The sequence below is a fragment of the Marmota monax genome, unplaced genomic scaffold (assembly GCF_021218885.2).
Source record: "Marmota monax isolate L192 unplaced genomic scaffold, Marmota_monax_Labrador192_F-V1.1 WCK01_AAM20220418_F8-fsc00012, whole genome shotgun sequence".
In the NCBI taxonomy this organism is placed as follows: Eukaryota; Metazoa; Chordata; class Mammalia; order Rodentia; family Sciuridae; genus Marmota; species Marmota monax.
This window is the reverse complement of record NW_026695227.1, coordinates 23503979-23648157: the sequence shown is the minus strand read 5'-3', so window position 1 is coordinate 23648157 and position 144179 is coordinate 23503979. Positions and strand designations below refer to the sequence as shown.

The 144179-nt window shown below is 37.7% G+C and overlaps 1 protein-coding gene across 1 annotated transcript; it reads left to right on the top strand.

Annotated features, from left to right (window-relative positions):
- Positions 1-55891: 55891 nt before the first annotated feature.
- LOC124087160 (prothymosin alpha-like) lies at positions 55892-143667 on the top strand. Its single transcript, XM_046435889.1, has 3 exons — positions 55892-55996; positions 75526-75649; positions 143327-143667. The coding sequence occupies exons 1-3, from the start codon at positions 55892-55894 to the stop codon at positions 143665-143667; spliced, it is 570 nt and encodes a 189-aa protein (XP_046291845.1).
- The last annotated feature ends 512 nt before the right edge of the window (positions 143668-144179 follow it).

The following is a 144179-nucleotide window of genomic DNA, read 5'->3' as shown; positions in this document are numbered from 1 at the left end:
TCTTTACTGGGTAAAGAAATAAACCTTTCTATCGTTGAATCCACTTCACTGGTTTTTTGATTATATGTGGTTGATCCTTATTTTAATGAATACACTATTTTAATATAAATATAGACTGTACTGACTCTGAAATTTTTTTCCTTATAAGTGTGTGTGTGTGTGTGTGTGTGTGTGTGTTCCCATGCATCCTTGATTCAATACTTACCAATCACTATACTAGAGGAAGATTGAGGGATGAATATACATAAATCTCATTGGCAGAGTGACCTTGACTGGCAGTTGACTTTGGGGTAACAAAACCCACTTGGGCTGTTTAGCTGGGCCTTTCATGATGCTGTTCTCAGTTAATCAGCTTAGGCTTGGGGAAAGGTAGTGCTGATGGCTATTTTTGTCTTGGAATGCTCCCTTGGGAGGGAAAACTTGGCTATCCCCTCTCAGTTGAATACTAAAATTTCCAAATGCAGCAAAAGATTAGATTGTTATATTTGGCAAAATGAAGAATGGATTTGTTTCAGACAGGAGGAGAGAAGGTCAGTTCTTGAGACAGGGATGCAATTGCTTCTCAGTTCTTAAAACTTGTTGTGCAATGCCTCCTGCTAGTGTAGTTCAAGAGAATTAAGGAACTAGACCATAAAGGAATGGGTAGGGCTTTTCCATACCAGCTCTCCAGTGAGGCCAGCACCATCAAGTATAAGTGTACTTTGTGGATTCAAGGTGTGAACATCATGAATCTAGCAGATGCTTGAGGAGGAGCTAAAGGAGAAAGGAAAGAATAGATGCTTAGTTAGACTTGCTTAAGCTGTAGACTTGTTTTCCTCTCAATTTACCCAAGAATGTCAAGCCTTTCATTCTTTAAATCTTAGTATGATATATTGCTTGTTGCCTTGTTCTTGGGTGTATTAGATCACCAGACAAAGAAAGGATTTGAAATACTGATGTAGGTGTCATGAAAGTGAATGGATATTCTAATGGCTGACAACACAACTTTTTGTAAGTTTGTTATGTAAGTATTTTCTTTCAAAAGCATTGAAGGAAAACCTATTTTAAATGTGCTCCAATGATCATTATAAGAAATTCCGGTGATATGTCATGATGTTAATTTTGGGAAATATCCAGCAAGGAGTTTAAAAATATTGAGCTTGCTCTCTTTAAGAAACTTTCTTGCATTCTCTTCTACTTATTTTATAAGTCTCTTAGAATGTATGGAGTCTCTGTGTCTCAGATGGTCTGTTAGGAAGAGAAAGGGCAGGAATTTGTATTTCGGCTCCTAAACATATCTGCCTTTCACTAGTCAAACTTGTCCCAGGGGTTATCTCCCCAGCCCCTGTAGGAAGTTGTTAGAAATGCCAGAGATCTGTGAGTTGGGGTTGGCTGCTGTTGTGGGCGCAATAATGCAGAAGCCTGGCCTGTGTCTGGGGGAAACTGAGGCACCAGTGGTGTCAATTGATGCAGTGAGCATTTAGGCTGGGACTCTCCTGAGTGCTTATTAGGTTCTGCATTACCTCTTCTAAAGGGTAACAGGGTCTGTGGGCAACTGCTGTGAATGAAATTTCAAATCATTATATTTATCATTCATCTATCTATCTATCAATAGAATGTTCTTCCACAGGTACATGAATTAATTGGAAAAGTAAAGAACATAGACCCATCCAACTCATTTAGAGACCATTTCCATTAATACTTTACTTTTCATGTGTAATATTTATAAAATTTATGTTTATGTTGTGATCAACCATGCATTACCATTGAATGATAACATAGGATAAGTTTTTTTGACATCTAGATTCTTATGGTATTAGGAAATTTATATTTCGATTTCATTGATTTTTACAGGGAATTTTTATGGGATAATAAAAATATTAAATAATAAATATTTTAATATTAAGTTAAATTCTTGTGGGAAAAATCCAATGGAAATAGTAGTTAAAGAAGAGTTCATAAAATACTATGGTGAATCTTTAAAAATTAAATATGGTATTACAATATTATCTAGTAATTCTACATTAGGGTATATACTCAAAATAATTGAAAATGAGGATTTCAATAGGTATTTTTTACACTATTATTTATAGCATCATTCACCATAGCCAAAAGGTTGAAACAACCCAAATGTCCATGGATAGATGAATGGCTAAATGAAATGTGGTATCTACATATAAAATATCATCATATGTATTTAGCCTTAGAAAGGAAGTAAAACCCAACACATACTATCACATGGATGAACCTGGAAGACATTGTGCTAAGTGAAATATATCAAGCAATTTTATGAGGTGCTCAGGGCTTTCAAACACAGAGACAGAAAATGGAGTGGTGATTTTCAAGGGCTGAAGGAGGTGGGGGTGGGGAGGTATTTTTTTAATAGGTACAGAAGAATATTTGGAGATGGTGGTACAACAATGTGAATGTACTTAATGCTCCTGAACGTAACACTTAAAAATTGTTATATTAAATATATTTCACCACAATAATAAAGATGAATTCATTTGTGTAATTTTGAGAAATGGATATTAGTGGATATTCAATCATTGCATTCTCTTTTTTGATTACATATAAAATACTGCTAATACTTTTGTGTCACTAAAAGAAAATTTTATAATTTAAACTTAAATGATGCTTTTTTTTAATTGGTTGTTCAAAACATTACAAAGCTCTTGACATATCATATTTCATACATTTGATTCAGGTGGGTTTTGAACTCCCAATTTTACCCCAAATACAGATTGCAGAATCACGTCGGTTACACATCTACATTTTTACATAATTCCCTATTAGTAACTGTTGTATTCTGCTACCTTTCCTATCCTCTACTATCTCCCCTCCCCTCCCCTCCGATGCTTTTTTAATCACTTAGAAATTTTATTTTCTTTCTTGAAAGAGATCTTTTAGTCTTATTGGAACTTCATATCAATTATATCTGTGCATCTTTGAAAATTTGAACAAAGAAATTTGGCTAAATTGTTACTAATCCTTGTTAACATTTGAGGCTGTCTCTGAATGTACTCTTTGGTTCTGTTGTTAATGTTTGGGTTTATCCCATACTGTATTTTCCTTTTGGTCATCAAGGGTGTTGATACTAAGCATTTCCTAAATACTATTTTCTCTAAAATTCCCCCCCCCCCAACACTCTTGACAAACAGGCATTTTTCCTACCTGACCAGGCCAATAATAAGAGTAATCCCAATTTCAGATATGTTAAAATTTGAAACATAACACATAAATATTTAGAATCTACCGGAGAGACGTTTAAAAAATAAGGTAACAATTTTACTAGCATTTTTTTAACTCCAGAAATTAGATCCTTTGAAACTATGAAAAAGTGTGACGAAAATGTTAATTTTCAACCAAATGCATAGACAAAGGATATGTTGGTTTTCAAAATTCCTTTAAAGAGTAAATATACACACAAAAAGAAGACTGGGGTACTAAAGGTGACCCATGAAGTTAGGAAAGATTAAAAATTGATAACATGATATTTTGTTTATGTACTATTCATATATTTTGGTTATTTTTTAGCTGGGAATTGCAGCTTAAGATGAGCTGTCAGTTTGAGGCATACATGAAAGATTCAGACAAAGAAAATTCAACCCAGTGTTTCCTTTCTTTCCTTCATTTCTCTTAGCTGTCTTACTTTACATGGGCCTTTGCCAACTTTCACTTCTATTTCTATATCTATTTAGGCACACTTTTACCTCTTTGCTTTTGAGCATCTTCAACAATGACTCTAGTGTTGAAGGGTCTAACTTTTCTTCAGATTCAGTCTTAGAGAGCAAGTCAGCAAATCCGCTGCTAATTGAAAGCTCATTTTCAGAATAGAAAATGCAGCATCCTAGTGATAAATAATACTATGCATTACCATCTCAATATTGCAAAGACTGCCAAGTGTACATTTGAAGATATTTTCTGGTGATTTTGTCAGCCTGGGATTTTAATATCCTTGGGGTGTAATCATCAGGGACTAATATAGATGAGAAGATGTACAAAGATATTCATTAAAGGGAATTTAAATAAGTGAAACATTCCAGTTTAATATTGGGTGGCTTTTAAGTAAAGCTTAATGTCTGAAGCTTTGATTTTTAATATGATATTGTCTTTGAACTTTTAAGTGATCTTGTATTGAACTATAGCTTTGGCTGACTTTTTAAATTCTTGCAGCTCAGAAAACAAGGTTTAATTATTATTGTTTTAAAATAGATGATAATATAACAATTGATTTTTAAAGATTATGCACTCAGGCATATTAGGTAATAAAATTATTTTTTATTGCTGAATCCAAATGGAGGAGGAATTTCTACTTAAATATCTATTCAGCTTTTGTATGTAAAACTTGCAAGAAACCCAAAACATAAAAGAGTTCTTTTCTTTAATAATGCAATCCTGTTTAGAAACCAGATTCTGAATATTTGAACATCTCCATAAAGAAAGGGAAATGTATTCTAATTTTTATGAGTGAGCAAAATAGCACATAAGATGTTTTTTTTGTAAACCATATTGAAATGTTATGAAAAAGGAAGAAAACAATTTACCCATCACTGGAGTTATAAGTGCTGAAATGTGGAGGTGTATAGAGGCAGATGATAATATGTCCTATTCCTCTTTCTATCCAATCTGGCCATCTGGACTTGGAATTTGAGGCTTCAGAGAGGATCTTCTGAGTTTGAGTGTGTTTCAACTAACTTTGCCTCACTATGACCAAAATACCCAACAAGAATCATTCAGAGGAGGAAAGATTTATTTTGGTACATAGTTTTGGAGGATTCAATTGGTGGCCAGCTGGTTCCAAGGCAGAAACCCCAGGGTGGAAGGGCACGGTGGAGGAAAGTTCGGGGAATCCAGGAAGCAGAAGGGCATAGGGCTAAGGGAAGATGAACCCTCCCAGAGCATTCCCCCAGTGACCTACTTCCTCCAACTATGTTGTTCCACTTTCCAGTAGTCCATTTGGCCATCAGTGAATTAATCCATGAATGGATAAAAGGATTAATTAATGAATGGATGAATCCATCCATGAGGTCAGAGCCCTCATGATTCAATCATTGTCTAAACCTTGATGTATTAGGGACCATGATTTCAACACACGAGCCTTTTGGGGGACATTTCAGACCCAAATCATAACAGAAGGGATTACTCTTCTAGGATTTATGTGGCTGTCACCTCTTGTACAAAGGCTCTTTGTTTCCTGACTATCTGTGTAAAGCTGGTGACCAAAATTGTCCCTTTAGTCTTTTTTATGTACCAAAAGATGTAATTTGTTTATTTAGGAAGTTTGTAAATCTCTGGTATTTACTATCAGTAACCATAATCCTAAAAAGTACTTAGAAGATACTAGGTGTTGCCCTAGAGAACCCTGAGTTCCAGACATAGTCTATCCTCCAAAGAATGTATAGCAGGAACTCATTTCCTCTGTTCATAAAGATTAATTATCTAGGCTAGTGAAGTAGACCAGGTACCCCATCCAAAAGACCCTTTCCCAAATTAAGCTTTTCTTCTTGTCAGAAAGATTTTTTACAAAGAATGTCAGCAGGGTTTCTTCAGAGGACATTGTGGTTTGAAGCGTCTTCTTTCTTGCAAGTGCCAAGTTTGCAGTCAAAAGTTGTGATAGAGTTAGACTGCAATCGAGGTTGTTGTGCAAAAAGATACTACCTCTGTTTCCTTGGCCAAAACTTGTAAAACCTCTGTCTAGCCTAAGAATATGACACAAAGAGTAACTGTTACGTACACACCCACTCACATGTAACCACCCCACTGAGTATAAAGTGTAAAGAATTTTTAGACTTGGGTCCAGAGATTTTTTAGGCATCAGCCTCTCTGAATTGCTGCAGCCCAAATAAACCTTCCTGGATCTCAAAGTACATTTCTGTGTCCCCAAATTGCCAAAGTGCTTTTTGAGTAAAAGTGACATGGATTGGTTCTTTTCATGTCCTACAACAGGACAGAATTCTTGACTCTTCTTTCTTTTTGCTAATGATATCACAGGCTTTTATGTTTTTCCTAATTTGATAATAAAACTATTTATTTTAATTTAATTCCTCTATCTTTGACTGCTACTGAGGGAAATTATTGTTTTTCTTTCTCTTGTCCACTCACCTTTTATCAGAATCAACATCTTCAAATTGTTTGCTGTGGTTTCTTAAAATTAATGCTATATTTTGGCAAATATTTCCTAGTTTTTTTAAAATTCATTTTTTAAAGTTTGGTTATAGACAAAAGTTTCCAGTTCTTGTGTATCTTATCTTTTGACCTTATTTTAAACCTTTTATGTAAGAAACTTTCCAGGTTCACTTTCTAATTCTTTGGTTCATTTTCTCTACTAAATTTATCTTTCATTTCTTTTATGTGGCTTTAGATCAGCAGTCCTGCTTTGTCTTAGATTATTCTCGTCTGTGTTACAAATTTCCCAAAGGCAGCATCTTGAATATTGAAGACAACATTAAGCACATATTTAATAAAATACTCTTATGCCTTAATGTTCTTTCTGAGCAAAGATTTCATAATTTTTTACTTTTAGTATTGGGGATTGAACTCAGTGGTGCTTAATCACTGAGCTACATTTCCCCAGCCCTTTCTATTTTTTACTTTGAGATAGGGTCTTGTAAGTTGCTTAGGGCCTTGCTAAGTTGCTGAAGCTGGCTTTGAACTTTGAATCCTCCTGCTTCAGCCTCCCAAGCTGCTGGGATTACAGATGTGCTTTCATAATTCTTTTGAAGAAGGCATCTCATCACTCATTCGTTTTTTTTCTCCACAGGATCTTTTCATATATTCTATGACTTTCCTTATTTAGTTCATTCTGTTTGGAGGCTTGTATCTAAGTTTACCTGATGTTGTTCTAGAATTTACAAAATTATCTAAGAGTCAAGCTGTGTTAACCCAATATATTGGAGGGTTGTTCCCTCCCATCAAGATCCAGAAAGAAGTAGGGAAATGTTAAGAGCAATGACTTTGAGGGTAAAAGCTATTACCCAAAGCTCTGCTGAAGTTTCTTGGCCTGAGGCAGTGGGAGGGAGCCTTAGTCAAGGTGTTTACTTCTGTGCTACTCAAATGATCAAATGATCAGGTACCCTTTCATCTACCTTCTCTCCTGAATTGGATCTGTTTCCGTGTTGGTTGTGATCTTTTGCACCTAGAGCAAGTTGCAGAGGCTCTACACATACTTTAATTACTGAAGACAGTATTCTGGCATACCCCCCAAACCAAAAATAAAATCAGCAGAGTGACCTACATGACATTGGACAAAAATTAACTTCAAGTGTGGTTGGTCTTTAAAAGATGAATTCATCAGTAATGTTTGGCTCTAAATGACAGAAGCAGTTTCAAATCACCATCCAGTCTGCAGATGTTGCATTAAAGAGGGAAGCAAACTTGACATGCTGGCAATAGCTGAACAATCCTCAAATGTTGAGGACATGATAGGCAAATATAAGGAAGAGATAGATGGAGAAAGACAAATACTTTCCCAGTTTTAAAAAATGAGCTAGTAATATTTTTGGCCAATTCTATCCATACTTACTTGTTACTCAAAGGTTAATATAAAAGTCTTAAAATTTTTACAAAGCTTAAAAATCATTATATATATTTATTCAAGCAATAATCCCCTCAGAATTGGTTATTACCACTATTAATGACTTGCTAGTTAGAGTGTTAATGGCCCATAGCAAAAAACTGCTGGTAGTGACTGATTTCAAAGGGATTATTGCTTAATTAATGGCACTCCACCTATCTTTAGTCATTTTTGTAAGTATCATTTTTATTGCCTATTTCAAGACCCTGAACCTCAGTTTATGACATTTGAAAAAATATCACTAACAGATAAAATAGATAATACTTTTCTGATTGTGGTTAGTTTTGCAATCTGTGAGCATTTCACTAGATTATTTCAATATTTCCTTGTTCTGGTGATGGTATCTATGATTTAAGGGTGGGCTACAAAACTATAACTTAAAAATTGTCACCATTTTGGATAAAAGTAAACCTAATTTTTGAGAATTAATGAATACATTTTTGCACTCCTCCAATTGGGAATGGTAGTAAGTAAGATGAATATTTTCTTTTAGAAGCTTCTATGTGTAGGATGTGTGGTAGGATGTCATGTGACCCAGATTTTGTTCAGCTCAGCCTCAGAATGATTATCCAGTTTTGCTTTTCTGATTTTCACTTTCATCATCTGTAAAGTGAGGTAATTGGGCTAGATGGCCTCTTAATTATTCATAACTTTTAAATTCTATAATCATAAATTATAGTTTAAAAAGAGAGAACAGAAAGGAATATTTGCTCTAGAGTAATAGAAACTCCTTTCTCAGTAGACCTTATAGGATATCAGAATTATTTCTTATACTAAACATAGACTTTTGAATATTTCTTAAAGTAAATGGGACCCATCAGAGTTTTGGAAAATGAAAATATTTTTGTTGTATCAGGACTATGTTTTATGGACTTTGACCTAGCTTAGTTTCTAACTGTGATTTGGGGGTAACCCTGGCACCTAAAATGTGTCAACTTTATGAATTGTACAGTGTAAAAGGATGAAATGATTTCAATCAAAATCCCTGCCAACAATAGATAAAATTCTTCTACCTCCACAGTCAAGTGTCTGAAATTATCAGGTTATAAACTATCTGTTTCACTTGCTTAATTTGTAAACACGTCTGATAAAGACTTGATGCTGAAAGACTTTTAGCTAATCCTCCAACTTTTGTTCTTGAAGTATGATCTGGAAACTGGGAGAGGCCTGAGACTTTGGAGGGGGAGTCCAGGAACTTAAGTCTCTTTTTGATAATGCTGTTATTTGCATTTTTCATTTTCATTCTTGCCAGAGTACAGTGTTTTCCACAGGTTTCATGGTGCGTGATGATATTGTACAAGATAATAAAATGGCAATATTTAGAAGATCTGTATCAGGCAATGAGTTAATATTTCCTAAATAACTGATGCATGATGTTATAAAATTTTGCATGGGTAAATGTCCAAGACAGACCGATGGCTTTTAATGTAGTAGAATACAAAAAGTTTATTGATTTTTGTTTCAAGTTTCACTTTGCTATGAACCATCAAGAAGCTACCACTTGTTGAGTTTTGGCATTGTATCAAAGAAGAATATTACAATCATCTAAAAATACTATTATAATAAGCATACTTTTTTTCTAATTACAAATGTGTGAACATCTGGATTTTCTTCATATAAAGCAATTAAAATGAAATTGCAACAGATTGATGGTAGAATCATGTAAAAATCCAGCTATGTTTCATTGAGCCAGAAATTATAGTGATTTATAAGAAGCATAAAATAATGCTACCTTTCTCACAATTTTTTTTTGTTTGGGAAAACAGTATTTTTTCATGAAAATATTTATTAACACAATGTTTTTATTGTCATTTATAATTGAATTAATAAATATTTTTAAAATTTATATTTTAATTTCTAATATGGTAACTATTGATACACAGTTCACAAAACAAAAGGTCCTTGGGATCTTCAATAACTTTTACTTGTATAAAAGTATCCTGAGACCAAAAATTTTGAGAAAAGCTACTCTAAGTCATTTATATCCCTGAAGAACTACCTGCTACCCTTGAGAACATCTAAAAAAAAAAGAAAGAAAGAAATCTACTCCTTGCCCTGAAGACAATTTCCAAGGAAGATTTCTGAAATGTTCTGAGATATGGTATCCTCATGGAATGAGTGTTAGTTTCTCAAAATCTGTGGTTTAAGTATAGAGTCTTCAGGTGTTGCAATATATTAACCATTATAAGGTATTAAGAGGGTGGAAACTTCTCCAGTAAGATTGGCAGCCATTATGAAGTCAAACAACAAGTGCTGGCGAGGATGTGGGGAAAAGGGTACACTTGTACATTGCTGGTGGGACTGCAAATTGGTGCGGCCAATTTGGAAAGCAGTATGGAGATTTCTTGGAAAGCTGGGAATGGAACCACCATTTGACTCAGCTATTCCCCTTCTTGGTCTATTCCCTAAAGACCTAAAAAGAGCATGCTACAGGGACACTGCTACATCGATGTTCATAGCAGCACAATTCACAATAGCAAGACTGTGGAACCAACCTAGATGCCCTTCAATAGATGAATGGATAAAAAAAATGTGGCATTTATACACAATGGAGTATTACTCTGCATTAAAAAATGACAAAATCATAGAATTTGCAGGGAAATGGATGGCATTAGAGCAGATTATGCTAAGTGAAGCTAGCCAATCCCTAAAAAACAAATGCCAAATGTCTTCTTTGATATAAGGAGAGTAACTAAGAACAGAGTAGGGAGGAAGAGCATGAGAAGAAGATTAACATTAAACAGGGATGAGAGGTGGGAGGGAAAGGGAGAGAGAAGGGAAATTGCATGGAAATGGAAGGAGAACCTCAGGGTTATACAAAATTACATACAAGAGGAAGTGAGGGGAAAGGGAAAAATAATACAAGGGGGAGAAATGAATGACAGTAGAGGGGGTGGAGAGAGAAGAGGGGAGGGGAGGGGATGGGGGATAGTAGAGGATAGGAAAGGCAGCAGAATACAACAGACACTAGTATGGCAATATGTAAATCAGTGGATGTGTAACTGATGTGATTCTGCAATCTGTATATGGGGTAAAAATGGGAGTTCATAACCCACTTGAATCAAAGTGTGAAATATGATATATCAAGAACTATGTAATGTTTTGAACAACCAACAATAAAAATTTAAAAAAAAGAGGGTGGAAACTTGATTAATCTTTAGTGTTTGGTGGTGGGGCTTTGGAAAGTGATTAGAATTAGATAAACTGATTAGGGTAGTGCCCCATGATTGAATACTGGTGGCTTCATTAAGAAGAGGGAGAGAGACCAGAACTACACAGATACACAAGTGCTTCCTGTCTTTTGTCAACTAATGCCCTGTGTGGCTTTGGGACTGACAGCTGGAAAGCCATCACCAGGTGCATCCCTCTACTTTGGACCTCCAGAAAACCATGACCCCAAATGAACCTCTTTTCTTTATAAAGTAACTTGGCTCAGGTGTGTTTTAGTCAGCTTTTGCATTGCTGTGACCAAAAGACCCGATAAGAACAATTTAGAGGAGGACAAGTTTATTTTGGTTCATGGTTTTAGAGGTTTAGTCCTTGGTTGGCTGACTCCATAGTTCAGGGCCTGAGGTGAGGCAGAACATCATGGTGGAAGCATATGGTGGAGGAAATCAGCTCAAGACACATCAACTTGGAAGCAGAAAGGGAGTTCCACTCACCAGGGAAAAATATAAATCCTAAAATATGAAACAGTGTCTTCCAGTTCATATAGACGGAGATCTAGCGGTGATTGTCTCACTCCAAAGAGAGCCAATGTTCCTGACAGCAACATAAATTTCAAGTACCAAAAGCTTAGAGGCAGGTTGTCAAGAAATGATTAGGCCAGCATTCCTCCATGTTTGTGGAATGTTTACCCTCTACCCTCTACTTTTATAGTCCTCTCTGCCACCTCCAACATTGTGAGCTCCTGAGCATTTCCCATTCCAGATACACCATCACAGATATCCTTCTTTTTTTTTCTCTATAATTGTCTCTTATTTTTGGCGATGGTAATTTTATCTCATTATTTAGGATGGTATTTAGAAGTATTTTTGTATCACATATTTGTGCACACATTCTATGAATTTTCATGTTTTATGATCTATGTATTCAACCTCTAACCTTAACCCTAATCCTACTAAATATTGACTACTTATCCTAACCTTATTGGTAAAAATAAACCTAATATTACAGAAACACATACACACACACACACACCCCCCAGATATAAATCCTAAAGGCAAAGTGCTCCCAGTGATCTACCTCCTTCAGCTATACTCCACCTGCCTATTGTCACCACTCAGTTAAATCCTGATCATTTAGGCTCTCATAACATAGTTATTTCACCTCTGAACGTTCTTGCATTGTCTCACACATGTGCTTATGGGGGACATCTCACATCTAACTTGCGATCCTCCTGTCTCAGCCTCCTGAGTTGTTGGGATTATAGGCAGGAGCCACTGAACTGGGCGGGACACCTTGTATCTAAACTACAATAAGGTGTGGCATTATAGTAACAAAAAATGTACCAGTACACCAAGATATAAGTATGTTGTGAATAATTCTTAGTTGTATATAAAAAATTAAAAAAATCCTTGTATTTAGATTCTTATCTTGGAAGATATATTGAAGAAAGGCAAATTGGCTCACCTGAAGCAGATAAGTTAAATGTGATGTGACCTTGTTACTTTTAGCAACCTGTATAATAAGTTCTGAGATTAGACCTGCATGTTTCTGGAGCCTTGAATCCTTGGCCCTGAGTCTGTATTGTTGTGGGCAAGATTCCTGATCTTCCATTCAGAAGGAAAGTGACTGGAGAATATGTTGAGACTTCTCTGTGCTGTAGCCTTTTCAGTGTACTTTAGCTTTCTTCTCCTTCAGAGCAGAGTGGATAAGGAAAGGACATCAGCAGGAACGAGCCATGACATTCACTTACTCTGCCTTCCCTTTAAAATGCTGGATTGTCAGTAAACGTGAATATTTGAGACTGGCTTCAAATTGAGTTCATACAGATATAAGGCAAACTCTGCAAAGACCCTCACTACCGTAATATTAAAATCAGTCTCTGGAAAAAGAAAAAAGGGCAGAGCTGTGAGTTCCATATTTGCTTTCAGCTTGTGTGTAATGACAAATGATTAAAGAGAAGATTAAACTCATGTCCTTCATCACAGAAAACATCCATAGCTGGAATTCTTAGAGAGGTTTATGGTCTTCATTTTCTGTGCTTTGGCATTTTTAAAAAAACTGGATTAAACTTTCGCAGAAAACCTTGTTTTATTCCCCGGAGGGGTCCAATGATAGTTTAATAGCCCATCCTCATTCTCATTCCCAAATGTCAAAGTGAAATGAAATTCTGAAAATTCTAGATGATTATTATAGTTCACTTGAAGTTATATGTAAATGCAAGCAATGAATTGCTATGGCAAATAGCTTATGAATTGTAAACATACCGAGAAGGCCAAGCAAATGCCTCAGAGAGAATCTTCTCCCAGTCTGAGTCTTTGGGAGCAGATCAGAGGGCGGCACTAGTGGGCAACACTGGAGATGGCATCCTCATATCACAGAGCACGCATTCTGTAGGCACTCAACAGGGTGAAAAGGCGATTGAACAGTTCTAGAAGTTTATGTGAAGGTACTGATTACACAGTGTTTGTGACATTTTGTGAAATGCATGCATTTTAAAAGGGGACTGAAGTGGGTATCCAACTAGACTGATCCATCTAGAAAAGAGATTTCATAAAGGAATGAATAATTGTAAAGTGTTAGGCAAAGACTGGATACTGCCTTTCCAAGGCTACTGACATTGCATGATAAAAGGGAAGGCTAAGGGTACAAAAATAATAGAATGAAAAATGGAATAAATATTAAAACAAAAAAGCCTACTAAGAAAATCAGCTATCTTTCTCCACCTACCCATGGTGAATTTTAATCGATCCTCTAACTTCATGGGTATTTTCTTTGGTGCCATAGTTCAGTGTCAAACCTGACTGTGCATTAGAAGTACTAAGGGACAATCTAAAGGCTTTTTTTTTTATTAGAAAAGAAAACATTTAATGGTAAAATCGTTCAGAATAGCATTAAAAAAAACACAATTTCACTAACCTTTTTCTATTTTTCAAGAGTTCTTGTCCTGTACTTCTTTCCCTTCCCTCTCTGCCCCTTCCCTTCCTTCTTCCCTCATCAATTCTTTATTAAGCTCCTACTAATGTGCAATAGTAATATACTAAGCTCTCTTTCAAATAGGGGACATAGTGACAAGACAGACAAGATACTTGCCTGAGAGGGCTTTTAATGTTGGGAATAAGCAAAAAGATACCAGAATTTATGAAGAGGTACAGAAAAAAGAGAGAAAGAAATTTAATGGCTATGAAGTGATTATCGATGGAGGGGTTAAGTAAGCTAGAAACTTGAAACATTTCAATTTTAGTTTTTCCTGATTGTTGCTGCTATAATCCTGAGTAAGGCAAGTTTTATTCTTGACTTATCAGCTTCAGTTATTATCCATTGATTCTTTACCAGGAAATTTAAGGTATTTAGCTCTCTTAGTAGATCTCTCCTCTACCTCACCTCTCCCAAGTTTTGAGTGGGTTTATTGTTTCCCTTCGTTACTTGGGTCTCCATTCTTATTTGGTCAATTTGAATGCTACCTTTGGACTTTGGGGAAAATCACATAGCTCTTATTCCTGGGCTGTATTCTAGATGTACTTTGCAAGTGTCTTTGAAGGAGGGCTTGGTGTCTGTGTTTACAAACAGAAGACCTCAGAAGATTCTAATGCTCACCATTGGCTAGGCCTGTATTTTCTCCTCCTCCAGAACTTTAGGAGGTCAATCTGCATTCTGACCTAGCCTTGCTTACAATTTTGGTACTTCTCACAGTTTATAGATGTGCAGCTGAATTCAACACTTAAAATATATTATGGCTTTAAATGAGGATGTATGCTGTCATGGTGGATTGACTGTGAGCCAAATGGCTTCTGTGGTCTCATAAGGCACCTTCTGTGGTAAGAAGGAAAATACAGAACACAATATTTCAGGCAGTTGGTGGCAAAGAGCTCATTTAAGTAGTAGTGTTTGCAGTTAGGGTTTTAGTCTTAATCACAGAGGGACTACTCTGGTTTTTTTTTGTGTGTGTGTTTATTTCTTTTTTCTTTTTTTTCAAATCTTCATACATGTATTACTCTGGTTTTGAGAAGAATATATTTGTTGAAGAGGTTTGTGGCAGCTTGCTCCATCACTGGAAGGCTGGAAAAGGAGATCTGAGGCTGGGCTGGGGCCAAGAATGGTGTTTGTAATCACACAGCAGACTGGTCCTGTCAGGACAAGTCTTGGACACCATAGCTGGACCTGTGGATGCAGCTGACATCTGGCCATCACTAGTGCTGCTGAAACTGCAGCCATTTCCTACCTCAGGAACCCTTTGCAACAGCCTGCAACTGTTACCCCTTCCAGAGTGGTCCCTCCAGTTCTGCCTTGTTTTACTCACTACCTACAGATTTAGTACAGGCAGGTGTGTCTAGTTAGCAGGACTTAGGTCTCCTTCTAAACCCAGCTGCAAAGAAGACTGGGAAGGCAAATACAGCTGGCCCTTCATATCTGTGGGTTCAACCAGTCATAGATGGAAAATATTTTTTAAAAAAGTGTTTGTACTGAATATGTTTTCCTTGTCATTTCCTTAAGTGTCCTGTGTTTAGGAAATAAATATTTCCTAAAAATAGCTATTTACATGGCATTTATATTGTATTAGGTATTATAGGCAACCTAGAGATGGTTTAACATATATAAGAGGATGTGTTAAAGTTATATGTAAATACTTTGCTATATAAGGGACTTAAGCAACCACTGATTTTGGTACCCATGATGGAGGGATGGTCCTGGAACCAATCCCCCATGGACACTGAGAAATGATTCTATCTGCCTCTCTCAGCTTATCCATTGTGATTTATGAGGTGGAAAATTCTCCAAACATAAGAAGCTTCAGATGCAGAATGGTCAAATGTCCATTATAGTGATCCAGATGGTTGAGAAAGCCTAAATTTCTCCTAACCTGGAGCTCCAACTAGTAAGTGCTGGAAAACAGGGACCATGGCTTCTCTTTTTTGGCATTTGTCAAAAAATTACCTCAAGTTTGTATTTTGTGTGTGTGTGTGTGTGTGTACGGTTGGAGCTGTACATGTGTTTCTCTTTATTTTTATTTATTTTTTATTTTTTTTTAATTTTTTATTGTTGGTTGTTCAAAACATTACATAGTTCTTGACATATCATATTCCACACTTTGATTCAAGTGGGTTATGAACTCCCACCTTCACCCCATACACAGATTGCAGAATCACATCAGTTACACATCCATTGATTTACATATTGCCATACTAGTGTCTGTTGTGGTCCGCTGCCTTTCCTATCCTCCACCCTCGACCCTCCCCACCTCTCCCCTCCCCTCCCCTCCTCTCTCTCTACCCCCTCTACTGTATAACCCTGAGGGTCTCCTTCCATTTCCATGCAATTTCCCTTCTCTCTCCCTTTCCCTCCCACCTCTCATCCCTGTTAAATGTTAATTTTCTTCCCCTGCTCTTCGTCCCTACTCTGATCTTAGTTACTCTCATTATATCAAAGAAGACATTTGGCATTTGTTTTTTAGGGATTGGCTAGCTTCACTTAGCATAATCTGCTCTAATGCCATCCATTTCCTTGCAAATTCTATGATTTTGTCATTTTTTAATGCAGAGTAATACTCCATTGTGTATAAATGCCACATTTTTTTTTATCCATTCGTCTATTGAAGGGCATCTAGGTTGGTTCCACAGTCTTGCTATTGTGAATTGTGCTGCTATGAACATCGATGTAGCAGTGTCCCTGTAGCATGCTCTTTTTAGGTCTTTAGGGAATAGACCGAGAAGGGGAATAGCTGGGTCAAATGGTGGCTCCATTCCCAGCTTTCCAAGAAATCTCCATACTGCTTTCCAAATTGGCTGCACCAATCTGCAGTCCCACCAGCAATGTACAAGTGTACCCTTTTCCCCACATCCTCGCCAGCACTTGTTGTTGTTTGACTTCATAATGGCTGCCAATCTTACTGGAGTGAGATGGTATCTTAGGGTGGTTTTGATTTGCATTTCTCTGACTGCTAGAGATGGTGAGCATTTTTACATGTACTTGTTGATTGACTGTATGTCCTCCTCTGAGAAGTGTCTGTTCAGGTCCTTGGCCCATTTGTTGATTGGGTTGTTTGTTCTCTTATTGTCTAATTTTTTGAGTTCTTTGTATACTCTGGATATTAGGGCTCTATCTGAAGTGTGAGGAGTAAAGATTTGTTCCCAGGGTGTAGGCTCCCTATTTACCTCTCTTATTGTTTCTTTTGCTGAGAAAAACTTTTTAGTTTGAGTAAGTCCCATTTGTTGATTCTAGTTATTAACTTTTGTGCTATGGGTGTCCTATTGAGGAATTTGGAGCCCGACCCCACCGAATGTAGATCGTATCCAACTTTTTCTTCTATCAGACGGCGTGTCTCTGATTTGATATCAAGCTCCTTGATCCATTTTGAATTCACTTTTGTGAATGGCGAGAGAAAGGGATTCAGTTTCATTTTGTTGCATATGGATTTCCAGTTTTCCCAGCACCATTTGTTGAAGATGCTATCCTTCCTCCATTGCATGCTTTTAGCCCCTTTATCAAATATAAGATAGTTGTAGTTTTGTGGATTGGCTTCTGTGTCCTCTGTTCTGTACCATTGGTCCACCCACCTGTTTTGGTACCAGTACCATGCTGTTTTTGTTACTATTGCTCTGTAGTATAGTTTGAAGTCTGGTATCGCTATACCGCCTGATTCACACTTCCTGCTTAGCATTGTTTTTGCTATTCTGGGTCTTTTATTTTTCCATATGAATTTCATCATTGCTTTCTCTATTTCTACAAGAAATGCCGTTGGGATTTTGATTGGCATTGCATTAAACCTATAGAGAACTTTTGGTAATATGGCCATTTTGATGATGTTAGTTCTGCCTATCCATGAACAGGGTATATTTTTCCATCTTCTAAGATCTTCTTCTATTTCTCTCTTTAGGGTTCTGTAGTTTTCATTGTATAAGTCTTTCACCTCTTTTGTTAGGTTGATTCCCAAGTATTTTATTTTTTTTGAAGATATTGTGAATGGAGTGGTTGTCCTCATTTCCATTTCAGAGGATTTGTAGCTGATATACAGGAATGCCTTTGATTTATGTGTGTTGATTTTATATCCTGCCACTTTTCTGAATTCATTTATTAGCTCTAATAGTTTCTTTGTAGAGCCTTTTGGGTCTGCTAGGTATAGAATCATATCATCTGCAAATAGTGATAATTTAAGTTCTTCTTTTCCTATTTTTATGCCTTTAATTTCTTTCGTCTGTCTAATTGCTCTGGCCAGTGTTTCGAGAACTATGTTGAACAGAAGTGGAGAGAGAGGGCATCCCTGTCTTGTTCCAGATTTTAGAGGGAATGCCTTCATTTTTTCTCCATTCAGAATGATGCTAGCCTGAGGCTTAGCATAGATTGGTTTTACAGTATTGAGGTATGTTCCTGTTATCCCTAGTTTTTCTAGAGTTTTGAACATAAAGGGATGCTGTACTTTGTCGAATGCTTTTTCCGCATCTATCGAGATGATCATATGGTTCTTATTTTTAAGTCTATTGATGTGGTGAATAACATTTATTGATTTCCGTATATTGAACCATCCTTGCATCCCAGGGATGAATCCTACTTGATCATGGTGCACAATTTTTTTGATATGTTTTTGTATCCGATTCGCCAGAATTTTATTGAGGATTTTTGCATCTAGGTTCATTAGAGATATTGGTCTGTAGTTTTCTTTCTTTGAAGTGTCTTTGTCTGGTTTAGGTATCAGGGTGATGTTGGCCTCATAGAATGAATTTGGAAGTTCTCCCTCTTTTTCTATTTCCTGAAGTAGCTTGAAAAGTATTCGTATTAGTTCTTCTTTAAAGGTTTTGTAAAATTCTGCTGTATACCCATCTGGTCCTGGGCTTTTCTTAGTTGGTAGTCTTTTTATGGTTTCTTCTATTTCCTCAATTGATATTGGTCTGTTTAGGTTTTCTATATCCTCCTGACTCAATCTGGGCAGATCATATGACTTAAGAAATTTATCTATGCCTTCACTATCTTCTAATTTATTGGAGTATAAGGATTCAAAATAGTTTTTGATTATATTCTGTATTTCTGAAGTGTCTGTTGTGATATTGCCTTTTTCATCCCGTATGCTAGTAATTTGAGTTCTCTCTCTTCTTCTCTTCGCTAGCATGGCTAAGGGTCTGTCGATTTTGTTTATTTTTTCAAAGAACCAACTTTTAGTTTTGTCAATTTTTTCAATTGTTTCTTTTGTTTCGATTTCATTAATTTCAGCTCTGATTTTAATTATTTCTTGCCTTCTACTTCTTTTGCTGTTGTTTTGCTCTTCTTTTTCTAGGATTTTGAGATGAAGTATGAGATCATTTATTTGTTGGTTTTTTCTTTTTTTAAGGAATGAACTCCAAGCAATGAATTTTCCTCTTAGAACTGCTTTCAATGTGTCCCATAGATTCCGATATGTTGTGTCTGTGTTTTCATTTATCTCTAAGAATTTTTTAATTTCCTCCTTGATGTCTTCTATAACCCATTGATCATTCAGTAACCTATTGTTCATTCTCCAAGTGATGTATGCTTTTTCCTTCCTTCTTTTATCGTTGATTTTCAGTTTCATTCCATTATGATCAGATAAGATGCATGGTATTATCTCTACTCCTTTATATTGTCTGAGAGTTGCCCTGTGACATAATATATGATCTATTTTTGAGAAGGATCCATGTGCTGCTGAGAAAAAAGTATAACTGCTTGATGTTGGGTGGTATACTCTATATATGTCAATTAAGTCTAGGTTATTAATTGTGTTATTGAGTTCTATAGTTTCCTTATTCAACTTTTGTTTGGAAGATCTGTCCAGTGGCGAGAGAGGTGTGTTGAAGTCTCCCATGATTATGGTATGGTGGTCTATTAGACTCTTGAACTTGAGAAGAGTTTGTTTGACGAATATAGCTGCACCATTGTTTGGGGCATAAATATTTATGATTGTTATGTCTTGTTGGTGTATGGTTCCTTTGAGCAGTATGTAGTGTCCCTCTTTATCCCTTTTGATTAACTTTGGCTTGAAATCTATTTTATTTGATATGAGTATGGACACTCCTGCTTGTTTCCGAAGTCCATATGAGTGATATGATTTTTCCCAACCTTTCACCTTCAGCCTATGTATGTCTTTTCCTATCAAATGCGTCTCCTGTAGGCAGCATATTGTTGGGTCTTGTCTTGTGATCCATTCTACTAGCCTGTGTCTCTTAATTGGTGAGTTTAAGCCATTAACATTTAGGGTTATTATTGAGATATGGGTTGTTCTTCCAGCCATATTTGTTTATTTCTGTTACTAAACATGGTTTGTTTTCCTCTTTGATTATTTCCCCCCCCCCCTTTACTGTCCTACCTCCCACTGTTGGTTTTCATTGTTATTTTCCATTTCCTCTTCCTGTAATGTTTTGCCGAGGATGTTTTGAAGAGATGGTTTTCTAGCTGTGAATTCTTTAAACTTTTGTTTATCGTGGAAGGTTTTAATTTCATCTTCCATCCTGAAGCTTAATTTCGCTGGATACACAATTCTTGGTTGGAACCCATTTTCTTTCAGTGTTTGAAATATGTTATTCCAGGATCTTCTAGCTTTCAGAGTCTGTGTTGAAAGATCAGCTGTTATCCTGATTGGCTTACCCCTAAATGTAATCTGCTTCCTTTCTCTTGTAGCTTTTAAAATTCTCTCCTTATTCTGTATGTTGGGCATCTTCATTATAATGTGTCTAGGTGTGGATCTCTTATGATTTTGCACATTCGGCGTCCTGTAGGCTTCTAGGATTTGGAATTCTGTCTCATTCTTCAAGTCTGGGAAGTTTTCTCGTGTTATTTCATTGAATAGTCTGCTCATTCCTTTGGTTTGGAGCTCTGTACCTTCCTGTATCCCAATGACTCTTAAGTTTGGTCTCTTAATGTTATCCCATATTTCTTGGATGTTCTGCTCATGGTTTCTTAACAGTCTTGCTGAGCTGTCTATGTTCTTTTCAAGTTGAAATACTTTGTCTTCATTGTCTGATGTTCTATCTTCTAAGTGTTCTACTCTGCTGGTAGTATTCTCCATTGAGTTTTTAAGTTGGTTTATTGCTTCCTGCATTTCTAGGATTTCTGTTTGTTTGTTTTTTATAACCTCTATCTCCCTGTATAGTTGATCCTTTGCTTCCTGGATTTGTTTGCGTAATTTATTGTCGAAGTGATCTTTCATTGTCTGATTTTGCTGTCTAATGTGTTCCTTGATACTCCAGATCATCTGAAGCATGTATATCCTGAATTCTTTATCTGACATTCCATCTGCTGCAGCTGTTACCTCTTCTAAAGTTGCGTTGACCTGCATTGCTTGTGGTCCTTTCTTTCCTTGTCTTTTCATACTGCTTGCGTATCTTTCCTGCAGGCGTGGGCGGCGGCTCTGCTCTCTCCTTATTCCAATTGGGGTGTCGTGGCTACCACGCCTGCAGGTCACTGGGCCTGTTCTGGGCACTGGCGGCGGCTCTGTTCTGCCCCTACTCCAATTGGGGTGACGAGTGTACCACGCCGGCAGGCCACCGGGCCTGATCCGCCGGTCGGTTGCAGGTTTGCCTACCCTGCAGGCGCGGGCGGCGGCTCTACTCTGCCCCTACTCCAAATGGGGTGACGTGTCTGTCGTACCGGCAGGCCACTGGGCCTGTCCCGCTGGTCGGTCGCAGATCTGCCCACCTTTCGGGCACGGGTGGCGGCTCTGCTCTGCCCCTACTCCAATTGGGGTGTCATGACTACCCCGCCTGCAGGTCGCTGGGCCTGTTCCTGGCACGGGCGGCGACTCTGCTCTGCCCCTACTCCAATTAGGGTGGTGTGTGTACCACGCCGGCAGGCTCCTGGGCCTGATCCGCTGGTCTGTCACAGGTCTGCCTACCTTGGAGGCACGGGTGGCGGATCTGCCCTGCCCCTCCTACCACGCCTGCGGACCCCTGGGCCTGATCTGCAGGTTGGTCACAGGTCTGCTCACCCTGCGGGCACGGGTGGCGGTTCCGTTCCGCCCCCACTCCAATTGGGGTCACGTGGCCACCACACCGGCAGGGCCTGATCCGGGCGTGGGAGAAGGGTCTGCTCTGCCCCTACTCCAGTTGGGGTGATGTGTGTACCACACTGGCAGGCCACTGGGCCTGACCCGCCAGTCTGTGACAGGTCTCTTTACCTTGCAAGCGCGGGCGGCGGCTCTGCCCTGCCCCTCCTACCACGCCCGTGTACCACTGGGTCGCCGGTCTGCCCACCTTGCGGGTGCGGGTGGCGGCTCCGCTCCGCCCCCTCTCCAATTGGGGTCACGAGGTCACCACGCTGGCGAGCCGCTGGGCCTGCTCCGGGCGCTGGCGGCGGCCCGGCTCCTCCCCTCTGGCTCGACGACAAATTGAGGAGACTCGGGTGTCTGTGCCTCACCCCCCCTACCAGGAGACCAACTGTTTCTGTCGCCGCTGGTATTGATAAAGTTCTCTCCTCCGCCGCTTTCTGATGACATCAGATCTCTGCCATGTTGGTATCCTATGCGAATGGCAGCATTTCTTTCCCCTTGCCGGGCAACCAAAGCAACGGGTGAGTCCTGACCGGCCCTCAGCAGGACCTGGACCGAGAAGCAGTTTCCGTGGGCTCCTAGCCCTGGGCCAGGGCAGTTCCGGGAGCCGGAACTCGGCCGCTCCGTGCTCGGTGTAAGCTCCGATAAGAGTAGGCTCTAAGAAGCAGTCCCCGCGGGCTCAGTTCCGGGAGCCGGAATTCGGCCACTTAGTGCTTGGTGTATGATGTGTTTCTCTTTACTCAGGCTATGTATTAGTTTGCTAGGACTGCTATAACAAAATTACCATAGACTGGGTGCCTTGAACAACAGACACATTTTTTTTTTCTTTTTAAATATTTTTTAGTTATCAGTGGATCTTTTTAAAAATCTATCTATCTATCTATCTATCTATCTATCTATCTACATATCTATCTATCTATCTATCTATCTATCTATATGCAGTGCTGAGGATTAAACTCCTGGCCTTACACAGGCCAGGCAAGTGCTCTACCACTGAGCCACAACTCCAGCCCCATGTATTTTCTCAGAGTTGTGGAGGTTAGAAGTTCTAGATTAAGATTTTGACAAGTTTGGTATCTTCTGAGGACTCTATCTTTTGGTTTGCAGATAATAACCTTCTTGCTGTGTCCTCATATGGACTTTTCTCTGTACCCAAATTTCTATGTCACTTTGTGTGTCCTAATCTCAGTCTTTAAGGACACCAGCCAGATTGAATTAATTTTGCATTAATTCCATTGAAGGATCCTATCTTCAAATACAGCCACATTCTGTGGTATGACAGGTTAGGCTGCTGCATATAACTCACAGTTTAACCCGCATCAGAAGAGCAGCGCTGCAAGGAATCATGTAGATGTTCTGGTCTGAACTTTTCATTTTGTCAAGCCAGCAAAGTGTGGCTTCTGTTCACAGCAGCCTTCTGGCTTTTCTCTGCATTACCAGCTCTAATTTTGCCCACTCTCTTCAGGGGAGCTGTTGTTGTCTCTACCTTCACATGTGTGTTCACCTTCTCCAGCTATGGCCAAGTGGTAGCACATCATCCACTCAGCAATGCCTTGCAAAGAAACATATTTGGGTATTAGGAAAGAGGCAGGTCCTCCTTCTGCAGGGACTGTAGGCAATAAGGACACATGGCCAGAGCAGGATCACCATGTGGTGCCTGAGAATGGAACTCATCCCAGTGCAAGACACAGCCAAGAGAGATGGAGAGTCTTGGTGACATGGTTCAAGTTCTCAGAAAAAATAAAATCCAGTGCCAGAATGATGTCTGGACTTCTTGATGATGGGCTTCCTTTTCTGGGTGAGCCTGTTTGGATTGTGTTTTTGTCATATTCAAGGCTTCTGAAGCATGTGCATCTTGTTCATATACAAATACTTTTGCTTTTATGGAAGAATAAAGAAAGCGTGAAGAGGTCTGGGTATCCACAGACACACAGTAGAGAAACTTGGACTCACAATCATTTGCTTTCCACCTCCTTGAATCCCCCTTAGCACCATTCCTTGCTCATTAATATGCAATTGTTATTTGTTCAGGGGATGAAAAAAATACGTTTGAATGTTGATTTAAGTACTTTATTTTAGCTCTTTTTGAAAAAAAGCAGATACTGTTAAACAATAGATGTTTGTATATCTAACATTGCAAAAATCATCTCAACATACCCCTTCTAAAGGTAGGGTTAAACTAATTTTAATACCAAAGTAGGCCGATATTGAATCCATTTCAGTGAGATGGTTTAATTAGTAGGGCCACCCTGTGTACTCAATGCAAATTACTAACATTCTGCCTGCACTTTCCCTTGGTGGCTCCAGACTCCTGAAGCATGTGTGTCCTATCTCTCAGCTCCCACCTTGCTCTGCACAAATGATTAACTACTGAGACAGCTCATTTCTCCCAAGTGGGGCTGCTGTGCTATTTTTCAGGAGAATATGTGGGTGAACCAGCACTTACCCAGTCTAAATGTATCTAAATTTTAAATATCTGCTATACATATATTATTTGTCACCAATGGGGGAAAAAGTGGATGCTGGCTTAAAAAAAAACATTTTTAAAAACTCACCCATCACCAGAAATAAGGGATAATTGGGAGTAGCTGTTGTATTTATATAAAACGTTTTCTTCCCCCAAAAAGGAGGACAGAGAGAGATTAAAGATATTCACAAATCATCAATATGTCTGCTGTTTTAATTCAGCCTTTGGAATAAGTCTAAAATTTACCATCTTGCACAGGGTTTTATCAGTCTACCTTCCCTCCAAGGAGATAAAATAAATGAAATCAGCATTCTTTCCAACTCCCTTGGCATAAATTATTACTTACTCTATGCAAGATGACTGATGATTTTTAAAGCTCTTTTAATTATGTGCTAAACTCATTAGTGGCTGAAGGCAGAAGTCCTTTCAGAGCAGTGAACTAGGATTATTCCATGAATACCTGTAAGTGTGTGTGTAGGGGGGCAGTAATTGTACCCCAAGAACTGTTAACATGGGAAAGGCTATGGTCTGTATTCTCAGAGTCTATCAATACCTTATTAATAATTGGAGCTTGGCAAGAATTTTCCCAGAGTCATTTTTTCTTCATCATTATCTGGGATGACCTTAGAAGTGAAGAAAAGACCAAAGAAGATTATTTAAATTTTAAGTACTTCAAGAACAGAAATTCCTCTTGCCTCCTATATAGAAAATACACTAATAGATTAAGAATGAGGGATTTTAGAAAGAGCAAGCATTTTTTCCCCCAACCAGAAGCACTTAAATGGGCTTTGATAAGAACACAGAGTGAAGAATTGAGGGAGTTATTTAAGTAATTAAGACCTTCAAAGAAATATTCTGGAAAGTAAGGTGGACATTGGTTTTTAAATTTGTATTTTCTCTGGAGAACTACTTGCTTTAAAAAAAAACGTAATGTGATAATATCAACTTGTTTTTGAGGATTGCTTGTCTTCTCAAAACTTATGATCTATTTTGGCAGGAGGAATTTCAGTATTCTTGAATTCAGGAGAGTGGTAGAGAACCTATAGTTGGAAGAAGTAAAATAACATAATGTTGCTGAGTACAATTCATTTTATGTTATTAGTAAAACAAGATAACTGAAATAAACAAACTATCTGATAAATGCTGTAGTCAAATTCCAAAGCTATCTCCCTAAGATTCCTGCTCCTGATGGTTCAGTCAAACACTAATCTTTTTTTTTTATTGGTTGTTCAAAATATTACAAAGCTCTTGACATATCATATTTCATACATTAGATTCAAGTGGGTTATGAACTCCCATTTTTACCCCAAATACAGATTGCAGAATCACATCGGTTACACATCCACATTTTTACATATTGCCATATTAGTAACTGTTGTATTCTGCTACCTTTCCTATCCTCTACTATCCCCCCTCCCCTCCCCTCCCATCTTCTCTCTCTACCCCATCTACTGTAATTCATTTCTCTCCTTGTTTTTTTTCCCATTCCCCTCACAGCCACCTCTATGTAGTTTTGTAAAACAATGAGGGTCTCCTTCCATCTCCATGCAATTTCCCTTTTTCTCTCCCTTTCCCTCCCACCTCATGTCTCTGTTAAATGTTAATCTTTTCCTCCTGCTCTTCCTCCCTGCTCTGTTCTTAGTTGCTCTCATTATATCAAAGAAGACATTTGGCATTTGTTTTTTAGGGATTGGCTAGCTTCACTTAGCATAATCTGCTCTAGTGCCATCCATTTCCCTGCAAAATCCATGATTTTGTCACTTTTTAGTGCTGCGTAATACTCCAAGGTGTATAAATGCCACATTTTTTTTATCCATTCATCTATTGAAGGGCATCTGGGTTGGTTCCACAGTCTAGCTATTGTGAATTGTGCTGGTATGAACATCGATGTGGCAGTATCCCTGTAGTACGCTCTTTTAAGGTCTTCAGGGAATAGTCCGAGAAGGGCAATAGCTGGGTCAAATGGTAGTTCCATTCCCAGCTTTCCCAGGAATCTCCATACTGCTTTCCAAATTGGCCGCACCAATTTGCAGTCCCACCAGCAATGTACAAGAGTACCCTTTTCCCCACATCCTCGCCAGCACTTGTTGTTGTTTGACTTCAGAATGGCTGCCAATCTTACTGGAGTGAGATGGTATTTTAGGGTGGTTTTGATTTGCATTTCTCTGACTGCTAGAGATGTTGAGCATTTTTTCATGTACTTGTTGATTGATTGTATGTCCTCCTCTGAGAAGTGTCTGTTCAGGTCCTTGGCCCATTTGTTGATTGGGTTATTTGTTATCTTATTGTCTAATTTTTTGAGTTCTTTGTATACTCTGGATATTAGGGCTCTATCTGAAGTGTGAGGAGTAAAAATTTGTTCCCATGATGTAGGATCCCTATTTACCTTTCTTATTGTTTCTCTTGCTGAGAAAAAACTTTTTAGTTTGAGTAAGTCCCATTTGTTGATTCTTGTTATTAACTCTTGTGCTATGGGTGTCCTATTAAGGAATTTGGAGCCCAACACCACAATATGTAGATCGGGGCCAACTTTTTCTTCTATCAGACACAGAGTCTCTGATTTGATATCAAGCTCCTTGATCCATTTTGAGTTAAATTTTGTGCATGGCGAGAGGAGGGGATTCAGTTTCATTTTGTTGCATATGTATTTCCAGTTTTCCCAACACCATTTGTTGAAGATGCTATCCTTCCTCCATTGCATGCTTTTAGCCCCTTTATCAAATATAAGATAGTTGTAACTTTGTGGATTAGTCTCTGTGTCCTCTATTCTGTACCATTGGTCCACTCACCTGTTTTGGTATCAGTACCATGCTGTTTTTGTTACTATTGCTCTGTAATATAGTTTGAAATCTGGTATCACTATACCGCCTCATTCTCACTTCCTACTTAGAGTTGCTTTTGCTATTCTGGGTCTTTTATTTTTCCATATGAATTTCATGATTGCTTTATCTATTTCTACAAGAAGTGCTGTTGGGATTTTGATTGGCATTGCATTAAACCTATAGAGAACTTTTGGTAATATCGCCATTTTGATGATGTTAGTTCTGCCTATCCATGAACAGGGTATATTTTTCCATCTTCTAAGATCCTCTTCTATTTCTCTCTTTAGGGTTCTGTAGTTTTCATTGTATAAATCTTTCACCTCTTTTGTTAGGTTGATTCCCAAGTATTTTATTTTTTTTTGAAGATATTGTGAATGGAGTGGTTTTCCTCATTTCCATTTCAGAAGTTTTGTTGCTGATATACAGGAATGCCTTTGATTTATGTGTGTTGATTTTATATCCTGCCACTTTGCTGAATTCATTTATTAGTTCTAGTAGTTTCTTTGTAGACCCTTTTGGGTCTGCTAGGTATAGAATCATGTCATCCACAAATAGTGATAATTTAAGTTCTTCTTTTCCTATTTTTATGCCTTTAATTTCTTTCATCTAATTGCTCTGGCCAGTGTTTCGAGAACTATATTGAACAGAAGTGGTGAGAGAGGGCATCCCTGTCTTATTCCAGATTTTAGAGGGAATGCCTTCAATTTTTCTCCATTCAGAATGATGGTAGCCTGAGGCTTATCATAGATAGCTTTTACAATGTTGAGGTAAGTTCCTGTTATCCCTAGTTTTTCTAATTTTTTGAACATAAAGGGATGCTGTACTTTGTCAAATGCTTTTTCTGTTTCTATCAAGATGATCATATGGTTCTTATTTTTGAGTCTATTGATGTAGTGAATAACATTTATTGATTTCCGTATATTGAACCATCCTTGCATCCCAGGGATGAATCCTACTTGATCCTGGTGCACAATTTTTTTGATGTGTTTTTGTATCCGATTCACCAGAATTTTATTGAGGATTTTTGCATTTAGGTTCATTAGAGATATTGGTCTGTAGTTTTCTTTCTTTGAAGTGTCTTTGTCTGGTTTCGGAATCAGGGTAATGTTGGCCTCATAGAATGAATTTGGAAGAGCTCCCTCTTTTTCTATTTCATGAAATAACTTGAAAAGTATTAGTATTAATTCTTCTTTAAAGGTTTTGTAAAACTCCGCTGTATACCCATCCGGTCCTGGGCTTTTCTTGGTTGGTAGTCTTTTGATTGCTTCTTCTATTTCATCCATTGATATTGGTCTGTTCAAATTGTGTGTATCCTCCTGACTCAGTCTGGGCAAATCATATGACTTAAGAAATTTATCAATGTCTTCACTATCTTCTATTTTATTGGAATATAGGCTTTCAAAATAATTTCTAATTGTCTTCTGTATTTCTGTAGCATCTGTTTTGATATTGCCTTTTTCATCCCGTATGTTAGTAATTTGAGTTCTCTCTCTTCTTCTCTTCGTTAACATGGCTAAGGTTCTGTCGATCTTATTTATTTTTTCGAAGAACCAACTTTTAGTTTTGTTAATTTTTTCAATAGTTTATTTTTTTCAATTTTGTTGATTTCCGCTCTGATTTTAATTATTTCTTGCCTTCTGCTACATTTGCTGTTGTTTTGCTCTTCCTTTTCTAGGGCTTTGAGATGAAGTGTGAGCTCATTTATTTGTTGGTTTTTTCTTTTTTTGAGGAATGACCTCCAGGCGATGAATTTCCCTCTTAAAACTGCTTTCATTGTGTCCCATAGATTCCGATATGTTGTGTGTGTATTTTCATTTATCTGTAAGAATTTTTTGATTTCCTCCTTTATGTCTTCTGTAACCCATTGATCATTCAGTAACATATTGTTCATTTTCCATGTGATGTAGGATTTTTCCTTCCTTCTTTTATCATTGATTTCCAGTTTCATTCCATTATGATCAGATAAAATGCATGGTATTATCTCCACCCCTTTATATTTACTGAGGGTTGCCCTATGGCATAATATATGGTCTATTTTTGAGAAGAATTCATGTGCTACTGATAAAAAAGTATATCCACTTGATGATGGTTGATATATTCTATATGTCAGTTAAGTCTAGGTTATTGATTGTGATATTGATTTCTATAGTTTCTTTATTCAACTTTTGTTTGGAGGATCTGTCCAATGGTGAGAGAGGTGTGTTGAAGTCACCCATAATTATTGTGTTGTAGTCTATTTGATTCTTGAACTTGATGAGAATTTGTTTTATGAATGTCGCAGCACCATTATTTGGTGCATAAATATTGATAATTGTTATGTCTTGTTGGTGAATGTTTCCTTTTAACAGTATATAATGTCCTTCCTTATCCCTTTTGATTAACTTCGTCTTGAAGTCGATTTTATTCGATATGAGGATGGCCACCCCTGCTTGCTTACGAGGACCGTGTGCATGGTATATTTTTTCCCAACCTTTCACCTTCAGCCTGTGTATGTCTTTTCCAATCAGATGTGTCTCCTGAAGGCAGCATATTGTTGGATTTGTTTTTTTAATCCATGTTACCAGCCTATGTCGCTTTATTGGAGTGTTTAAGCCATTAACGTTTAGAGTTACAGTTGATATATGGTTTGTACTTCCAGCCATGTTTGATTATTTATCTTTTTTTTTAATTTAGTTTGTTTCTCCATGATTAGCTTTCCCCCCGCCCTCTGTCTTTACAGAGGCACTTCCCTCTGATGATTTTGGTTATTGTTTTTCATTTCTTCCTTGTGTAGTTTTTTGCTCAAGATGCTTTGCAATGCTGGTTTTCTGGCTGCAAATTCTTTTAGCTTTTGTTTATCATGAAAGATTTTTATTTCGTTGTTGTACCTGAAGCTTAATTTTGCTGGATACAGAATTCTTGGTTGGCATCCATTGTCCTTCAGTGTTTGAAATACGTTGTTCCAGGATCTTCTCGCTTTCAGCGTCTGTGATGAAAAATCCGTTGTTAACCTTATTGGTTTACCCGTGAATGTAATCTGCCTCCTTTCTCTTGTAGCTTTTAATATTTTCTCTTTGTTCTGTATATTGGATATCTTCATAACAATGTGTCTTGGCGTTGGTCTACTGTGATTATGTATGCTCGGTGTCCTGTATGCATCTACAATTTGTATATCCGTTTCCTTTTTTATTTCTGGAAAGTTTTCTGTAATTATTTCATTCAGCAGGTTACTCATTCCCTTGGTTTGAACCTCTATACCTTCCTCTATCCCGATTACTCTTAAGTTTGTTTTTTTTATGTTATCCCATATCTCTTGGATGTTTTTCTCGTGATTTTTTACCAGCCTTTCTGAGTTGGCTAGACTCTTTTCAAGATGATATATTTTGTCTTCATTATCTGACGTTCTGGCTTCTACTTGCTCCACTCTGTTAGTTATACTCTCATTTGAGTTTTTAATTTGGTTTATAGTTTCCTTCATTTCTAGAATTATTGTTTGATTTTTTTTTATAATCTCTGTCTCCTGATAAATATGCTTAACTCCTTCTTTTATCTGTTTATGTAATTCATTTTCAATGTGTTCTTTCACTGTTTGATTTTGCTGTCTCATATCCTCTTTAAGGTTCCATTCCATCTGTCTAAGGTATTCCTTGAGTTCTTTATTTGACCATTTTTCTGATGACTCTAGGTCCTCCTGAATATTTAGGCTGTCCTGCATTGTTTGTACTCCTTTTCTTCCTTGCTTTTTCATGCTGCTCATGTTACTTCTTGTTCTGTTTGACTGCTGAGTTACTGTTTACTCCTATAAATTTATTTGATGCTTGGGAGGAAAAGTATTAGAAGGGAAGGGAAGAAGTCACTGTCGCCGCTGGTTTCAATGGAGTTATCTCCTCTGCTGCATTCTGGTGACGTCAGTTCTCTGCCATGGTGGTATCCCATGCAAATGGTGACAGTTCGTTCCCTTTGCCGGGTGACCAATGCAATGGGTGGGTCCTGACTGTCTCTCCCAAACCCCGTTTCAATCCTGTGGCCACTGCCTATGAAGGCTCAGTTGGCATTAACCTCCGTAGGATCAGAAGGGCCGACCAGTTGTTTCAGTGGGATTGTTTAGTGCTGAGTCACAGCAGTTTGTCTGCGAGAAGCAGGCGAACGGGAGCTTGAATTCAGCCGATCCGGGCTCGGTGTGTGTTCTGAGAGGCCCAGACTGTTCGCCCCAGATCCATGTCAGCTCAGCATTGCCTAGTGATCCTGAGCAAACAGCATTTAGATGGTTTACGACTCCCTATGCCCGCGCAGCTGAAGAGGTCAGAGACTTGATCTCTCCCCGCCCGCCGCCATGTTGGATCCCAAACACTAATCTAAGTACCACAGGGAAGGGACTTTGCAGATGGAATTATAGTTACTACTCTGCTGAACTTCAATAGGGAGGTTATCTGGGGGGATGATTTAATCACGTGAACACAGAAGCAGGAGGAATGCAGAAGACTCAAGTCAGAGAAATGTCAAAAGAGGAAGTAGTAGAGGGATGATATGTCAGGGAGGGATGTTGGTGAGATTAGCAAGATAACAAGAATTTGACTATTGAAGATGGTGAGCCAGGACCAATAGTGGGCAGTTTATAGGAGCTGAGAAAGAATCTCGGCCCTCCCCTCCAACAACCAGCAAGGAAATAGGGACCCCGTCCTAGTATCAGCATGGAACTGAGTGCTGCTGACAGTGTGGATGATTTGGGAAGCAGATCCATTCCTGGAGCCTCCATAAAGAAATGTGCTGCTGAACTTGATCTGTGATACTCGGAGCAGAAACTGCCTAGCCAACATTTTGACTTCTGACCTACATGACCCTGTAAGATGAGATTATATTGACTTATATCACAAAGATTGTGGTGGTTAGTTTTAGCAGCAATGGAAAATGAATACAAATGCAAAGGAACTTAATACTACAAAGTCAGTCCTCAACTCCTTGCACATTGGAGATGCTCAGAGGATGTACTTCAAACACTCTGATACGACAAAACCTAGAGCAAACAAACAAAGCAAATACACAAAGCACAATGAAAAAGCTGGAGTGCTTTCTTTAGGTCCCTCAGGAAGAAAATATTTTACGTATTTAACAAGAAAAACATTTACTTAAGAAAAGCTAATTCTCCCCAAATCCTGCTTCTTGGCTAGAGACTATGTTTATGATTTCATCGAAACAACAACGAACCTCCTTTTTCTATTTCCTTCTGGTCTGTACTGCACTCATGTTTTGTTTATCAGAAATAACTATCTGCCATGATTTTGCATCCTGACAAACATTAATTTAAAAAAAAAAAACACCTGGAGAGTATTAATTAAGAGTTTTTTTTCCCCCAGACCTTGTGTGTTAAATCCTGATTCTGGTGCATGTTGGTTAAATTGGCTTGGGAAATTTAGCTTTTGTATATTTTGTTTCTTTTCATGGGTAAGAGGAGTTTAAAAATTCTTGCCTACAAAATATTTTTAAAATAATTACATGAAATAATAATGTGTGTTTTCTAACATTGCTTGGCACACAGTAAGCATTCATCAAATAATAGTTGCATTGTTTAGTATAAATGGGTCTTCTTTTCTTTGACCCCTAAATCATACTCCAGTTTACAGTCCAGTATAAGCTGCACAGTTGCCAAGAATACTTTTTAAGTGACCCATGCTGATAATTCTCTTTTCTGACCATTTGTAAGTAAGGAGTTTCTTCTAGTATTTTATGGCTGACTTTTGCTCTCTAACTTGATTATAAACTCTTTTGAGCCAGAGCCATAAGGCATGCAGTAGGCTCTCAGCAACACATGTGGATAGTTTTAAAATCTTAGCAATGTAGTTTTCATGTTGCCTATTAAATACGTCTGTGTGCACATGTGCTTTATTTTTTCCTGCATCAGAAATGCCAAAATATGTGAAGAAAAAAATCCATCCTCACTGGACATGCAGCCAAGTCCCCAAGTTACAATGCCAGCCATCTCACGAGAGAGGCTGATCTTGAAAGAATGCCAGCATAATTTTGCAGGCCCCGGAGATTTGGCTTGTTCAGATAAGTTTCAGATAAGCATCTGTACTCGTGGTGGCCCATCCAAATCCAGCGCGCACAGGCGGCCTAGAGAGCATCATCCGTCACCCTGCTGGCAGCAGAGAGAATTCGTCCTGATGGGGATTTATTGCAGGAAATAACCCTGCTTTCCTGTGAAATGATTTGTTTCAGATCCAGGCGTCTTTAGTCCTACTGAAAACTCCAGTGGTGAGCTGCATAGCTCTCCTGCTTTTCTCAGTACATTTTAATTAGCTACCTCTCAGTCATTGACTTCTACATTTCACTGCATTGTGGAGGAGATGAAAAGAAAAATCGGATTCACCCATAGGGAGGATTTCATAGGGAAATTGGAAGTTTCTTTAGAATTATTGATTAGCACCTATCTGGGAGTACACTTAAGTTTTATATTCGCAGGACATTTCTTTCTTCACTTGTTTATTTCTCTATCCTTTTTTTTGAAGTTTCATTATTTCATAACTTTTTGGTGGTATTTTATTTTTCTTGACTCACAAAGAGTCTTTGAAACATTTTATATCATCTCAGTATATGTATATTCAGTTCACCTCTATCATCTTTCACTGTTGATAGACTGCCCATGCTGGCTATTTTCCCAGGAGAATTAAGTGGTCTTCTGCGTCTGAATATACAGGTAACTCCTGAGATCTGTAGCTTGAGGCTCTGCAGAGGACCTTCTTTGTTAAGGGATACTTGGCAGCTTGAAATTGTTTTGGAAGCTAGCTACTGGACGCCTCCTTAAAAAAAAATGGGTGGATTAGTTTCCTATTACTGCTATAACCAAAGCCCTTGAATTTAGTGACTTGAAACATCAAAATTCGCTGATAATTTTGGAGGTCAGAAGTCAACCTCAGACTGGGCGTGGTGGTGCATGCCTGTAATCCCAGTGGCTTGGGAGGCTGAAGCAGGAGAATAGAGTTCAAAGCCAGCCTCAGCAAAAGCAAGGTGCTAAACAATTCAGTGAGACCCTGTCTCTAAATAAAATACAGATAGCTGGGGATGTGGCTCAGTGATCAAGTTCCTCTGAGTTTATCCCTGCTACCAAAAAAACCAAAAAGTCAAACTCAGTTTCATTGGTCTGAACTCAGTGTCAGCAGGGCTGTTTTCCTGTGGAAGGCCAGAGAAGAATCTATTCCCTGCCTCCCCCAGGGGCTGGTGACTGGCTGGCTCTCCTCTGCTCATGATCACATGGCTCCAACCCTTCCTGTTTGGTTGCATGCTCTTCTCCCCTGTCTGTAATCAAATCTCCTTCTGCTTCCCTCTCACAAGAACACTTGTGATTGCATTTACAGCCAATCTGAATAATCCAGGGTACTCTCATCTCAGGATTTTTGATTCAGACATGTTTGCAAAGACCCTTTTTCCATATAAGGAAAACATTCATAGGTCCCCGGGATTAGGACCCAGATCTCTTGGGAGGCCATTATTCAGCATAATAGCTCTCATTTTCTTTTGTATCCATTCATAATATTACTGAATCACACATAGAAAGGTTTAACAAAAAACTTCATAAAGTAAATGAACAAGCTCATAGGAAAAAATCATAAAGGTTTTGTAGTAGCTACCTACATTGTTAGACCTGGGGCATATTTTTCTCTTTTTCTTTCTTTCACCCACTTATGTTCCATTAGTCTCCCTCCATCTCTTCTTTTCTCCCTTCCTTCCTACTCTATTTCCACCTAGCAGGTAAAATAGATGGATGGAAATAAAGTATACCTAGTTGTTACTGGTCATTTTTATAGCCCAGTTTAGATTATTGGCTTACTCTAGTGGGGAAAGATAAATAAATGCTGAGGTCAAGCAACTGAATTACATGTGAAATATTTAAGCAAACTATCTGGAAGCACTCGCGCTTTTGATCATACAACTAGGTATGGAAGACTCCTCCAGATAACTGTTTAAAATTTTAATTTTCATCACGGTGTTTGGAATATAGCTTTCGATTTGCCCTTGTGGATTCTCCATTGATTATGATGAATAGAACAATTTCTGAAACTCAAATTAAAAGTAAACAGAGTAGGGCCTCTCATGTGTAACCAATAAGTTGTGACCAATTATGATATTAGGACACTCATGTCCTTCAAAGTTACTAGGTGCAGTCAGATGGTGTGAGGTCAGGAAGAGGCATTAGAATCAGACTATTAGTGTTAAATATTACTGATTTAAATATAGCATACTGTAGCCAGTTCTCAACTAACCATGCTAATGGGGAGACAGGAAGCATGGAGGAATGAAAACCACAATGATAGTACTAATTATGAAAAAATGCACACAAACTATTACTTTGAATATCCTCTACCATTCAATTGGAGCTAAAAGAGGAGCAGAATGGATATCATTGTCTATTCTTTCCTTTGCAAATTCTGGGAAATATTTTAGTAAGCATAGTACTGGTTAACATCAAGAATTCTAGAGGGTGAAGTGGGCAATGGGGGAAGTTGTTCTTTAATTTCATCCTTGTGAGTTGGTGTCACATTTGACCTTCAGGGGCTGTTTTTACTTATTGAGAGTAGTGACACATTACTTACATATTAGGGTCACTTCCTTAAGGTTAGGTAAAGGGCTCTGTTCTTTGCAGCTAGACAGTATCAATGATCCCGAGTGCACCTCTCCTACCCTAAACTGATGAGAAATTCCAGTTTGTACTCATTGGTAGTTTCCATTACTGAAGAGGTTGCAGATTCTTTGCTCCTCTGATGAGGACATCTGAAAGAACAGGCAACACCATTCTAGATGTGAATTTGCTGATGTGTTATTCACTTTCATTGTAAATCTTTGGATCTATAATTGGGTGTCATATATTTGCTTCTGAATCATGAGTTTTTTTCAATGTTTCTTAGAAGTTTATAGGACCCCTTGGTTAAGTGTGGGTTTTCCAAAAGTCACCTAGTTTTTATAAAAATTTGAAAGGCTTTCCCTACTCTTATCAATTCAAATCAAATATTTTTTGAAGCCTTAACCAATCTTCTATGATGGAGATGAGCTTTCTTTGTTCTATCATTTCATTGGTTATTAATATAAAGGACTTTCTTGGAAAATCTTTTAATTTTACTGTGAAAAGTTTGTTCTTTTTTATTGTTATTTTTAGTGTTTTATATTTGCATTGCAGGCTGCATTAATAGAAATTCAATGTCCAGAACAAAGCTGAGTATTATCTTGCTTGATTCTGTCCTGATCAAATTGTTCACTTGAGGGACACCAAGTATGTTAAAGGGCTATGGCCAGAAAAAAAGAATCTGAAAACCATGATATACAAAGAACCACAGGAAGATCTTAATTGTTCAGCTCAGAGCAGAAATACCTAAAATGTATCCTCATAAAATTGTACTTCTCCAATTTCTATGTTAACTTTATATTGTTGTAATTTAACTGTTCATCTTTCACACTAGACTAATGTCCCAGGATGTCAAAGATCATTTCTACTTTGACTACTGTAGTATCTCCAGCACTTGGTGCAAAATAGGTGCTTAATGAATATTTGTTGAATGTGTGAATAAATAAATACCTTTCCTACTGCACTGCAATTCTGTGTAATGTTGGTAGAGTGAAATTGAGAGAAATCAGACTTCTGTGGTCAGACGGGTTTAGCAAGTGCTTGGTATAGTGCAGGTAGGTAGGTTTTCTTGGTGCTGGAATCCTCACAGTTTTAATACAATAGTGTATTTTCAAGATATAATTAGAATATGCTATTATCTAAATATATTTCACTATGAAACTCTTCTGGGCGTTAAGCATCATAGGGCAATGCTGTCAGTAAAAGGAGGGTAGGGGATATGATAGGGAGCTTTAAATACTTGAAGAGCTATTGTCTGTAGAGCAAGACACAGAAAGGACAGGTGAGTAGAAATCCTAAAAGTGTATTTTTTTGACTAAACATGAAGATCTTAATGGAGTAGATATCTTACTGAGGGAGTGAATCTTCTCTTTATGTGTAATCAGCCTTAAGCAGAAGCTGGCGACTCACAGGCAGAGTTGTAGGGGTTGAATCATCCATCAACTAGAAGATTGTATTGGGTGATCTCCAAGGTCCCTTCCAAAATCTCATATTTTATCTCCTGTTTACAAGTTCCTTGCCAAGAAGACATGTCCTCAACACCCCCATCCCCTCACCCAGTGTTTTGTGTCATAGCAGATATTTAATAAGTATTTGCACATTACTTGATTGGTATTAAAGTTGTTACAGAGGTTTAAGAATTGCAATGGAGCCGTATTGGCTATAACATGGAAAACTTCTGTATGCAAACTAGTTTTCTTATCATTAGAAAAGAGACAATATTAATAGGAAAGGTTTCTTGTGGAAATATGTGGAAATGTACAATTTAAGAGTATGGTATAATTGCTGATGCTATCTTACCATATTTCTTTCTTCACAACCTCAAATCCAGAACCCTCCCTCCATTTTTCCAGCAAACCTTGACGTATAACAAATGAGTTGTAATCATTTGGATGGCTTTGTTGTGAAATTCGAAAGCATATTGAATGACTCAGACATCATAAGCTAATTATCTGCAACTGTTAGATTGAATTTAGAGGGATATTCTTTTATCTGGCTTTTGCTGTTTGTGTGTTTCTGTTATTCAACTTGCCATCTGGCCAAACATTGACATGCTGGGAAGTTAGGAAGTATACATACAGAGGTTGTGTCCTTTAGTGCCAAATTCAGGCTAATTTTTTTTTTGGTGTTTTTCAGCCTTTTTTTTTTTAAAAAAAATATTCCTGTTATTACTGCAAGTTTCATCTCTGCTTGCTTTTGTTGTCTGTATGTGTCCCACAAGTTGAGAGAAATCAGATTTCTGTGGTCAAATGGGTTTGGGGAGTGCTTGGCCTAGTCCAGGTAGGTAGGTTTTCTTGGTGCTGGAATCCTCATAGTTTTAAAATTTAGTGTATTTTTAGGATAGGATTAGAAAATGCTGTTTTCTTAGTTTATTTTACTGTGGGACTTCTTCCCTCCAAAACACACACACACATACACACACACACACATATACAAGGGCAGTAAAGCATCTGGAGTTATGTTATTTGGAGTTGGTTTTTGTTACATGCTAGCAAATGATCAGTAACTAATACAATGTGTTTGAATGAAGAAGCTCCATTCAGAAAGTTAAAATAAATTAAAATTGATTTTAATTATATTCAATTTAACTCTGTCTATCCAAAATAGCATCATTTCAATGTAGAATCATTTAAAAAATTGTTTGTTTATATTTTTTTTTGTCCAAAATATAAAATTCAGCTGGATTATATACTTATATAGTATAACTAGATTCATATGGTAACTTCTTATCAGAGATAATTGATCTTTATTTAGATTTCAAAAAAACAGCTAAAAATAAGTGACTCAGTTACTTAAGTTGTTTCAAATACACCAAACAGTTTTTTAACAACTGAATTTTGAAAGAAAAACAAAACAAAACAAAACAAAAAAAAAACCCTTACATTCAGTCCCTCCATCACACTAGGCATATTTTAAAGGCTACCCCATTGGACACTTCCTGGGTAGGTCTTCTCTTCTAACTGAACCTTCACAAGTGGGCAATTTAGGCTTCCCTATAAATCCAGGATTCCTTTGTTTCCTCTCCTCCTTCCAAACCCCGGCTTCCATCAAGTTTTACTGCATAGGTTAGCCTCCCAGCCAGGAAAATGGAGAGTACCTCACGTGGTACAAGGAATTGCAATTGGGATTTAATACAGAGAATTCATTATACAGGCATTAGTGGGTTGAAAGAGCAAAAGCAAAACACTGAGACCAGGCATGGTGGTGCATGCCTGTAATCCTAGTGGCTCAGACGGCAGGAAGATTGGGAGTTCAAAGCCAGCCTCAGCAATTTAGCAAGGCCCTAAGCAACTTAGCGAGACCTGTCTCAAAATGAAAAAATAAAAAGGGCTAGGGATGTGGCTGAGTGGTTGAGTGCCCCTGAGTTTAATCCTAACTACCATCGCCCTCCTCCTCAAAATAAGAACCATAACAGGGAGATAGTAACAGGAAATAGCTATCCCGCACCCCCACCCCCTCAGAAATGAGAGAAACTAAAGATGTTGTATTATCCGAAAGCGGGAATTTAGAATGTGACCCTAATCCAGTTGGGGCTCAGATTTCTGATGCACCACCTGACTGCTCTGAGCTTGGCCCAAGAGTGCCCCAAGATGCCAGTGGCTGTGGCCACACACTGCTGCTGGGGTCCACAATCACCCCAGTGATGTGGTGGGAACAGGACACCTGGCACCTCCTCCCACCTATCAGTTCACTCTGCGTCCTCTCACATTGTCAGGACATCCCAGGGTCAGTGTGAGCTCCAGTATGAGCTTCGGAGAGCAGAGGACAGAGGGCTGCATTCAGAGCTGAGAGGAACAAGCAGATAGCTGGACAGACACGAGTTGGAATGCTCGTCTTCTCAATGCAAGGCAGCCCGGAGGTGGCTTCCTCAGTTTGGAGGGCCCTGGCTGTGGTCTTCCCACTGCCCATGTCCCCACTTAGAGCTCTTTGGGAAGAAGGCCTTCTTGAGGCCACTTGAGGTTAGAAAGCAGCTCCACTTGTCCAAGTCTAGACTAAAATAAGTCTGGAGTTCAGCTCAGTTTGATATTGTTGCAAACTGGATATTTCACATGTGGTATTGACATGTGCTTGGGGCCTCCAGCAAGGAATGTTTTCCTTATGCCAGAACTTGTATGCTCATTTCTTCTTTTAGGAGCAGCTTTATTTTTGCGAGCAGCACCAGGTACTAATTTACTATGTTACACAGCCTTTAGATTTTGCCACACCTTTATTGGCACAAAGAGGATGATCTCTTTTTGCGTGCTTCTTTCTAGGGAAGGGGCATCACCTCTCCTTCTCTCCAAAAATGAGTTTGTCAGGTGAACACACTGGTGTCTATCACTGAAGCTTGTGCAAGTTCCTATAGAGGTTTCCAGTGTGTCTCCCACTCTTGAAGGGTAAGACTCTAGAGTGGTTGGGCTCTTTTCTGAAAGAGGAAAATGGAAGAAGAGATGCTCCATTGAGGTGATAGTAACTAAGCGCAGTGCTATGAGTGAGCGAATGACAATGAAGCCCCATTTATGTGCCTCAACTCAAATGCTCCATTTCCCCATTCACATTCAAAGCAAGTGGGATTATTTTGGTAGGAAAGATATATTTGTGGGCTTAATGCTGCATATGTTTGAACTCTTTCCAGAATGATGTATTCGTCAATGCTTAGAGCATTTTGAAAGCTCTGTGTAACGGAGGCTGCATTAGCCATTCCCTGGCAATGTGATGTGTTTATGTTTGGGTTACAGTTCAGTTCTTGGCTTTCTCGCCACACAGCAGTTGGAATGAGTCTTTGAATTAGCATGAAATGACACGGTTTATTTTGTTTAGTAGACTCCAGTCTTTACAAAGCTGGTGCTGGTTGCTCCTGAGCCTGTTGTGAGCATTCGACTCTGATAGGCTAGAGGGGAAGAAAGGAGAAATCCTGACGATCGTTTTGACACAGGGTTTCTCATTAAGAAAGAAAACAGCCAATTCCCCTGCCACTCTCCCTTCCTGCCATAAAACGAAAACCAAGCCATGGCAAGAATCTACACAGACGAAAAAGACTCTCATTAAAAGGAATCTTTTGTATTTGATTTTAATGTGTTTCCCTCCTCTATCCCAGCTTGTAAAGGTAAAGAAAAAAAATTAGTCTTCTTTACATTGTCTGGCTTTGCCTATGATGTTGCCAAGTAAAGCCAACATAGGTGGATTAGAATTTCCCCTTTTGGGACGTGGAGATAACCGAGACATAAATTACAAGGGAGTTAATGAACGCAGGTCCTTTAGTAGTTGACACCAAGGTTTTGCTCTTTAATTTGGAATCCTCATAACATGCAGAATCCCTTCCTTCAAGCGAATCCCTGGCAGATGTTTTATTGTTTCTGTTGTTTCTCCTCTGGGGCTGTACATTAGGTTAAAATATCACAAATAGCTGCTATTATAGTGCGAGTCATAGAAGCTATAATTCTTTGTGACAGTCAGAGGAAATGTGACATATTTAGGAAGCCCTGTCACTGATGTTAACACTCAGATCTTCAGGCAAATGTTTAATGACAGACCAGCGTGCTACACAAACTTTGCTATCTTCTAAACAAAAGATTACTCCTGGGGAACAAAAAATATGTGGAAAAGGTCTCCAGACAACAGTGGGACCTTTCTCCACTGTTTTTACCTCCTAATATGTAATTGTAGGATAAATACCCTATCTGAGACAAATAAGACATATCTTCTTTCTCAACTAGTCATGTTTTTATATCCAGTTATTTTATTTCTGAGCAGCACCCATGGCATTGAGCCAAACAGTCTGATTTTGATCTGGTGTTAGTATAGGAATTTGGGTCAAATCCTTTAGGGTGTTGTCAATGGGGATTATATGTGTTGGCAAGATGACTCAAATACCTGCTAGTGACCTCACAACAAAGACACTGGTATTATATATACAACAAATGGAAAATTCTCCTGGAAGAAATTTTCCATTATACAACTATTGGTGTATTTTGTGTTGTCTAACTCAGAATTTCTCAAAACCTCATTTTGGCTGTAGAATTACTTGTGGAGCACTGTCCCCAGTACCTCAGGAAGTTTAGTGGCATTTTTGGACTTTCCACTTCCATGGGGTGTTTATTATCTGTATACTTACTACATTCTACCTGTTACTGTAGGTATAAATATGTATTTGTGTCACACTTCTTAGAATATGACTCTGCAGTGTTGATACATAGACTGGTATATAAAAAAGACAAAGAGTAAACCACAGCTGAAATAAAACTCCTGTATTATTTTGTTTTTCTTGCCTCAAAAAATTATCATCATCATCATAATAATAATACTAAAACACACTAGAGGAGTATAAATATAAAAAATTTAAATGGGCCCAGTTCTACTATTTGGAAATAATAATGATTAACTATGTGGTTAATATTCTCCCAGTATTTTTCCATGTAATTTTAATTTAGTGCTTTTAAAAAATTTAATATCATATCCTAAGCATTTTCTTTAGGAAAAAATTTTTTAGTGGCATCATCTTAATGGCTATTCTTATGGAAAATAAGAGCATAGAATAGGAATGGAAGTGAGCCCCCATGTCCCAGCAGCATTGCTGGATGCAGGATAGTTGGGGCCAGCACCACGCCCGGCTCCCCATCTCTTCATGCTCAGCCTTTCTTACACCTGAGAACAATGAGAGACTTTCTCCAAGATTGCCTTATGGCCATCCGGGGAGTTGGGGTCTGTGACCCAACCTAGGCAGGTGAGAAGGCCTCGGACACTCAGTGCAGGTAGGAAAAGGGAACCTTGGGATCATAAGTGAGTCAACTTCAGAAAGCCCACATGATGTCACATGTTTTTGAAAGGCTCGCAGAGGATGCCTGGAAAACATTAAGGAGTTCATTCTTGTTTTCTTTCTCTAATTGCCGACAAGTAACAATGACTTAATATGGAGGAGCCAATGTTTTCTTCATTGTGTATTATTCTGTGTTGTGGAATAATTTATTTTATTTTATTTTATTTTTTTATTGTTGGTTGTTCAAAACATTACATAGTTCTTGATATATCCTCTTTCACACTTTGCTTCAAGTGGGTTATGAACTCCCATTTTTAGCCCATATACAGATTGCAGAATCACATCAATTACACATCCATTGATTTACATATTGCCATACTAGTGACTGTCGTGTTCTGCTGCCTTTCCTATCCTCTACTATCACCCTCCCCTCCCCTCCCCTCCCCTCTTCTCTCTCTACCCCCTCTACTGACCTTCATTTCTCCCCCTTATATTATTTTTCCCTTTCCCCTCATTTCCTCTTGTATGTTCTTTTGTATAACCCTGAGGGTCTCCTTCCATTTCCATGCAATTTCCCTTTTCTCTCCCTTTCCCTCCCACCTCTCATCTCTGTTTAATGTTAATCTTCTTCTCATGCTCTTCGTCCCTACTCTGTTCTTAGTTACTCTCCTTATATCAAAGAAGACATTTGGCATTTGTTTTTTAGGGATTAGCTAGCTTCACTTAGCATAATCTGCTCTAGTGCCATCCATTTCCCTGCAAATTCTATGATTTTGTCATTTTTTAATGCAGAGTAATACTCCATTGTGTATAAATGCCACATTTTTTAATCCATCCGTCTATTGAAGGGCATCTGGGTTGGTTCCACAGTCTTGCTATTATGAATTGAGCTGCTATGAACATCGATGTAGCAGTGTCCCTGTAGCATGCTCTTTTTAGGTCTTTAGGGAATAGACCAAGAAGGGGAATAGCTGGGTCAAATGGTGGCTCCATTCCCAGCTTTCCAAGAAATCTCCATACTGCTTTCCAAATTGGCTGCACCAATTTGCAGTCCCTCCAGCAATGTACAAGTGTACCCTTTTTCCCACATCCTCGCCAGCACTTGTTGTTGTTTGACTTCATAATGGCTGCCAATCTTACTGGAGTGAGATGGTATCTTAGGGTGGTTTTGATTTGCATTTCTCTGACTGCTAGAGATGGTGAGCATTTTTTCATGTACTTGTTGATTGATTGTATGTCCTCCTCTGAGAAGTGTCTGTTCAGGTCCTTGGCCCATTTGTTGATTGGGTTGTTTGCTCTCTTATTGTCTAATTTTTTGAGTTCTTTGTATACTCTGGATATTAGGGCTCTATCTGAAGTGTGAGGAGTAAAGATTTGTTCCCAGGATGTAGGCTCTCTATTTACCTCTCTTATTGTTTCTTTAGCTGAGAAAAAACTTTTTAGTTTGAGTAAGTCCCAATGTTGATTCTAGTTATTAACTTTTGTGCTATGGGTGTTCTATTGAGGAATTTGGAGCCCGACCCTACAGTATGTAGATCGTAGCCAACTTTCTCTTCTATCAGACGCCGTGTCTCTGATTTGATATCAAGCTCCTTGATCCATTTTGAGTTAACTTTTGTGCATGGTGAGAGAAAGGGATTCAGTTTCATTTTGTTGCATATGGATTTCCAGTTTTCCCAACACCATTTGTTGAAGATGCTATCCTTCCTCCATTGCATGCTTTTAGCCCCTTTATCAAATATAAGATAGTTGTAGTTTTGTGGATTGGTTTCTGTGTCCTCTATTCTGTACCATTGGTCCACCCGCCTGTTTTGGTACCAGTACCATGCTGTTTTTGTTACTATTGCTCTGTAGTATAGTTTGAAGTCTGGTATCGCTATACCGCCTGATTCACACTTCCTGCTTAGCATTGTTTTTGCTATTCTGGGTCTTTTATTTTTCCATATGAATTTCATGATTGCTTTCTCTATTTCTACAAGAAATGCCATTGGGATTTTGATTGGCATTGCATTAAACCTATAGAGAACTTTTGGTAATATCGCCATTTTGATGATGTTAGTTCTGCCTATCCATGAACAGGGTATATTTTTCCATCTTCTAAGATCTTCTTCTATTTCTCTCTTTAGGGTTCTGTAGTTTTCATTGTATAAGTCTTTCACCTCTTTTGTTAGGTTGATTCCCAAGTATTTTATTTTTTTGAAGATATTGTGAATGGAGTGGTTGTCCTCATTTCCATTTCAGAGGATTTGTCACTGATATACAGGAATGCCTTTGATTTATGCGTGTTGATTTTATATCCTGCCACTTTTCCGAATTCATTTATTAGCTCTAATAGTTTCTTTGTAGAGCCTTTTGGGTCTGCTAGGTATAGAATCATATCATCTGCAAATAGTGATAATTTAAGTTCTTCTTTTCCTATTTTTATGCCTTTAATTTCTTTCGTCTGTCTAATTGCTCTGGCCAGCGTTTCGAGAACTATGTTGAACAGAAGTGGTGAAAGAGGGCATCCCTGTCTTGTTCCAGATTTTAGAGGGAATGCCTTCAATTTTTCTCCATTCAGAATGATGCTAGCCTGAGGCTTAGCATAGATTGCTTTTACAATATTGAGGTATGTTCCTGTTATCTCTAGTTTTTCTAGAGTTTTGAACATAAAGGGATGCTGTACTTTGTCGAATGCTTTTCCCGCATCTATCGAGATGATCATATGGTTCTTATTTTTAAGTCTATTGATGTGGTGAATAACATTTATTGATTTCCGTATATTGAACCAGCCTTGCATCCCAGGGATGAATCCTACTTGATCATGGTGCACAATTTTTTTGATATGGTTTTATATCCAATTCGCCAGAATTTTATTGAGGATTTTTGCATCTAGGTTCATTAGAGATATTGGTCTGAAGTTTTCTTTCTTTGAAGTGTCTTTGTCTGGTTTAGGTATCAGGGTGATGTTGGCCTCGTAGAATGAATTTGGAAGTTCTCCCTCTTTTTCTATTTCCTGAAGTAGCTTGAAAAGTATTGGTGTTAGTTCCTCTTTAAAGGTTTTATAAAATTCTGCTGTATACCCATCCGGTCCTGGGCTTTTCTTAGTTGGTAGTCTTTTGATGGTTTCTTCTATTTCCTCGATTGATATTGGTCTGTTTAGGTTGTCTATATCCTCCTGACTCAATCTGGGCAGATCATATGACTTAAGAAATTTATCTACGCCTTCACTATCTTCTAATTTATTGGAGTATAAGGATTCAAAATAATTTTTGATTATCTTCTGTATTTCTGAAGTGTCTGTTGTGATATTGCCTTTTTTATCCCGTATGCTAGTAATTTGAGTTCTCTCTCTTCTTCTCTTCGCTAGCATGGCTAAGGGTCTGTCGATTTTGTTTATTTTTTCAAAGAACCAGCTTTTAGTTTTTTCAATTTTTTCAATTGTTTCTTTTGTTTCGATTTCATTAATTTCAGCTCTGATTTTCATTATTTCTTGCCTTCTACTTCTTTTGCTGTTGTTTTGCTCTTCTTTTTCTAGGATTTTGAGATGAAGTATGAGATCATTTATTTGTTGGTTTTTTCTTTTTTTAAGGAATGAACTCCAAGCAATGAATTTTCCTCTTAGAACTGCTTTCAATGTGTCCCATAGATTCCGATATGTTGTGTCTGTGTTTCCATTAATCTCTAAGAATTTTTTAATTTCCTCCTTGATGTCTTCTATAACCCATTGATCATTCAGTAACCTATTGTTCATTCTCCAAGTGATGTATGCTTTTTCCTTCCTTCTTTTATCGTTGATTTTCAGTTTCATTCCATTATGATCAGATAAGATGCATGGTATTATCTCTACTCCTTTATATTGTCTAAGAGTTGCCCTGTGACATAATATATGATCTATTTTTGAGAAGGATCCATGTGCTGCTGAGAAAAAAGTATAACTGCTTGATGTTGGGTGGTATATTCTATATATGTCAACTAAGTCTAGGTTATTAATTGTGTTATTGAGTTCTATAGTTTCCTTATTCAACTTTTGTTTGGAAGATCTGTCCAGTGGCGAGAGAGGTGTGTTGAAGTCTCCCATGATTATTGTATGGTGGTCTATTAGACTCTTGAACTTGAGAAGAGTTTGTTTGATGAACATAGCTGCACCATTGTTTGGGGCATATATATTTATGATTGTTATGTCTTGTTGGTGTATGGTTCCCTTAAGCAGTATGTAGTGTTCCTCTTTATCCCTTTTGATTAACTTTGGCTTGAAATCTATTTTATTTGAGTATGGACACTTCTGCTTATTTCCGAAGTCCATATGAGTGATATGATTTTTCCCAACCTTTCACCTTCAGCCTATGTATGTCTTTTCCTATCAAATGCGTCTCCTGTAGGCAGCATATTGTTGGGTCTTGTTTTGTGATCCATTCTACTAGCCTGTGTCTCTTAATTGGTGAGTTTAAGCCATTAACATTTAGGGTTATTTTTGAGATATGGGTTGTTGTTCCAGCCATATTTGTTTATTTATGTTACTAAACATGGTTTGTTTTCCTCTTTGATTATCCCCCCCCCCCTTACTGTCCTACCTCCCACTGTTGGTTTTCATTGTTATTTTCCATTTCCTCTTCCTGTAATGTTTTGGTGAGGATGTTTTGAAGAGATGGTTTTCTAGCTGCATATTCTTTTAACTTTTGTTTTTCGTGGAAGGTTTTAATTTCATCTTCCATCCTGAAGCTTAATTTCACTGGATACACAATTCTTGGTTGGAACCCATTTTCTTTCAGTGTTTGAAATATGTTATTCCAGGATCTTCTAGCTTTCAGAGTCTGTGTTGAAAGATCAGCTGTTATCCTGATTGGCTTACCCCTAAATGTAATCTGCTTCCTTTCTCTTGTAGCTTTTAAAATTCTCTCCTTATTCTGTATGTTGGGCATCTTCATTATAATGTGTCTAGGTGTGGATCTCTTATGATTTTGCACATTCGGCGTCCTGTAGGCTTCTAGGATTTGGGATTCTGTCTCATTCTTCAAGTCTGGGAAGTTTTCTCGTATTATTTCATTGAATAAATTGCTCATTCCTTTGGTATGGAGTTCTATACCTTCCTGTATCCCAATGACTCTTAAGTTTGGTCTCTTAATGTTATCCCATATTTCTTGGATGTTCTGCTCATGGTTTCTTAACAGTCTTGCCGAGCTGTCTATGTTCTTTTCAAGTTGAAATACTTTGTCTTCATTGTCTGATGTTCTATCTTCTAAGTGTTCTACTCTGCTGGTAGTATTCTCAATTGAGTTTTTAAGTTGGTTTATTGCTTCCTGCATTTCTAGGATTTCTGTTTGTTTTTTATAACCTCTATCTCCCTGTATAGTTGATCCTTTGCTTCCTGGATTTGTTTGTGTAATTCATTGTCGAAGTGATCTTTCATTGTCTGATTTTCCTGTCTAATGTCTTCCTTGATACTCCAGATCATCTGAAGCATATATATCCTGAATGCTTTATCTGACATTCCATCTGCTGCAGCTGTTACCTCTTCTAAAGTTGAGTTGACCTGCATTGCTTGTAGTCCTTTCTTTCCTTGTCTTTTCATACTGCTTGCGTTTCTTTCTTCTTGGTGAAACTGTTGTGTTTTTGAAATTTCCCCCCCCCCCTATATATTTATATTGCTCTTGTATAGTTGAAAAGTCTCCCTTGCAGGTGCGGGCGGGGGCTCTGCTCTGCCCCTCCTCCAATTGGTGTGAGGTGTCTACCATGCCCGCGGACCCCTGGGCCTGATCTGCCGTTCTGTCGCAGGTCTGCCTACCTTGCAGGTGGGGGCGAAGGCTCTGCCCTGCCCCTCCTACCACTCCCGGGGACCGCTGGGCCTGATCTGCAGGTTGGTTGCCGGTCTGCCCACCTTGCGGCCACGGGTGGCAGTTCCGCTCCGCCCCCACTCCAATTGGGGTCACTTGACCACCACACAAGCGGGCCGCTGGGCCTGATCTGGGCACGGGCGAAGGCTCTGCTCTGCCCCTACTCCAGCTGGGGTGAAGTGTGTACCACGCTGGCAGGCCGCTGGGCCTGATCCACCGGTCTGTCGCAGGTCTGCCTACCTTGCGGGCGCGGGCGGCGGCCCCGCTCCTCCCCTCTGGCTCAACGACAAAGCGAGAGAGACTCAGGTATCTGTGACTCACCCTCCCTACCAGGAGACCAACTGTTTCCGTCTCCGCTGGCACCGATGAAGTTCTCTCCTCGGCCGCTCTCCGATGACATCAGATCTCTGCCATGCTGGCATCCCCTGTTCTATGGCTGAATCCCATTTTCTTCTCTTCCAATAGGCGGAGCTGTGCCCTCCGAGCTGAGCTTCTGCCCTCTGTGTGCTGACAGAAATCCCTGTAAGGCGGCTCCTGGGAGTCTCTCAATCCTGTTAGTCCAGAGCCCTTTCACTTATCCGGCCCCTCCCCCTGTTCCTCCTTCCAGCCAGCCAGCCAGGTCCTGTTCACCGGAGGCGGTTCCCCAAGGATCTGATTACACTTGCAGCCCCACCGCGTGTCCTATATCCCGAACGATGAACACCCTCTCTGTCATTCATCTAAGCCCCAGTGCTGTGGTGGGGTGATCTGGGAACCAACAGTTTAATTTTTCCGGACCCCTTTGGTGGGCACGCCCCCAGAAACTGGCCGCTAAGATCTTGGGTGTCACTGCTGGTGTTAAGGGGAGGTGGGGATCTGGAATCCCCTCTGCTTCCCTACAGACATGCCCCTGGAGAGATTCCTGAGGTTTCCTGGCTGCTTGTATCTGGAGGGGGTGGGAGTCACACACCTGTTAACGTGGATTCCGCTGGGAAGGAATTCTGTCAGCGAAACTCAGGTGATGTAACCTCTCTGCTATGGCGGGCCCCAGGCTCCTTGCAGGAGTGTCCGAAGGGAGGGGTGGGACTGGTCTGTCTCTGGTTGGTTTCAGCTCCCGGTTCGCTATTTCATGAAGGCTTGGTGAGAGACCTCTTCCTAGAGTCCCTGCACTGCTCCTGCTGTGCTGCGCCTCGGAGGCTATCCGCCCTGACGCGGGGGCCGCGTGCAGGCAGCCGGCAGTGGCCGAGTCGCGCGGGCAGCGGCTGGCAGGTCTGGACCTCTGCGCTGCGTGGCGGAGATTCACTTGTCTAGGGCAGACTGTCACCTCCAAAAATCCTTCCAATTCCCGGCCGGTCTCTCTTTAGTGGAATTTTGCTAGGAGTTTCTCAGCAGGTCAAATCTAAGCGTATCCATGCGTCTCTCTGACCCCGTTGTTGAGGAGGTACTGAAAGCGCTGCCTCCTCACTCGCCGCCATGTTGGATCTTAATTTTGTTTTTAACAATTTAAAAAGTATGATCTTTAGTTTAAGCCATATTATGGTGCTCCTGCCAAAAGCAAAGTTCTGGGCTAGGTAACGAAGGCAGAATGGTGACCACAGAGGACAGCTTCTGTAGAGCATGTGGGTGACTCAGGGCAGTCGGTTGCCAGGAAGACAAATGGTAAACCACTTTAGCTCATCTGGGGAAACTGTCCTCTTGGTGGATTTTAGTTTCTATAAGACACTGTGTTTTTACATCTCTGACTAGTTCTTCCTTGGCTTAGATCCCTCCTTTTTTTATGGTGGTTTCCCCTAGATTTCATAGGTTCACTGTCTCTATGTGAGAATAAAAATCAGATGTTATTTTGATTTCTTTTTGGTCCATTTAGAAAATTTATTCCAGAAAATATCAGTTTCCAGGGCTATCCTTTTTTGAATATATCTTTTGAATAGCAGAATTTTTCATAGGTCTCAGAACTCTCTTCTTTACTAGAAAGTCTGGCTTTTTAATATCACTTTTTATTCTATTATATTCATTTATATACTTTAACTTATATATTTTATTTATACATTTATCTATTTTTAAGATTTTATTCATGGAAAGATTCACCAGTTTTGAAGGTATGGTTTGATGGGTGTTGCACATATATAATTGGGTTAACCATTACACACATCATGATATACAATATGCCCGTCATTCCATAAAGTTCTCTCTGCCCTGTTACAGTAAGTTCCCTCTCCCTCCTCCTGGATACCTATGATCTGCTTTCTGTCATCATGCTTTTGCTTTCCCTGGCATTTTCCATATGGATCAGTCATAAGGCTCATAGCCTTCTGTGTCTAGTTTCTTCCACTCAGCACAATTCATTGGAGAGTTATTCATGTTTTGCATATCAGTAGTTTGTTCATTTTCATTGCTGAGTAGTATTCATCTGTATGGATATACCACAAATTTTTACCCATTCTCTAGTTGATGGACATATGGATAGTCCAGTAATTCACTATTTTGAATGAAACTGCTCTGCTGCTATGAACATGTGAATACAAGTTTTTGGGTAGATATATGTTTTTATTTCTCTTAGGTTGTGGCAGAAGAATAATGCCCCCTCCCATATAATGCCCATTCCATAATCTAGGAAACTGTGGATATGTCTCATTGTATGGTAGAAAGAAGTTAAGGTAATCAATATTGCTCATGTGCTGAATGAAAACAGGGAGTCTATTCAGGATTTTCTAGGTGGTGTCTCTGATATAATGACATAAGTTATTCAAAGCAGAGGTCCTTCCTGGCTATTGTCAAGAACCTGAGAGGTGGTAGCCTGAGAAGGACTTGACTTAACTTACTGTTTGATGGTTTTGAAGATACAAAATTGGGAGTACAGGCATTCTCTAGAAGCTAGAAAAAACAAGAAAGTAGGTTTTCCTTTGTTCACCCAGAAAGGAATGTAACCTTGACACCAAGATTTTTAGCTCAGTGAGTGCTGAGTGTGCTGAACTTCTGATTTTTGAATGGTAATATAATGTACTCAAGTGGTTTAAGTTATTAAATTTTTGATCATTTATAAGAGCAGTCATAGGCCTCTAGCACATGGGTCAGTTCCTGGAAATGGGATTTCTGGGTTAGGTGCTAAGTATATGTCTAACTTGATAAAAAACTGCCAAGTGGATTTCAAAAGAGGTTGTGACTTTCCTTCAAGCAGAGTTAGGCTGGTTTTAAATGTAGATTTGATGTATGTTTCTCCACCATTTTTTTTTGAAAGACTTCCAGATTCAGAATTTAGAAAAAGGAAAAAGCAGGGGACAGCCATTCACAGGTTTAGCAGTTTGGGGTATTGGGGACACAGTGGAATCAGATCCATTGCTGAGAGGTCTTTAAGGACATGAACACAGAGAGTATTTCCAGAGAAAGGCTGTCTCTTGCCTGTTTCTCACTAGGTGGCTGATGTTGCTGTAGAGGGCAGTGGAGCCAAAGTTCCCTTCTGGCCCTCACTGCAGCTCTGGCTGGTGGCAGTGGTGGCCATCAGTGTCAACTCTAACAATGGTGTTCACTCTTCTTGGCCAACTCCCATCACAGAGATGACATCTAACTGAAATTCATTCATGTTTCTGGTACTTATGATGACTGTTCCTGATTGGTTGTGAGGATGAAAGTTTTTTCTCTGAACATTCTCTACAATTTCTGTATGAATTTTGAAGAGTCCCTGTGTTAAAGGTTAAAAAAAATTATTCATTGCACTTGTTAAAGGTGGTGAGAAAGACTTTATTCAAGAAAGATTACTGTAAGACTATAAAGACTATAAAACCATGGGGGTTTTATAGTAGGGCAGAGAGATGGATCTCAACTCCAAATTCAATGAGGACAAGACAGGGAACAGGTCAGTGGAGAGAAAACTTCCTAAGAGGAAGCACTGGGGGTGAAAGAGACTTCTGGCTAAACTGAGTCTGGAGTCTTGCCGGAGGAGGGCCAGGGTGATCAAATATAGAGGGTGGGTCATGAAGAATTTGATCATATGTTGAAGATAGGAGACTTTTGCTAAAGAGATCCAGTAGAATTCTTGCTGAAGTTGAACAGAGATAAGGCTGGTACTGGTCTGGAAGAGGACTTAGAGGATTCTGACTCAGGTTTGGTGAGGAAGAGCCTTTGTTGTTCTGCATCCGTGCTTAAGCTGCTACTTTTTTTTTGGTAATTATTTTAAAGATGCATAGCACATCCTTTAAGGAGTATTTTAAAAAGATAATATTTTCTAGTTATTAATAAAAAAAAAAGTTCTCTGAAAACAGAGCCTCCATGTGATCCAGCAATTCCACTACTGGGTACACAATCCAAGGACATGAAGTCCGTATATGGAAGGGACACCTGCACTCTCTTGTTCGTTGCAGTACTGCTCACAACAGCCAAGAAATGGAATAATCTAGGTGACTATTGATGGTTGAATGGATAAAGAAAATGTGGTGTATCTTCACAATGGGAAATTGCTAGTCATCAACAAGAATTAAATCCTGTCATTTGGGCAACACTGATGAATCTGGAGGACATTTTATTAAATAAAATCAACCAGGTGCAGAAAGACAATAAAAACACATGTTTTCACTCATATGTGGAAGCTAAAAAAGTTGTCTCATGGAAGTAGAGTTACCAGAAGATGGGAAGGGCAGTGGGAAGGAGGGATAGAGAGGGGTTGAGCTAATGATTATGCAAATACACTTGGACAGGAAGAGTACCTTCTAGAACTGTATAGCAAGTCCAGTAGAGCCACCAGAGTAACAATAATATTCTGTGTATTTCAAGATGGCTAGAAGTGATTATTTTATATTTTTTCAGTACAAAGAAATGGTAAATATTTGAGGTGGCAGATATGCTAATTATCCTGATTTGATCATTGCATATAATATACATGTGTCAAAATATACCATTGTATTCCATAAGTATGTGCAATTATTACACGTCAGTTAAAAATACTCTCAAAGACAAATATAAGTCAGTGTAAGGGGAAGTACACTCAGGAAAATATATATTAGCTAAGCTAATATGAAAACAGTACTTGTTATTTCTAATCCAAGCATGTGAATTCTATTAAAAATCATGAGCTAAAACAATGAGCAAATTTGTTAGTGTAAATTTGTTTGAATCTGAAAAAAGAGGACCTATGATTTAAGAATTTTGTTTTCCTTATTCTTTCATTTTTCAAAAAGGCGGCTTTTGGTTCTTATAAAACGTCCTGTTTCCAGATCATGAGTAAAATGGGGGAGGCAGGTTTGAAGAGGGGATAAGAAGACCCTGTACACGTTGTATTTAAAAAGGTACCAGAGTCGGGGAAGGCTCAGCGTGAGGTCAGAGCCATCCCTGTGGGCATCCCACATACTCTGCGATGTGACTTGTCTTTTTGTCGTCTGAATGCAGAAAATGTGGCCATTTTCATGGTTTTGTCTGATTTTCTGAATCATGCTTGGCAATGACATCCAGATGGACTCTGTTCCTCCGGTTCCATTTCTGTAGGTGGATGTATTTGCTAACATCTATTGTGGGCATGTTATCTTGCACAAGCAGCACATGTCACGCTGCCTAAAGGGACAGCAGCCTGGGCTTCTTGGCCATAACCAAGTATGGCAGAGTTCCAGGGGTGCATCTGTGGACAGACCTCATGCTTTCAAGGGTCTGACTGTTTTTCACACTCAATAAATCATCAGTGGGATAGATTGCATTACATAAATCTTTTAGTGGCTACCTGATGCTTTTAGGAAAACACCAAAATCTTTACTGCGGCCTGCAATACTCTCTGATAGGGTAGGGTGATGACATTAACATCATTTTTTCATTGACAGTGGATTTTAGAAATATTTCCTTTATCTGTGCGACCCTTATACCCTTGACACTCTCCATTTGCTCTTGACATCCAACCACAGCTTTCACAGCAGAGGTCCTGAAGATGCTCCAGGTGGCTTTCAAAGAGGTGACAGGGAAGTATCAGTGGTATGTTTGTTTTTTGAGCGTGTCGCATCTGCCTTCTAAAACTCCACCCCTTAAAGTAAACATACCCCTGCTCTGCCTGTTATTCTAGCCCTCACTGGAGCCTTCATCATTTGACAGGTATCAGTGCCACAATTAATCTGTAATGTGCAGAGGAGAGATGTGGGGTGAGGCTTTGTCCTGCCTAACCTTGTACTTCATGTGCAAACTTGGTAAATGTTGAAGTTCAATCACATTCCTCTCTGAAGAGTCACTTGCCTTCTGCTAGTGATGATCTGATTGTAACAACTGACTGTTCTATTTCTATAGACTTCTTTAAAAAATTATTTTTTAAACTTTAAACTCAAGTTAATGGGATGACTAGTGAATAATTGAGTTCATGGGTCCTAAGCCAGATAAGGACCACTAATTGTTCAGTGCTTTTATGTTAATTAAATTATTTCCCATTAGAAATGCTTGCAGCTTACAAAGAATTACTAATGTACCATGACCTTTGTCCATGCCTCTCTTTTTTTTTTGTAGATTTCTATAACCCAAACTTCTTAGAAAATCTATGCAAAGACCTCAACTATACTATTGTTTGTTATTGTTACTTGAAAATACTAAACTCTTCTGAAATAAACTGGAAAGTAATTGTATTTGATTTTATCTTTTTTTGAGCTGAACATGTTATTTGGAAATAAAAACAAAGCAGACTAGAGAAACACAGTAAAATCCATTCCTTTATCACTACTTTCTTGGGGAAAATTTATCTAACATTATTTTTCCTTTTTAGTATGCTTGTTGTAATCCATTTATTTTCTCTTCACTGCTTGTTGAGACTTTATTCTGGAACAACACTCTTCCCATGATTATATTTCTGAATCCTCTGAGATCTCCAACTAAATTGTGTGGAACATGTGCTGCTGTAAGATTTCATTGAAACGTATAAAGAATAAGGAATTCCATTTCCTTAAATTCCCTTTAGTATATAAAATATTTGGTGAGTTGCTGATATCTTCATTTAAACTCTTTTTTTTTTAAAAAAATCACAGACCATTACTTAATTTTTATGTCTATGTTTGACACTTCTAGCTACCATTTTTAATTGGGGTTACGGTGTAAAGGAGAATGCATAATAACTTGGTGTATTTCTGTTCTGCCTGATTTTTGAAATATTCTGGGATGAGTATTCATTTTTAGATCCAGCAGGTAATAACTGGTGAGTATAAATAATTGCTTTGACAAATTTAAAGAATGTTAGAATCATTACCCGCATATTCTTATCTTCCCACCCTACCTCTAACACACATATACTTATCTTAAGTCAAGAGAACAAGTCAACTAGGACAGGAAGATCAAGGGTAAAATCTTTATAGCCAAAAATAAATATTCTTAATCAGTGCACAATGATGGCAGAACAAAACCTATACTGTTCATTTATTTAGTCTTGTGTTCAAAATCACCCTACTCTTATAAAAACAGGGCTTGCCTTGATTTCCTTCTGAGGGATGTCACCAGAAAATGATTCAAAGCAGAAACAAGGTCATCATGTAACATGTGTATTAATATTATTAATATGTTTGCCTGACAAATATTTGCAATGTGGCTTATAAACCATTGCTCTAGACCATGAGGAATGCTTCATGAGGAGTCAGGTACAGAGGCACCAACTAAAGATTGGAATATTTGTGCAAGAAAGAATAGGAAGTACATCACCAGAATCACTGGTGATGAAGATATAATCAATTTTATTGAGGAAAAATGCACAAGCAGAGAATTATACATAATTCCTTAAAACCTTGCCATCCCATGGCTTATGCTGAGCATGGATACACTGCCATACACCATGGCCAGTGTTCCACAAGTGGAACCCTGGACCTGTGATGCTGTGCACATGATGGGCACTGGAGGATCAGGCTACATGTATGAACCTCACAGGCTCCCTGAGCAGGTAAGTGGCTTTCCTGAAAGAGAAAACCTCTGCAGCCCAGTGAATCCTAGCGATTTGTTCTTCTATTCTTCTTGCATTCACTCAGATCTGTTAAGTCAACTTTTTTCTAAGCTACCAAATCCAAGGAAGAAGTGAACCTCTAGGATCACCCAGGGTTTGTCTACTCTGAATGATGGCTGGTAAAATATGAGGACACAATTTATTAGACTAAAAAGAGAGAAGACACAGTTAGCATATGAAGGGAATAACTCAGAGGCAATGATCTGAAAAATATTGATGAAACCATACAGAATCAAGAAGGCCTTCCAAAACCAGGGTAGGGGTGCTTGTGTTTGTGCACACGTTTGTGTGCCCAGCACAGATACATTGTGTGAAGATGTTATTAGAGAAATTGTATGACATCGCTTTTATCAACTCACTTCAAGAAGTTGAGTTCAGGGCTGGGGTTGTGGCTCAGTGGTAGAGCAATTGCCTAGCATGTTTGAGGCACTGGGTTTCATTCTCAGTACCACATATAAGCAAATAAATAAATAAAGGTCCATCAGTAACTAATAAAAATAATTTTTAAAAAGCTGAGTTCATAGCTGAAATAAAGAGTAATTGTCTTGAAAATTTAGAGTGGGCAGGGTGGGAAAAAGAAGTGTTATTTTAAATAAAATTATAGATGGAAATACTTGAATGTACAACCATGTTCTGTTCATTTTTGCCTCCAGAGAAAGATCAAAGTCCTACTAGAAAGTTTACATAGCACAACTTGGATTCAGTACTAGGCCCACAGAAAATTCATTTTTTTTTTTTTTGAGAGAGAGAGAGAGAGAGAGAGAATTTTTTTAATATTTATTTTTTAGTTTCGGTGGACACAACATCTTTATTTTTATGTGGTGCTGAGGATCGAACCCGGGCCGCACGCATGCCAGGCAAGCGGGTTACCGCTTGAGCCACATCCCCACAGAAAATTCATTTTTGAGAATGAATTTGTTGTTCCCACCTTGAGTTGTGTATTAGGTTTTAACCTCTTCAGAACATGGGAAGACCTCCATCCATTTACTTTATTAATTTTTGGAAGAAAAAATAAAAAGGAGTTTTGCATGCGTTTCTGCAGAATGTGAAGGACACACTAGCAAGTAAGGGCAACAGGGCAAATTCTATGCAGAATGAAGGGCTGACATAGCCCCTGTCCTGAGAGAGTTGTTGGAAAAGGACCATATACCTCTGTTTCTTAGTGCAACCTCCCGAAGGGCAGCTGAAGGCTGCAGTGGAAACTCCAAGTGCTCTTTTCTCTCCCTGTCACAGTCACATCCCTTGAGCTTTCCATTTTTTTTCTTTTCCAATAATATGCTTCCTATAAGAAGAGATAAAATCTCTAAAGACAAAAAAAAGTAAAATAAAATATCAAAAAGTGTGTGTGGGTTTAAAAACAAGGGAATGAAAGGGGCATGAGGGGGTGCTGTATTCTTTAGGTCCACCCAGGAGGTCTTTCCTGGTGTACGATTCTCCCTCAAAGAGAAAAATGTGTTAGGACTCTGAATGCTGGGGCACATTGTCTGACAGAGGATTTGCCAGTTAAAGAAGCAATTAATTTTCAGCTCCTACAGCTCACAAGGATATAAAAATAGGATCTTATATGGCTTTTGAAATGTTGGATATACACTCTCTTCTTTTTAGAGAGAATATATATCTCTCTTCTTAAAAGAAGAGAATTGAAACTGGCTTTTTTTCTAATAGAAAAAATGAGCAATGTCTTGTGACTTTGATGTTGTCCCTTCAGAATCTGCTCCAAGGTGCATTTGGTCAGCATGTATGCGTAAGTGAAAGCGTGGGCGTGTGTTTTTGCACACATTGATGCAGAAATGGTTTGCCATGGAGTTTATGCAGATATTTTCTTCTCCTGAGCAAGTGATTACACTCTTTTTTTCCATGGTCAGATGGATGATTTGAACAGCTTGGAAGGGCAAGGGCAAGAAAAGCTTTGATTTATCTGCTGCTGAACTGATTTAGACAAATGCAGGAAAATGATACATCACTGAATTAGGGCAAGCGGGACAATAACGAGAACCTAAAGTGGGTGACAAGTGCACACTAAAATCCATATTACCACTAAGTAAGCAGGCCTGGATATATGCACTGTCCCTTATTTTATGTTATAGAGGGGTGCTTGTCATGTTTCAGAATAATTTAATGAATGCTCTAGATCTGTAATTAGTAGGCCTCTCGTATTCTCATGAAATACTGGCATTGGTGAGTGGTGAATTATCCAATAAAGATAACCCACAAATTCAGACCCTATTCAGGGAGATATTGTTGAAGGAAAGAGTCAGAGACACTTGGGCACATATTAGTCCAATAGTGGCAAATTAAAAAAACTCTTTGTCATTCTTTTTGTACAGAGGATGGGCTAATAAAAAAAAATGTTCTGTTTGTGTTCAAAATGAAAAAATCAAAGGAAATAGAAACAATGGAGGAATAAAAGTTGTTCTCGCCTTGAGTTGTGTATTATTGATTGGGTCAGCCAATCAGATATTCTATTCTCTTAGAGATTTATACTATAAGAATTCGGATTTTAAGATGAGCAAGTTGAGGGAGAAAAGAAAGCAGGCTCATGATGAACCCCAGGGGCACCTGTGAGGGACTGGAAGGATGTCATCACAGGCCCACAGGAAGCCTGAGGAGAATTGGATGGTGGCTAAGATGGTTGAGTCAGCCATCTGACTCGTCCTGGCTTGTCAACTTGTTGATGGCTTGGGGGGAATTCTCCTTTTTGTTTGCATTTGGTAGCAAGGTTCTTCTGTTTCTTTCCTCATGCATTAAGTCAATGCATAGTTTTTGCTAAGATTGCAAAATCAAATTTTTTTAGCACTTAACTTTTTCTGATGCATTAGGTTAAATATGGATGATGAACATTTCAGTCCATTTACTAATACATTTTCTCATTCGAGAGAGCCCATGTTATTTACATTAGCACTCTTGTTTTTTGTTTATACCTGTTTTCTTTCTGTGCTGAGTGGCCTCATATGGATCTAGCTGTTTGTACACACATATGGTATTGTGAGCTACATATGAGCTGAAATAAATTTTGAAAGAATAAAGGCTATAAACTATAAAGAAGTCTATGCAAATGACCTTACACAATTATACTAAAACCAACATACTAACAGGCCAGTAAATATTTTGATTCTTTAAGGCATTTATAGCAATTATCTGACATTGGGTGAATAGTATTTCAATACCTCATGTGGTACCTCTGATAGTCATTATTCTTATGAAAGATTCATTGTTAAATGTGTTTTTAGGTCAGCTTTGATATTTACAAAACATTCCTGCCTCTGGTCTCTATGGATCCTGCTGTTCCTAAATAGACTGATTACTTTTGCCCTACTTTCTGAGGATGATTGGATAAAGCTTTATATTAGAGGTCTGTGTAGCACATCAATGACATGTTTTTGTGAAATAGCCTGAAATGTGATGTTTAAACCTCAAATAGAGGCTTAGCTTCATCAAGGTTTACAGTCAGGGCTGACCCAAAGGAATAGTGTGAAAACAGATAACTTCTTCCCTTTTTTCTCTTAGATGTTATATGATTCTATGGTATCTTGTTGGTTCCAAATGGGGTGTTCTTTCTAGTCCTCCCTTTTACTGTCCCACTGGCCTTTAAACCAGTGCCCCAATTAACTTTGTGCAACCTTATCACACACTAATCTGATTGACCAATTTATGCTAAATCCTTAACCCTGTAGCAAAGGGTTAAATATCAATTTTATATTGCTCTTCCACATCACTGCACATTTCAGCCAATGCCTTCCACATCTAAACTTAACATATTACCTAATAGTGGGGTTTTGGGATAGCGGACTGGCCATATGGAACTCTGCTAGAAAGCTTCTCAGATTTTATTCTTATTATTATACATTATTTACTATTTTTATTATTATATATTATTTACTATTTTTATTATTATACATTATTTGTAGCATCTACATCTGTTTTGTATTTCAGTACTTTAATTACATCCTTTATATTCTGTCTATAGGCTGATTCTAAAATAAGAATAATTAACATTTTATTATTAATAACTATTATTTTCCACAGAATTAAACAGAACAATTTGATGCAGGTGAATGGCAAAATAAACAAGAAAATTAAATGTTTGCTATTTGAAATGAACCTCGGTCTATACCCAAAGGACTTGAAAACAACATACTACAGGGACATAGCCCATCAATGTTTGTAGCAGCACAATTCACAATAGTTAAACTGTGGAACCAACCTAGATGCCTGTGAGTAGATGAATGAATAAAGAAAATGTGGCATATATACACAATGGAATATTACTCAACAATAAAAGAGAATAAAATCATGGCATTTGCAGGTAAATGGATGGAGTTAGAGAAGGTAATGCTAAGCGAAGTTAGCCAATACCAAAAAACCAAATGCTGAATGTTTTCTCTGATATAAGGAGGCTGATTCATAATGGGGTAGGAAGGAGGAGCATGAGAGGAATAGATGAACTCTAGATAGGGCAAAGGAGTGGGAAGGGAAAGGAGGGGGCATGGGGTTAGAAATGATGGTGGAATGTGATGGACATTATCATCCAAAGTACATGTATAGAGACACGAATAGGTTGAATATACTTTGTATACAACCAGAGATATGAAAAATTGCGTTCCATATGTGTAATAAGAATTGTAATGCATTCTGTTGTCATATATAAATGAAAAAATTAATAAAAAAGAAAGAATTTCAGAGTTGGGAAATCAAAGGAATTTCTTGTGTTTTCCATCTTACCACTTTTACTGTTTCTGTGTCAGAGTTTCTCTTGTTCCTGTTCTAGGTCTTTACTTATGAGGTGTTTTAAAATTGTATTTATTTATTTATTTTTTAAGTTTTGCTGGCATATATGTTTGAGTATTTTTTCATTCAAGTTAGGAGCATAGGTTTTAAACTGTGATATTCTGCATTGAAAACTATTTTTTTTTAAATCCTCATACTTGGTTTGTTGTTTGGTTGAATATGAAAGATTCAGGTGAACTTTTCTATTATTTTCTCCCTATTTTGTACTGACTCGGCCTCCTTTCTTTGCTGGCCTATGTTCTTTTTGCTTTTGAACGTTTCTCAGACCTGTAGTTCATCCTACCTTGAAATTTCAGTTGGAGAGGGTTGGCTGTACAGATCTTAAGATCTTGACTTTTGGAATTCTGGCCAATTTCCTTTTTTATTCCTTTTATGTGGTTTTATTTTGCCCTTTTATTTGTATATATATATTTCATTTTTGGAACTTACCAAATAAGCATTGAAATTTCAAAATTTATCTCTCCTGACTTCTTTCTCTCACATTTTCCATTATTTTGTCCTTCTATCCTCCATTCTGGAGGATTTCTTCATCTGTACTCTGTGTATCTTTTACCCCATATGCAACTATTTTAGATTACTCATCAAGGCTTTATTTTAAACTGGCCATTCTATTTCTAATTTTTTTTTGTTCTTGATTTGTTCCTTTTTTTGGTAGCAGCCTGTCCTTGTATTAAGAATGAAGTTTCTTCTTGAATATTTTTTGGGATATTAATTATTTTTAACATCTATCTCTCTTCCACAGTCTCTGGGACTTGTTGATTCTTTGTTGCTGTTCACCTTAGTCTCTCTTCTCCTGTCTTTTGGGTTTTCTCGGTGCTGGGTTCATTCACGTTCCCATGTAGAGCACTCTCCTGGTTGGTGCAGGTAGCTGGCATAGGTTGTTCTGCACCCAAGAAGGCCTCTTTTTGAAGATGCCCAACTGCAGAGTCTAGGTAGTTATACAGAAGATTTTCTTGTAGGGCACCTGAAGAAGGCAGCTGGATTCTGGGTCTGGAGTATTTTAGTCTGCTGCACTCCCTAGCTCCTCTCCTTTTTCATTATTATTTTGTTATTTTTCATTTTTGTCTCTCCTGAGGGTCCAGGTCTACCCCAAACTTGACTTTTCTCTCAGGTACCAGCAACCTTGCCAAGCACCCATCTTTCCTTGTTAGGCCAAGGACGTACTTTTATTTTTTTTTAATTTTTTTTAAAAATTTTTTATTGTTGGTTGTTCAAAACATTACAAATTTCTTGACATATCATATTCCACACTTTGATTCAAGTGGGTTATGAACTCCCACCTTCACCCCATACACAGAAGGACGTACTTTTATTGGTTTAGTCCTTGGGCTTGCAGAGTTCAGTACTGAAGGCAAAATGCCATTTTGGTTTCATTTTGTCACTGATTAATTAATTCATTTCATATATTTCCCACCTGTCATTTTAAGGAGACACAGTCAAAAGATGCGTGAGCAAGTCTGCCAGTCCCTAACCTGAGGACTTCCCTCTCTGTCATATATAATATTGGTTCTAATGAAATCAAGGCTAATAAAAAATGGACACTTACTTCATTTAAAATGAAATCAGCTGTTAAAAGTAAGACAATGCCGGGTATTAATTAGCTTTTAAAACTTCATAAAACTCGATTTCAACCCCAAAGGAAATCTGAAATCTGACTATCAGGCCTGAGCTCTCTGATAGTCAAGCCCCTCCTGAGAGGGAAACCACAATATTTAAGGATATAGAAGAAAGGCTATCAGGGAAATCAGTCAGAGATTCTCAACTTCATAGAAACAGCGATCTCTCTCCTAGTTTTCCTGTAATATGATCTTCCAACTGTTCTTTCATTGGATCTTGAATGTCACTTCTACAATGTCACAAAATTGTCAGGGTAACTGTAATATTTTTACTTCATTACTATGAAATCAATCACTGTCCTATAGTCACAATTCAGAGAAATGAATTTTATATTGTTGAAAAAACTTAAAAAGGCTTTGTACTCCAGAATTATATACTTTCTAAATATGTAAATGAATAAAATTAGAAAATATATACCTGAGAGCCAGGCATGGTGGCATGAGCCTATAATCCCAGAAGCTCAGGAGGCTGAGGCAGGAGGATCGCAAGTTCAAAGCGTACCTCAGCAACTTAGTGAGGCCTTAAGCAACTTAGTGAGAACCTGTCCCCAAAACAAACAAACAAACAAACAAATAAATAAAAGGGCTGGGGGGATGTAGCTCAGTGATTAAATACCCCTGGGTTCAATCCCCTGTGCAAACAACAACAACAAAAAAGTAAAGAAAATATATACCTCAGAAGCACATGGAGAAGACCTGATTAATGCCTATATTTTGTGTGTTAGGATGTGAAGACCCCAGGTGTCCTTTCCTAATGCTTATTCATCACTCAGTGCTATTTCTTCAGTGCCTGCTCTGTGCCAGGCACTGTTTCAGGGGCATAAGATACAGAGTATGAAATCTTGTGCTCATGGAACTCATATCATAGTAGAGAAGATAATAAACAAATGTGCAATGTAATATAAGGGGTGTTAGTGTTGTTAAAAAATAAGGCAGAGTGAATAGTTAGAGAGTAATGGCATAACAGTGATTGGACAGTGACTGTAAGCAATAGCCTTTTGGAGGAGTGACATTTGAACAAACACCTTAAAGCCACTGTTCCCAAACGGTGTTCCAAAGTACTGTGGACTGCTGAAGTGAGCTCACAGGTTGTTCAGACTCTTAAAATTTTTAGGGAAATGAACTCAGTAATATTCAATATCTATTAGATACTGCACAAACTATCAGCCTGTGCTAGTGCTCACAGTTTCAAAGTAGACCATGCTATTTGCCTTTCACTGGTGACTCATCTTTGCTGAGTTTTTGGTTGTTGCTTTTGCAATAATCAAGTACTGAGGAGGAGGGTAGGTGGCAGGACCAAATATGACTCAAAGTTGGAGGTGTTGTTCTGTGCCCAACAGTTACACCCCACTAGTCTGAGTAGTAGGCAGAAAGCATATATTCCCTTCCTAATCCCTGGAACTTGTGAATATTACCTCATATGGCACAAAAGTAAATATTATCTTATATGAAAAAAGATGTAATTTAGTTAAGGATTTCAGATGATTATGTCAATGGGTCCAAAATAGAATCAAATGTATCCTTATAAGAGAGAGGCAGAGGGAGTTTGACCCATAGCCTTGTAGAGAAGGGATATAAAGATGGAGGCAGAGGTTGAGTGATGTGTCTATAGACTAAGGAATGCTTATGATTGCCACATTGGCAGAAGCTAGAAGGACATGGGATTAATTTGCTCTCTAGTGCCTCTGGAGGGAGAAATCCTCTAGTGACACCTTTATTTCAGATTTCTGGCCTCTAGGATTGAGAAAATCCATTGCTGTTATTTTAATCCAGAAGTTTGTGGTAATCTGTTACCATAGGAATAGCCCCAGGAAAGGGATGCAGTAAGAGATTATGTCGTTTGTAAAGGAAATAAAGCCACATTTTTTCCTTTCAATTTATGCATGTCAATTTCTTCGAATAACTATTAAATTGTTAGGGCATAAGTACTTATTAGGTAGTTTGGGCTGGACTTAATATGGGGAACTATTAGGTATTTCTTTGTCTAGTAGATGAAAAATATTACTCAGTGGAAATTCTACCTTCATGTGAGGAAGTGAGCAAAGAGTCTTGAAGGGAGTGTGTTCCAGGAAGAGGCAAGCTCAAGAGCAGAGGCCCTGAGACAGGAACACATATGGTGGGTCAGGGAGCAGCAGACAGCCAGTGGACAAGGAATCACGAGTAGCTGAAGTCAGAAAGAGAGTGGGCTTGGAAAATGTTTGATCTCATGATCCAGAGTAAGGAGGTTAGTTATGTTGTGCTTTTTTAAAAAATTATTTTACACTGTTATATAAAAACATAAAGATTGGGCTGGTATTATAGCTCAGTGGCAGAGTGCTTGCCTTGCATGTGTGAGGCACTGGGTTCAATCCTCAGTACCACATAAAAATAAATAAGATAAAGATATTATGTCCATCTACAACTAAAATTTTTTTTAAAAAACTAAAATTTTATATATGAATGGGATAACATGACATTTGTTACATGTATACACTGTGTAATGTAAAATAAGGTTAAATGTGTCTATCTCCTCAAACATTCCTCATTTCTTTATGGTGAAAACTTTCAAAATCCTTTCTTCTTGCTTTTTGAAATCTACAGTACTTTAAGTACCTTACTGTTACATATTATCACACTACCATGTAATAGCACATCAGATAGGTTGTAAGTTTGATGAGAAGCCATTGACAGTTTTGAGGAAGGGGATGGTATGTGACAGAATTTGCACTCTTAAAACGATCATTCTAGCTTAGTGTGGAGCACAGACTACATGAGGCTGATTTAGGAAGAATAAAATACGGTATCTCCAGACTTGCTCAGAGGCCTGGGTAAACCTTCACCCCATCCTTCCCAGTCTCTTCAGTCTATAAAATTGTTCAGGAAGAATAGCTAGGTTTGTAGTAAAAATACGTTTAAGGGAAAACCACTCATAACCCTACATAACTGAGTAACCAGAGCATTAACAATACCTTCATGTGCATCTCAGGGGTATTATGGACTGCCCTGGTAGGTTGGCAGACCAGTGGCCATTTTACCATGTGCACATGAGACCAGGTAGATGTAGTCAAAATCTATCCTTTGTACAAGTTGTGGAACTTGTACACAGGACAATTTTAGTATGTTTGCCATTGTATAGCCCTTTCTGGAGGTTAAACCCCTCTTTCAGAAGTTTATTAATTGAATACAAAGAAAAAAATAGCAGAAACATTTTATCACATTGCCAAGGAAAGGAGAGGGCAAAGGCACTAGGAGGTGGTTCTCGGTGGGGAGCAGAACACACTGGCCGGCTGCCTTCAGTGGGGCGGTCGGCCTTCCTCTGGAAGGGAGCAGGTGCACCTTGGCCAAGATGTCTAGCGTGGCGAGGCTTGGGGCCCAGCCATCTGCTGGGAAAGATTGCTTCATTTGTTTTCTGTGCTTGGCAGTTGCAGGGAACTTCTTTGAGCAAGAAAAACTTTCGAGGCCTAAGGAGATAGGATAAATAAAAGCAATAGAGACATTATAGCCACACAGGGGTGGAAGCAGCAGGTGAGAGGAGCATCCCTGACTCAGAAGACTTCCCAGGTGTGACCCTGGGGAGCCACATGTGGACGGCATCTCCTCTTTTAACTTGGTTACATGACTTAAAACATGATAAGCCTGAAAAAAAGCGGTGTACTTTATGGAGTTCAGCTCATTCCAGGTCCTAGTCTCACTAAGCTTTATGCTACTCAAACCTACATGGTCAGTTCAGGACATCAAGTGAAACCTTGATGAAATTTTTAACAATATTAAGCCAAAGTAACTTGAATCCTGCTGTTTTTGAGTTACTCATTGCCCCATAGCCCCTCCATCCAAATCACTGACAATAGTTGAAGGGAAAATAACCTAGAATGATGGGAAAATACATACATATGAAATTATATATATTCCAGTTTTGAGACTTAAATTTGACCTTCTTTAAAATTATATAGAATATAATCTTGAAAACCAGCCTCCACTGAGACACAAAGGAGATTTCAAACATGAAATCCTTTACAGCTGATGCATAAAGTACAGTAATTTCCAGATAGAATGATAAGAGGGTGGACGATAAGATGTAACAAAAGTCCTTGCCATGCCTTGTTTACATGGGTCAAAGCAGAAAAGCAAAGGTGGTAGGGGCAGGTGCCCAGATCAATCGGCCAGGGATAGAGTCCTTCATGGGCTCTGTTTTGCACAGATGAGGAGTGTAAGGAGAGTCCTGCATCTTCCACAGGAAGAATGGTGAAGGACTGGGAGTTATGGACCAGGCATGGTCTGGGATCAGGTGGAGGAGAGAACATGACTGGCACTTTGCAGTTGAAGAAGAGGAAGCACCATTGTTTTCCTCTAGCTCACACAAGGGCTAGAGACACCATGAAGGATTGTGCACCCCAGTGCCAGCCCAGAGGGCTAGAGACTAGATGGGAAGGGACATATCAACAGAGGACAGGAAGGACCCAGATAAATGAAGATGATCAGGGACCCTTTCCATCCCCACTGCCATTAGGATACAAACACTGCCTTTGAACTTCCAAACTATTTTGGGAATGATGGGACTGAGGTTATAAATTACTTTGAGAGGGAAAAAACACCCTTATGGGGAGTTTAAACTTTGAAGTGATGAAATATTGACTTGAATGAGTCTGTAGGCCTTTCTGTTATAACTCCACATGAAAAATCTTTCAGTCTATAAAATTGTTCAGGAAGAATAGCTGGGTTTGTAGTAAAAATATGTTTAGGGGCAAACCATTCATAAACCTATATAACCAAGTAATCAAAGTGCTAACAATACCTTCTCATGTGTATCCGAGGGGTATTATGGACTGCCCTGGCAGGCAGGCAGACCAGTGGCTTCAAACTGCCTCAGAGGGGGAAAAAACAAAAAAAAACCATCATGGAAGCAATTGTGCAAAAGCATGAGCTTGTGCAGCTTAGACAAAGGCAGCTGGGATCAGAGTTCTGAGGGTGGGGAAGAAGCCCCAGTGTAGACGCTTGTTTTATTTTTATTTTTTTTAAGAAAACAATTCTTTGGTAGATGCCTATTTTAAATTTTCTTAAAAGGCAGATTAAAAGGCTTCTATCTATGCTTTTGTTGAGCAGAGGGTATTTTCCTTTCCTGCTGAGGTTTGTAATTCAGTTTTTGCTAATTCTGCTCCCCTTGCCTAGTGAAATCATGTATGAACAAAGCAACTTCTGCATGATACTGACATCATCTGTCTTAGTCCTTTTTATTCTACTATAACAGAATACCAAAGGCTGAGTAATTTATAATGAATATTAATTCATTTGGCTCACAATTCTGACGGCTGAGAAGTCCAAGAGTATGGTGCTGGCATCTGGTGAGGGTCTTCATTCTGCATCATCCATGGAGGAAAGCAGAAGGGCAGGGTGAGGCCAGAGCAAGAGGGAGGGGAGCCAAACTCAGTCTTTTTATTAGGAACCCACTTCTGTGATAACTAGTCCACTCCCTTGAAAATGATGTTAATCCATGCATGAGCAAAGAGTCCTCATGATCTAGTCACCTCTGTTGTATTGGGGATTAAGTTTCCAACATCTGAACTTTGGGGGACACATTTTCCTCTTAACCAATCAATTATGTGTGAGTAATTACTGTTATGGAAACGTGTATTGACCAGAACAGTCTATATTTCAAATAAGAAGAAAGATTTATCTGGAAAGTTTAATTTTTCTTTTAAAACAACACATCTGAGTTGGTCTGCGCATTTTGATTCAGCCACACACTTATTCAAAAGGACGTGGATTAACGAGAGGGCTGCCTAAGGAAACAACTGCCATGACGAGGACTCCAAAGTCACCCTAGTGAGGAGCAGATGTCTGCAGTGTTGAGCCTCAGGAAGGAGATTAAACAGAGCTGTGACACCTGTCTTCAAGTGCTTAGAGGGTTATTGTTTTGAAGAAATGAGTTGTTTTATATTGCTATAGAGCACTGACTTTGTTTTAAGTTGAGAACCCCCCCCCCTTTTATTAGTTGCTCAAGACAATACAATGATCTTGACATATCATACATTTGATTCAAATGGGGTATGAATTCTCATTTTTCCATGTGTACAGATTGCAGGATCACATTGGTTATACTGCCACGTATATATATATACCGCAATACTAGTGTCTGTTGAGAAAACCCCCCTTTAACAAGCAAAATCATTTAAGGAACTACACAGTGCTCTTCCCCTAGATGTCCACTTCCCCTCTGGGGCACCTTCAGTTGAACCCCAGTAATCCATAAAACATTGTCTGAAAAGACAGTGCTATAGAGGATAGAACAAGGACGAGCACCCAGGAAGTTTCTTAAGGCAGTTTGTACCACGGTTAGAGAGTGCATGTATAGCTGGCTCTCATTTTCTTTTTTCTTTTTTTAAAGATATTTATTTTTTAGTTTTTAGGTGGACACAATATCTTTATGTTGTATTTATGTGGTGCTCTCATTTTCTATCATATTCCATATTCACTCAACTGGCATTTAAATCCAGAAGAAAATGTTTAAATGGCTTCTGTGATTGGGATACAAACTCACCTTATCTGTGTCTTACTAACTCTTTCTATAGCCTTGTGAAATTTCTTTCTGCTTATTTCTGGGAGTTCCCAGGAGTGTGTCACATGTTTCCACCTGGCTTGGTGGGTTCCATTTGTCTTCTCCTGGCACTGTTTTCCTTTGGCCAGTTTACTGTGTTTGCCAGGCTTGCCATTGTGCCCAATGCTTTTAGGACATCACTGCTGGGCCCACCTGGCATTGCTCCCATTGAGTGGGCATTTTTACCTCTTCTGCAAGAACCATGCTGCAGTACTGCTGGCTCTTCAGAGAGTCCCTTCCCTTTTCAGGTGTCCATTTCTGGAACTCCCAGACTCAACATCCTTTTTGGGGGGCAACATGATCTCTTTCTAGTTTCTTTCAAGTGCCAAAGCAGTTCTGTTATGAATGGGAGAAGAAATCTTGTCCTTGTGTTATACCTAATTAGAGGAGTTGTAAACCTACTTGTGCTCCAAGATTATAAAGAAGATAGAAATGTGAGCTTTTATCTTAGCCAGTCTTTCTTCTGAGAACTCAGATATAAAAGCAAAGTTGAAAGACATATCCAAGGACCCACGTCATTCATGATGGGCTCAGGATTATCCCTCCTTTCTGAGGACCAAGGCTTATTTACTGGATGAAAACTATAACTCTTGGCTCTGAGAAGTCTCCTGAATTCGTTGTGCAAATATATACTGGGAAGGCTGATCCATAGGTTTTCCAGATATCCTCAGATTTTTGAACAGTTCATTCAAAGTCTCTACTGCATAGTTACAAAAGGTTTAAGTTTGCATTGTAGAAAAGATGGAAAATACAAAAAATATACACATCATTCCATTGCACTTGATAATACAGAGTTTACAGGTTGAGGAAGACCAAGAGTGAGGTCACAAGAAAGAAATAGACTTATTTTTGTCCATATAGTTTTGTATTTTATTTCAGTGATGCTATTTGTAACATGATAAAATAATTGTGTAGTTGTGCTTTTGGTCTAGATTTTAAGTCAGAGAATGACTGTTGTGCCTTCTGATAGTATGATGAGAATCTCCAGATATTGATTGCATAGTATAGTTTGTGTGGTTATGGTGGAAATTACCACAGAATTCCACTGGGAAAATTTTATTACTACATGAATCACATTCTTTACATAAAAAAAGAATCCCATAACTTCAAAAGCTACATTTGAAGTGGATTTTAAAATTATTTATGATAATAAGTTTTATTCTGTTTACAAATAACTTTTACTAAGTAATAATTAGAAGGGTTCACTCTCTTGCTGGGATTGGGATACCTACCAGGTCACCCAGGGATTCCCTTTCTGCCTCCAACATCACTCTGGCAGGCAAAGGCAGCTATTTCATACAGTCCTTCTTCACATGACTGCCTATGACACTTCTAACATTTACCCAAGTTATTCACTGTATTTATTCTATGACAGGAGATTTTGTCACATATAATCCGACTTCCTGTTAAGGAGTAACTGGGCCTGGTAATTGGAAGCCAAATGTGAGGGGTAATGATACACATTTGGAAGAAGAGAGAGAGAGAGAGAGAGAGAGAGAGAGAGAGAGAGAGAGAGAGAGAGAGAGAGAGAGAGAAGTTACTCTGCATTAGGAAGAAAGACCCAGAGGGAAAGCCCAGGAAAGACAGAAGAGAGAGATCTAGAAGGAAATTGGGAGGTAGGAGCCCAATCTGAGAGGAAACAAGGCACCCTGTAGGTGAGCCAATTGACTTGGGAAGAGCTGTGATTGGGGCTTTTGGATTGAGGTTGCAGAGCTGAGTAAGGGATTCTCACCACACTCCATTCCTTTTCCATGGATCAGAAGACCAATTTGTGCCCAACACAGAATGAAACACAAGAGGGAACAGAAGAGGGAACTTTAACGGTCTTCAGGGTCCTCAGGCTCACCCCACTGCTGCACACCAGCCTCAGTTTTCTCAGCCAGCCTGGCCTCTTTATCTTCCTCACCATCATCTCCCCATCCACCTTCCCCTCTCTGAAACCATAGCTCTATCCATATTGGAAGACTAAGCTAGCCACATTTTCCTAAATGCTTTTTCCCTTGCATTCCCTCTACCCAGGACTCCTCTTTCTCAGCTTCCTTTTTGTACCTTGTTAACTTCCTGCTCACACTTTGTGTTTCTGTTCAGATGTCACTGATTCTCATAGCTGTTCCCAACCTTTCCTCCATCACTGACTGAAGTCAGTGAATCCCTTACCACCACTATGGTCTCTTGCTCCTGCAGGTCTCATTGCTTTTTTTTCCTCTCCTAGATTCTAAGTTGTTTGCTGACTGGGAGAAGCCATGTCTTTCCTGGGGACTTTATAGCACAAAAGCCTGGGCAAGTGTCTAGTAAGTATTCAATACATGTTGAATGAGTGGAAGAATAACTGGCTGAATGAATGGAGTGACAATGCATTGGATGGTGGTATTCATCAGTTTTCTTTCCAAATCTGCTCTCCTCTGTATCAATCAGGGTTCATTCAGAGAAAAAGCCAAACAAAACCAAACACAAACCCCAACAACAACAAAACAACAAAACAACCTCCCAACAAAGTAGACATTAAAGTAAAGGGGATTTTACAGAGGTACTTAATTGCACAACATTGGAAGGGGTGCTAAGGTGGCTTTGTTATTTGTAACGGCAGGAATCAATAACTAATCTATAACCAGGAAATGAAAAGGAAGAGGTGGGTTATCCAAACCTGGAGACCCTTCATTATTGTTCAGAATTCTGAAAAGGGGGCACAGTCAGATGAGTTCTGGACCTAGAAGGAGGGGTGTGGCCTAACAGGTGCTTAAACTTTGGAGGAGAGGGCATGGTCTGGTGGATGCAGACCATTGAGGGGCCTGGCTCAGTGGGCGAGAAAGCATAGCATGTTGAATGCAGAACTGCAAAGGATGACCAGCTTCACTATGTCAGGTACCACTGAAGGGGCATGGGAAGGCTGGCACTATGAGTATTGAGGAAGCTGGAGGCAGAGCCAAGATTCTGCATCTGCTGAAGCATTAAAAAAATGAACTGAAACAGGAGGATCATCCTTTCTCTACTCTTCCCATCTTCCAGTCCCTCTGGTTCCTCCCATTAGCAGAACCTGATAGATTGCCAGCTGGCAAGCAGGTTTAGGGAATGAGTGTGCAGCATTAGAACAGAGAAGGACCTGGAGCTCAGACACAAGAGGTAAAAACTGGTACAGTCCATCTTCTTGGCTAAACAGTGTAAACAACCTTCTAACCAACCATAAGAGCTTTGTGCTTCTGCCTAATATGCAATTGTCTTTCAAATAAATGTTGACTGTATTGCCTTCTCCCCTAAGGAGGAGATTTCCTGTAGTAATCATATATGTATCTCTCTGAATATTGTATAACTCAAATACTAAACTATTAACCACCAACAGAGGTACTTAACTTGAATAATAAAGGAACGAGGAGCAGGGAGAAACATTAGCAATGTGTACTTCATGAGCAGAGACAGTGAAAGCAGTCAGGTTTTTGCAATTGATTGTGTGGCCATCATTGATATCTGCAACTTGCCTCTCCCACTGTCTATTTAATGTAGCCTTCATCTTAAGCTAGTAACTTAGCTGGTGAAGATTCCTCCCTAGGTAGAATGATGCAAGCCTTCATTCTTGAAAGGGACTGAGTTCCCAAATGTCTTGCATTTATTGGGAACATTTTGCATACATTTTGCATGTGGAAGTAGAAAGAAATACCCATATTAGAATACAGGCTTCATAGATCATTCCTGCCTCTGTGATTAGCAGAATTTAAATTTTTAGTCAGTAAATAAAACTGTCTTTTAGTCTTATGGATCAGTAACATGAGGAACCCCTAATATTCAGATAAGCCTGAGTGGAATACTTTGTTTTGGGTCCCAAGATTCCTAAATCAGCGGGGACCCAAATTGTAGATATGTACAACAAAATTTTATCTCAGTTGATTATGATTATTAGGTTTAATTAGAGGACAGTGCATTCCCAAATTCTATCCCTTGATTCTGGCTATGAGATAAACTATACCATGTATGGGTCTTTGGTTCAAAGCATGTAATTCATTCCATAGAATATAATTTAGCCTTTCAGAATTCTCTTTCTCAACTGGCTTTTATTTGGCTCTTCCACCATTTGATCAGAGCAGTTGCTTCTGGGATGTGTGGTTCATGGTAAGATAATGCTTCTTTTGACATGGAAATAGTTCCTTGGTTAGAAGCAATATTATATGGAATATGATAATGGTGAATAAGGCATAATATAAGTCCAAGAATAGTGGTAAGGGCAGAAATTCCAGAAGGGGAGAGAAGTCCTTACTATAATGAACACAAGTGATTGCCCCTTATGATGAAGAGTTCCAATATAAGTAACCTGTTACCAGTGACTCTCTGGTTTCCCTGACAAATGATAATACAATAATGGCTCACTTTAGGCCCTTGTTATTATTAGGTTTGACATACAACGGTAGCAAATGCCAACTAGAGAGTGTACTTCCATGATCCTAAGCTCCTCCATAGTCTCCCTGTCACTATGAACTCTGATATGGCTGGGCAAAGAGGCCACCTTCACAGATATCCATTGATGATCCCATTATCCTCTCATTTCATAGAAGCATTGGAACATAAACTAGTGGAACAGCTGTGTATCCTTGAACTACTCAGTAGGAGCTGCTCCCCAGACTGAGATGATGGCAGGAGATGTCATCATTATGATGGAGTTGAAGGATCTTTCTGTGGTGGAGGTCAATAACCAGCACTTAATTGCCAGAAACAAGGCATCATCAGAGCAGAAACCGTTAATAGGAATAGGGATGTATTGATAATCAGAATAGTTAGATCTACAGAGGTCATTGATGGTGGATAACTAATCATCCTTCCAGAGAGATCAGCAGTCTATCATAGTGTTATGTGATCTTTATAACTGGAATAATTCCTAGCCTAAGTGGGCAGAAATATGCTCTGAGTTGTCACCCTAGAGAATCACTGTCCCCACACTATGTGCTCTAATCCCCTCCCCACATAGTGAACATTTTTCCTATTTTGTTCTTTGTTGTATCCTTAGTCTATAGTAGGGGCTTACATATATGTTTCGAATAAAGGGATGTATGAATAAATGAAAAGATATAAAAAGATAGACATAAGAAAAAATGGACAGGAAAAGCTGATAGAATTTTTTGACTAGATTCAAAGAAATGGTCAAAAGCTCATCTTGAAGGCTTGGGTGCTTAGGAAAATGGTAATAGCATGAACAGAAATAGAAAATTCAGGAAAAAGAACTTATTAGAAATGGCATGGAGTGAATATATAAGGAATTTAACTTTTTATTCTGAATCTGAGAATAATAAATCTTTGGCAAAGACTTTTAGAGGTCAGACTTGGCATCAGTTTAATTTAGTATCTGGATAAATGTGCCATTCATTTGGATGGAATCTTGGCCCCATCATGATACAAGCAATAGAGACTGTGTGACATGTGATATGATAGTCTCAGGGTGACACCTCATCCCCAGATGCTTACTCCTGCATCATGCCATTACCTTTTGGACCTGTGCAGGTGGCTGAGCAGAGCAGTCAGACAGAAATGTTTACACAGAGAACTCTTCATTACCTCTGACAGATATATTTTAGCCCCATAGCTTCCAACCCCAGTTCCTGGAAGGCTGCCTATCATTGTTGCCAGATATCATTGCCATGGAAACCACAGACCATCCCACTAGGGTGAGATGCTCAACAGTGAAAGCAGTGTAAGAGCAGATTTTTTTTTGAGGTTTCTTTGATTTCACACCTGACAGAATCATACATGCCTCTCCCTGAAGGGCACAGGGGTAAAGCAAACTAGGAGAATTGGGGTTATTAGTGGCTTCCAGGAACAGACTAACTGGGAAAAATCCCTCTCAGAGAAGCAGGGTCACAAGTCACTCTCCAAAGCATAAGTTTCTTTTTCTTTTTTCCCCCTATTTTCCTCTAAATATAAAACTATCATGACTGGAATTTCTTTTAGTAAAGAATGAAGTGATACATATCTCTTGGGTATTTTGACATTGTAAAGAAAACTTCAGTGGAAATGGCTTTTCCACTCTAGTCATTAACTCAACCACATCAAAATTACCTTGACCCCCTTGGACTGAGGGTAGAGGGCAGCTCTGATCATAGGCATTACCTAGCACATGGATTTTCTATTTTTCAACCTGAAGCTGATGGAGGCATATATATTGCTTTGTCCTCTTGAGCTGGGTAGAATTACAGGGTGGATACATATGTAAGCAATTCTGCAGCTGCATACTAAAGACCTGTGCACACAAGTATTTGAAGACTGTAACTTGATAAAATATTGTTAACATAAAAAAAGGAAAACAAAATATTGCTCATCAATTTGCTGATATTTTAAAGAGGTGGGCTTTTCTAGAAACATGCAAATTTAATTCTAAAATTTTGGTTGTAAACATTGAATTTCTGAGCAATAGTAAGACTTTCCATTATGCCCTGGGTGGCAGCCACTCTGAGATGGGTTTCAAAGTTCTTCCTTTTGCTCTACCCATTCCCTTTGCCATTTGTATGCTTTACCAGGTGAACCTCTTTGACCCTAAGGTCAGTGCATCTGAACATGAGCATACCACTGCTCATCCCAGCCAGTTTCCTTCCCGACACTTCGAAGGAAACTGTAATCATTCCAGATATAATTCTGAAGCTGGTCAGTCATGTCATTTTCTTGCTCATTCACCAGTTTCCTACCTTTCTCTCCAAGCATCCTGTGATTATTGCCACAATCTAAGGTGTAATCTTCCTGAGTGAAGGCATCCCCAGTATGGCTCATTTTCTTCCCCTTTGCTGACCTCATTTTAGATCATACGTTGCTCTTGCCTAATTCTCTGTCATTTGTCAAGAGGTAGCACCCAATACCTTGTAAGTGCTCATTAATTTTAGTTTACTATTTTCAATAGTCTCTTCTTCCTCTTCCTCTTCCTCCTTGACACTCAGTCTATATTCTCATTTTGTCTGAAACCTGGCGCACATATTTCTCAGAAACCACAAGATTAAAAATTAATATTTTATTCTTTAAATTTTTTTTGAGAAAGAGACATACATTATTACCCTATATACATTACACTAGTGGAGTGACTCTGAAAGAGGTACAGCCAGAGGAATGAGAAGCTGTGCTCCATTTGTGTAATGTATGTCAAAATGCATTGTACTGTAAAATAAATAAATATATATTTTTTTAAAAACTGAGAAACTAACATATTAGCCACTATGCTGAAGCTATACCTCTCAGTAGTTTCTGCTCCTAAGGAATTCATGTTCTAATGTATGGAATTCAGAGACTTGTGAAAGCAGAGATCCTGAGTAGTGAGCTGAATTATGCTTGAGCACTATCTGAAAAAAAAAATTCAATGAATATAATTAAGATCCAGAGTGTGAGCAGGGGAGTGGAGGTAAGGAGTTCAAGGAACTAAAAAACTTAGATGTTGGATCTTTTGTCTAAGGCAGGTTGACTTCAAGAAGAATGAGAAAAGGAATCATGGAGAATAATATGGGAAGCCAAGGGAAAAATAGTAAACCTGAGGAAGTGACCAAGAGATAGATTATCGACAGTAATAAAGAAGGGAAGAGGGTCTAGCATCGAAGGCCATAAACTAAGGATCAGGAGTTTTAGAGGAGGGAGGGAAAGGATTGTTTGGAGCAGCAAGGGATGGCACCTGAAGAGTTCCAGTGCTCAAAAACACTATCTCCTAAGGAGGGGCAGCCAGGCTTCATAGGGACACATCAAGATGGCGAGTGTGTGGGGAGTGTGCTGACAGGGGGTAAAGGGGTCACAGCAAAGTGCACAGAAGGGGAGATTCTGGATTTTTGGCTTTCCCTGCCTGGTCCCAGGCTTGGCACCAGGGACTGGACAGGATTGGGAGGAAGAACATGCATTTTTTTCTGGTTTCCCCCTTATGCTTTTATACCATTGTTCTGCAGAGCTCACTGCACTTCTGAAATAGTTTAAATTAGAATTCCTTTAGTGATTCGGAACTTCATCTGTATGCCTCCAAAGCTGCTCCCACACTCTCGTAGGGCTACGGCACTTTCCTGCAGTGTGCCTCATCTCTTTAGCCCGTGCCATTATCCTGGGTGGCTTCAGTGTCCTTTTTGATGACCTAGTTAACAACTGAGTCTCTCAGTACCTTAAAATACTTTCCTCTGGAAACTTTCACCTCGTTTTTACATTAATGAAAGAGTTTCAACGTATGCAGCTGTACCCTGCGCCTTGTCACATTTAAAACTGCTCAGTATTTGAAATCCTGAATTATGAAACCTTTTTTTTTTCCTGCTTTCTTTTCCTACTCAACCAGTTCTTTAGCTTCCTTGGACATCTGTTCATAGGAGTCCTTGCTGTATGCTCAGATTCTTCCTGCCTTTCCATCTGGATCCTGTGCAAAATCACTCACATACACACCAATGTTCTCAGTTCCAGAGACCCTGTGGCTTTCAGTAGCACCTACCCTTCTCATCTAGCACTCAGAATAAACCTCCCATCTGTTGGTTGTTTTGTTGCCTTCTTGGTCGGGGTTACCAAACACATTACAGAAAAATCATATAATAGGGCTAAACTGTTTGAATTACAAACGTACGTTCCAAACCCAACTAGTTCTACAATGCTGCCAACCTTTCCCTTCTCTCTGCTCCTTTCTCGTTCGTCCCTTGTTATCTCTTGGCTGCACTATTAACAAGTTTCCTCACTCTTCCTGAATCCGTATTCTCCACTTCAGACGCTATTTTCTTTGTCTAGAGATAGTTTCCCAAAATACAGATCACATCATTTGCCTCCCTGCTTTAAAATCCCCAGAAGCAATCCAAGACCTAAAGTACTAAGTAGAAACTCAAAGGGGAGTTCTCACTCAGGAATCAGACTCGTTCTGATTTGCCTGCATCCTACTTGTCTGATGCTGTATCTCCACAATTGGAATGCTCCCGCCACCCTGACCCACACAGACACACACCAAGCCAGACCACTCAGTTTTTTCCTAACATATTCATCATCACATTGTCCCCGCTGTCTACAGTGGAAGTTTTCTCCCTGTTTGTGGATCTCTTATTTTCTTTCAAGTTCCTGCTCAAATGCTACCTTACCTGGGAAGTCTCCTCGGAGTATCTGTCTTTCCCAGGCACAGGCGTTGTTGCTTCCTCTGTGATGTGCACATCCTATGCCATTCCAATTGTGCTTATTCTTCTTGTTAGGTCTGCCCAGGGATGTACCTGTCGTGTCTGCTCTGCTACTTTTCTGTGAATGTCATCAGCTCTGGGACTGTACATTTGTCATCTCTCTGTTCCTGAGGGATTGTCAACACGCTTGGTAGCTACTGGATAAATATATATTTTTTTAACTTTGTGATGAATGTATAACATTTTGCTGGCCAGTGAGAGAAATAGAAGAATCTAAAAACATGGCCCTTGACTTCAAATTAGTATTGTAACAGAGAATCTTGATCAATCCCTAAAACATGTAAGAACATAGGTCAGATTATGACCCTGTAAAAAAAGAAATTATACAGACAATAGGTCCTGGAGTCAGAAGAAAATTGTCTTAGTCTGCCATAAAAAATACATAGATAGGCTGGCTTAAACAACAGACATTTATTTTTTCACTGTTCTGGTGGTTGGAAGTCTGAGTCTTGATTGGCGCCTGGTATACAGCCTTCCCGTGGTATCCTCTCCTGACAGAGAGAGACCAAAGTTCTCTGGTGACTGTCATTATAAGGGCAATAATCCCATCATGGTCCCATCCTCATGAACTCATATAAATGTAATTATCTCCCAAGACCCCATCTCCAAATACTACCATATGGGGATCAGGAGTTCAACATATGAATTTGGGGCCGGGGGCCGGGAACACAATTTAACCCATAGCATGGTAGCATAGCATGGAAGCTTTTGGAGCCTGCCTTGAAAACAATGACCTGCTGAAAGATCCCATGGAGACACCCTCTCCTATGCTATGTTATTTCCCAGAATAGTATGAAGTAAGATGATACCTTTGTGAATGCCCTCAGAGAAACAATTTCCTAAATTGGACCTCCATTGCACTCCCAAGAAACACTGTCTTTTGTCACTTCTAGATTGGAATGTGAGTTGTGAAACCCACATATGTAAAAGGAATAAATATATAGATTGTTTCTTACTGGTCCTTGGATTTTAGACTTTTTTCCTTTTGTAACTCAGCAGTTTTCTTCTCTGTGCTTGGGGCAGAGACAAAGTACAGCTACTGCCAACAACCCAGGTGAAATGTAAAGAAAGACCTTTACCTACACAGCTGTCTCTTTGCTCACTGTTGAACACAGAACTGGGCCCAGGCTTACAAGGGGAGAAGCCAGTGCCCTGTGGCTGGAAGGCTGCTGTCTGACCTCTCCTTGCTTTTCCTGTCCATCTGTATCCACTGTTCCCTTGCTCTTGGTCAAACACTCCCTTGAGCCATTCCTATGTCACATCTTTCCTTTGTGATGATAGCAATGCTTATTCTTTCATTTTTTTCTTCTTAGAAGAGTAACAATTATAATTTTTATAAAACTACAAACGAGCATAAAGGAAATCAAATATTGCTCACTGATTCCTGCATGCAGAAGTAAATGGTGTTATCATGTGGGTGTTCCTTGTGGTCTTAGATATCTGGGGGTCCATATCTGAGCTTTTTCTCCTGAAAATAAAAGGGGGGAGGTCAAACTATATACACTGCTATTCATTCTGCTTTTAGGCTCATTCTTAAGGCATTGGGAGAGCACTAGGGCAGTTCCTAAATAAGTTAATCCTGGAATTGGCACACAATTCACCAATTCTACTTCTATGTATATACATAGAAAGAATTGAAAACAGGATCTCAAAGATATATTTGTGAGCTCATGTTCATAACTACTTTACTCATAATAGCTAAAGTGTGGAATATTACCTGCCTTAAAAAGGAAGGAAATTCTTACACATGCTTCAACATAGATGAATCTTGATGATATTGTGCTAAGTAAAATAAGCAAAATCATAGGAAGACAAATGTGGTATGATTCTACTTATATGAAGTACTTAGAGTAGTTATAATCATAGTGACAGAAAGTAAAATGATGGCTTCTAGATCCTGGAAGGAAGGGAAAATTGAGAATCATTGTTTAGTTGGTACAAAATTTCAGTTTTGCAAGACATAAGGAGATTGGAGATAGACCGTGATGACAACTGAATGTATGTTTATAATACCACCGAGCTGTATACTTTAAAATGGTTAGGATGGTAAATAGTAAGCTTTATGTTGTTTATATTTTACCATGAGAAAACATTTTTTGAAAAAAAATTTTTTTTAAAGTCTCCAGCACTCCTCAGGGAAGTGGTTGATCCCAGAGCTTGTACAGGGACGATATAAAACGAGCCTAAACTATCTTGTGGTGTTAGAAAATAAGGAAATGTCTAATAAAGGCAGGGAGGTAGTGGTTGAATAACCATGGGACCAACCTAAAAGAACTTCTAATGGCCAAAGCAGCTATAACTTAGTAACAGAGTAAGCAACATGAAGGAGCTAAAGAAGGGCTTAGGCAGCCATGAAAGATGGCAAGTGAGGAGGTCTGGGGACAAGGTCAGAACAGAGGAGCATGGAGAGAGTCTTCTGATGAGGTCAGCTTCCTACTTGATGAAAGTGTTTGTGGACACAAGTGGAGGACCCCATAAACTAAAATAGACATGTGGACACAGGGGGACACCAATGAATAATAGTGAGGACAGCGTGGACTGGGGAGGAGATAAGGAAAGGAGGAAAGTTCAAGACCAGAAAAAGAACAAACCAATATTCCCCCACTGGAATCCCAACTCTGGGGCCCCTTCTCTTCGGAGAAATCTATCTCTGTCACTTTTGCAATAAACCGGCTGCTTGCTTGCTGTCTCTGTGTCCTCTTCTTTGCTGAACAGAGACAATGAACTCAATACCCCTAGATGGTAACATACTGACTATGTGAAGCCTTCATCCATATTTAGGAATAAGTGAATACATATTTGTCTGTGAGCCATCGTTTATGATGAATCGACTGGTCATGCAGGCCCATCTCTTTATCTTGCCCATCTCTATCAGCCCTTCCTCCCCTGTATTATACTTCACATTTTTTTTCATCTGTGTATTCCCCGTGGACCCCAGTCTCACATTTTTCACATATTCGGTGCTCAATAATTATTTATTACTGAACAAGAAAGGGATTTCTTAACTTAGGCTTGCAGAAAAATAATAGTGAAGAAGATTATCTGTTTAATATCTCACTTTAGGTATATTCACACTTTTTTCTTTTTTTTTTTTGGCTGGAGAAATTTTCTTCAACCGGGAGCAATGGCCTCTGTGTAAGTTAAAAGGCCAAGGAGATTTTTGGATGGATTATGCCTGGGGTAAGATTAGTAAAGGTAGACCGTGAAGTATCTATGGACCTTCAGTGGATGTTAAATATTAGAGGCTGCTTCATTTTAAAGGGTTGAAAGTTTCCTCTGAAGTTTCTGGTGCAAGCCAGGCCCTACCAAATGCTGCACTGTCTCATTTGAATATCTTACCATTGATTTTAAAATGTGTGAGGGATTTGCTTGACATTTGTTCTTTTGCTCTTCTCTGGAGCACCTGACATCAGCGGGCTGCCTCACTTTACCAGGTTTGGCCTAAACTCCTCAGGGCTATAGATGATCAGAGCTGCTTTCACTGCAAACCCTACCAACTTTGATGGCGCCCCAAAGAGCACCTTCCAAAATTGCTTGTCTCCTAGGTTATTTTTTCATGTTAACCTCATCAGATTGGGGTGAGTACTCCAGATATCACTTTTAGGAAGACTTCTGTGAACGCCGTTCAAATACACACCACTGGTTGAACTCCTTTTTAGGAGGCTCCTGTGAAGACAATAAGTGTAATCTTGTGATACCTGAAATCTCTCCTTTTGAGATGACACAAGCAGTCTTACTTGCTGTTGAAAGCCACTGGATATTGATTGGCATGACTTTTCATTTCAGGTGGTATTGGGTTTTATAAATGTGACTTCAGAAAAACTTTTATACAACTTCAAGGGATAATACCTTTTCCTTTGTAAAATAGCCCAAAGCTTCCAAACAGTGATAAATCATCCAAGAGGATTAGCAGGTTTGAAAAGGAACATTTGTTAACGAACACTGCCATTTCTTTTCCCACCCAGATTTCCTCTCAGAGAAAATTTATAGCCTTGTCTCTCTGACTGAAATATCTCCTGCAACAAAAATGGATTGAAAATGCAGTCAATCCATTGTTTTTGCCTTCTTAATAACTAAATTGAATTGACCAGATAGTTGTTGATTCCATTGATTCTGAAGAAACCTTTTAAGTTCTCTGGGAAGAAAAAAATAAAAATAAAAAAAACAATTAGGCTGGAAACCACCTGAGTCAGTGATCACATAAAAATACGAATTGTGTTCTTGGCAGACTTTCTGTGTTTATTGAGGTATCTAATTTGAAAAGTTATTTATTTTATTTTTCTGGATAAGGGTCATTGCTTTAATGACATCAAATGCTTTATTTCTCTGAAAGTTTTATACTCTTCTAGGTTCAGAATCAGGATCATAAAAAATAGTTTCTAACTTTCCCTTTAATATAAAAATGCTTTCATTTTTGACTAGAGAAAATGCAAAACAATTCCTAATCAGTCATGACTAGGATAAGAATAGAATAAATAAATTTGGGGATTCTAAATCTCTGAGTGGCACTCTGCTAAAGCCTGAAGATACATTTTTCTATATTTATCATTTGTACATTTAGACTTGGATTCACTCCTCCTGGCACCAGAAATTCAGGGAATCAAAAGATAGATTCCTTAGACATTCCTGTTGCAAGATAAGGAGGAAAAGATTATTCTTGAATACACTGAGGAAAGATCTTAAAATTGGTTAACTTAAAATCCTGTCTTTGCATTAGGTTTAACAAAGAGTTGGATTCCTGTTTTCAGTGTTTGGCCACTGACAGCTTTCAGGCGCCATGACTCCTCTCTTCTTGCCCCACATCTGGGCAAGCCAACTGGAGGACTCATGCACTCCTTCCCTTGGCACCAGTAGGCTGTTTAAACCATGCAAGTTGTGGCTTCACAGGAGGCAAACTTCACCCTGGACCTACTCTAACTATGATAAAAATGGAAGCTACTCATCCTTCCCTTCCCTCAGGCCATTTCTGTCCAGCTCAGGTACTTGCCCTGCTTTCCCCTAAAAGCCACAATGTGTAAGTAGTGCACCTCTCTACACCCTCTTTGTGCTTTTGTTACATGAACCAATTTTGGGCTGGGTTGATCCCACCATTGAAAGGCAACCACAAAATAACTGATGCTATCAGCAGGATGGTATGTGCTACCATCACCTGGACTAGTGCCACCTAGGGGTCCTCTTGCTTTTGGTTTGCTGCCTGTGGGGAAGCATGCACTTTGAGCAGCTGCCTGCTGGTGAGCATGTGCTTTGAGCTGTGTGACTTTAAGCTACATTTGCCAACTCCTACTGAGCTGCTGTTACAGATTTCACTGAATTTTGGTAATTGACATTTAGGGACAGGAGTACAAGTTTTGGGCTTTCCTTAAAGTGGCCCAGGGCTATGCATCTTGGCTTGGACCTCTCCATGAGTCTCAGATTAAATTGTGTCTGGATTTCAGCATATGCAGTGACTGTTGTTAGATGATTTTGGCCTTGTGATTGTTGGTTGTGTGTCTCAAGCAGGCATTGACCATTATTCTACAGACTGCTCAGGGGAAAGACGACAACCTCTGTAATACATGTGCTCATCAGATGGTCACTCATGTGAGGAGGAATAGTCACCATGTGCAGTGCTGACTTCCATACTCCAAAGAACTGATGGTTTATTAGAAATTCACAAAATTCTAGTGCTGCTACCCATGCTTTTTTTTTTCATAAAAAACAAAAAATGATGTGATCCTTAGGGCTTTAGGGGAATGCATCTATGGCATAGACCCTCAAGAAGAGGAGCCCTAAAGTCTTCACCCCATGTCCTAAAAAGTCCAGACAGCACCAGTGCCTTATGGCATAATGGCAAAAAGGACTAAGGCCAGGTTCCAATGACTGCTGCAACTTAACAGGATGAGGGGTCCATTTAAACAGCTTCAGCTCAAGGTCCCCAAACCCAGGAAAGCAATGATTACCATAATGGGGGTGCCCTATCCTTTATGATACTGATTTGGGACTCTGGGGAAGAAGAAATTTAGAAACGCAAGCCAGGTAGAGAGGACAATCCCTTTCTTGACAAGTATATTCAGTAACCAACCAAACCAAACAAAACAGAAATCTCAATATACAGGAAATAAACAAAAGTTAAAAACAGAAAGCCAATTGGCTTTTGCACATTTACAACATAGGTTTTAATCTAGCTTTATCATCTGCTGGCATGTACCAAATGACAACTCTCATGGCTTCAATTAGTATCAGAATTGAAAGTACAGTTATACCTGGGGATCTCACTAAATTTAAATGAAGTGTCCCCTATACTTGTAGGGCATTGGTATTACAGAATATAAAAGAGAGGGTATGTGAATATTCTTACCATTGGCCTATTATCTTGCCTACATCCTGAATGGTCATAGTGCTTGTTGCTCTAAAACATTCTATACTGGGCATGGATGGTTTGACCCATTAAGTGATAAACTGAAATAAAATAAGTCTCCAGTGCTGACAATCAGATTGACAAAAGGGAACCCACAGACCTTCCCCTATGCTCCCTCAAGTGGTTAACTTAGTTAATATGGCCCATAATAGGTTAAAGCAAGAACTACAGGGATTAAGAGACACATCATTCAAGACCTACCAAAAGAAAAAGTTATTGTCCCTACTATATTCTCCCTTTAATAGCCCAATTTTGCCATTGCTCAAACATGGTGAGGATGAACAGCACACGACAGTGGGTTACTGTGACCTTAGTGCTATCATATCATAAATAAGGCCCCAGACCCTTTTTTATTGAAATTATTGACTCTGTCCAAACAACAACTGAGAATATTTCACTGTTATAAGTCTGGATAATATGTTCTGTGCACTGACTGTTGGAATAGTCCCTGCAGTTGTTGTCTTCAGCTTTGGAGGGGCACCATATGCTCTCACCTGGCTGTTCAGGGCATCTCAACAGCCCTGCACTACACAGTCTTCATTGGCAAGAGTTCAATTACATCCAGTTTTTTTTTTTTTTTAGGAAGTCTGGTAGGACATTGTATTGATGACATTCTTACACTCAATAAGACCTACAAGTATTCATAAAGGAAGTCTCATTTTAAAAAGTGTGTGATTGACTGTCACAAAGTACACCTCAGTAAATTTCCTGCTAATTATCCATCAGACTAGATACAATATAACTAAATAATAATGGGAGCAGGGTAGAGACAGCACTCCCTCCTTTAAATGGTATATCCAACAGACTGGGGTTGTGGCTCAGTGGTGGAGTTCTTACCTAGCATGTGTGAGACATTGGATTCAATCCCCAGTACCGCATAAATGAATAATGTTATTTAAAAAAGAATGATTCCTAGTTAAAAAACAAAACAAAAACAACAACAAAAAGAAGCAGCTATTGTCCCTCTCAGCATTCTCAGTATTAAAACAAACCCAAACTATTCAGGCCTTTTAGTGCTAGAGGCAGCATATTCCTCATTTAGGAGTTTTACTTAAGCCCTTTGCACTATTACTCACAGAGTGGCCCAGTTTGAGTGGGGCCCCCAACAACAAGACTCAAAAATCCATTCACATTGCAACATAACTAGTAGCGCCCTCTAGAGACTCACTGTTGAGATTTTAGCAACTTCCTCTCAAACCTACTGGAGTTTCTGGACAATCAGGGTGACTATAAGATGCCTGTGGACTTCTGATATAAGAAGCTGCCCTTCACAGTTTACACCAGACACCACTGGGTTGTCAACTCTGGGCCAGGAGAATGTCATGATTTCTGAGCCTGTGACTCTGCAGCCAGCTACCTATTACCTCTTGGGTTGTGAAGACAGAGAACCCTGTTGAGGTTTGGCAGAACCAAAAGTCCTCATTATTGAAATAAAATGATACTTAAAATATAGCCAATTCCAAGTTTTTTGGCACATTCTACTTCAGGAAGAAGTTCCTTGTTAGATACAATGACACCAAATAAAGTTAGTGCTAGTCTGGATCCACTGGCCACCTTGGAAGTCCCTTGAGACTTATTGAGTGGTCAAAAATGGGATTTTGTTTAACTTTTTGGATGACAGTTTCACTATCATTCATGACGGAGCCTGCTGACCACCTGTGCATCCCCTAACTGGGATACTCTGATCAAGGACATGAGCCAAATGTTAGCACAGGTGTCTGAGCTCTAGGCAATTTCATAGCATTGGTGGATGTCCTTGTCAACAATCAGTGCCACCTGCACAATTTTAGACTGTTGAGCCATTGAAAATAATCTGCTTGTCTGATCTGACCAATATCAATAATAATAATAATTCTTTTTCAAAGTTTCATTCTTCCTGAAGTAAACAAATGTCTAGAAGTTTCTTGTCTCACAAAACCCAAATGTAAATTAAGATTATAACTGTTTCTTCCATAGATTAAAGCTATAATACAAAACTTCACCAAAACACTTCTTATTCCCTTTGCTTTTCTAGTCCTTATTGATGGTTATAAATAAGGAAAGATAAATAATATCCCCCCTTACAGATTTTTACATTTGAATTCCTGGAAGCTGTGAATATATTGCCCAGTGAAACAGACTTTGCTGATGTGATTAATGTAAGACTCTTGTCATGGGGGAATAGCCTCAATTATCCAGATATAACCAATATCATCAAACTGGTCCTAACATAAGGGAGGCAGGAGGGTCAGAATCAGGGAAGGAGAGATAAAGATGGAAGTGGAGGTCAAAGTGTGTGTGTGTGTGTGTGTGAGAGAGAGAAAGAGAGAGAGAGAGAGAGAGAGAGAGAGAGAGAGAGAGAGAGAGAGAGAGGTGCAGGTGTAATGCTTCTGGCTTTGAAGACAGAGGAAGGGGTGGCAAGTGGAGGGATGCTATCAGCCCCTAGAAGCTGGAAAAGGCAGGATTCTTCACTATGGCTTTCAGAAGGAACCAGTATAATGATATCTTGATTTTAGCCCAGTGAGACCAATTTTGGACTTTTGACCAAAGAATAAATATAAATAAATATAAGTTAAGAATTTGGGGAAAATTTTTAAGCTATCCATTTTGTGGTAATTTGTTATAACAGCCATTGGAAATGTCAGTTTCCAATGACATTCCAGGTTGCTCTCTTCACTTCTCAGAATATTTAGCAGTGGACTCTGGCTGGTTTCACACTGCAGGCTTCACAGAGCACCATAAATGGCTTACATAAACCAGTTCCAATTCAGTGAAATGAGACAGGACACAATTCTATCATTCTCAGAACATCAGGGGTGAATTTTAATGAAGAGTCTGGCTCATTTTTTGATAATTGACTGCTGATATCTTCTATTCCTTCTTCCTTCTTGGCTGTAATCTGGCAAAGTCAATAAGAAAATCTGCCTTCTCCCTTCTTTGGGCCAGATGGTGTTTTGCCAGATAAGCTCTAACTTCAGGTGGAAATATCCACTTTAGCCCATTTCCTTACCACATTAAAAACATGCACTGTATGTCTTAAGCAGGCATTGACCCTTATTCTACAGACTGCTTTAGCCCTTCCTTGGCTAAAATCCTAACCTCCCCAGAAAGTCTCATCAAGTGAGGCATCAGTCTTTCATTCCCTGTTGGGGAAGGGTGGTGTCATCTTTCTCAACAGCCTAACCAGCATTGGGTTGGAGGTTGCTCTTACCTCATAGGATGACCACAAAACACTAGGCTATCTCAGTACACCAAGGTGGGCTGATCACATCATGTGGCATATATGAAAGAGCATTTTTTTCTCAAGGTTTTGGGAAAAACTTTTATTTTATATTAAACTAAGCAAGAAATTTCAGATGTCTTTAAAACAATTTGTGCTCTCAGGCTCCTTCCGGGATGGGTTCAACCTCTGTCATTCAGGATACTTCATGGTGAAAGACTGAGAAGTGCTATTCTAAGACAACTTGGTTTCAAACCCAGGACCAGATACTTAGGTAAGATCAGGTTAGACCATCGCAGAGGTAATATCTAATAACCTGCATTATGAAAATTGACCTGCCTTCTTTGAGCAGAAGGGTTATTTTGGATGATATTCAGGCTAAGAATGTTTAAACATTTATTTAAGTATCAATTAGTGCACATGCGTGGGGCTTAATGTATTTTTGAGATTGCCATTTTGAAAAAAGAAAAACTGCCCCCTCCTTCTTTTCCTGGTGTTTTTCACAATTACTATTTCATCAAAGATCCATATAATTTGTAGAAGATGCTTGGGTGACTTTCACAGGAAATCTGCATGTATTTCCATAACTGTGACTGTGTGAGTGTATATGTATGGGGCTGGGGGCAGAGGGAGAAACATAAGGAGAGAGCAAAGGAGACAGAAAGATATAGAGATTGACCTAAGGTAATTGACTTGGAAAGAGAAAATTGTGCCCAATTCAGAAACTTCTCTGTGAGATTTTATTGTAGGTCATGTGTTAGGAAGGTACACACCAGACTGTTTTTTTTTCCTGACTGAAACGAAAACTTTTGGAGTGTGTTTTATTTTTTTAAAGTCATATTTTATGGTATTCATCTGTCTGGAAGCTTAATTGTCACCAGAATTCATGCTAGAAAATTAGGCCCAAGAAGGCAGTCTTGAGGGAAGCGACTCTTTGTAAACACAGGTGCTTCTCAGCCCAGGTGCTGGGCAGGCATCCCCAGGGCCTCAGACCTTTACATCTACACTGCACTGACTGAAAAAGAAGACTGCAACCAGCAAGCTGACATTTTTCACCTACACCCCAAACATATTTATTGTTTTAAGACACTTATCTGCCACTGTTCCATTTCAATCCTGATTGGAAAAGGGAATGAACAGGAAAGGGAAGTTGGAGAATAGGTATAAAATCACTTGGAATGCTAATCTCTTTCTTGGATTTTTTTCCCTTTATTTTTACAAAATACAGCAAAATTTCCCTTTAGGATCTACATCAAATCCCACTTGCTATGCCCCTCCCCCCACATTCATACAGTCTTTTATTTTTCTTTTTTGAGACAGGGTCTTGCTAAGTCGTCCAGGCTGGACTAGAATCCTGCGATCCTCCTGTCTCAGCCTCCCAGGTAGTTGGGATGACAGGTATGCACCACATGCCTGGCTGTGTGCAGTCTTTAATTTAAAGAAATGTCTCCTTTGATGATTCTTCCCTGTACCATTCAGCTGGTAATTATTCATGTGTTCCTGAGTCACTCTTAAGTCTTTGTGCTCTTTACTTTATTAGATTTTAAATTTCATATCCCCCTTTTTAATAAAGACTTATTGAAGGCAAAAAATACATCTTAAGATCCTTTTATCCTCTACATAACCTATTAGTGTGACTTCAAACAGTCGTTGCTCCATACTATATGTCGAATGCATAAAAGTTGATTAAATTTTGGCTAATTGAATACTTTTAGAAGGATGCTGGAGTTTTAGAAACCTTTTGGAGATTACTAGTAAGTTTGACTCCTGAAGACTGTTAATATTTAAAGAATATGCATATGTACAGTTAATGCAATTAAAAATATATTTACTGAATAATTATTGTATGCCAGGTGCTACACAGGTTTAGAGAATGCAAAAATCACAAAGAAATGGTTACAATGTCTAAGACCTCACAGTGTAATAGGGAGTCAGAGGCACAAATAGATGACATGATAAAATAGTATAAATTCTTGGAAGGAGTTACATATTCAGGGATTTACAAATCCAAGAAAATCTTTGAAACAAAGTCATATCCATCAAAACAATTGACACAGTAGGAAGACTCAACCAAAATAATTGTTTGACAGATAACAGTTACTCTGCCCATTGTCTGATTTTTTTTTTTTTTTTTTTAGGTTTGCATCCCAGTGTTTTACTGTTGTGTATAGACTCAATCTTACTCAACTACTGGGTATAACAGATTTTATAAACAAGACATTTCTTATTTTCATAGATTGACTTTTTTTTCTGTAGGGATTTAGCATGTTTCATCCACTCCTCCATTAATTGCTTATAAAATGCTATTAAAAAACTAAAAATCAGCTAAAGAACAACAAAATTCCAACTCATTTTTTTTCTTTTCAATTCCAATGGTAGAGAGGTAGACACTTTCCCAGAAAAATCTACGCTAATAAGGAAGAACACTTTTCGAATTTTTTTCTAGCTTTACTTACTCTGAGATACATTTTGATGGAGTATTTCTGGAATTTCTTTGACATATGACTCTGGTAATTAAGTGAGACATCTAGTCCTCAAAAGATCGAGGCTGAGGGAGGATGTTAACACGAAGCACCACCAATTGTTAAGTCCATTTATTGATTGTATCGGCTTGTACACAGACTAATATCATTTACATTGAGGATGAGATGAATGTATTTTAACTAGAACAAAGGGCACACAGGTATGTCTTCATTTTGTGGCCAGTAATTAGGTTCTAGACGGACATTAAGCAAATTGCTGTCAGCTTTCTTTTTATTGGGGAGGGGTTGGCCATTCCCCCTCCTCTCACTATTATTTTTCTTTTCTTTTCTTCCTTTTTTTGTCTGTTGTTAAACCTGATGTTCTTATAATGCAAGGACTTGTATGGGAAAAACTGTTGTTCGTTTGTTGGGGGAACATATGTTTTCAAAAATAAGCCCATGCATTTTTTATTAAAAAAGTGCTTTTTACAACAGCAGCATAATCTGCAGATGGAGCAGCTGATACGGCTATCTAGCTGGTTGTTAAAGAGTTTATTCTACATTAAATTGACTCCCGAGGGCTGCATTTTTCAGTGCTGTTACGACCACCAACCTTTCTTATTGAGAAGGTCAATAGGCCTGATATGAAGTCTTGTAAATCATCAACTCACTCTTTCTGTAATATCTAATATGTCCCAGTTCACATGCCTTAAAAATTATAAACCACAGCACATACTGTATATCAACCAAATAAATCAGCTGCTATAAATATAGGTTTTCTTTTGGTTCTGGACAGATTCATCCCAGTGCATTTCACAGGTTTTAAACGCTTTTAGCTTGATAGGCAGGATCTCCTTCAGTATTCAGTATCAGGGAGCTGGAATGCAATCTATTTTCAATACTTCCTGTGCACAATTGACACCACACATGAAAAGCAGTTCCTGGAAATTCTAAAGAATAGAAATACAGCACAGTAAGTGCATCGTTAACCATCACCTTACTAGTTGATGACTAACATTGAAGTTTCATTTTAGTTATAGGAGAGGGGATGGTAACTATAAGAAAAGTTAACCTGGTATTGTGGCATCATTTGAGACACTAGGATGTGTTATATATGAATTCTTGATGTGTGGGGTGAAGGGGAGCCATAGCACAGCAGACTTTTCTGTGTGTGAGCTTAGAGAATTCCTGGTCTTTTCTGTCCTCATTTGATGGAGAAATGGGTTCAGCATGATATCTTTTAGAAGTGGAGCAGTATAAATTGCATTTTTATAAAATCATGGGCCACCATAATGATTAAAAATAATAATAATAATAATAATAATAATAATTAAAAAATATGGGCTATGGTGCTGGGAATGTAGATCATTGGTAGAGTGCTAACCTAGCATGCACGAGGCCCTGGGTTCATCCCAGTACTGCAAATGAAACAAAACAAAACAAAAAAAAACCCAGTATATGTGGGTTAATAAATGGAATAGTGGAATATCAGCATAAATTCACTCTGTGTCTTTGTAATTTCCTTGTTCTTTCATCTATTGAATAATGAAATAGCCTGCATCAAACTTGTGGCCTGGGTGTTTCCTTTCCACATGCTTCCCAGCCACTTTGCCTTAAGTGACCTCCTTTTGTTTGCTTATTGTTTTACAGAGTAATTTTACATTATGGATTCATTTCTTAAACTATAGACAGTAAGCCTTGCTCTCTAGCCTTAGTGGATATAAATGAAAAAAAAAAGAAAAGAAGAGAAAAGAAAAGAAAGGATATACATTAAAATTGCATGGGATAGATGGAGATTTGGAAGCAGAAAGCAGGAATTCTGGTCTTAATATGTTGCAAATATGTCAACCTAGGAAAGCATTTGATTTCTCAAACACAGCCAATCCTCTGTATTTGAAGATTCCATATTTGTGAATTTGCCTCCATGCTCAAATTTATTTGTGACTCCTAAATCAATGCTCATGGTGCTTTCATGATTATTTGTGGACTTGCACAGGGGAGTGAAAAATTTGAGCCACCTGAAGTGTACATTTCCTAGCTGAAACATAGCAAGGTGACACTCTACCTTTCTGTTTTAGTGCTTATGCTATCAATGAGGAGTCTTTGTAGTGCCAGTTATTTCCCACATTTTTGTGCTTTTTGTGCTGAAGAGCTGTGTTGTGTGTTCCTAGATTGTTATATGCCTTCTGGAGAAAATATGTGTGTGAGATGTTTCATTCATGCATGAATTAAAGTGCTATTGCCATCAGTTCAATACTAATCAAGCAACAATATATATTTAAATAAGGTATCTATAAACAAAAACACATACTAAAGAAGGTTCCATGTTTTCGATGGACAAAAGTGTAACCAGAGGCTCACAGGAACCAAATCCTGTGTTTTCCTTAGGAATAGTGGTTCATGGAGGTTTTCTAGAACTGATCTACTGCCAATAAAGAAATTTGACTGTACAATTGTTTCGAAAAGGCAAATGGCATCTCACAATGTTAGAATATTTCATTTTACAACTTGAAACATCAGAGATCAGTCAGGAAAACATGAGGCACTACATGTATTAAAACAAAAGGTTTTTAAAAGGAAATTAAAGCCTCATGCCCCATTTAGTAAGAAAACTATATGAGAACAAAGGTCTTAGGAACCTCCAGCAAGACTGTCAGCTGGAAGCATGGAGCAGACAGGATGCTGAGAGGTCCTAGGAGCTGCGTAAAGAAGTTAACCTCTGCTCATAGCTGTTTCTGGAACATTATGGCTGCTTCTTTCCATTGTTTGAATCCCATGTGGGTATCTCTAATTAACAGGTGCTAATCTGGAATCATACAGGGAAGAGATTCTGGAAAACGTAGTTCTTACCTTTTCCCTTCAGATCTTAGAGGAAAGTGGAGGTTGATTCTAGATTGACAAAGAACTATAAAGACAAGGAGTACTAGTAATAATAATAAAAGTGATAGTCTTACAATAGCAATAGCATATTCAGGATGCAATGCAGTGCCAATAATGGCTATTATAGCTACCGGTACAGACTCATTGATTATTTTAGAGGTTCTTCTTTGTTTTTAAAGCAGATCCCTCATAACCATAAGTCACCCTGACTTCAGAGCACAGACAAAGATTTAGCAGAGCCTAGCTCTTTTTCTTTCTGGTAGTTCTTTTCTTGAGAGTCTGTGGGTATCTTTTTTTATATTCTCAAAACACAAGAGGATCCTACGGAACTTCCTATTGTAGACAGTGGAGCTCCTTGTCCTCTTGTTCAGGACCCCAGTGACTGTGGCTCTCAGTGGTGCCCAAGGTCAGACACTCACTCTGGAGAGCAATAACCTTCAGAGCTTAAAGAACCATTTGTTTTCTTGAGAGTGACCAAGATATAACACTGGGAAATGCCTTAAATTTTTTATCCTAGCTACTTCTTCGTGTTTTAACATGGAAGTAATTTCAGGTCAATGGTAGAGACATTTGCAGGGAGGGTCACTGTGGTTGGCAGAGAAAGCCTTGGTCTGGGAATTATCAGATGTATATTTTAGTTCCAATTTTGACAGTTAACTAATGTAAAAACCATCGTGTTTTAAAAACAGGATTTGAAGTTCTGGTAGATGTTCTCTTGGGAATTTTGAATATTGCTTCTGAAAGGTCACTTAAACCCATGGTTTGATCACAATTCATAGTGGCATAATTCTCACTATAAATTGTGAATTTATAAAGAGTAAAAGAAGTAAAAGAGTAAAAAAGAAGAAAAGAGTAAAAAGAAGCCTTTGGTATAATACCTAGATAATTCCCTCAAAGAAAGTGAGCCAGGATGATATTTTTTTCACAGCCTTTAGGGTTTAGTAGCATGAGACTTCAGCATCAATGAAATCTTTTTGAAATTCTTATTTATTTTTTTTTAAAATTCTTGCTTAGTTGTTTTCTAGGTTGGTGAGTGAGTAGGAGCAGTTTACCTTGAGATTTGCTTTTTTAAATCAAAACTGTTGGAATTAAGAAGGTAAGTTTTAACTCAAATAGTATGGTTGTGCTGCAGAGTCACAGCATCTCCAAGTGAGATCTGCTGTTCTGGACAGCAATGGGTTTGTGACTGAGTCTCATTCTTACCATATTTCAGCATAGGGCAGTCACTGATTTCAGTAATTTCCCTTACAGGACCAACACTAAATTTCTCTCCTGTCTGATTATATTTTTATAGTTATCATCTCAATATATATTTATGTAAATCCCTGTTCCTGGAAGATTTCAGCTTAGCTGATAAAAAAGCAGTCAACTTGATTTCCATCCTTTTATAAGAGAATGATAAAGGCAGCCTAGGAAGTGTTGATTATTCAAGTAAAACAGTAGCTCTAAATTCTTTGACTTTCCAGGCTTGTCCTTTAATAGAAAATAATGCTGTAAATAGAAGTGAGCCCGTTAGCTAGAAACAATTCAAGGATTGAATTCAATAAAAACTCCCCTGGGTTTCTGCATGAAAGCTATTGAATTTGGCTGCAAATGAGCAAAAAGCACCTTCAAAAAATTTTTTTTCCTTATCCTTTCCCATTGTAGAGTCCTTGATTTAGTTTATTAGACAATAATGGATCTCCGTTGACTTACCTAACTGGTGCATTTAAATACTTATTTCATTTAAAGATAGGTATTCAAATACCTATTTCATTAAAAATATGTTCAAAAAGGAATAGAACAGCTTGTTCAACCATCCTTCTTAATAGCTCCTTTGGAGTCTCTCTGTGCTCTCAGCTAAATCCAAACTTGCAGAATTTCATTATGAGAGAGTATTGAGTCAATTCAATTACCCTTGGAATTTGTGGTGGTCTGTCATGTTAGAGTTTCACCCCAGGGAACTACAAAATGCATTCATTTTAATTTTGCTAAATCCACACGAGGCTATCCTGATTAAGGAAATTTGGGGAGTGGGATCTGATTTTTTTTTTAACTTTTTCAAATTGAGGTACAACATACACACAGTAATAAGCAGAAAGAACACTGGTGTTAAGTGCGCAGTTCAGTGAATTTGTACAGATGTACACAACCATAATGGTCACCCTGACGAAGACAGAACCTTCCCTGCATCCCAGATGGCTCCCTATGCTTTTATCCAGTCAATATTCCTGCCACCAGAGTTAACCACTGTGGATAGAAGAATGACTTCTATTGTTATTGATTAGGTTAGTTTTTGCCTGTTCAACTTCATATAAATGAATCCTATAGTGTGCGCTCTTTTGTGTTTTCTTTCCCTCAATATACCATGAGATTCACCCAGTATTTGCATGTCATAGCTTACTTCTTTTTTTCCTTTTTAGTATTCCAGTACATGAATATATTAAAGCTCATTTATCCAGTCTCTTGTTATTGGACATTCGGTTTATTTCCAATTTGGGATAATCTGAATAAAGCTGCTATGAATATTTTTGAATATATCTTTCGATGGGTATATGCACTCTTTTCTTTTAAATATATACTTTGGTACTGGGATGCCAGGATAGGCCCACATTGTTAGATTTCCTACATAGTGCCAAAAAGTTTTTCAAAGTGAGTGCTCTACTACTTTTTTATAGTATGAGGTCAAGTTGCTTTACATTCTCACCAAAGTTTGCACTCTTAGTCTTTTTCAGTGTAACCATTCCGGTGAGGGATTGATGGCATATATCTGATTTTTACTAAGGAGTATTTCGCCGATGACTACTGTTGTTTGGCACATTTTTATATGCTACTGGTCATTTTAATATCTTTTTTGTTTGTTTGCTAAGTATCTGTGTGGCATCTGCTTTGGAAAATTTCAACATTTAATTTTCTCCCTACTTATGTGTGAAGTTCTTTGTATGTTCTGGGTACAAGTCATTTGTTGGCTATGTGTGTTGCAAATATTTCTCCTAGGCTCTATGGCCTATCTTTCTATACTTGTAATGATGCCTTTTGATAAAATTATTTAGTGAAACAAACTTATCACTATTTTATTTATGTAGTAGTGCTTTATGTACTATTTAACAAATCCCATTTTTTTTTTCTTTTTTGATTGTGGCTCTGTGGATGTTTTGCAAATTCCCATTCAGGGATCTAGCAGCAACTTGAGTGGCTAATTCTTAAAGCCCTATTCAAGGAGTCAAGTCTTTCTTGTAATTATTGGGAAGGATGTCTTTTTTTTTTTCAGAATAGTGATGTTGCTGTGAGATTGTTCTTGTTCCTTTCCACAGGGGTATAGTGATTTCATTTATTGCCAACTCTACTCATTTGTAGTACACAAAAATTATATCAGTTTTTAATATAGGCTGATATGATCATTTAATTTTTGACATTAAAAGCTGAATGGGCTCTTTGGTACCATAGTATGAACTAGTAAATCATTTTAGAATGCATGGAAGGAAAAAGGGAAGGAAAATAAATCCACAATTAGTTGAGAGAAGGACTTTTAAGAAGGTATTGGAAGTTAAAAATGTTTATAGTCCAGAAATTGGGAGTGAAGAGGATTCCAGAGTGCTCCTGTGAGCCCATTGTTGGGAAAGTAGATTAAAGTCATAGTTTATTCTAATTATCCCTAGGTTAGGGATAGGCTTTGCTCATAGACTAGAAACCAATCTGAGGGTTTCAGAGGATAGAAAAAGTAGAGGTGGCAATAGCTGTATCTTTCCTGATTTCTTACCCCCCAAAATAGAGTGTCTTGGATTGGATGTGGTCAGCAATGGTGCCATGACATTTGCTCTTCTAGACCTTGGCTTCAGGGCTGCTGGACCACTAGTCTCAGGTTCTGTATCAAACAGCAAAGTCCTGGACTCAGATTGGGTCAGTTTATCATCCATGCTGGACATCTCCCATTTGCCTTTAGAGATCTACTATATTCTTATTTTTTTTTGCCATGGCAGTTGACCTACCTGGTATATGTTCTGATTCTCTCTTGTCCTGGGCTTCTGGTCGAGTTTGGATAATGAGACACAACATTGGGATGCCACAGTCTGGCTGGGCGAAATAACCCGGGGGGCGAGTGACTAGCAACTTGTGAAGATTGATACAGCGGGAGCGGGAGCCGCTTTATTGCAGGACAGCACAGGTATATATACTTAACTAATTACACACAACTTATCTTAATTAATATAAACTAGATACAGCAGTCAACCAATAAGGAATCCTCATCATCTTAATGATTGCACACAGCTTAACCTAATTGACATAATCTAGACACAGCAGTCAGTCATTAAAGAATACTTATCATCTTAATGGCTCACTGGCGTTGGCTCAGAAACCACTCCTCCTAGCAAAGTGCCAGGCGCCATCTTGACTTGTCTGTGGCCCTCATCATTGGGAGATGAGAGGGAGGGAAGGGCATAAGGTGATGGTAGTCATGCCCTTCCTTCAGGGTTGCTGCAAGTTGGCTCTGTCTGGCCCTGAGGTCACAGCCCCTGCAAGTAACCTTCTCCAGACATCATTCACTCCAAGAAGTTTCTGGAAACTTCTCTTTCCCTAACTCCTTAAGGCGTGGGGTACCTCCAGCCTCCCATAGTCACCTGTGCTAGAGTTCTGTGTGTGCTATCCCTTGTGATTTCCTCTGTACTGTCTTTATGAGTCCCTGCACATAGTTTCATTATTAAACTCTCTTCTGATAACCAACTTACAGAGGGGAAAAAAATAAAATTGTCCAAGTGTAGGGGAACAGAAGTTGCACTTGGCTAATACTTAATCCCTAAACCTGTGATGCACACCGCAGACATTTTGTCCAATAAGTGGCTCCCATTCTCTTATTATGCTCTGCTTCCTCTTTGAGTCTTAAAACAAAGATTAATATTTTCTGATATATCTCTGCTAAGGCTATTTTACTCCTACCTTTTTCCATCTGGATCTATATCTTTCAAGTATCAGATTAAGTATTAATTCTGAAGTTACCTGAAGAATGTTATGTACCACTCATTCTTAGCATGGAGAAATTTCAATAATAAGGGTTCTGAGTTTGATTTAGATACATATTTGTGCTTTTGTTTTATGTCAACCCCTCCCTCAATATTTGGCTCATGTGGGTTTTGTTCTATTTTCCACTGTAATAGTAACACCTAACATGGTGTTTGGTATCTTTGTAAGTGCACAGGAATGTAATGAAACAATTCATTTAGGTTAGGTCATAATAGTAAAACAGAAAGTGACCTAAATGTCAGATAACAGGATAATTTGTTGAGTAGATTAATGATGAACACTCAGCCCAATAAAAGAATTGAGCTGCACTGAATCTTTGAAAATGAAGTTTTATATTATTAAAAAATCAAAATGACTTTGAGATAAAAATATAATAATAATAATAATAAAGGAAACAAAAGGAAAACATTCACCCAAAGTATCATCAAAAATAGCCAATCTTCATTTTTCCTATTCTATTTTAGATTTCATCTTTATCTGCCAAAAATTGCTGTTAGAAGTGGATGAAATTTTGCTTTCTCTTTACATTTAAAATAATGCCTACGTATTCCTTAGATTGTTAAGTAGTCTCATTATGGGTTTTTATAACTGCATACAATTTTATCAAATGTTAATAGCCATTTAACATATATACCATGATTGCTCTTTATCCTGTTATCTGACATTTAGGTCGCTTTCTGTTTTACTATTATGACCTAACCTAAATGAATTGTTTCATGACACTCCTGTGCAAAAAAGGTCACACTTCTTTGTTTTCCTAAATCAAATTAAATCTGGCTGGGGCTCCCACCTGTGAAGGTTAATGAGAAATTCAATCTCAGTCATTTTAGAAACAGCTTCTATCCCTTCCATTGGTTTTACCAAAAATCGAGGGCTTATAAGACACAAAACAACTAGGGAGGGACTTCTTGTTCTTCTTATTTTTCTTCACAATCTACTGTGAAAGGCTGGTTCCCGTTTTCTAGTTATGGCTGCTTCTGAGGGCAACAGTCTGTCTGCAAAAGCCCACATGTTGGTGGAAGCTCTGACATGACCACCACCTTCCTTTTGTGTCCCCCATTGTCTCTGCCACTTCTAGAGGACCATATCCAACCAGGTGCACAGAACTCACCTGGAGCTTTACACTCAGCTGTACACAGTACTCCAACCAACAAGCCCCAAACACAAACCTGTCCTCCTAGCCTGGCATTTACTCTTTCTCTTAAAGATTCCAGTTTTCTTTCCCATTCTCCATCAGACAATTTTAATTTCTCCCTTCTATAATCTATATCTCTCAAGTGAAGGATTCAGTGTGGGTTTTCTTTAGAGAAACAAAAAAAAGCTTGCTATGCCTCCTGTAACTCCATCCCAAGAAGAATCCAGAACTTCTAATACAAAAGTGCTCATTCTTCGAGCAAAGGAGGGAAAGGGAAACGATGCCATTCTTTTCACCCCCGAGAGCATTCAAACTCCAAGGCATCGTCTCACATTCAGAACACAATATATTGTCCTGACAAGTAAATAATGCTGCAATGAATATGATGAAGCACATCACCTCCTCCTGCCCATTTGATTGTTGGGTCATCTGAAAGCTAAGCTTTATATCAAATGGTCCCAAAAGACAGAAACCACAAATAAAGTGGTTTTTGTTTTTCTATTAATGGCTTCTGAAATGATTTAGGCAAGTCTTCCATGGAAGACAAGGAGAAACCATGGTCTTTATATAGTTAAACAAAATTGGGAAAGAACTCCTGCCACACTCTCCCCTGGATTCACAAGTTCCAAAGGGCAAAGGAGATGTTATCAGTGAAACATCTGAGTGCTCTTAGTAGAGTTAAATCAGGATAGAACTGAGGAAGATTGAGACCTGGGAAGCAATTTTTCTGTTTGGGACTGCTTTTCTTAGAAATGTGTGGTTTGGGTTCTAGAAAGAAAAGGAATATAAGCTTCAGAGCCTGCCTCTTGCTGTAGATAGTCTTGACAGGAAGGAGGAATTTAAATTCAGGCCCATAGAGAGGCCAAAAGGCTCATATCCCATAGGGTTACACTCCAAAAATAAGCACCCAGAAGTAAACAGCCCTGGAAAACACTGCAAATCATTTCTATTTGTGAATAAAAGGAGGCAGTCCCAGATAATCAGGTCCCTCAAACATTTGTTAGAAGCCACATAGATTCTCACTAGATAATAGGGAGATAATAGAACTTTTGCATTTAAGTTTGTTTTTCAAACAGTTTTGCAAACAAAATGTCTAGTAGATAACAAAAATTCAGCATGCAAGCTGAAAGTACAACACGAAAGATCCCAGCAGAAACAACAAACAACAAAATAAATAAAGAGGAGTTTCAAATATTGAAGGGAAGAAGTTGTTAAACACAACATTTTAAAAATATATGCTTGCAATTAGTAAAAAAAAAATACATGATTTTCTGCCCCTAGAGAATGGGAAACCATGTAAAGGACAAAATAATAAAACTTCTAGAAAATAACTGGGGAGAATATCATAATGCCCTTTGAGGAGTGAAAGACTTCTTAAAACACAACATTAAGCACTAATCATAAAGGATATTAACCATGAAGGGAAAAATTGAAAAACTAAACAATATTAAAAATAAAGAATTTCTGTTCATCAAAAAATATAATTAAGGCAGTAAAACAAAACAACAAGAAAATAAAAATTTCCAAAGCCTCCAACAAATTGGGAGAAGGTATTTGCCAAACTTAAAACTGGCAAGGGACTCATATATAAGATATGAAGAACTACAAAAATATATGAAGAAATATATAAAGATAGACACCCAATGAAAAGTACAAATATGTAGTTGTAGTTTGGATCTAGATTGGGTTCAAAGACCCATGTGTCAAAGATTTGTCCTCAGCTCACTGCTGTTAGAAGGTGATCGAAACCCGTAAGAGCTTTATAGGAGGTATTAAGCCTTTGAGGGCATGTTTTCCAGTGGGATACTGGGAATCCAGTCTTTCCCTTTGCTTCCTGGACATCCTGAGGTGAGCAGCTTGATTCCCCATACACTCCCAACCATGATGTGCTGCCTTACCACAGGCAAAGACAATAGGAGCAACTGACCATGGACTGAAATCTCCAGAACTGTGAGTCAAGATGAGCCTTTTCTTTTTATAAGCTGATTGTCTCAGCTATTTGTTAACATTAATGAAAAACCAACCCACATGTTGTGAAAGGGGATATTCAAATGCCTTTGTAATACATATGAAAATGTGTTCAGCCTCATCAATCATTATAAAATGTAAATCAAGCCACAAAGTGATACCAACTCAGACTCCACAGAATAACCAATATAGAAAAGACTGAGGGTTGACAAGGATGAGGAATGCAGGGAACACTCACATATTTTTGGTGGAGTGTAAATTCATTCAATCATTTTGATAAATAGTTGGATATCATTTAGTACACTCAAAGATACAGATGAAGGTTGAATTGTGTGGTGAACTAAGTCAGCACTGTGTAGCGCCAGCTCCTAGCAGCTCATGAAAGTTGGTTGTTGGAAGGAATTCTGTGATCCTGTTGTTAAATCATTGACAGCTGGAAATCAGCCATGGTGGGAGCATGTCCACCACCAATATCAGCAAGAACTGATCAAAACTTTCTTTTTCAGAGAGTCAACTTATAAATACATTACTATGTATGATCCAACAATTTTAATCCTGTTTAAAGCATTAAGTCCAAAGTTTTCAATTCTGTGAACATAGTAAGTATTCAGATATTTCAAAGTTACCATAAAGGGGATATTTGTTGCTCAATTTAAGTTTTTATAGGTGCTCTGTATTTGGAACATGGGACAAAATGGGAATTCTTCAACAAAGAAGTGCTATCTTCTATACTAAATGCTTCACAGCACCTCAAACTTAAGCAATCCAAAAGTCCATTGGCAGAATGGACAAATACAATTGTGGTCTAGTTATGCAATAGACTATTATTTACCATTAAAAAGTGAGTGAATTATAGCTCTCACACACAAATTGCTGAATGAAAGAAGCTGAAAATAAAATTATATATATTATATAATTACATCTATATAACTTTAAAACACAGGCAAAACCAAATTATCACTTAGGTGGTAAAACTTTAAAAGAAATTGTTACAGTAAATACCAAGATAGTCAAAGTAATGGTGACTTTTGGGGGGAGGGATGAATTCGCGACTGAGAGCATGAAGAAGTTTTCTGGAATCTCCATGTTATATTTCTTGAGCAAGTAGGAATGTATGTGTGTTTGTGTGTATGTGCGTACACATGCACATTTTGAGAGACCAGAAAACTTCATATTTTTCTTTTGCAATTTTTTAATGATTTTTTTTTTCTCACATCCACCTAGAAAGATGACTTTCTTATGTAATATTCCCAGGAAGTGCTTCTCAGGGTTTTTGGTGTCACCCTGCTCCCAGTCATCCAGGTTTACAATTTTTTCCTTTTATTTTCCAACCGTCTTCTCTTCAGCACTGCACGGTTTAAAGTGGATCATGGACTTCTCTGTGTTCCAGCTGCCCTGAGGCATAGAGAAGCACATGCACAGTATTGCTATCGCCAGATGAAGTGGCATGTCTCTTGGACTCACCTTCTGTTGATTAGAACTGACCAATTATCTACACCTATTTGCAAAGGAGCCAGAAAACGTGGTCTCCGACAGTGCCTAGAAAAAACTCCATTACTATAGAAAAAATGAAGAATATATTCTAAAGGACAGTTAGCAGTCTCCACCACAGACCTGTTTGTCTCTTGACATGCCATAATATATTTTGAAAACGTTGTATAAATTTCTAGCTCTGCACTAGTCTAGAATATCTGTGTACAACATGTAACTAACTTCATGTGTTTAATGGTATGCTCTTTAAGTTTTCTATGAAACATCCTGGTAAGTAAGAACATGGAAAACTGTTTTCCAGAGTGGTCATAGAATTTTACATTCCAACCATAATGTCAGTTCCTGGTGTAGCTGGTCTTTTAAATTTTGGCCATTCTCATAGGTGTCTGTTTGCATCCTGTGATTTTAATTTGTATTGCCCAAAATACTAATGATATGGAGCATCTTATTAAAAAATTTTTATTCTTTTTAAATTTGTTATATATGATAGCAGGATGCATTATAATTCATATTACACATATAAAGCACACTTTTTCATATCTCTGGTAGTATACAAAGTATATTCACACCATTCGTGTCTTTATACATGTACTTAGGGTAATGATGTCCATCTTATTTCACCATCTTTTTTACACCTCTTGCCCCCTCCCTTCCCCTCCCTACCCTTTGCCCTATCTAGAGTTCATCTAATCTTCCCATGCTCCCCCTTCTAACCCCACTATGAATCAGCCTCCTTATATTAGAGAAAACATTCAGCATTTGTTTTTTTGGGATTGGCTAACTTCACTTAGCATTATCTTCTCCAACTCCATCCATTTACCTGCAAATGTCATGATTTTATTTTCTTTTATTGTTGAGTAATATTCCTTTGTGTATATATACCACATTTTCTTTATCCATTCATCTATTGATGGGCGTCTAGGTTGGTTCCACACTTTACCTATTGTGAATTATGCTGCTATAAACACTGATGTGACTGTGTCCCTATAGTATGCTGTTTTATGTCCTTTGGGTATAGACCAAGAAGTGGGATAGCTGGGTCAAATGGTGATTCCATTCCAAGTTTTCCAGGGAATCTCCATACTGCTTTCCATATTGGCTGCACCATTTTGCAGTCCTGCCAGCAATGTATGAGTGTGCCTTTTCCCCCCACATCCTCACCAACACTTATTGTTGTTTGTATTCTTAATAGCTGCCATTCTTACCGGAGTGAGAAGAAATTTTAGAGTAAATTTGATTTGCATTTCTCTAATTGCTAGAGATGTTGAACATTTTTTCATATATTTGTTGATTGATCACCTTCTGAGAAGTGTCGGTTCAGTTCCTTGGCCCATTTATTGATTGGGCTATTTGTTATTTTGGTGTTTAGCTTTTTGAGTTCTTTATATACCCTAGAGATTAGTGTTCTATCTGATGTGGAAGTGGTAAAAATTTACTCCTAAGCTTTAGGCTCTCTATTCACCTCACAGATTGTTTTTTTTTTTTTCCTGAGAAAAAGATTTTTAGTTTGAATCCATCTCATTTTTTAATTCTTGATTTTAATTCTTACACTATAGGAGTCTTGTTAAGGAAGTATGGGCCTAATCCAATATAATGGAGATTTGGGTCTACTTTTTCTCCTATTGGATGCAGGGTCTGTGGTTTAATTCTTAGGTCCTTGATCTACTTTGAGTTAAATTTTGTGCATGGTGAGAGATAGGGGTTTAATTTCATTTTGTTGCATATGGATTTCAGTTTTCCCAGCACCATTTGTTGAATAGGCTATCTTTTCTCCAATATATGTTTCTGGCGCCTTTGTCTAATATAAGATAACTGTAATTATGTGGGTTAGTTTCTGTGTCCTCTATTCTGTACCATTGGTCTACAAGTCTATTTTGGTGCTAATACCATGCTGTTTTTATTACTATTGCTCTATAGTAAAGTTTAAGTTCTGGTATAGTGATGCCACCTGCTTCACTCTTCTTGCTAAGGATTGCTTTAGCTATTCTGGGTCTCTTATTTTTTCAGATGAATTTTATGATTGCTTTTTCTATTTCTATGAAGAATGTCATTGGGATTTGATTGGAATTGCATTAAATATGTATAATGCTTTTGGTAGTATGGTCATTTTGATAATATTAATTCTGCCTATCCAAGAGCAAGGGAGATCTTTCTGTCTTCTAAGGTAATCTTTAATTTTGCTAAAGTTCTGTAGTTTTCATTGTAGAAGTCTTTCACCTCTTTTGTTAGGTTGATTACCAAGTATTTTATTTTATTTTTATTTTTGAGGCTATTGTAAATGGGGTAGTTTTCCTTATTTCCCTTTCAGAGGATTTGTTACTGATATGCAGAAATGCCTTTGGTTTATGGGTGTTGGTTTTGTATCCTGCTACTTTTCTGAATTCATTTACTTGTTCTAGAAGTTTTCTGGTGGAATTTTTTAGGTCTTCTAGGTACAGAATCATATTGTCAGCAAATAATGCTAATGTGAGTTCTTCTTTTCCTATGTGTATCCTTTAATTTCTTTCATCTACCTAATTGCTCTCAGGCCAGTGTTTCAAGAACTACGTTAAATAGAAGTGGTGAAAGAGGGCATCCCTGTCTTGTTTCAGTTTTTAGAGGAATGCTTTCAATTTTTCTCCATTTAGAATGGTGTTGGCCTGGGGCTTAGCATAGAGAGCTTTTATGATGTTGAGACATATTTCTGTTATCCCTAATTTTTCTAGTGTTTTGAACATGAAGGGGTGCTATATTTTGTCGAATGCTTTTTCTGCATCTATTGAGATGATCATATGGTTCTTATCTTTGAGTCTATTGATGTGATGAATTACATTTATTGATTTCCGTATGTTGAATCAACCTTGCATCCCTGTGATGAACCCCACTTGATCATGATGCACTATCTTTTTGATACGTTTTTGTATACGATTTTCCAGAATTTTATTGAGAATTTTGCATCTATATTCTTTAGAGATATTGTTCTGAAGTTTTCTTTCTTTGTTGTGTCTTTCTGGTTTTGGAATCAAGGTGATATTGGCCTCATAGAATGAGTTTGGAAGTTCTCCTTTTTTTTTCCTGAAGTAAATTGAAGAGTATTGGTATCAATTCTTCTTTAAAGGTCTCGTAAAACTTGGTTGTGTATCCATCCGGCCCTGGGCTTTTCTTGGTTGGTAGACTTTTGATGGCATCTATTTCGTCACTTGAAATTGATCTGTTTAAATTGTGTATATCATCTTGATTCAATTTTGGCAAATCATATGATTCCAGCAATTTGTCAATGCCTTTGATATTTTCTATTTTATTGGAGTACAAGTTTTCAAAATAATTTCTAATTATCTTCTGTATTTCTATAGTGTCTGTTGTGATATTTTCTTTTTCATGATGTTAGTAATTTAAGTTTTTTTTCTCTCCTCTTCACTAGCATGGCTAAAGGTTTATCAATTTTATTTTATATTTCAAAGAACCAACTTTTTGTTTTGTCATTTTTTTCAATTGTTTCTTTTGTTTCAATTTCATTGATTTCAGCTCTGATTTTAATTATTTCCTGTCTTCTACTGCATTTGGTGTTGATTTGTTCTTCTTTATCTATGGCTTTGAGATGCAATTTAGGTCATTTATTTGTTGACTTTTTCTTCTATTAAGGAATGAACTCCATGCAATGAACTTTCCTCTTAGAACTGCTTTCATAGTGTCCCAGAGATTTTGATATGTTGTATCTGTGTTCCCATTCACCTCTAAGAATCTTTTAATCTCTTCCTTGATGTCTTTTGCAACCTGTTGTTTTTTCAGTAGGATATTGTTTAGTCCCCAAGTGTTGGAGTAGCTTTAATTTTTTATTTTTTATCATGATAATTTCTATTTTCATCCCATTATTATCTGATAGAATGCATGGTAGTATCTCTACTTTTATATTTGCTAAGAATTGCTTTGTGGCATAATATAGCATCTATTTTAGAGAAGGATCCATGTGCTGCTGAGGAGAAAGTGTATTCATTCATTGAAGAATGAAATATTCTATCTATGTCAGTTAAGTCTAAAGTTATTGATTTTATTATTGAGTTCTATAGTTTCTTTGTTCATCTTTTGTTTGAACGATCTATCTAGTGATGAAAGAATTGTATTAAAGATCACCCAGAATTATTGTGTTGTGGTCTACTTGACTCTTGAAACTGAGAAGAGTTTGTTTAATGAATGTAGATGCACCATTGTTTCGGGCTTATAGATTTATTTATTATTGTTATGTTTTTTGTTGATGAATTGTTCCCTTAAGCAGTATGAAATATCCTTCTTTAACTCTTTTGATTAACTTTGGCTTGGAGTCTACTTTATTTGATATGAGGATGGAAACCCCTGCTTGCTTCCACAGTCCATGTGAGTGGTATGATTTTTCCCAACCTTTCGCCTTCAGTCTGTGGTTGTCCTTTCCTATGAGATGAGTCTCTTGGGGGGCAGTGTATTGTTGGGTCTTTTTTAAAAAATTCAATCTGCCAGTGTATGTCTTTTGATTGGTGAGTTTAGTCCATTAACATTCAGGGTTATTATTGAGACATGATTTGTATTCCCAGCCATTTTTGTTGATTTTTGGTTTTTAACTTGACTTGGTTAATCCTTTGATTGGTTTTTCCTTTAGTGAAATACCTCCTTTTGCTGATTTTCATTGTTGTTTTTCAATTCCTCTTCATGGACTATTTTGCCAAGGATGTTCTATAGTGCAGGCTTTTGAGTTGTTTAATTTTTGTTTATCATGGAAGGTTTTTATTTCATCATCAAACCTAAAGCTTAATTTTTCTGGATATAAGCTTCTTGGTTGGCATCCATTTTCTTTCAGAGGTTGATATATGTTTTTCCAGGATCTTCTAGCTTTAAGGGTCTAGGTTGAAAAATCTGAATATATTCTAATTGGTTTCTCCCATATGTAATCTGATTCCTTTCTCTCATGGCTTTTAATATCTCTCCTTATTCTGTATGTTAGGCTTTTTCATTATAATGTGCCTTGGTGTGGATCTGTTGTGATTTTGTACATTTGGTGTCCTGTAAGCCTCTTGAATTTGGTTTTTCAATTTTCTGATATTATTTTATTGAGTAGATTGTTCATTTCTTTGGTTTGAAACTCCATGCCTTCCTCTATCCCAATAACTCTTAAATTTGGTCTTTTTATGCTATCCCATATTTCTTGAATGTTCTGCTCATGGTTTCTTACCATTTTTACTGTGCTATCTACATTTTTTCAAGATTATATATTTTGTCTTCACTGTTTGAGGTCCTGTCTTCCAAGTGGTCTAATATGTTGGTGATGCTTTCAATTGAACTTTTAATATTTGGTTTATTGTTTCTTTCATTTCAAGGTTTTCTGTTTTTTTTTTTAGGAACCTCTATCTCCCTGTTGAAGTAAATTGAAGTAATATTTTTGCTGCCTGTATTTGTTTATGTAGCTCTTTGTCAAAATGATCTTTTGCTACCTGTATTTGCTCTCTTAGATCATCCTTTAATTTGCAGAACATTTTAATCATGTACATCCTGAACTCCTTGTCTGTCATTTCTTCTGCTGTGCTGGCCATGGATTCTAATAATGTTGTATCTTAATTTGTTTGGGGCACTTTCTTCCCTTTTCTTTTTATATTGGTTGTGTGTCTTCCCTTCTAGCACTCTGGATTCTAGGTGTTACCATTTTTACCCTATAGGCTTATAGTGTCCCTGTAGGAATCCAGTACCTCTTTTTTAGATGAAAGACAATGTTATCAGATCTTAATATAAATAATATACACTCTAAAAACAAATGCTTGCTAATAAGACGTTTACAGTTTGGTCACAATGTACAGAAATGGTGAATTCAATTATTATCTACAATATACTCAGTAGGTTTATAAAAGGGTTTACAGTTTTTGATGGCAGACAAAGAACCATTAGTGAGGAGTAGGATGATATGCTGAGGAAGTAGTAAGTGAGGTTGTAGAGTTGTTATATCTTAAGAAGTGTGAAAGAGAAATCTAGAGAGGAAGATTAGTAGCAGGAGAAAGCAAAGAAAGTAATTTTGGGTAGACAAGTAAATGGGAAGACAGAGTACATAAAACAAACACACATATATATCAAGAAAAATTTAAAAAAATGTTAAAATAGTAGAAATTGGTGGGGAAAAAAGAAAAAGAATATACAGCACAACTGTAACATACTATTAAAACACCCCAGTCCTCAAAATCCTAATTCATGCAAAGTATTTGGTTTCACATATGTTGGGGATGTGAGTGGAAAGTGAGGGCGGGAGAAAGGAGAGGGAGAGGAATGGGAAAAAAAAAAGGATTGAATGAAGACACAGGGCTTGTTTGCTTGGAGATCTTTATCTTTCCTGCTTCCCTTCTCATTCAATAGGTGGGGTCCTCTGTTGTTAGCTGGTCTCTCTGCCCTCAGGATGGTGCAGGTAACCAGGGTGTCACTGTGCTGGGGTTAGGGCTGCTGAGGAGAGGGGGAGTTAGAAACTGGGTACCTGGAAGATGGTGATGAAGGTGCCCCAAGATGGAGGCTCCTGCTTTCAGCAGTGAGGTTTCAGGTCAGGTGGTAGGAGCTGAGAGATGGTGTTGGAGGATGAGCTCAGAGAGGAGCTCTGTGCTGTGCAGTGTTGGCTGACTTTAGAGCCTGTGTGAAGTTCTTGGGTGCAGGAAGGCTACTGCGGTAGGGGACTCTTTCTGCTGCTGCAGAGTCCCAAGATGGCGGTGACTGGGGGAGCCCCATGTAGGTAGATGGGGGTTCACACACAGGAGTGGCGCCCAGAGTTCCTGCATGTGGGAAGCTCTGGGGTGTCCTGCATGGGAGTGGCTTGGTGATTTCTGCTCAGGAGGGTGGACAAAAGCTCTGTGTGGGTGTTGATGGTCCCGCTTGGGCACCTGGTGGTTCCGCTTGGGCACCTGGTAGTCCTGCATGGGTGAGTAGTTGGGAGACCTACACTGATGCTGAGGCCTGGAGCTCTGGATGGGCAATGGCAGTGATTCCCATGCGGAAGCAGGAATATCGCTTGCAGAGAATCAGTATTCTCACTACTTGAGTCCCAGGTCATGGAGTGACACAGAATGCTTCCTCCTTCTGGCCCACCATCTTGGATTTCTGGAGCATCTTTTTATGTGTTTGTGTGCTATCCATATATCTTCTTTGATAAAGTGTTCATTCAAATCTTTTGCATATCATAAAAATTGGGCGATATGTTTTCTTACTGAGTTTTAAGAGTTTTTGTTAAAAATATTTGGGATACAAGTTCTTCATTAGATCTGTCATTTGAAACTGTTTTTCCTTGTCCATAGTTTATCTCTTCAGGCTTTTTCTCATTGAACTTTGAATAGGAGAAATTCTAGTGTTCTCTGTACTCTATACAAAAATGAACCTAAAATGGATTATTGAATTAAGTGTAAAGACAACAACCAGAAAACAGCTAAAAGACAATATAAGAGAAAAGCCTTGTGGCTTTGGGTTTCATTGGCGAAGATTTCATAGCTATGACACCAAAAGCACAACCCATAAAGGGGAAGAAAGAAAAATTGTGCACTTTATTAAAAGCATGCTTGTTGAACACTTATCAAGAGTCACCCATGCTTTTCCTACACTGTTCTTGTGGTTTGAAATAGATTGATTTGTAATATGTATGTTCAGTTTTATGGTAGGTAAAGTAAGAGAGTGGAAAGAGAAGAATTTCCATGGAAACTAAGATGAATGTTTTAGGAAGGTAGAATAAAACCTAACTGCCAAGTGAAGCATGGTGTTGAATTAAGGGTGGTATGGATAATTGCAGCATACTGAAAGACACTGTAAACACTGAGAAAAATTTTGCCTTTGGACTTAACAAAACTTCTCATTTATTAAAAAATAAACTGGAAATAGCTGAAGGTGTATTTGAGTGTGATTTCTTCAAGAAAATGGAATTCCTATTAATGTATTAATTAATATTCAAAAGGAGATGATTCCATATCAAAAGATGGATGAATAACTGTGCGTTATAAGCTAAAGTGTTTAAGGTACTTATGAATAATTTGAACATTCACTTTTTTATTAACCCACTACTGTCCCAATAGCCTGACATAAGAGTTCTACTACTATATTTCACATTATATATAACTTTTTATTTAACCCTACCTATTCTCTATATGAACAAGATCTATTTTTACAGTATTGTCAATTTATTATGACATTAATTTACATTATGTAAATGTTTAATATCTATAGAGTTTAATTTTTCTATATTTTTATTTATGATGTATTTTAATCACCTCACATAGTCTACCAAGTTATGGATATGTTCTACTGATAAATATAGATTCCTGTTCTTAACCAGTTTTTATACATTTTAGCTTGAAAGTTTTATTATTCAACAGACATTAGAGTTTATTTGGTGATCTGTTTTTTTCTTAAATTGCTTATCAGTCTATTCTGACATAATTCAGAGATTTTTCTTAACTCATTCTTTTGATGCAATTGATTGTGAATATTTAAAAAATGTCAAATTTCAAAAAGAATTTTTATTTTCCCATCAAGACGTAAGATAAATTTGTAGTTTCTAAACGGAAAAAGAAAGTTTCATTGAATCACAAACTTTTCATGTAGACCAGCAATCCTCAATTGGGGGTAATTTTGCCTTCCAGAGGACATTTGGTAATATCTGTAGAGAATTTTAGTGTCCACAATGCAGGGAATGTCTTTGATGTCTAGAAGCCAGAGGCCCTGGGTACTGCCGAACACCCTTTCAGACACAGGACAGCCTCCAACAAAAAGGTCCAACACATCCCTAGTTCTGAGATTGAAAAGCCTGATAAAAAAAGAGGATGCCTCGAGAAAAACAGGCAAAAATAATAATAAATAGATAAATAAAAACCATATTGAGAAACCATCCCTTAGAAACACATGCAATTCAAAACTTAGGAATGAATAAAGTAGGAGGGCATGAATGTGTTTCCTATGGGAAAAAAGAGAAAGTCTAATATGTACAACAGTGTTATAGACAATTATAAACCTCTAGGAAATGAATGCAGTTACACACAGTGAACTTCCCTTTGAAATCATTTAAAAGGTCTGTGGGGTATTAAGAGAAACTTGCTGATAGAGAATAGTCTTTGGGGAAGTTTCTTAGATATTTGATATAAATAGAAGTCATAGAGCATGGGGAACATCTCTCAGGTTTTCCTTTAAGTGGAAGATGGACCTCAATTCTGTTCTACTCAGAAATATATGATCTGTGCTCTTCCCTCTCTGGCACCCAGAAAGGTAATTCTTAATATTTGCATTGCTTAATAAGCATTAGAGTTTCCAGATTTAACAAATAAAAATACAGGGTGCCTGTTTAAATTTTCTATTTATGCAAAAAAATTTGTTGTCTATTTGAAATTCCACATTAATTAGTAATCTTTCTATTCGTCTCTCATTGCCTCCAACCTCACAAATTCCAGATAATTACCACAGAACCATAACCCCTGCTCTGTTATTTTTTTTTTCTAATTGTTGGTTTTTTGGGGAAATATTCTAATTTAAATTCTACTCCAAATTTGAATTCTGAGTTTAAGAAATAATATTTTCCTATAAAAAGGCTGAGATCAACTATGGGAAAAGTGAAGTATGTTGCAGACTTAATCAAAACAATAAGTACAGCAAAAAATCAAATCAAACCAATGTCTGTCAGAGAAAGTCCACAGAGGAACAGAAGGAAATATCAAGCCTCTCTCTTTGGGCCTGCTACGTGGTGGAGAACGAAGTTTCTCAATGCATTGTCTGTCGACATGTTTGTCTCAGAATTATAGGACATTGACATGTGGCTTCCTGGACTGACTCAGAATCTTCATTGTTAGCGAATGCCCCAGGTGAATCTTAATGCATGCTGACGTCTGAACACCATTAAGCGAAAATTTTTCTGTTTTGCTGCTGTGCATGTTCCAGTGGTATTGGGAGGGATTAAAAACTAATGGTTTCCCTAGTTTCAGACTTCATTTGGAAGTAAGGCTAGTGCTTCTTGAACAGTGTCTGTGGGTTCCCATTTCTTTTCTACAACCTGTACAAATTTCTTTCCCTACATTTATTTTTGTTCATTCATCCATTCACTCATTCAAGGAACACTGACAGGTCCACACCTCCATGACTCTTCTAAAGGCAAATGTTATAAATAGAAACCTTATCATTACCTTCTTGAAGGACAGTGTCTTTTTATTTTACTTTTCCTTCATTCTTCACATTGTTGGTAGCCAAAAATCAAAACCCAAACCAATCCAAACCAAAACAATAACAACAGAAAATCCCCAGCTTTATTTTACTTATTTGTTTTCCTGTCACCCAAGGCAAATATTTAATTTGTTACTAAATGACATTTATGGGTTGAACTTGCTTGTTTCTGTGTCACCAAATGCACTGGGGTCCTGGTATGCATTGACAATATGTGTGTATGCTTATCAAAGTGCCCTTGGGAAATGAAACAACATGTGAAACTCATTTGTTATTTTCCAGCAAACTTCATAACATTCTCCCTGATTCTATCCTTTGGATAGATTTCTAGTTTATCTTATATGTGAGAAATGACCTTATAACCTGTGTGTGACAGTTGTTTGGGTTTTATTAAGTGCCCTGCTAGCTGGCGATATAGGGGCATTACTCATAGATATTTGTTTGCTACCCCAGTAAGCCAAGAAAATTTATTTTTATATATTTAACTACAGCATCTTTCTTCTCCTGCATGTCATTTAAAAGTAGTTCATAGAATAGGGGGAATGCTACCAATTCTGGCTTTAGATGAGGGGAAAAGAGATGGATTGTCACGTGGGCCCGTGAGGTGAAAACTTTGTAATATACACATCTTCTAGGACAAAGTGAGCTTGAAGAAAATTAAATATAAATTCAGACTAAAAGGAGTTTCTCTTCTTTTATTATATGCAGAAAAAAATTAGGTTTTACTTTACTTCTAGTCCCCAGAGAATCAGAGAAAAGGGCCTACAAATATTTCCACTGAACCACCCCTATATAGAAAAGTAAGCCACTCTCATTGCTAATTTTAAAATAATGAGAACTTACTAGTCATTTCAAAGTTGTGACTAATGTATGTCATGTGAAACTAGTCCATGGTCAAGACAATTCACTAGGGCTACAACAGTAAATTTTTAGTCATGTATTATCTATTCAAATTGGTACTGAGTTCTGATTTAAGTACACAATTGGTTGATCTCACACTGGTGAATGTAGGAAATTTTTAATAAAAATGTATTGTTTAATATAACCCTGTACAATGACACCAAAACAAATATTATCATTATCTTTTCTCAAAAAGCATCTGTAACTTAGCAATTAGATGTAGCCTTCGGGTATGGTGTGGAGAGAACTGCTCTAGATTAGCATGCAGCTAGGCAGTAGTAGAGGCTCAACTGCTTCTAGTCAGAGGTAACAGAAATTACCCCCCTTCCCTGGCCCTCTTCACAATTGCATCCAAAGATGCATGTGGTGACTTTCTCTCTACCCCCCAAGCTTTCTGCTTGTTTTCACAGAGATGCCTAGAGATAAGAAAACAAAATGGTCAATTGAATGTGGAAATGGGGTAAGAGACTCTGTACTTAGAAATTAACAGCAAGATTTTGACTTCCAATAACTGTATAAACTTGGGTAAATCTCTCAATTTCTTTGAAACTCATCTCATAATATTAAAATGGAAGTTAATATTGTGATAATTGAATTAAAGGCAAGTTGTTTGTAATAATTGAATTAAAGGCAAGTTGTTTGTAATAACAAAACAATGGAAAATGGTCATAGGGACTTTAAAAGGGGTATGGTTAACTGTGAGAGACCCTTCCACCCCAGGAGACTTATCTACCTGGAACTAAAAAAGATGTCCAGTGAATACAAATGGCTACAATTGAACCTAACTCAAATTGGAAACATAAACACACAGAGTGAAGAGTATGATTTTAAAACTCTTTAAACATCTATTGGCTTATATCATGCAAATAAAAAAATGAAACTAAAAATATTAAACTTCAATGTTATTATTTGTTAGAGCCCTTTTAAAAATAGTTTTACTATGTTGTAGCATAGATCAAGAGTAAAATTTTAGTGGTAGGAAAGAAAATTTTTATTTAACAAAACACATTTAATTCAAAGAAATGATATAAAAATACTTTGAAATGTTAAATTTGAATGGCACGCTTTGAATTGAATTCGTGATTTGAAAAATACATTATTTTCTAGTTCTGACCATTGGGGAAAACCAGAATTACTTCTACCTCAGGAATAATGAAATTACTGGTGTCCAAATTTGGATTCCTAAGCATCTTTCATACTAAAAAAAAATCTTGGAAAAATAGATGTTTTCAACTTTTGGATATTTTGCTCCAGAAACTGAGAACATGATCAAAGAAATGTTATCAAAAAGATGAGAAACAATTTGAAAGGATTTCAGCCAGCCAAATTGGGAAAATATGATCAACAGAAATAATTCACTTAAGTGAAAGTCATTGAAAATATAAAAATTCATGGGTCCACCCTCATACAATAGCAGCAACAAAAGAATCAACTCTTGTTAGCCATCATCATTCAACATTATTGAAGTGATGCTTTCCTTTAAAAGTTGGTAATTAAAGGAAAGAATTAAGTATGTCCTACTGTTTTGGAAGATGGTAGTTCAGAGTAAGTAATAGATTTGGCTATTGAGGAAAATTTATAGAGAAAAGCCAAGTGAAATGCAGTGGAAATGATGTAATTAAAAATCATTTGAACACTTTCATAAAGTACTTGATTCAAACAAGCATTGCCACTTGATGTTAAAACATCAGGCAAATGATTTCATATAATGCCAACATATGAACCCATAGGTGGCCTGTTACTGACAAAGGGGAAAAACCTCTCTCAATAAAGGAGAAATCCAGCATCACCACCCTTTAACTCAGGATCACACTTATGGCACTAATAGTGAGAAAACCAAATTTCATGGTTCTCTTAACATGATGCAATATGAAGTGCACAGCAATAGAAAATATTTTTATAAAATAATTTTGTCAAATATGTTTAACATGAATTCACTACCTAATTGCAGAGTGCTGGGGTTAGAGAAACCAGCAAACTGATACCAGAAAACAACCGAAAGAGTCTGAACTAGGGCTCCTTCATCAGACAACTAGCTTGATAACTTCCTGGTGGTTGCGCAGTGGGGTGTGGAACAGGTTGTCTTTGATTTGGGGCCACTGTGAAAATGTTTTCATTTGAACTCCCAGGCTTATATATCCTTAGCCTGGAGAATATATATATATATATATATATATATTTTCAGGGACGTGCTAGTTGTGTTAGTCAGGTTTTTGTCACTGTGGCCCACATACCTGGCATTATAGTAGGGGTTCACCTCATGATTCAAATATAAACCTTGTTGGTGTGTGGTGGCTTATTTTAAAACTGACATTTTATTTTCCTTCCTTTTCTCCCTCTTGCCCTTGTTAATCTTGGAGGAAGCAAGTTTAACCTCTTCCCCATCCTAGGCCAAGATATCTGTCCATCAGTTCACTAACACAGGAATGAAGAAATTCAGTCTTAGAAACTGGTATCAGCAGATTTGAAAAACAACTCTCAAAGCTACTGCTTGGCTATGAATTATGACTCCTGCTAGGCCTACCTGGAGTTTAGCTTTTCTATAGCCTCTTTAAAAGCCCATGGTTCCCCCTAGCAGTTAGAATCACAACCTCCAGGACATTAGTCCATGGTGTGTTCTCTTTGCTAGCAAATCAATAAAACTTCGTTTTCTTTTTCCTCAAAACCTTGTCCTTGTTATTGGATTGGACTCAGGGACAAGGATGGAGCTTTTGATATCAACATAAACAACTATAAAGGAGGAAACATTCTGGCTTATGGCTTCAGTCCATGGTCAGCTGGCTCTGTGGCTTTGTGCCTGAGGTACGGCAGAACGTCGTGGTAGAAGGGTGTGTCCGAACAAATCTATTCTGTTCCTGGCAGCTTGGAAACATAGAAAGAGAACAAGGGAAGGTCTGGAAAAAGATACACACTTCCAGGTCATACCTTAGAGACTAGTTCCTTTAACTGGGCTCTACCTCTTACAGTTTCAGCTATCTCACGATAATGTCATCAAATTATTAATCCCTCAATAGATTAATTATTAATCCCTGTGGATGAAGTCAGCACCCTCATGTGTTGAGAGCCACGGCTGAGTTGGGATGGCGCCTAGCATTTTGCCAGTACTTTTGAGTTCTTGCGGAGTTCCCGTTGAGTTCCGGTTGAGCTCTCGGGAATGCCACCCACGCGGCCTTCTCCAGGACACACCACACACCAACCGGAACTCCCTCCACTGGAACTTCCCCAACCAACCCGAACTCTCCAGGAATCCTGTGCGAGCTCAACCTCCAACTCTCCAGGAATCCCCGCGAGAGCTCAACCAGAACTCAACGGGAACTCCACGAGAACTCAAAAGTACTGGCAAAATGCTAGGCGCCATCCCAACTCGGCTGTGGCTTTCAACACTCATGAACCAGTTGTTTCCCCAAAGCCTTACCTCTGAATTTTGCTGCATTAGAGACCAAGTCTTCAACACATGAGTTTTTGGGGGACATTCTAGATCTGAACCACAAGTGTATATTAGATTCCTGGGTCCTCATAGACAAAGAACTCAGGTACCCCAAAATGAACCTAATAGTAAGCATTTAATTTTGAAAATAGTAGATACTAACATAAACTAATTTTGCTAGCTCTATTCTTTTTTCGTTTTTTAAGTGCAATTTTGGCTAGCATATTCATGATTTAGAGGCAGTCATGGAAGGACAGTCACTTTGTCAAAACATTCTTAAATATCCACATTTTATGTACCAGTAAGACATCTAAATAAATGAGAAACATTTAGTGAATGTTTTATGTTTTATGATTACGAGAATATTGAGCCTTGTCATTACAACAGCATGGCTTTAATAAAGTTAGGCTCTGTCTCTGTATTCTTTCTTGAAAGTTTACTTTCTCTTATAATAAAATTGTATATTATATAATAAGAATTTATAATATTATTTTATAATATTTATATATAAATATTTATAAAATTATATTAATATAATTATTTATATATAATTAATATATTATTAACATATAATATAACACAATTATATATAATTCATATAAAAACTTATAATATTATATTTTTATAACATCATTGACTTGAGTACATTGTTTTTGAGGTATTGTTTCTGTATTGTTCAAGTATTAGTGATCCTGTGTATCTGAGGCTTATTGTATGTTCTGTATGTCTGTGTATATGAGGCTTATTTTCTTAAATATGAAAAAAAAACTTGTTCTTGACTGAAACAAAATCTCTGAGCCCCAAGAATTACAGTGATAAATAAATTTCTAAAGATGGATGTCTAGACCATCTAGGCTTTAAATAAAGCGTAAAAAGAACCATTATGCTTTCAAATGAGTTGACAATAAAAGGAGATAGGACAATAAATGAGTCCATATTAATAAACATACAGAGATAAGACCATATTGGAAACACAAAATCAACTTTATGCAGATCAAGCTTGCAGCTAATTTATATTTCATGTTCTTTATTAACTGATATCTAATGAGAATTATTCACATTTTTCTCTGTATCACATCAAACTCTCCTACTAAAAATCTGTCTGGTTTTGCATGTAAGTTGCACCATTTCATAAAAATTTCAGCAGTCTTTGACTCACTAAATAAAGTTGTCACTCAAACCTCATTTCCCATTTGAACACAGGGAACTTGAATGGACACTGAATTAATCCTGCATATTGTCTCTGCTTGATGAGGTCTCTAAGAGATCTTTGTCCTGTCACCTTTAATGGACTCTGTCTAATGGACTCATTAGTGAATTTCTTATCATTTTTAGGAGAAAGATGCAATCTTACAAAGCTGTCCTTCATGCATTTGAAAATTATTATAATTTATTCTTATAACATTCAAAAATTAAGAATGAGGAAACTCTGCTTTATTTGGGTACCATAATATTGTAACAATAACATGCTGATTACAATGAGGGGTCTAAGAATACTATTTCATGCTGATTACTCATGTTATATTCAAAACCAGCAGTTAAAGCGGACAACACTTCAACTCAATAGCTTAATATTATACCATACTCAGAAAATTTGCAGCTGGGAAAATGGAAATTTTCTTGGCTTCATTTATCTATGAGTGCAGAAAAACTAATAATAAATGACTTCTTGATACCAGGCAAATCTCTCTAAATTCATGCTATGGAGATTTAGATTTTTAATATTATTTTGCATTGCAGCCCAGAAATGAGTACTCAAGTTTGTTATCTTACTCCACACTCTTCCCTGTCTCTTTCCCTCAGCTTCACATGCTATTTTGAGTAATGAAATTCATGGCAGAGGGGAAATAACATGGATATTACAGAACTATTTAATTCTGAACAAATCCAAAAAGTTTACTATTTGTATTATTTGGGTGTATTTTAATATCATGAATTAATTTCTAAAACTTGCCACACAAGGGCCTATTACTTCAGAAAATCTATTAAAGTTTCTTTACCTTTCTTTGAACTTTGACTTTTTAATACTACTGTATTGCTTTTATATTTAGTGAATAAAAAATATTCAATGTTAAAACTCAAAAATTCTAACACTCTTTTCCTTTGCTTGAAAACATCCCTTGGCTTTTCATTGCTAATTGCCTGTTGTGAGATTTCAGACTGTGATGAGAAAACTGGGACAAGTGGAGATACAGCAGGCAGGTAACTGCTTTGCAAAAGATGCCCGTGTGTGTGTGTGTGTGTGTGTGTGTGTGTGTGCATGCGCGCTGGGGTTGGGTGGTGAGAGAAGGGCATGAAGCTCTTTTCAGAAATGATGGTCAATAGAATGAGAAGGCATATACTTGGAGAGCAGTTCTGAAGGAAGACCAGAAAGCCCAAGTCACCAAACCAGGCAAGGTGTTGATACAGAGGGCAGCCTAGGAGAGGGAGCTTGTGATGTCTGAACTTTCCTGGATGCTGGATCAGTTATGTGCACTGGGCCATGAACTCAGAGTTTGGAGAAATTCCATACACAAAATGTTAGGCCTATAGTGTTCATTTTTGTTGGTTCTAATAATTTTATCACATCATTGACTGAACAGACTTTAAAATTCAGCTGTCATTTAATTAGGATAAATCCTTCAACCACTTGCCCTTATAACTTCTTTCCATGTTATAAAACTTTTGAGCTTCTCACTGTACACAAAACACAGTTTTCTCATGCGTCTGAGACTTTGAATGCAGTGTTTTCTCTGCCTAGAATGTTCTGCCCCTTCTTATTTGTCTGGTGAACTGTTACTCTTCCCTTATGATGCAATTTTCATGGTACCATTTCTATGAAGCTTTCCCTAATACAATCCTACATGTTCCCATGTACTCTATTAAAGTACTTAGCTTTCTTTCTTAACATGTGTTTCCATTTAGAGTCATTGGGGTGAAACAAGGCTCAGTCTTTCATGACAGCCAGCCTGACAACTCTATTATGGTTCCAACATCCTTGGATTTTCTACTTATATGAAGATGGGGGAAATGCAGAAGACAAAACATGAAGTGATGTTACTAACTTCAGCCCTGTTAATTGCTATTTTTATTTTAATGTCTCTTCTGTTGCACTGATGCATCTGCATTGTCTTTCCTAAATTGAACTGACTCTGCCATAAATTTCAGCATAATTTTTGAGCAGCTGAGATGTTTATTGCACTCAATGTTTGTGCAGTACATAGTGTAGGGAGTGTGAATGCAAAGAAGGAAGGGAACAAACTACCATCTGCTAGGTATAAATGTCTGTGATGAGAGGTTAGTGAACAGAGGCAGCATCTGAAAATAAGGAGAAAGGGAAATTGTGTGCACTAGGACTGCTTGGAAGTAGAAATGTGGAGAAATTGATGATGATGGGTATTTTTAATGCTGGTAGTGCAAGTAAACACTTCTGTTTGGTAAAAATGAGGAGGTGCTGCCTTATTTCAAATTTTAACTGGGTCTCTAATCCCATTGGTGGTAAAAAGTTACATTGAATCTCTAATCCAGGCCCTGAGGAAATTTCCATGTCTTTCTCCAAACTACTAAAAATTCCTGGGGGTAGGGGAGGAAGAACTTATTTCTCATGATCAGTCTAGCTTTCCTTGTCTGCCTTCCCTGAATTCTTGTTTTCTTGTATGTCTTCTGGATGTATGTCTTCATGACTGCTTTGATGTTGTAGGTCAAATATAGGACCTAGTCCGTCATTTAATGTATTGGAAAGAAAAACAGTTTCAAAAACACTTTTAGGAGAAATGTAATTATCAGGCTTTAGTGAAGTTTAGGGAGACAGCAGATTTACTTCTCATCAGTGCAAAGGACTTTATAGTGTTAGTCATTCCTGATTTTAAGTGTCATTCAAACACTATTACTTCTTAATTATTCTCTTTCATTTCTCCCCTTTTCTCTTTGTCCTTCTCCACTAAAACCCCACAATTCCCTGACAGTTCATCACAGAAAGTACTTTAACTCTGTCCCTTATTGCTTTTCCTCCTGATAACTCATGCCATGTGAGTCTCAATATCTACACTAAAAGCTAACAAAGAAAGTTCCCTCCTTAAGAGGAATTACATTGCTAGCATTATAGGAATATTAGATTTTGCCCCAACTGAATGTAATGACATTAGGTAACTGATTCTTTCCTCTTATGGTCTTTATTACAAGAAAGATTATTTACTACTATGAGACAAAAATATGTTAGGGACACAAAAATGGAAAATAGGAAAGAAATGCTCCCTGAAATCATGGACACCCTAAGACAGATAATTCACAATGCCTATAATACTTTGGAAAAATAGTATGAAATTTTAAAAAATTAAAATAGAATTATCAAATTATCTAGCAATTCCACTTGTGGGTGTATACCCAACAGAAAAATCTCAAGAATGCGATCCTAATTACAATAAGTTATACTCTATATATGTATGTCAAACTACACTCTACTGCCATGTATATCTAAAAAGAACAAATAAAAATATAACGTGATAGTAATAAAAAATCAGTAGCCTGAATAGATACATGCACTCCTATGTTCACTATAGCATCATTTACAATATCCAAGATTTAGAAATGATCTAAATATCCATCAGTGGATAAATGGATAGACAATGTGGCATATACATACAATAGAATATTATTCACCCTTAAACAGGAAAGAATCCTATTATGTGTTATAACATGGTTGAACATGGAGGACATGATGCCTAGTGGAATAAGTTTAGCATAGAAGGAAACAGTCCATGTGAGGGCAACTACATGACACATGGAAAATAGTCAAGCTCATAGAAACATCAAGTAAACAAGTAAAATGGTGGTAGTCAGGTGATGAGGAGAGATGCAGGTAGTTGCTGTTCAATAGGTATAAGGTTTTAGTTATACAAGATCCATGAATTTTAGAGATCTTGGTACAATATTGTGCTATAGTTAACAATCTATTATACACTTAAAATTTTGTTATGGAAAAATCTCATGTTAAGTACTCTTATCACAGTAAAAAAAAGGACCTTTATAAAACCTGAAAGAATTCATTGACAGCAGTACTGTGTTTCAAGATATATTAATGACAATGCTTTAGGCACAAGAAAGATGAAATCAATCAGAAATGTGGATCTACACAAAAGATCTCCTTCATACATAATCTACTGTTTAAAGCCAAAAGAGTAACATGCACTATAAAACTGATAACATATATAAAAATTAAATGTATGACAATAATAGCACAAAGAACATATGGGGAAAAAAACATAATATTTCATGGTTCTAATTCCAAATGTGAAAAAATACAATATTACCTGACTTTTAACTTTGGTAAGTTAAAAATGTATGTTATAAATCAGTGCAACCATTAACGTAATACAAGATCTAGCTAATAATCCTACAAGAGTGATAAATGGGATTATAAAAACTACTCCATCCAAAAGAAAGGCAAATAAAGAGGAAAAAAATGAAAAAAATGGACCCAGTAGGAAACAAGTATAAAATGACATATTTAAATGCAGCAATATCAATAATAATACTGAACTTACATAGTATAAATGTGCCAATTAAAGGCAGATAATGCCAGATTGATGGAAATAAAGGTCTCAACTTCATGCTGCTTGTAAGAAATACACTTTACCATACAGACATGAATAAAGTAAAAGAATAGAAAAATAGAACCATTTTAACACTAATCTGAAGTTGGAGTGGTTTTATGACAATCAAAGGAGATTTCAAAGCAAAGATATTACAAGGATAAGGAGAATTTCTTGAAGATTATAGAAGGATCAATTCACTATGAGAATATGACAGTCCTATGTTCTATGTACCTAATAACAGCTCCAAAATACATGTTTCAAAAACTGATAGAACTGCAAGGAAAAATAGATAAGTTTATATTCATAGTTGGAGATTTCAACCCTCAATAATTTATCAAGAAATAGACAGAAAATCAGTTGAGAATATCAAAGATTTGGACAACACTATCAAACAATTGGAAACCACTGATATTTACAGGACACCATACACAACAACAGGAAAATATATTCTTTTCAAATATATTTATAATGTTTACCAAAATAGACAAAATTGTGGCCTATGAAACAAATCTCTAAATAATTAAATGAATTCAAATTATATAAAGAATGCACTATGATGGCAGGAAATTAATTAAAATCAATAGCATACAGGTATTACATAATTTCTAAATATTGGTAACATAAGTACACACGTCTGAATAATGCATTTGTCAAAAAAAAAAAAAGAACTCAAAAAGGAAATGAGAAAGAATAAAATAAAAATGAAAACACAACATACCAAAACTTGTGAGATGCCACCTATGGTAGAGATAATAATGTCCCCATCCCTGACATTTTCATTCAATCTGTTTTTTTTATTGGAATATTTAGACAACTTATATTCAATTTTATTTTTTGAACATTCAGGATTGTTGTTCAAGATTCAAAGATCTTGTGGTAAGGATGTTATCCTGGATTATCTGACTGAACCCAGATTTTTTTTTCTGGTTACTTGTCTTCTGCATATCCTCTTTGTCTGAGTCTGTTCAAATATTTTTTCCAGCTTTTTTTAGAATTTTTGTCTTCTTATTGAGGTTTGAGAGTTCTGGTATGTTCCAGATATAAGGCCTTCAGATATGTGATTTTTCAAATATTTTCCATGAGTGGACATGAAAATATACTTACCATCATCAGTCACCAGGGAAATATATTTTCCTTCTTCTGCTGCCATAACAAAGTACCAGAGACTGGGTGGCTTAAACAGTAGAATTTTGTTTTCTTACAGTTCTGGAGGCTGGGAAGGCCAAGATCAAGTTCTTACCAGGGTTTGCTTCCTGCTGAGGTGCTCTTTCTTGCTTGCAGATGGCTGCTTTGTTCTTCTCATGATCACCATCTCTCCTCTGAATGTGGGTGGAAGAGTTGGGGGAGAGAGAGAGAGAGAGAGAGAGAGAGAGAGAGAGAGAGAGAGAGAGATATCTCTGGTGACTCTTCATATAGGATCACCAAGGCTATTGCTCAAGGTCCCACCTTATAACCTCATTCTAAAGGCCCTATCTTTAAAACAGTCACATTAGGGGTTAGTGCTTCAGCATAAGAGTGTTGGGAAACTCAATTTATTCCACAACAGGGCATGTACCTAAACCACAATAATATGCCACAACACTTCCTGATATGTTTATAATGAAAAATATTGATTATACCAAATTTGAAGTGGGTGAGTAACTGGAACTATAATGCTAGTATAAGGATACAAAATGATAAAGTCATTGTGGCAAACATTTTGCAATTTCTTAAATAGTTCAAATACATCTACTATGTGGCCTGGATAGTCCTCCTAAGTATCTACTCATGAGAAATAAGTATAGATTCATATAAAGTTGAATTTAATCTACCTGGAATTGATTTTTTGTATTAATCTACCTGGTGATTTCTTTCCCAGGTATCTGTCCAAGAGAAATAAAAATGTATGTCCATGTAACTCAGAATGTAAATGTTTTTAGAAACTTCATTCATAATAGATAATAAGTGAAAACCATGTAACAGGTGATCAACTGGTGAAGGGATAAACAAAAACAAAATGCATATTTACAGGATCAAATACTGCTCATCCATGTAAAAACTACTTATTTGTTTTAAAAAATGGATGAATCTAAGAAACATACTAAGGATAAAAAATCAGATGCAAAAAATATTTATTGTAAAGTTCAATTTATGTAAAACTTATAAAGACAGAAGGCAGATCAGTGTTTGCCTAGAACTGGGGAAGGGGATGGAAATTGACCACAGATGAACTTGATGGTATTTAGGGAATGTTAGAAATGCTCTAAATCAGGCTGGGGATGTGGCTCAAGCAGTAGCGCGCTCGCCTGGCATGCATGCGGCCCGGTTCGATCCTCAGCACCACATACAAACAAAGATGATGTGTCTGCCGAAAACTGAAAAATAAATATTGAAATTCTCTCTCTCTCTCTCTCTCTCTCTCTCTCTCTCTCTCTCTCTCTCAAAAAAAAGAAATGCTCTAAATCTAGAATGTAATGATAGTTATATCACTGGATAAGTTTCCTAAAAATTGTTCTTTATATTTTAATAAACTGAATTTTAAAAATTTCATGAATTTTTTGCATTTTATGTTTTGTAAGTATGATACAATAAAACTGTTAAAAATGCAAAAAGAAAAAAATATGGAACAATTACCATGTGCTACCTATTGGGGATACAAAAAAAGATATGTTACAGGTGATAACTGAACAAATGAAAAGTTGGGCTCCTTTCCCCTTCTCCCACGTAATTGGCTAACTGGACTTGTCTTGTTGAACTGGTGTTTGACATCTAGACTTGGACACCACAGTCTTAGCACTAGGACCTGTGCTGTTCATTGCTATTCAGCTTGTTTAGTAAATAAGCACTTTTCTTGTTTTCTGTCAAAAATATTTTTTCCTTATCCTGAAACGAAGATAGTGAGGTAGTTACTCTTCTTGCCTTCCATGGTTGTGGAGCAGGTTTAATAGATGACATTTGTAAAGTGCTCTGAGGTATTCAGAGATAGGTGCTTGACACTGACTATACAGTTAATGACTAAACAGGCCTGTTTGCTGCTTCCCAACTGTCACCTCTTCCTGGTACTCATTAGTTCTGTCTACTGTAAATGGAACAGGCCATATCAATGAGATGATGAGTAAACTTAACACATACCATGTCTGCCAATAAAACTGCAGGCAAGTTCAATTACTTTGGGGGGAAATAATGAAGTTAACATTCCAGTCCTGCTTGTTTCTTTAGTGAAATTAGAGAGGATGTGGTCTGTTTCCACCAGGCATACCATTTTCTGAGTTCTGCTTCTTCCAAGCACTTTAAAATGCTTGATTTAAAAAAATATGAAACACCACAGAAGTGAGCTCATGCTTCATTGTTATACATAAAAAAGTACTGGGCTTAAAACTGGTTAGGGTGACTATCTAGATGACTTAAATTATTTCTTTGGGATAAATACCCAGGAATGGAATGGTTGGGACATATGGTAGGTGTAAGCCTAATTTGATAAGAAGTTGCCCTCAGCGTACCATTGTGCATTGTGTATGAGAGTTTCAGCTATTAGATCAAATGACATGAAAATTTTAAACTGACAAATGGATTAAAGAAATGCACACACACACACACACACACACAGAGAGAGAGAGAGAGAGAGAAAGCGCACACACGCGAGAGAAGGACTTAAAAATTCAACTTTTTATTATTTTATATATTATGTGCATGAGTTACTGTAGGAAGTGCTGGCTTGATTAATTGGAATAAGGAATTGGGTGGTCAGTTTAACAGCTATAGTCCTGGAATACGTGGAAGGCAAGGTGAATTTGAATTAAGACAACATGCTAGCAAAGACCAGGAAGAAAGAAATAGGGCCATGAAGATATAACCTGCAGGATGGAACTAATTTGATGTGGGAGACAGGTGGTGAAGGAATGAAAAATGATCCTGAGGGGCTGGGGATGCGGCTCAAGCGGTAGCGTGCTCGCCTGACATGCGTGCCGCCCGGGGTTCGATCCTCAGCACCACATACAAAAAAAGATATTGTGTCTGCCGAAAACTAAAAATAAACAAATAAATATTAAAATTCTCTCTCTCTCTCTCTCTCTCTCTCTCTTTAAAAAAAAAAAATGATCCTGAGATTTGGGGCTGTAGCACCTAAAAGAGATTATTAATAATGTAAAGAGATGACAAGGGGAGATTATTCAGAGTGTGAGAGAAAATAACAAATATTGCTTAGGTATATTATTTTAATAAAGAGTTCCAGCTGTGGGTCAGAGCTTAGAAGTTGGGTTGAAGAGGCAGATTTGGGAGTCATGTCTATAACAGTACAGCCAGAACCGTGGGGGTGGGGGGGTGGCTGCTGTGACCACAGTGCTCTAGAACTGTGCCTTCAGCACTTATGCTTATGAACTGGAGGGAAAGTGACCACAGCCACAGATAGCTGGGAGAACATGAAGGAAAATGAGAACTGTGCGCTTCTTGGAGAGAGTGAGCAGAAACAAGTGAGTCAAGTGAATCAGATGCTTTAGAAACCTATTTTAGTATATTTTGCAAAATGACAGAATGGAACTGAAATCAATTTCCATGCATGTATTAGTTTGTTGGGATGAACCCAACTACTGTGTGTAACCATAAAACTCTAATAATGATTTTTTGAAAACCCCTCAAAAAACAATAGAATGGGAAACTATACAATATGTGAATTTGATGCTTATAAAGTAATTTAAGTTAGGTTCAAAGAAACTGTCATTACCTCTAGATGAGCTGGGATAATGGCCACTTAGTTTATTTTCTCAATATTTTTATTTTTATTTTTTTTAAACTTAGCATCTGAGGAAGGATTTCAACCAAAACAAGTGCTCATGGCTGACTAGAGCTGTGTAGCCAACCTCCAAACACACACACACACACACACACACACACACACGGAGCGAAGGACTAAATCTTTTATCGGAGTGAAAAAAATAGCACCATATTATTAGAAGATAATTATTTGGCCCATAGTGTTTTGATTAGTAATTATAAATAGAGATCACAATTAAAGCCATAGTCTCCAAGGTAGAGGTTCCATGTAATGATAAAAATATCTGCTGATTCAGGCCTTATCACCAGTAGTGCACACTGGAGGATTGCTAGAAGCCTACATTTTGCCTCAAGCTGTGTGGTTAGCTCAGAGCAGATATTAATTTAAGCTGTTAATGCTTATGTCATCAGATGTTCTTATTTACAGACTGTGACCCTATGAATTTGTCCGAGATTATAAACGTAGTGTTTATTAGTTCACTTTATTAACACAAAACTTTCTTGCTTTCTTTATTTGTTGGTACCTTCATGAGAGGTTTGACTGGTAGTTTTATCTTGGCTTTAGAAAATTCTCTCCTTAAAAACATCTAAGGGTGAACCGTGATAAACATCTGGAATGTACTTAAAAACATTTCCCTATGTCAAAAGACTTTTGGATAAGGTTTATTCATGTCTTAGCCACATAGTCACCCCTAATACTATTAAGTACCATGTTCCTGTCATTATGCTAGCAAGGCCTATGCTAATTGCCCAATATGTACAAGTATGAAGGAGGCAGTTCCTGTTGCATGAGGTGTTCCTATTTTAGCAGTCTACAAAGTCATCTGATATAGCAATTTGTTCTCCAAAAATTTTATTGGCAGTCAGTTATCCAGAACTCAGGATATAGTTTGTCATATAAATAGGACACAGAGGGTATTAATGTGGCAATTCAACCACAATCCCATATAGCCCTTGACACATGCTGTTATTGAATCTAATCCTTGAGCAGAGTGGTATTTATTAGGGAGAATGTGTTCAGAGAAGCCACTCAGAATGCTAAGAGGATCGCTTCTCAGTGGTGACGGGAAACTTGCCCTTCATCACCACCCTTTTGAGAGACTTGAGAGCTCTAGCCACAACTCTTGGGTGCTGGTGGAGCCTGGCTGGGTGGGGTTCTGGCTGAGCTAGTGCTGGACCCAGCAGGGGGCTTCAGAAGGAGAATGGCACTGGGGGAGGGGTGTGTATTTCCAGTGTGCCAGTCTCTTTGTCTTTTGAAACAGTTTTGTTTCCAATTTCATTGCCTCAGAAAAGAGTCCAATAGTGGCATGTTGATTCAGCATATTCTAATATATACAGCATTTGATCTGTTCAGGAAATGTCCTTTAAGATTGACCCTGCTAAATTTAGAACAGTCCCTGTGCCATCTTCTCAAATTCCAGAGGCTCAAACTGCTTATTAAAAACCTCTCAGTTGGAAATAAGACCATAGATCTGTCGGCCTTTTGCTGAACCATTAAGCCATAGATACCACTTTTACTGAACAGGGTATAACTTTAGTTGTTGTGAAGGAGACTATTTGCAGTGGTACATATCACCATAGTAACTGGATTTTCAAGCAGTGCTGTCGAAATAGAACTTGAAAATCACACAGAAACAACTCTACCTTGTAACAGGCTTCAAAAGGATCATGCAGGAGAGAGGGAGAAAGATTCATGATTACATGCCATTTGATCTGTGATTGCTCAAAGGTACGGGTGAAGAGATAGGCAATGTGCTCATTCATACCAGCATGCTGGCATGTTAAAGGCAAAAAACACATATCCCACCGTGGAATTGCTGCAGGCAAACGGCCCAAGGAAAAGCCTGCTTCTTCTCTCATAATCGCGTGGCTTAAATTAGTGAAACATTTTTGAATACGCAAAACTGACATTAGATTTAGTTCTTTAAAAATCCTTATTGGCATTCTACAGGTTGCTTGCCTTAAAACAGCATGTTTATTGTGTCCTCTCATGTACTGTGAGGTCATTGTGGGGAAGAGTCTGGGTTTGATACTATAATAAAGGTAAAAAAAATACAATAGGAGTTTAGTGGGAAAATCAACATATTTTAAAATGGTAAGGAAATGAAATCTTAAATACTGGAGATATTTTAAGGCTCGTCTTTTACAATATCTCTAATTTTCTAATGGAGAGCAAAGTTTCATATTACAAAGCAACTTGATGACTATCACATAGCTAGTTAAAATGTGTAACTAAAGTTGGAAGCCAAATATTCTGACTTCAGAATGAGGATTTTAGGAGAAATATGGCAGAAATTAAAGTTTGGTTCTACACTGATTGCTTACAATGGCAAGGAGAAAACAAAGTAAATGCACAAGAAATAACTAGAACATAATTTTAGAGGACAAGATTTAGAATTAAGGGTGCAGATGTTACCACTGAATTTGTTTTGTTGTTTTTAACAGTACTAGAATTGAGCCCAGGAGTGGTTTAACACTGAGCTACATCCCCAGCCCTTTTAATTTTTTGTTTTGAAACAGTGTCTCACTAAGTTGCTGAGGCTGACCTCAAACTTCTCTCATCCTGCCTCAGCCTCCTGAAATCATTGGGAGTACAAGGGTGTGCCAACATTCTTGGCCTGAATTTCTTCTAAAATTCCTATCCAGGCATGATGGTGCATACCTATAGTCCAAGCTACTGAAGAGGCTGAGGCAAGAGGATCACAAGATTGAAGCCAGAATCAGCAACCCAGTGAGTTCCTTTCTCAAAATAAGATTCCTCATTAATTTCCAACATTCATGTCTTTTAAAAATATGGGTTACATTTTGTGAGACTGGAATTTCTTTAAAGCTAAACAATACAGCAAAGTGTAGGAATAGTCATGAAAGATGTTCATGTATCAATCGACAATTGAAACATAACTTTTTTCCTGTTTGCATCCTCTCTTTCTCTCTCTCACCCCTTCAATAAGAGGAATATCACATTGTAGATAAGTTTATTGCTCTTCTTACTCTCTTCTGGTTTCACTTCCCTCCTAGACCCTCTTCTCAGGCAATCACTATCACGAATGCATTTTTCATAACAGTAAAATCCCACTACATGTCAGGAAGAGTTATAGGTGCTTGAAATACATCAATATTTTTTAAAACTATTTTTAAATTGACACATAAAAATTGTACGTATTTAAAATATTTCAGTACATGTATACATTGCATAATAATCTAATTAGGGTATTTAATGTATCATGCATTTATCATTTCTCAGTGTAAGTGCATCCAAGATGTCTTTTAGTGATTTTTAAGATATTCAGTATAATCTTGATAATCACATCACCCTACTGTACAATAGAACACCAGAGCTTATTCCTTCTATTTAGCTATAAGTTTATCTATTGATGAATCTCTCCCTGCCCTCTCCTCCCAACCCTCATCTCTCCACAGCCTCTGGTATCCATGGTTCTACCAGTCTTCATGAGATCTGCTTCTTTAGATTCCGCATTTAAGGAAGATCATGTGGTGTTTGTCTTTCTGCAACTGGCTTACTTTATCATCATGCCCTTAGGGTTCATCCCTATTGTCAGAGATGATGAAGTTCATTCTTATTTTTTTTATGGCTGATGGGTATCCTAGTGTATGTCTATGCCACATTTTCTATGTCCATTTATTTGTTGAAGGACAATGAACTTGATTCTGTATTTTGGCAATTGTGAGTATTGCTGCAATAGACAAGGGATTGCAGGTGTCTCTTCTATATACTGATGTTATTTCTTTTGGATATATAACCAGTAGTGGGATTTCTGGACCATATGGTAATTCTATGTTTAATATATTTTTAAAATTTTTTGTTTGTTTTAATTAGTTATACATGACAGTTGAATGCATTTATGCACTTTGATATACATATATGGGATATAATTTCTCATTTTTCTGAGTGTACATGTTGCAGAATCATATTGGTTATGCAGTCGCATATACACATACAGTAATAATGTCTGTTTCATTCTACTATTTTTTCTATCCCCACATCCCCTCCCCTCCACTTCCATCACACTTCCCTCTACCTAATCTAACGCTATTCTTCTCTAGTGCCCTCTGCCTTATTGTGAATTAGCATCCACATATTAGAGAAAACATTTGGCCTTTGGTTTTGTGGGATTGGCTTATTTCGCTTAGCATGATATTCTCCAACTCCAACCATTTACTGGCAAATGCCATAATTTTACTCATCTTTAATTCTGAGTAATATTCCATTGAGTATATATACTATATTTTCTTTATCCATTCATCTATTGAGGGACATCTAGGTTGGTTCCATAGTCTAGCTATTGTGAATTGAGCTGCTCTAAACATTGATGTGGTTGTGTCATTATAGTATGCTGATTTTAAGTCCTTTGGGTATAAACCAAAGAATGGGATAGCTGGGTCAAAAGGTGGTTCCATTCCCAATTTTCTGAGGAATCTCTTTGCTTTCCATAGTGGTTGCACCAATTTGCAGTCCCACCAGCAATGTATGAGTGTACCTTTTTCACCACATCCTTACCAACATTTATTGTTGCCTGTATTCTTGATGATTGCCATTTTGACAGCAGTGAGATGAAATATTAGAGTAGTTTTGATTTGCATTTCTCTAATTGCTAGAGATGTTGAACACTTTTTCATATATTTGTTGATCAATTGCATTTCTTCTTCTGTGAAGTTTCTGTTAAGTTCCTTAGCCCATTTATTGATATGTTTAATATTTTGAGGGAACCTCCATACTGTTTTCCAAAACGGCTATAGTAATATAATGCATTTCTAACAACTGTTTATGTGAGTTCCCTTCTCTTCATACCCATTTCAGAATTTGTTATTTCTTGTCCTTTTGAAAATAGCCATTCCAAGTTGGGTAAGGTGATATTTCATTGTGGATTTGATTTGCACTTCCCTGGTGATTAGTGATGGTGAGAATTTGTTCATGTATCTGTTAGTCATTTGCGTGTTTTCTTTGGAGAAATGTCTATTCAGGTCTTTTACTAATTTTTAAATGGAACTTCTGTTGTTGTTGCTATTGCGTTGTTCAAGATTCTTGCATATTCTGAACATTAACTCTTTGTTAGATGTTTAGTTTGAAAATATTTCCTCCCATTCTATGGTTCATTTCCTTTTCTGTTGATAGTTTTCTTTGTGTATAGAAGCTTTTTAATTTGATGTAATCTCAACTTGTTTATTTATTTTTGCTTTTGTTGTTTGCACTTTGGGGTCTTAAAAATTCTTGCCCAGACCAATGTGATGGAGCATTTACCTCATATTTTCTTCTAGTAACCATTTCATTTTGGGTCTTGCATTTAAGCATTCATTTGACTTTTGCATGTGGTGAAAAATAGGGGTCTAGCTTCATTCCTCTGCGTGTGGATATCCAGTTTATTCAGTGCCATTTACTGAAGACACTATTCTTTTACCATTATGCTTCTTGGCACTTTTTGTCAAAAGTCAGTTGATTGTAAGTTTGTGAATTGATTTTTGTGCTCTTTATTCTGTTCCACTAGCAGTGTGTCTATTTCTTTGCTAGTACCATGCTGTTTTAGTTCCCATAGCTTTGTACTATATTTTGAAATCAGGTAGTGTAGTTCCTCTTTGTTATTTTTGCTAAACTTTGTTTTTTGATAAGTAATTTTTTGAGCTTTTGAAAATATTTTCAGATAGTTTGCTATTAATGTGTAGGAATGCTCCTGATTTTTGCATGTTGATTTTGTATTCTGCAAATTTACCAAAATTGTTGATCAGTTCTATCAGTATTTCAGTGCAGTATCTAGGGTTTTCTATATAATGGATAATGTTGTCTGCAAACAAGGACAACTTTTCCTTTTCCAATTTAGATTTATTTAATTTATTTATTTCTCTTGCCTAATTGTCCTGGCTATGACTTCCAATATTATGTTGGGTAGAAATGGCAAAAGTGGGCATCCTCATATTGTTCTAGATCTTACAGGAAAACTTACTAACTTTTCCCCATTCTGTGTTATTTTCACTGTAGTTTTGTCATCTGTGGACTTTGTTGTGTCGAGGTAAGTTATTTCTATACCTAATTTGTTGGGAGTTTTATCATGAAGGAATATGATTTTGTGAAATGCTTTTCTTGTACCTATTGAAATGAGCACATTTTCCCCTTCATTCTGTTAATGTGATATATCACATTTATTGGTTTATGTATGTTGAACCATCCTTGCATCTGTGGGATGAATTCCATTTAATTATGGTGAATGATCCTTTTAATGTGCTGTTGATTTGGTTTTGCTAGTATTTTGTAAAAGATTTTTCCCCCAACTATGTTCATGAAAGATATTGTGCTATAGATTTCCTGTATCATTGTGATTTGGTAAAATCTTGGTTTTGGTAAAATATAAAAATTCTTGACCTAGTATATTTTACATTTTAGATGAATACTTTGATGTGTATTTACTTTTAACATTTGCACATACACACAGGAATAATATGTTGCTTTTATTTATGCATATTTTTCTAATTTTTTATTGTGCTAAGATGCACATAATATAAAATTTGCCATCTTAACATTTTTAAATGTACAGTTTAGTGGTATTGATTACACTCATAATTTTCAGACATCATTACCATCCACTTCCGGATCTCCTTTCATCTTATACAATTGAAGCTTTTAACTTATTAAGCAATAACACACAATTTCTTCCTCTCTCTAGATCCTGACAACAACTATCCTACTTTTTGCCTTTGATTTTAACTGCTCCAAGTATCCCATAAAAGTGGAATCATGCAGTATTTTTTTTGTGTGTGTATGTATGTGTGGCTGGCTTAGTTTAGTAAGTATAATGACCTCAAGGTACTTATATGATGTAGCATCTGTCAGCATTTCCTTCCTTTTTAAGACTGAATAATATTCCAAATTATATGTATACACTGCATTTTGCTTATCTATGTATTGTCTATGGACATCTGGGTTTTAGCTATTGTTTTATTATGTTTTAGCTATTGTTAATAATGCTGCTATGAACACAGGTGTATAAATATTGCTTAAAGACTCAGTTTAATATTCTTTGGGTGTATGTTCAAAGATGGAGTTCCTGGATGATATGATAATTCTATTTTGAATTTAATCTTTTGAGGAGTTGTTATATAGTCTTCCACAGAGCTGTATAGTTTTGCATGGTGCATTCTATCATTTAACCTTGACATAAGGATTCCAATCTCCATGTATCCACCAACACACATTTTCTTTTCTTTTTTTTTTTAATATTAGGCATTCTAATGGATATTGGATGGTATCTCATTGTAGTTGTGATTTTAACTTCCCTAATGATTAGTGATATTGAACATCTTTTCATGTGCTTCATGGCCATTTGTGTATCTTGTTTGGATAAATCTCTATTTAAGTCTTTTGTCCATTTTTAAATTAGGTTGTTTTTCTTGTCGAGTTTTAGGAATTTTCTATATATTCCAGATATTAATCCTTATCCAGTATATCACTTACAAATCTTTTCTCCCATTCTGTAGGTTGAATTTTGCTCTGTTAATATAGTGTGTTTTGATGCACAAAATTTTAATTGTCATGAATTCCAGTTTGTCTATTTTTTCCTTTTTATTGCCTGTACCTCTGATGTCATATCCAAGAAATCATTACCAAATCCAATGTCATGAAGCTTTTGCTCCATATTTTCTGAGTTTTATAGTTTTAGGTGTTTGATCCATTTCAAGTTAATTTTTATATGGCTTTAGGTCAGGGTCCAACCTCATTCTGTTGCATATGGGTATCAAGTTTTTCCAGCACCATTTGCTGCATAGATTGTCCTTTCACCACTGAATGGTATTGGCACCTTCATCAAAAATCATTTGACCATATGTGCAAGGGCTTATTTCTGGGTCTCTGTTCTTTTCCATTGGTTATATGTCTGTCTTAATGCTAATCAAACCATGCTGTTTGATTATTGAAGCTTTTTAAATGCATGTAATTTGCATCAAATTGTTTTTGTTAATATAAAACTGCAGCTTGCTTTTTCCTCTCAACATTGTACTTTCTTGATATCTAATAATATTGACACAGATCATGCTCATTTTTAGCTGCTGTACCTTATTGGTGTTTTCTTTCTTTCTTTCTCTATTGAAAGTCATTCAAAATATATCATGTTGAAAGTCATCTTTATAATGTTTTCTTTGTACATACTTAAGTATCTACAGATTTGCTAGGTCTTGGAGTAAACAACTTTCTTAGATGTCGCTGAATTATTTACTGAAGTAATCAGAGCATCTAGCACTCCCATCAGCAGTAACTTTCACCTGGAAAATATCTATATCCATAGCCATTTAATTTTATTATACCATATATAAGCAGTGCATATTTTTGTCTTTTGTAAGGAGGAGAATAGTCATTTGAAGAGTACTTTGAGGAATGCAAATATGGAATTATTACTGAATTATTGAGAAATAACCTAAGATCAACATCTTAGAAAATAACCAGGGAAGTCATTTTTACACTATGAGACAAAAATTTTAATTTGTAATATTATTAATTCAGGTAAGTAGGATCAGTCCTTCCCTATAGGTCAGTTTGGCTGAAATTAAATAAGCTAATCCTTTTAAAAAGTGAAACCATAGGTGATACAAATATACTACAAATTACATACTACTAACTGAGAGTGCAAGTTTAATTATGTAAGAACCTGAAAATTGTTAATAACATTGTTTAAATATTGGATATATGAATGAATTTTTCAAGCTGTGTTATAAAACTGATTTCTATAGTTAAAACTTCATTAGCATAGAAAGATAGATTTCTTCTAACTACTGCAAAGATCTTATGCTAAAAAGGAGTTAGAAAACAGACTTAATTTTTTTTAAACAAGAATATAATTTCTCCAATCAAGTAAGTGTAATGTCATATTCAAGTTGAAATTATTGACAATTCAGAGGAAATTATCTATGCAATTGCCAGTTATTACGCTAAGAATTTATCTCATAACTAAATTGAATGGATTAAAATGTTTAAAAATTAGAATATGGAAAATTATATAGATTACAGTCTTAAATTCCAGAGTATTTTAATTATTAAGTCTTTAAATCATCTAATTATTTTTGAAATTCATGGCAGAGACAAAAGTATAACAGAGAACAACATTTTTGAGTCTCAATGCCTTTCATTTTGGTATCAAAATCCATGGTCTTGGAATATTTATGGCCAAGAATTTTTCCATGAAAATCTGTGTGAGAGAAGTGCATGATGGCAGTTTCTGCCTCTTCCCCTACAAAGATAAAGATTTCACGGGGGAGGGACCATGGAGCAAGTTCTGAACCAGAAAACTCAGAAGCTAGTGAACATCTAAGAAGGGCTGAGATTTTCCTAGGCATAAAAAAAAAATTCACATTCATCTGGACCCATGTCACCAGAATCTCACAAGTATACAAAGCACATTGTGGTTTCTGGAGAACAGTACAGGGTGCCCTGAGTGCTGATGATTCTTAACCATAACTCTCGGCCTCCCCACCCTAACACAATCTGCCATGAGCATATTCATGAAGCCTTCTGGGTGGAATAAGGTCAGTGTCAATGACCCAGACATCTCAGGGAGTCCTATGAAGAGCTCTAACTTACATGGTAGGGCTTAAACTTCTTGTGACTAGTCAGAGAAGTATGGAGAGAGCCCAGGTGTTTCACCTGTGATCCAGAGGGGTATGCACATGCATCTAAAATTTTTCATTCTCCAAAGAACAATAACTGAGAAAGATGGAAGCCTGGAAGTAGTGGTGCATTTGTTAGGAGAAAACCTGCACAGCAGTAAATTGGCCTGTGCTGTGTGAATGGAGACTGGATTAAAAAATGAGATGTTCTCTGGATTCCAATAACTGGAGATCCTTCAGGTACAAGGATGGTCAGAGGAGTCAGCTCGTATATATGTGTAAATGTTTTTCAAACTTGTGCACAACTGGGGCTGGAAGAAAAATAAATGTTTACTCATTAAAGGTGTAAACTGAGAAAACACTGAGTTATTTTTTTTACTCTAAATTTACAAAAATTAAACTGCTGCCATCAGGTAGAATGGAGGTTCGAGATAGAAACCAAGCAAAATTATAGAACATCAAATTGACATTATTTGTACATTGGATTCATGGCCTGAAAAATGTGTATTCATTTCCTACTTTTAACTCTAAAATTTTCATATATATATATATATATATATATATATATATATATCAAGACTAAGAAAGGTAGAAGCATTGAAAGCACTGATTAGTTTTTGAAATGTAACTGAACTAAACTGACTTAAAATTTTAATTTATATTAGCTCAGGGTAACTCTAAGCTAATATAAGTGTGTTTCTCAGTCTAACAACTTAAGACATTTTAAAAATTCAAATCTCTGTCAGTGAGTTATATTTAGCAATGTGATTTTTTAAACTGATTTTTGAAGTCCCCCCAAACCTCATTCTCAAATATATAAGATGACTTAGGTTTTCTAACTCTCAAAGAATGTAACAATTTTATAATAAATTTAGAATGATTATAAGTACCCTTTATGCTCATTCATTATTCATTTACACAATTATGAAATAAAAGAGGAGTATATTTTCTATTAGTTGCATTGTTTTATCAATGTAAGGATAAACAATTGCCATATTTATCTCTTTTTCTGAAATTATGTCTCTGATTTTACATGGCTGATAACATACCCATTTGGGAACATGCCTTATTGTGACCATAATTTAAAAAATTCAATGGGGACTGTCAAAAGTGGAAATTCAAAACAATATTTATAGATCCCATCAGGAGAAACAGCCCCCCCCCTTGTCTCTGTGGTTCTGTTTCTGAGGAAAATACTGTTTAGTTGCTTATGCAATTTTTTTATGATCCCCTTCCTTTTTCCAAGAAAAAAACTTTGCCTTATCCGTGTCTTCTAAATACATTAAGAAGTGCCTTTCCAGGAAATGTCCTTGAAATCTTGAACATTCCACAACAGCATTACATACAAAAGATACAAAATTTGAGTTTTATGAGGGAAATTGGTGCTCCTAGAGTTCATCAACTCTGACCTTTCTACTCTTCTAAAATTTTTTTTTATCTGTGATTTTCCAAAGTTTGAATATAATATGCTTAGGATTCTGCTTCAGAATAAATCCCACAATTCTTGTGTATTCTTTTTTTTTTTTTGATCAGTTTTGGAGTTTTTATTGTCATATTCTCAAGCTCAGTCAGTTTACTAAAGAGCCTATCAAAGGCAATCTTCATTTCTCTTAGTGTTTTCAGTCACTAGAATTTCTTTTTATTACTTCTTAGAATTTCCATCTTTCTGCTAATATTATCCATCTATTCTTGTATTTTTCCCATTAGAGCCCTTAGCATATTAGTAAGGAGGTGGTAAGGTATAGGGCAGGGGAAAGTACCCTGCAGTTCTATGTTTAGGCCTCAGTCTTATGGTGAACATGTGCCCTGGCTGTGAACTGTATCAATGCTGCTTAGTCCCATTCAAAACACCCCTCTCACCTTGATGTGGGTCAGGATGGCAAGAGGGCATAGAATTGGGTATCTCCTGTCCCCTACGGAGGTTAGTTTCTGATGAAACACCAGCAGTTTAGGTTCTTAAGATAGTTTCTCCTGAAGGCCTGGTCTGTGACAGTCACTGTGAGGACTGGTAGGGTTCCTAGAGCTAAGCTTGAAAGATCTTGTGGGAGGGGGCTATGTCTGCCTTCACACACAGTTTTTAACTCTCAGACTTGCCCACACTGAGCTTCCAGTAATTTGTCAATTACATTTCAGGATCCCATCCCATCACCGTTTCCCACAGAGGCTTCTGCTCCAGTGATTCATGTTCTCTGCATTTGCCTGTTTATCATTCTAAAGTTGGGGCAGTGGTTTGACCAGTGACCTCACATCTCTAAGGGAACTTAGGTGAGCTGTTGAATTAACAGTTCAACTTTTTGCTTGTTGTTCAGATGGAGTGGCAACTTCTAACTTCCTTAAATGGTGAGAGGAATCAGGAAGTCCCCCAACCCTCTACTGTTAAAGACACCACTGAGCAATTCTTTCTCATCCCCAGGCCTCTGACCTTGTTATTGTGGACTGCTTAATTCCTCTGGACCTAGTCTCTTTGAACAGTGCTTCAACCTGGACTCCACATTCCATTTCTCCTGGTTCTAGAACTTTTTCCATCATATAGAGAATACCCATTTTCTTTGAGGGAAACATTCCATTGCTCTCATGGGGTGTGGCCTGACTCCCTGTGTCAGGGAAGGCAGAGCCCGGAACTTAGTCATACAATGACATGCAGGAAATGGAAACCAAAAATATTTATCTAAATAAATGGGATACCTTTGTAATATTTTAGATATTAACAAACATTTCTCTCTGAATTAAAAAAATAACATATAATCAATTAAATGAAATTGTAACATTAGGTGATTCATTGCTTGAAAATGTAGGTAACTAATCGATAACTTTGAGAATAAAATGTTGTAAAATAAAACTGGGATAGTTTAGCTTCAAAAGATATCTGAGGGAGCTGACACTATACTTTTAATGATCATTGTTTAAAAAAAACCCTTTGCTTGAAACATCCCTAGGTAAAGAAGATTAATAGTCAAGCATTTTTATATTTATGTGCATATCATTTTAGTATCATAGACACTTTTTTTCAGTGGCTCTAGCTAAGTGTATCTTCTGATATGTGATTTGATTTGTGACTTGGTCTTTGAGCTCTTTGTGCAAAGATGGCCATCAGTTATTCTTCCACAAAGATCTTCCATTAAAAGTAGTAAATGAGACTTCAAGTTTATAAATCAGATTTTCAAGAGTTCAGTTACTGAGAATCCATTTTCCAGAGTCTGATCATCTCTTGGTCAAGTTACTCAGCCTCTTTGATCATCAGCACTCCATCCATAAAACGTCAATTTCAAATACCATTTATTTTTCTTAAATCTTGCCTCATTCATGAAAGCATTGGAAAACTTTTATAAAAGAAAATATTAAAAAAATAAAAATATAAACACTGAAAGAAAATAAAAGGGAATGCAGGAGTAGACATAAAAAAAATCAGCACCTGGGAAAATAATACTATAGTCAGTGTCTAAGTGTAGAAGGATTAAACTATCTACATGAAGGTGTCAGTAATATCGAATGTCATAATCTGTGTCAAATTTCTGGTACATCATAGGCTCACTGATGTCCTTCCTCATAGAAATTTGATGAATGTGTGTTTGTCATAGAACCCTGGACCCATGATACTATCAAGACTAAGAGACTGGTGAAGGCCTGTTATCACTGTGAGGATAAAAGGGGAGATGAATTTAGAGTATCATAGTATATAATTCTGTATAAAATTTGCTCAGTACATTAGCATGAGAAAGTAAGGAATTCAGAACTCAGTAGAATGGGCAAGGTCCAACAGAGGCAGAACTGGTAATAGGAAGAATCTATATAGAAGGTCAGTTGGCAGCTCAACCAAAGGAAGTCATTTCTCACATACAAAGTTCACCAGGGTATATGTGGCTTCAGGAAACAGTAGACATCTCATCCCTGGAGGTGTTGAACAAAAGCCAGACACCCAGGTGCCTGGGATGTTATTGAAGGTATTCAAGGAGAAGATGGATGGATGAATTCTTTAAAATATTCTAGCTATTATGACTCTGTGGTTTTTCTGAAGAGGCTTATTGAATAAGGTAAATTTTAAACAACTTTTAATGTCAGGCATAAGTGTAGATCAATAGAGAACAGAAAAAGGCATTATCGCATCTCTGTGTTAGTCCTAATATTTATCCTAGCCTGTCACTCTTATCCTATAGGAAACCCTCTAGCAATCCTATTACATTAACATGTAATTTTCCCATTATCTTTGACTTTTTCCAATTACCAGTCTCTCCTCAAATGCACTGGCTGACAAATTCGGTGGTGCCAGGTTAGGGGAGAGGAAGCACTCAGGGCCAAAATGCACCCTTCAAAGGCACACGCTCAGTGACCCACTTCCTCCAACTACGCCTCGCCTTCTAAAGTTTACACCACTACCCAGTAGCACCCCCATTTGTGACCAAACCTTTAACACATGAGCCTTTGGGGGACATTTTAGATTCAAATTCTAAGAGGTGTCAAGGCGACTTCAGCATGGGCTGCTTCTCTCTACCCTGCAAAGACCAAAGCATGATTAAAGACCTGTGACTTTGAGCTCCACCACCCTAAACTCTGGGAAGTGGAGAGGAACTGAAAGTTGAGTCGATCACCATCAGCCAATGATATATTCAATCATGACAATGTAATGAAGCATCCATAAAAACCTAAAGGCTTTGGAGAGATTATGTTCCTGGAGGGTGGCACACCCACAGAGGTGGCATACCTAGAAGCTCTATGCCTCTTCCCACATGCCTTGCCCTCTGAATCTTTTCAGTGATTATTTGTTTGAATCCTTTCTAGTATCCCTTATAATAAATGGGTACATATAAGTAAGGTGTTTCCCTGAATTCTGTGACCTGCCCTAGCAAACTAGTCAGAGGTTGTAGAAACCCTGATTTATAGATGGTCAGTCAGACGCACAGGTCACAACCTGGGGCTAGAAGTTGACCTTGGAAGTGAGAGGACAGTTTTGGGGAACAGAGCTCTCAACCTGAATGACCAGGCACTATCTCCAGGTAGATAGTGTCAGAATTAAATTGAATTAGAAGACAGTTGGTGGTGTCAGTGGCAAAATTACTTGGTTGGTGTGTGTGGGAAAATCCCTGTACAATATCTGGGTCATAGAAGCATTCTGTGACCTGTGAATCTAAAGTAGACAGCAGGAAAATATTACATGTTGGGCTTTTGTTTTTCCTATCCTCAGAATGTCAGAGTCTATTTAAAGATTGCTTTTTGGCATCCAAGATGATCTCTCAGTCATTTTTTTCCTTGGATACATGAAAAACACTGCTGCTCCAATTAATCTTTACATATTTTTTTCTGAACTAAATTCTTTCCTTTTACCTTTCTTCTTTCTTAGTTTCTTTCAAGAGCTTCTCTACCAGATTATGCAAACAAAACAGTTAGCCCACACCTTTTCCCTAGTCTCTGTTCTGCTTTTTGTTTGAACTTCTTCTGTCATCAGATTGCTTCTTTCCTCACCTCTCTCTGATGCTCTCTGGACTCTTCCAAGTTTGACAAGTAGATTTAGTACCTACAAAGCCACTCATTGTCATCTCTTTCAAACTCTTCCTGAAAACTTATCGTTAGAACTCTATTATTGTTTCAAGTAATTTATGGAAGAAAAGTCAACGAAAATAGATGCTAGAAACAAAAAGAATAATGAATAAGCTCTCCCCTAAATGATATATAAAGGCCATCTTGCCGGTGTGTGTTGGTAGAATATAATTTGGTCAGTACTTAGGAGAAGATAATTACCTGCACCACAGGTGTCTCTACATTTTGCTTTAAACTGAAGTGCACATTTTATCATTGATAGTTTATGGAAAGTATGGAACTCATAATTTGAATTTTAATATCATGAACCTATAGAATATTTTGATTGAAAATTTCTTAGGTTTCCATTTTTAAAAATTGTTTTATAATCTCACTATATGTGCACTAAAAATCAAGAGAACTGGGCAAAGTAGTTATTATTTCCATTTACCAGATTAGATCACCGGTGTTTAAACAAATTAAGGGATATTATCAAGTTCAAAAGATGATATGAACCCACTGGTTGCTCTGAAAAGCCATCTTTGCATTGTTCCTGGGTCCAGCTCCCAGCTCTCTGCAACCCCCTCCTCCGGGCCCCTCCTCTGCCATCGATTACTCCTGTAGCTTTACCTCCAGAGTCCCAGAACTCTAGTTTCCTTTTTAACTCACTGCGTCGTTGGATCTCCACGTGCCTCACACATCAGATGCGGCCTTGGACACTAGCTCCCAGATCACCAACCAGGACGCAAAGGAGAAGGAGGAAGTTGTGGAGGAGCCAGAGAATGGAAAAGGCGCCCCTGCTAATGGGAATGTTAATGAGGAAAATGGGGAGCAGGAGGCTGACAATGAGGTGGATGAAGAAGAAGAAGAGGGTGGTGAGAAAGAGGAGAAGGAAGGTGAAGGTGAGGAAGAGGATGGAGTTGCAGATGAGGAGACTGAGGCAGCCACAGGCAAACAGGCAGCTGAAGATGGCGAGGAGGATGATGTAGATACCAAGAAGCAGAAGACGGATGAGAACGACTGGACAGCAAAAACGGAAAGTTAAACTAAAAATGAAAGGCTGCCCTGATCTACTCACTTGCCACTTCCTGTCTCAGAATCTAAACATGGTCACGTTTGAGTAGGGACCAGCCAGCCTGCCCACCTTGGGCAGTGCCACCCATAGATGACTCGGGCTCTTCACCACCCTACCAAAACCACAACGTGAATTTGCAACAGGGGAAGGAAAAAAGAACCAAAACTTCCAAGGCCCTGCTTCTTTTCTTAAAGGTTCTTTAGAAAAAGGAAAATTTGTTTGTATTTTTTATTTACATTTTATATTTTTGTACATATTGTTAGGGGTCAGCTGTTTTTAATGATCTCAGATGATCAAAACAGCCTTTGGAGGGAGCATTCTCTGTCCTACTTCAGACACTTTATTTGTGGTGTCACCATGTTCATTATAATCTCAAAGGAGAGAGAAAAAAAAAAAACTTGTAAAAAAAAAAAAAAAGCAAAACAACAAAAAACTTTTTCTGAGCATTCCAGTAATTTTTTTGTGTATATGTAGTTAAGTTG

What these genes read in the sequence shown, in the direction of transcription:
- LOC124087160 (XM_046435889.1), top strand. Translation starts at nt 55,892, where the DNA reads ATGGCCAGTGTTCCACAAGTGGAACCCTGGACCTGTGATGCTGTGCAC. An exon ending in CTCACAGGCTCCCTGAGCAG is followed by an intron (nt 55,997 to 75,525) that starts GTAAGTGGCTTT and finishes ATGCTTTACCAG; the next exon opens with GTGAACCTCTTTGACCCTAA. An exon ending in CAGATATAATTCTGAAGCTG is followed by an intron (nt 75,650 to 143,326) that starts GTCAGTCATGTC and finishes CTCACACATCAG; the next exon opens with ATGCGGCCTTGGACACTAGC.